General features: G+C 35.9%; 3 protein-coding genes across 5 annotated transcripts; 2 read left to right on the forward strand and 1 right to left on the reverse strand.

The window, feature by feature from the left end:
* Positions 1 to 32350: 32350 nt before the first annotated feature.
* LOC125242647 lies at positions 32351 to 107310 on the forward strand. Its single transcript, XM_048151485.1, has 6 exons — positions 32351 to 32496; positions 79159 to 79422; positions 82924 to 83117; positions 93015 to 93139; positions 105288 to 105463; positions 106599 to 107310. The coding sequence occupies exons 2-6, from the start codon at positions 79261 to 79263 to the stop codon at positions 107019 to 107021; spliced, it is 1080 nt and encodes a 359-aa protein (XP_048007442.1). The 5' UTR covers positions 32351 to 32496; positions 79159 to 79260; the 3' UTR covers positions 107022 to 107310.
* On the reverse strand, positions 40985 to 71805 carry LOC125242645 (serine protease nudel). Its single transcript, XM_048151481.1, has 25 exons — positions 71721 to 71805; positions 71428 to 71553; positions 70785 to 71348; positions 70653 to 70713; positions 70461 to 70568; positions 69908 to 70146; positions 69494 to 69651; positions 69024 to 69151; positions 68733 to 68913; positions 64846 to 65192; positions 64247 to 64545; positions 56852 to 56967; positions 54041 to 54200; positions 52595 to 53612; positions 52341 to 52510; positions 52114 to 52227; positions 51694 to 51871; positions 51051 to 51482; positions 50492 to 50680; positions 50261 to 50417; positions 49961 to 50129; positions 49367 to 49555; positions 47552 to 47783; positions 42366 to 42497; positions 40985 to 41499 (listed from the first exon to the last, which is right to left on the reverse strand). The coding sequence occupies exons 1-25, from the start codon at positions 71803 to 71805 to the stop codon at positions 41178 to 41180; spliced, it is 5874 nt and encodes a 1957-aa protein (XP_048007438.1). The 3' UTR covers positions 40985 to 41177.
* LOC125242646 lies at positions 99146 to 103521 on the forward strand. 3 transcript variants are annotated; one of them, XR_007178897.1, is made up of 4 exons: positions 99146 to 99561; positions 99949 to 100137; positions 100776 to 100914; positions 103324 to 103521. XR_007178897.1 is itself a non-coding variant. In XM_048151483.1 (3 exons), exons 1-3 carry the CDS (start codon positions 99147 to 99149, stop codon positions 100820 to 100822), a joined length of 651 nt encoding a protein of 216 aa, XP_048007440.1. In that variant the 5' UTR covers position 99146; the 3' UTR covers positions 100823 to 101174. The 3 variants fall into 3 exon arrangements, 2 of the variants coding, with proteins under 2 accessions (XP_048007440.1, XP_048007439.1); XM_048151483.1 differs by lacking the exon at positions 103324 to 103521 and having other exon boundaries at positions 100776 to 101174; XM_048151482.1 differs by lacking the exons at positions 99146 to 99561; positions 99949 to 100137; positions 100776 to 100914 and adding an exon at positions 101344 to 102710 and having other exon boundaries at positions 103324 to 103342.
* Positions 107311 to 121896: the final 14586 nt, after the last annotated feature.

A 121896-nucleotide genomic window follows, 5' to 3' on the forward strand; every position in this document is an offset into this window, starting at 1 on the left:
ATCAATGCGTGTTCTAAGGTCGAGTTCGTAAATATACCTCTAGAAAGTCTAGCGAAGGGGTTACATATGTGACATTATCTGGGTAAAGGGACCTCATTGTCGATGGCGCTACGGTGTTATGAGCGATGTTCGTGTACAAATACGACGCCGCGGGACGTAAGCGCCATCGACAATAAGGACCCTTTACCCAGATAATGTCACGTATAAAGAAAAGGATAACGCGTGCGTATGAGTGGAAACACTTTAGTGTTTCCATTGCTTTATTACACAATTTGATTGACATCTAGAATTTGAGGACTTTAGGTATACGATGATATATAACAGTTTTATTTCAGTGTCGCCTAAGGTAAGATGACTCTCTCGCCTTGATTTTTTCGGTTGGAAAGGGATAAATCTATATAATTATGTATTACTGTGTTCTGAGAAATGTTTCAAGGTAAATGTAAATTGAGTCATTAAGTTTTATATAAAATACCTATCTTTATTTTATTGCAGCAATTCGTAAAAACATTAACACTATTATTTAGTGATAGTATTGTGTCTGGATAGGGTTCCAGGTAAATGGAAATAAGTAGCAATATTGACATTGATGTATCTTAACAGTATAATTTGTATGTCTTTCCCATTACGGAACAATGGTGTTCCGGACCTTTGGGAGGCGTGCGCGGGGCCGAAGCCAACGCGTAGAGGCCCTTTTGACACTTTAATGAAAAGTAAGGGGTACACCGAGCGGATGTTGCCCTTGCCCGTATCATGGGACACACGCAGAGGCAGCACCCGCCAGGGTGTAAGGACTACTTGAGAGTTAATGGAATCTAAAATATTTTGATGAAAGTGATGGACTAAATACATACTAATAATTATTATAATTTAATCATTCATTCATACGTCAACAGAGACGATGTGCTAATTAATGTTATAAACACAAATCAAACAAAGACAGACAACCATTGATTTTATCATGGAACTTTACCAGTTGGTCGCATTACATGCACTAATACGGTATGAGAATTCTAGCTCATGTTCTATAAGCTAGCGTCAATGAACAGTTAACAATACGCATTGGATAGTAAGTTCATTCATACATTTTGTGTGGTCTGCATAATTAAAAATAATCTAATATGGAGAATAATATTTTGATATAATATTATTACCATGTTCGTATTAATACTACACCGTGTTTCACTTAACACTAAAAACCTGAAAACAGTTTGTTCAGAATCGAGAGTAGAATCGATTGAGCTATATCTTGATGGGGGTAATATTTTTATTTAAATTTGTATTATTAGTTATTTTTTAAGTGCCTATTCTATTGTACTCGTAAGACAACATTGTGTATATCGAATTGCTAGAGGTTGTTTACCTTTTTCAGTATTTAGGGGTATTAATACTGGCTGGTTACTTGGACGATTATTTTTTCCGCTACGAGTTTGACGTTGTTTGTCAGTTTAATCTTAATGTTTATCATAAGTCATAACAAATTGAACCCGTACCCTAATTACAACCTTGTCATTTTGAATATTGGGTTTAAATTTGCTTACTGCGATTACCTGTCCAATTTGAAGTTTACTGTGACAAAGCTTTAAAGTGTTTTACAATGACATCTTAGCTGTCTATTGGTAAACCTTATGTCGTTGCAGTAACGTACACAAATAAATAGTTTTATGGTTTATGGTGGAAGTTAGCAATTATTTTATTGAGTGAAGAGCTAAAAGTCAAGTAGAGCTGTACAGAAAATTAAAAATTCAATTAAAAAAAAAGTAACCATCAGATTAAAAGATGAATACTCTAGATGAGTTTAAAAAAATAAAAATCAGTTGGGGTGTCTGAGGTTTTGAGTGTTACCGGAAACACGGTGTATATGTCAATACAGGTATCTAGACGCTAGTTTTAATTTTTTTATTGAAACATAGAAACCACAAAATTTGAGATCTTTAGGTAATTGGATTATACACCGTGTTTTTTTTTGTTTTCCGTTAAATTCAACAAACAGTTAAGTTCATCATCAGGAACCACCCTGTAGGTATATCGCTTTTTGTTAAATTCGATAAAAAAATTTTTTTTTTTGGTTCTCGTCCATACTAATATTATAAATGCGAAAGTAACTCTGTCTGTCTGTCTGTCTGTCTGTCTGTCTGTTACGCTTTCCCGCTTAAACCACGCAACCGATTTTGATGAAATTTGGAACAGACAATCTTTAGACCCTGAGACAGAACATAGGATACTTTTTATTTCGAAAAAAAGGGATGAAGGGGTTGAAAAAGAGGTTGAAAGTTTGTATGGGATTTCTTAATTTTAAAAGATAAAACCATGAAACTTTATATTTTAGCACTTGATAAGAAATCATTAAACATATATTTAAAGTCACATACAGGTCGAACGCGATTAATTAACATTATTTTTACCTTTAAAATAAACATGGTGAGAAATAAACATTAACTAAAAGCGGGTAGATTATATTTATTTGTCTACCCCGAACATTTATATAAATTAATATCGGGTAGTTTTGTGTTGTTTACATCTCCTGTGACATTTTGCTGGGACGTCAGTCTTCCGCGACCACGGCCAGTGCAACCTGGCCGGAACGTTGGGAAAAAAGGTAAAAATAATGTTAATTAATCGCGTTCGACCTGTATGTGACTTTAAATATGTGTACAAAGCGAGAGAACTTAAAGTGTTATATCATTAAACATCTTGATAAGGGATAGGGATAGGGATAGGGATAGGGATAGGGATAGGGATAGGGATAGGGATAGCGATAGGGATAGCGATAGGGATAGCGATAGCGATAGGGATAGCGATAGCGATAGCGATAGGGATAGCGATAGGGATAGCGATAGCGATACGGATACGGATACGGATACGGATAATATGGGTATCGTTAGAGGGATACGGATAATCGGTCGGCGGTCTCTTACAATCAATGTGCTCTAAGACGATCGTTGTTTGCTTGCTTGAAGATTACGTTTGCGATAAGTATACCTAAGCAAAATGTAAAAAATTGTAAGGGATAGTAGAAAAAAGTACTTTTTACCCACCGATCATAGTGTCCAAATACGGGCTATGTGGGATGTTTATAAAGGTTTCCCCAGCGTATATAGAATTACCTACGCTGTGGTCGATGTGTAATATTTCTACAATCATTGCAAGCAAAAGTATTATGTGCAATCGAAATAATCGCAGATAAATATACCTACAGAGAAACCTACGGTCCCTACGGATCCAAATGAAAATCTTAATGAATACTTTTATTACGCGGGCGAAGCCGCGGGTAAAAGCTAGTACATATGATAAATTAATTTATTAGTGTGAGAGGACCTTAATCATAACATTAAAGTCATTGTCAAGTGTTTGACGGCACATGTCAAAACAAATAACATTAGGAAGTGGTAAGGGATGCCACACACATGTTCAGTAATTAAATTTATTTCTTTAATAATTTGATAACCGTAAGAGCTAAGACGCTAGTTTCTTAGAGAAATTGTTTGTATTTGCATTAAATAAGCTTCCCTTAAAGTTAACGGAATTCATGGTGTATAAAAAAATTAGATAAATGGCCATCCAGAACATTTAGGTACACAAAAAAATTGTGATATTACTATGAGAAGTTGCTAGTACATCGGTCATGCACATTAGAAAAGGGGTGGTGAAATTCCTAGCACATTACGTCACGGAGTAACATTATATCTATTGTACATATACCTATAAGTGCAGCACAGCAACAGCAGCGGGGGCAGCGCTGGCAGCCCCCATGCTGGGAGCACAATACTGAGCTTCAGCCTTTTTGCTGACACACATAGTCTGTTTATTTTTTTTATTGTTTTATCTTACTGTTTATGATGATGTTTGTGTGCAAATACAATATTTTTCTTCCTTTTTACTGTTTATTCATATGTCATATTCCGTTGATATCTCATAACCGTTAGCATATTTATACATTAATCACGCCAACAAAGTGCAAAAATATGGAAAAAAATGTTTTATTAGGGCACATTCATGTGTGATATGCTGTTGGATGGGTATTTAAATGAATATTTGGGTTTACTAAGATAATTTTTTGATAATAAATATTTTCGGAAATAATCGCTCCTAAAGGAAAAAAAAGTGCGTCCCCCCCCTCTAACTTTTGAACCATATGTTTAAAAAATATGAAAAAAATCACAAAAGTAGAACTTTATAAAGACTTTCTAGGAAAATTTCTTCCTTTTTTCTTAAATAACGAGTTTTTTGTCATATAAGAAAATACTATTTCAATAGGGCACTTGAGAGTCTCGGGAAGCATGGTCGCGCGATAGACGATAAAATATTAGGCCGTCCCTATCGCACTATTAGTAAGTTCGATAGGGACGGCCAGATGTTTTATCATTTATCGCGCGACCATACTTGCCTGCTTGGGGTCATTGTAACAAACTCTTAAGTTTTGGACACAATATAGTATTTTATACAATCGTGATATAATTCAAAGCTTCTCAGTCGAGTACCATGTTTAGGCCACGAAGCTTGCTGAGTGGCCTAATAGTACGGTACGAGAGTGAAAATCTTAATTCAACATCAAATTACCTGGCAACCAATTGTTTCTAATAACCGTCTCTGATTGGTCGATAACGCGATAGATAAAAAAAAATGTGTTTCAGATACAGAAAAATTTGCCAAGTATCAGGGGCGGCTCACTCCGCGATCCTTTCGCCGCGCTACAAGTACATGCCGGCGGCCGCGAGTTCGCGGCCCATTCAGTGGCGACGACCTTCGCGCGGCGCAATAGAATTCAATGTCGTCTGCACGCGTGCGGTCCGTTTGTTAATGTAGGTAAGAATTTAGAATGGCGGCGTTTTGTGAACATCAAAGGAGTGAGCCTTCTGTACTTGTACTATTATATCGCACTATTATATTATATCGCAAATTAGTATTGAACTTGTATGAAGTTCTATTTTTTTTAATTTTTTTCAGTTAACTAAAGTGAAGTATAATGAAATATTGTAGTTGACTAAGTGTCAAAGACTATCCAACACTGAAAAGTCAGCACTTATAGTTTAGTCAGTGGTGTCCTAATTGACAGATTAAAGTCGACGAGTAGAAAAAATAATTAATGACCAAGTGGATCACGAATTTATTTAGTTAATCTTAATTTCTGACGTTTTGGCGCAGGTTACACTGGTCGTGAATCATGAGAAACCCGCTTGTAAATGATTTAGTATGTGTCATATTTTGGTCAGAACTTCTTGGTTGGATGTTACACGTGTCTTCTTCTAACTTGGCTTGGTTGACTTAAGACACAGCAGGGAGTGTTCATTTTTGCATACAAACTCCCCTGACTTTTTCATTATAGTTACAAGTTATTTTCGCTGTTTATTATCTAGTGTATAAAGCTTGAGAAATGATTGTTTCAACACAATAATCTGAATAATATCTGAGTCGGTCAATTTTTTTTTTACTTCGCCAGTAGTATTCATATATGATTCCCAAACCTAATTAGCGTAGCGATAGCGAAAAAAAAGGGCCATAGCGAAAAAAATATTTAACTGTATGTTAAGAAATAATCGGAATAATATAATTAATTTACAATGAACTTTTTTTTCCAACCTTATCCTTTCTTGCCAAACATTGAAACCGTCTAGATATGGCTATTTCCTCACATTTATCCAAAAATACTTTTCTTTCTTACCTAGCGTATGAAGCCAGAGCAATTTTTTTTTTTTTATTTCGTCAGTAGTATTCATATAAGATTTCCAAATCTAAGTAGCGAACCTCGTATTAGTTTTGGATGTCGCTCCTGTTGAGTCCTAATTATGTAGGTTGTCAACATAAAACTACCCACGCTAGAAAATTTAATCACGGAAGCGTCGAATAGTAATAATGTGACTTATTATAATTATTGTAATAATAATCGGCCATTCATCCGCAATATGAAAAGCGCCGCCGTAATTAATTGCCCCCACGGACTTTTATACCGGACACTCGGACCTTTTAAACCGATTCTGACCTTTTCTTACTTCTTTGCTGTCGCCGATAGCGCGTGTATATTAAGTTTTATAAATTACAAATGCCTTGGTGACCTGGCAGGCAAGCATGGCCGCGAGATAAATGATATAACGTCAGGCCGTCCTTTTCGCACTATGTGTAAGTGCGATAGGGACGCGCCGATGCGATAAAGTTTATGTAAGTAGTGTGCTACGCCCGCTGGAGTTGTTTGAATTATGTGCGATATGTGTGAGTGAGGTCGAATAAGTGTTGAGTGGTCAAATTTATGTGTGTAATCTGTTCATGTAAATGTTCTCATTGCATTTTTAATAATTTTAATACGTGCTTTAAATGGTATAAGCAGACTGAGAATGATCGCTACTTGAAAATGTGTGTGACCAAGTTTCGCATTAGTTCTGCCATATTGCATTAGGCTAGTTTCCTTCTAGTCAAATCAGCTTCTTTTTATGAACTGTCAAAACGATATGGAATTAGGGAATTACTATGAATTCATTTACTTTATATCTTTCTCTTTGACTTTTTAAATATAAATTACGTTTAAAAATAACTGTCCATATTTTTCTTGGTGCTTTATTCCGTGCACTGCATACAATATTTTAAGTATAGGAAACTAGCCTATTATCTACAGAGGCTGATATTCTTTATTCACTAGTTAATAATTGTTACCAATCTTTTTCCTAACATAAAAACAGAATATTATAAGTCTCACATATTATGCCTGCTCTAAAATTAAAAAGAGGGCGTATCGGCGTATTTGACTCTATGGTAAGGTAGAAGATACAACATGTCTTCTCTCTTGTCAAAGATTGAAACCGTCCGTCCGTCTATCTATGACTATTTCCTGACATTTATCCAATGATCATCGGATCAACCTCCTAAAATAATATTTATTACAAATTTATTATTTACACGTAATGTATCCACCCACTCAGGGCCGTGTAAATCCATTAGAGTCATAAGGAACAAATTGATCAGACTGCTAACAAATTTACGAGCGATGTTAATTTAGCACCAGTCAGTACAATATTAGAGGCGTCACAGCAAAAACAAATGTTTATTTATATATAAGAGAGTACTTCCTACAGACTCCTCACGAAGAGACAACAAATATTTTCAGTCACATTTCTTTGTGCAAGCTGCACTGCGATTCATTTTAAATATTTTTTTTACCTTTCAGACTATTTTTAGTTTTAATATGAGTTATGAAACCTACAAACGTAACTGTGGAATCAAGAAAAGTACATACAGGGATCATTTTAAGCTCTCATACTAAACTACTTAGTACTTATTTATGCAAAAAAAAACGAATCTGAATAAATAAATAAGTTATAATGATTTAATTTGGTCTCAAAATTTCACGGCAATCGAGAGAGAAATGGTACATGTAAAGGAGGACAAATACACAAGTGGTTAAGAGGCAACTGCTGCAGGAACAGATTCTTTTTTTTATTTATTGTATCATGACATGTATTACAAAATGTCTCATACAAAGAGGGTTTTTAAGGATGGATAGTGATCAAATAAACCCATAATAGGAGAATCAATGCCAACTTTTGTGCACAGCAAATATCTTGTCTATCAGACAAAGTGATCTATGAATCAAATAGAAGAATATTTAATTATTGTTGACATTTTCGAGATGTGATGAACTTTTATGATGATTTATTATTTATTTTAAAACGGAAAATGTATTATTGTTTTCCTTTCTTATGAATTAATGAGTGTTTGTTCGCTATTGTTATGGAAAATTATCTGCATATTAATTCTTATTCTTATATATCAAATATCGAATTGCACGAATCGATTGCCCATTTTCTTTGCACTGAACCTTATTTGTGTATTTTGACAACAATGTAAGTAGTTTATTTATTTCAATTTTTTTCTGGTCTACAGTTAAAACATTTTCCCAGGGATTCTATCATAACTCAATTGTCCGAATTGATGTCAAATTCGTAAGACAGTCCTATAATAGTATATGTTTTAGTATTCACAATTTTGACCTTTTACATCAATTTTGTTTAAATGCTAGGGAACTTATGTTTTAAAGACAAATTCATTGATTGATTTTATTGAGTACGTTATCAAAATCTTTTTAGTCTTTTTCTTAACTTTTAACTATTGATTCTCTATCTCAGTTTTAAGTAGTGTAAAGCTAGAAGCCTGAAAAAGTTAACGGACTTTAAAGAAGTCGAGTCGTTAATTATGTAAATTATTATGGATATGTTAAAACTATTTGGTTTCATAGTAATTACGAGGGTCTTATTATTAACATAATGGCTGTCCGATATTCTCATTGAATACTAAATGACAGATCCGATCAAGTTTTGGTAGGCCGTGGTATCATTCTAACATATCGTGAGTCGATGGTCTCGCAAAGACCAGTGTAACGCCGTGGCTTGCGTGGGCGACGGTCGCGCGATGGTCGCGCGACGGCGATGCGACGCATATGAAATCAAACCTTATCGATATGGAAGTATGAGACGCGACGGCGACGGTCGCGCGACGGTCGCGCGACCGTCGCCCACGCAAGACACGGCGTAAGTAACTGAAAACCGATTTTTACTTTGTTTACATTTTTGTCGCTAAAACTGTAATGAGATTTGTTTTGAACCCCCGACGCAAAAACGATGGGGTGTTATAAGTTTGACGTGTCTGTCTGTCTGTTTGTTTATCTGTGTGTGTGTCTGTCTGTGGCATCGTAGCTCCCGAACGGATGAACCGATTTAAATTTAGTTTTTTTTCTGAAAGCTGAGTTAGTCGGGAGTGTTCTTAGCCATGTTTCATGAAAATCGGTCTACTATGTCGCGGTCGGGGTTTTTTTTAAAATTTTAATTTTGTGGTTAGGTTATTATAATTTTTTTTTGCTCTGAAATTGTGAAGCTTTCTAAAAATAAAATAATAAAATAAAATAAAATATCTTTATTTCAGACCAAAGTCCATACAGTGAGCTAATACATTTTTAAATAACTTATTCTAATTAAATTAATTAATTAATAGTTAACATTTATGTACTGGACAAAAAGCTGAGTGCCTTGGTAACAGCCACATACACACTCAGTTATATGTGTAGGTGGCCACCACCGAGTGCATTCTAGTCCAGTGTATGAGGAGCTGACTATCCCAGCGATCAGCTAAGACGGCCAGAAGGCTGTTCCGGCTGCCACGCAGGCGGCACAAAGATGCCGCGCACCGCGCGCGCAGCATGGCCTGGAAACCATCTACGCGCGCATGCGCGAACATTCCCGATGCACTACACCAGCGCGGCAGCCGCAACAGCGCCCTGAACGCATTGTTATACTGGACGCGGAGGTCACCCAGCGCCCTCTGCGTACAGCTGGCCCATAGTGCACAAGTGTATAGTGATGTGCAAAAAGCTTTAAACAAAGTTATCTTGACAGGCACTGAACAATTTAGGGGAAGTCAAGCCCCCCTGTCTAACCCCACATTCAAGGCCATACTCATCAGACATTGCATCACCCCATTTAACAACATTAGTTTGACTAGTATACCAATGCCTAAAAACATAAATTATTTCTCTAGGTACATTTGCCTCAAAAAGCTTTTTCCACAGAAGTTCTTAACTAAATCAAAAGCTTTTGATAAATCAAGATAGCATGCAAAAACAGGTGTATTTTTATTAGTATAATACTTAAACCAATGTGTATTAATTTAAGTGTCTTTCTCAAATGAAAGTAAAACGGGAAGCCGTGATTTTCATTTTTTGTTTTCAGTTTATTTATGTTTTCTGGAAATGATTGCCCCTTTGCTTAGGTCCTTTATGGGGCTCGCTATCAGTTCGCCAAACAACAATGGCCTGAAAGGCGTCTGTTAGAAGTAAAAGGGATAACGCTGAATAACTGACGGTGAGGACGGATTGCCGCTGTCTGGAGGATTGATATTCAGTTTGTGCCTTAGTGCTGTCAAATACTATATAAACTCTAGAGTTAATACGTGCAGCTTCTGACGTTTCCCATACAATGGAGCGGCAACAATTTTACTAGCGCCACCTAGCGGTACGAGTTGTTCAAAGTAGTTTGTCAGACTTTTATTTTAGTAAATTAAAATAGAAAATGCGATTACTTGATCTACTTTAACATAGACGGAATAAAACACAAAATAAAAATGTGTGACATTTTTTAATTTTATACTGTATGAACTAAACTATTTTGATCAACTCATGCCGCTAGGGGCGCTAGTATCGCATGTTGCCAACTTTGGCACCAAGCTGCACGTATTAACTCGTAGATTTTACATAGTATTTGGTGTTGTTAACATATTATTGAACTCGGAAGGAATTTTGAGGTCTTATCATACTGGTAGTACGAGTAGATCTAAAAATCTCTTTCGACTCACTGGTGATTACCCTGTTGTGAGACAATATGGCAAGGTTCTAAACCGATCAAACTGGTCCAGTGTACCCAATGTCAGAATCGCTTCCACTTCGTAGCGAGCTATCTCTACCGCTCTTCCTTATGATGAGGGCGACAGAGCCGTTTGCATTTCGATAGCGTAGCGTCAACGATTTGTCACTTTGGCTAGGCCGGCAGATCACCCGATACCAGAGAATTATTGATACTGGCGCTTATGTTGCTATATTTTTATACATAATCTGTTACTTGATATTGATATTGAATAATTTATCAAGGTTAACCTTTAGAACTAAAAAAAAATCGCCTATTCATGCTAATATTCACGTTCATTCATTTTTTTCCTATTAGGTACATTGAGGCGTAAGATAAAATGGGGTAAAACTAACACTCAGGCCATAAGAATACTTTTAAGAAAACAATTAATGGTAATATAGCCTCTCCCCCTTCCCCACTACTAATACACGAAATTTTAACACTACGGGAATAAGTAAATCCTACTATCCTCCTTACGTTATCCCGGCATTTGCCACGGCTCATAGGAGCCTGGGCTCCGTTGACAATTAATCCCAAGATTTGGCGTAGGCACTAATTTTACGAAAGCGACTGCCATGTGACCTTCCAACCCGAAGGGTAACTAGGCCTTATTGGAATTAGTCCGGTTTCCTCACGATGTTTTCCTTCACTGAAAAGCGACTGGCAAATATCAAATAACATTTCGCACATATGTTCCGAAAAGTTCATTGGTACAAGCCGGGGTTCGAACCCGCGACCTCCGGATCGAAAGTCGCACGCTCTTACCACTAGGCTGCCAGTGAATAAGTAAATCTTACCATTAATACAAAATGCATACCTACCTATTACCTACTTCAATGGTTATAATATTCTTTCTAGAACATCTATTTACTATGAAATAGTGAATTTATTTGAATCTGTCAGATACACGGGGTGGATAAACCAAATGGGTTTTATTTGTGCAAACCAGTAGGTACGTTAAACCTATAAGATTTATTACAAGTCCAATTTCTATTGAAATGTGCCAATGGTCCTTTGTATTCTTGTCACATGACTAAAAGTTGCACTTAGGAATAATAGGTATTCAAATAGATATACCGAATAATAGTAGTACCTGAGATAATAAATGGGGTTTGAAGTATAACTACCTACCATAGACTTGTCAAAAAGAAAGTCAAATAATTTATCACTTTGATAGCCTTTGACAGTTATGACACATTAGTAAAATTCCTAAATAGCATTATTTCCGAACCAAAGTACAATAAGTATAAAACTATGAGCCACGTTAATATCCAGGCCTGCTTGGTAAGAGACTTTGCTCAGCAGTAGAATATTCCGATACAAACCAAATAATTAATTACCAGCTTCTGCCTGCGAGCTCGTCTGAAAGTAATGATGATGCGAGATAAACGCCTTCTAGAGTTTCAAAAGAGACTATCTAAACACAAGTTAAAATAGAAAATAGCTAGGCAGAAAACCGAAACAAACATTAGTAGTCACCATATAAAATCCTGTAGGTACCTCAAATCCAATTTAGAAAAAGAAAACGCCGGTACCAAATAAGGGACATTTTTATGGTAAAAATTATAAAGATAAGGAACAAATAAGACCAATAAAGCGCTTAGCAACGATGAATAATTAATTAAGTATGCTAATACTTCTATTTGGATCTCCGCTTAAGTTAAGCACAGTTAAGTAGTTCAAGCGGCGATCTTCGTGGAGGTGAAGGTTAATGTCGTAGAAATAAATTATCGGAAATGTAGCAGGTTCTTTTTATTTATTTCAGCACGCTCGTTTTTATTCATACTCTTAATTCAAATAATTTAATGATAACTAGTTAGTTTATTTTATACTTTATTTAATATAGGCCAATGAATAAGAAGAAAGGTATAGAAAGAAATGCTTGAGATTTTTTTTTGACTTTGTAACTTTTTATAAAACTACAGCTGGTAACTAGAGCTACCAAAAGCAATTGAGTGGTTATATAGGTAGAATTATTTTTCACGATATATTATGTGATATACTTATAGTCGCGCAGTTAGTATACTTGACGCATAGACTTTGCGCGCGACAGAACTGAACTCACAGTATACATTTATAATAAACTTATTATACAAAAGATAATTCATATTAACGTGCTATACAATTTCCATTACATTATATCTATACAGTAAAAAAAGAAAGAGTGATCAGGAAACAATCAACTATTATAAAATGCAGCTCACAGTTTTCCTTAAACTTTTGCGTCAACATAATAAGTTATTTTCTTCGATTTTCAATTCGCAATACGTTACTTAACACAAAACATAGGAATAAGAAAACACTATCTAACTGATAATGTACATAAACTGCAAAACAACACAGTTAAATCAATACGTCAATTTATAGGGAAAAAATATGACCTGGAAGGCGCGGGAGGATATTGTAGTTGAGCTTTCAATGTCTGCCATGATTGCGTTTCTTTCTCACTTATCTTTCACATATAATGTTAGAGCAAGACGACAGTAGTGGTAATGTTTAACTTTAAACTGTGTCTATAATATCACACTGACGATTATTTGCTTAGTTTTACGTTACACACGTTATTCGCAGTGCCGGTTACAACGAAATAAAGGTGTGTTATACGTAGGTGGACGGTAAATATTCCTCTTGATGTTTATTGTCCTCGTTGTGATGTTGTATTTACATTTCATGAACGTTTCGAATTTGTTTTGTTTGTTTACTTACGTCTTGGTACCTGATTGTTTAAGTAAACGTCACCAGCTTACCAGGATTTGATATTAATATGAATGTGAGTGTGAAGAAAATGTGTAGCACTTTAGTAAATGTTATGTTAGTATCAGATACGTGATAAGTCTACAGGGTTTAAAAATAATTAGGTACCTACTAGATTGTTTTTGTTTATGTTGAAACAATAGTGGATAAACCTATCCATTGTCGGATAATTATAGAATTTCATAAATAACGCCCATAAAATGTTAATAACAATATAAGGTAAATAGGTGCTAATGTATGACAATGACAAATATTATGCTTATAGTGACAGTAGTTGTCATCTTCGTAATAAACTAAATCAAGAAGGTTTTATTGTAATAGTTATAGCGTGTGAAGGATAACCATAAACGTACACACCCGTTATATGTATATAAATATGGCTATAAATAAAGTTGGCCGAGAAACAAAACTGCAAAATTAAATTAAGAATAAAATTAAATTAAGGGGCTTGCCTCTTTTTTCAAACAGGTACAAGATCACTATGATTTATTTGTACTTTAGCGATTTTTATAAATAAATAAATAAATAAATAAATATTATAGGACATTCTTACACAGATTGACTGAGGCCCACGGTAAGCTCAAGACGGCTTGTGTTGTGGGTACTCAGACAACGATATATATAATATATAAATACTTATATGCATAGAAAACATCCATGACTCAGGAACAAATATCTATGCTCATCACACAAATAAATGCCCTTACCGGGATTCGAACCCGGGACCGCGACGTAGCAGGCAGGTTCACTACCGACTGCGCCAGACCGGTCGTCAAAAAACACACACACACACACGTCGGTATACAAAGAAATCAAACCAATACACCGTTAGTGACTGTCGTAAAGTATAATAAATTTAGGGATTAAGGAAATTTATGTGAATCTAAGATTATTATAAACCTATAATCCTAATTGTGGTCGCAAATGTGAACATTTAGTGTCACAGCGCTCATTTATAAAATGATTCTAATAAGACATCAATACGGCTTACAGATATTGAAATTATTAGTATTTACATCTCTCTGTTTGGCCCGAAGATTGACTACAAGTATACCTCTAGAGAAAATTATTATTAATTAGGCATAAAGTCTGTCATTTCATTTTTTTTATTTGTGCAATAAAGTTAAAAAAAAAACATTTAACAAAAACATCAGGGCTAGCACATGATAGGCGCGTCAGTATCTCGTCTCGACATAAATCATACGAATTTTTCTAATTGTATTAATGGCATAAACATTAAACATTCAGTCTATCTCACGGCGACATTATCTAGAGGCAATCATATGCTACCCTAGCAGTAGTACTAATGACAAACTTATTTGTCTTAAAACTTTGTGAGTTCAATGACACAAGAAGGCATGATGTAACTCGACACGGCAAGCCGTTTCTAGATTAGAACATCAATAATGGGAACTCGGCAATTTGGCGACTCGATAAACGGCGGTGTGGAACGAGGTGATGCCTCCTGTTGCGAAAGCTTTCTCGTGATCTGCGGCTATAAAATAACCGAAAACATAAAACCTGTTTTTCTTGTTTTCTAGCTAGAAAAATGAGATGTGTTGCTAGCTGGTATATTTAATAAGAATTTTAATTAGTAGTCATTCAAAGAAGCTTAATGTTATATTTAATAGTTTTATATAACTTCAGAAATCATATTCTCATTTAGCAATTTGTTGATATGTTTTATTCTTATGATACGCACGGATCACTACTCATGATCGCAAATAAGACAAACTTCTTCAATGCATTTCATTTACATTTAGAAATTATGAATAAATTCATTGATAAATTCGCCATGCACTTTTGCAGCTCACTGTACCTACAAAAAAAACATAAGCGATCGTGTAATTAGATCAAAGCTTTAACAAGTTATAAATTTATAATGAACTTCAAGTATTTATGTAGGTATTTATTTAATAAATTTAAATAGATATCATACACGAAAGAACTGGAACGTGCGAACACTGAGCGAAGATAGCCGACTAGCCCAAGCAGAAGCAGAAATGCTCCGATACAAACTGCAAATACTCGGTCTCAGTGAAGTGCGCAGAAATGGATTCGGAGAACTGAGAACGTCCAGGGGCCTCACTTTTCTTTACTCCGGGAAGGAAGACGAAGAGGGTGTACGTGAGAAAGGCGTAGGATTCCTCCTTTCTGATGTTGCGAAGCAGAGCCTACTGGACTGGAAACCCATCTCAGATAGAATCGTCACAGCCCGATTTAACAGTAAGGCCCGCAAGATAACCGTCGTTCAATGTTACGCGCCGACAAACCTGGCATCAAGAGAAGACAAGGACGATTTCTATAGTGCACTCAACCTAACTTTGAAAAACACCCGCAAGCAGGACATAGTCATCGTCATGGGGGATCTCAATGCCAAGGTTGGCACAGACAACGACGGATGTCAGAGACACATGGGCACAAATGGGCTGGGAGTCCGGAATGAGAACGGGGAGAGATTTTTGGAATTCTGCCAAAACAACGACCTTACCATCGGAGGCACATTATTCATTCATGGAGACCACCATAAGTACACATGGAACTCACCCGATGGAGTCACCAAGAACCAGATTGACCATCTTGCCATCAGCTCCAAATGGCGTTCATCACTGCTCGACGTTCGTAACCGCCGTGGCGCGGATATCGACAGTGACCACCACCTAGTCGTCGCTGAGGTACGGCTCAAAGTAGCTGTAGCCCGAGCTGCCAGCGCGACTACCAAGATGGGCAAACGCTTCGAGGTCAACAAGCTGCAGGACCCAGATGTAGGAGACGCCTTTAGACTCGAGCTGCGAAACCGTTTCTCCGTTCTCAAAGCGGACCCTACCACTTCTGTCGACGCGGAGTGGAACCACATCAAAATGGCCTATACAGAGACCAGCTCCGTCGTCCTTGGACACAAAACGCACACACGCGAAGACTGGATGTCACAAAATACCTGGCAACTCATCGAAGAAAGGCGCGGGTTACATCTTCAGCTCCTGGCAACTAGTGACGAGGCAGTGCGCGAAGACCTGAGGCGCCGATACGGACAAGTTCGCAGAAAAATCTACCGCAGTACCCGTCATGACCGTCGAGTATGGGCTGAGGAGGTTGCGGACTGTGCCCAACGCGCTGCCAACTCCGGAAATCTCAGGGAGATGTACAAGGCGACGAAGACCTTGGCCGGAAATAGAAACCAGAGGAAGAAGAAGCCTTTGAAAGACAAGACAGGCCAGTTTATTGTGACATCGGAGGGACAGCTTCAACGCTGGCGGGAGCACTTTGAAGAGATCTTCCAAGTCCCAAACGACCCCGCTACGCTTGCAAGTGCGGCCAGCTTGCCCACACAAGGCCTGGACATCGATGTGTCTCCCCTACAACGGACGAAGTAGTGAAGGCTATCCGATCGCTGAAGAATGGGAAAGCCCCAGGAGAGGACCTCATCACAGCGGAAATGCTGAAAGCCGACATCCCTACCGCTGCAAACGCGCTGACGCCTCTCCTGAGGAACATCTGGTCAGCCGAAGAGTTACCTTGTGACTGGAGCAAGGGCCTTCTGATCACCGTACCCAAGAAGGGAGACCTCAGTGACTGTGGCAATTGGAGAGGCATCACTTTGCTCTCGATTCCTTCCAAGGTGCTCTGCAGGATCATCTTGGACAGACTCTCGAGGGCCGTAGAACCTCTTCTGCGCAAAGAGCAAGCTGGCTTCCGGCCCAACCGATCGTGTACGGACCAGATCAACACCTTACGCATAATTCTCGAACAGGCATCAGAATTTCAGAGGGAAATGTACCTGACCTTTGTGGACTTCGAAAAAGCCTTCGACACCTTGAGATGGAACTGTATCTGGGACCGGCTACAAGAAATTGGAGTCCCCGAGAAAATAACAAACTTGATTAAGGCCATCTACAGGAACTATTCCTGTAGAGTAACTCACGACGGTCTCATCTCGGAGGACATACCGGTTCAGGCCGGTGTACGACAGGGGTGTCTTCTTTCTCCTCTCCTCTTCCTTGTCGTCCTCGATGGCATCATGGTCAAGACCAATAGAAAGCGCCGCGGCATAGAGTGGGGGCTGTCCAACGTGCTGGAAGATTTAGACTATGCCGATGATCTATGCCTATTGAGCCACACACGCGCCGACATGCAAGCCAAATTGGACGACCTACGGCGAGAGGCTTTGGAGACGGGACTCAAAATCAACACCAGGAAGACCCAAGACATGAGGTGCAGAGCAACCAGTTCGGTACCGTTGCTCATCGGCACAGAGGGTGTGGAGACAGTCCACAAATTTACGTACCTTGGTAGTGTAGTGTCGGAAACTGGAGGGACCGAAGAGGACATCGCTTCGAGGATCGCCAAGGCGAGAGCAACCTTCGCACGACTCCGTCCTATATGGCAATCGCGGAAACTGACTCGGAGAGTTAAGCTCAAGATATTCCGGTCCAACGTGAAACCCGTGTTGCTGTACGGATGTGAGACGTGGAAGGTCACTAAGGACATCTCGCAACGGATCCAGGTCTTTGTCAACCGCTGTCTTCGCCGCATTCTCGAAATATACTGGCCCGAGAAAATCTCCAACACAGCTCTGTGGGAACGCTGCGGTGAGACGCCGATCAACCAGCAGATCAAACGCCGCAAATGGAACTGGATTGGCCATACGCTCCGAAGGGACCCCGACCACATACCGAGGCAAGCCCTAGACTGGAATCCCCAAGGAAAGCGAAGACGTGCCCGCCCTAAGCAGTCCTGGCGGAGGACGATCACTGCAGAAGCGAAGGCGATAGGGATGACCTGGAGCGAAGTAAAGCGCGAAGCTCAAAACCGCTCGGGATGGCGACGCACTGTGGATGCCCTCTGCCCCATCTAGGGGACACAGGACATTAAGTCAAGTAAGTCATACACGAAAGAAAAAACGACAAGGCCCACTGGTGGCCGAGCCGGGAATCGAACCCGGGTCTTCAGCTTACGCGGCTAACGTCTTCACCACTAGACCACCCGCCCGCCGCGGTACTAATAATAAAAAAAAATTCAATAAAATAATTTGATTTGTTTCCTAGTTTGCACAATAAAAAAAGTACAAATGGCGGACTTAATGCCTTTAGGCTTTTGCGTTACAGGGAAAAATTTAGCCGGCATCCTTGGTACAAATGCCTCAAGGGCTTATTTTAGATTTAAGCTAGCTGCAAAATTTTATGCCTAATCCTACTTTCCATAATGTAAATTTGTTCATGAAAATACTTAAAGTTCTGTTTTGCTACCTAATTTACACTTCAGATGCTAATAAAAAGGTGTTAGCAGAAAAGTTTTCGTAGATGTATAATAATAGTTTTTTTTTAAGCTAGAAATCCTTATTGGGTATGTATGCTTAATACCGACGCATGTAGACTACGTCTTTAATATGGCAGATGTGTACTATTTAGGTGTCATATACGTCAATTATCTTGAAAATGCAGACTAGCGTTACAATGAAAGGTAAATATTTTGATCTTTGGGGGAGATTCTAATTTTAAAATTTGAATAAACACGATATTTTCCTCCTAAGTAGTTTATAAATAGAATGTTTATGTCTACAGAATAATTCAATAAATGTAGCTATAAGAAAGATCTTAGACTACCGTGATATTATGATTACGTCAAATGCCTCGGATTTCAGATGTAGTTATATGATTTCAGATGTAGTTTTTGGCATAACTTGGCAGGACAAAGTGACAAACCGAAAGGTTCTTGAAAAAGCGCAGCTGCCCAGTCTTACCGCTCTTCTCAAACAGAGACGCTTGCGGTGGCTGGGGCATGTGCACCGAATGGAGCCCTCCAGAATACCTCGACGTGTCTTGCTAGGTGCAGTCGCGTATGCTAAAAGGAACGTTGGAAGACCGATGCTACGTTTCAAAGACTGTGTTAAGCGAGACATGTCTGCATTTCATATCGATCATCAAGCCTGGGAAACCTTAGCTGAAGACCGAGGTCAATGGCGAAAGCGTGTTGTGGAGGGGAGAAGGCTATGCGACGAGGCCTGGTTTAATATTTTAGATAGTAAAAGGTGTCGCAGAAAGCAAACCGAGACTAGAACCTCAGGTGGTATGAGTTTCCTCTGCCAAAAATGTGGCAGGTCGTGCCGCTCGCGAATCGGCCTCCACAGTCACCAAACCCGTTGTCGAAGCGGCAATGTGTAAATCGCCTGCAATAGACGCAAAGGCCTGTGATGATATATGATAGACAAATCTATCAAACTTACCTGAATATTATGATGTTTCAGTTTGAATATTAAGTACAATACATCTTTCTGATTGATAAAATGTTTCTCCTTTGCTTATGCTGACCATGTAGGTATAATATCATCATTGGCCTTAAAGTCTATTACAGACTATTCAAACAGTGTCATGTTAAGTAGCAGGGTGGCAGATATATATGTACAATTGTACATATCGACTATCGATTAAACACTAAAAACCTGAAAACAGTTTAGAATCGAGAGTAGAATCGATTGAGCTATATCTTGATGGGGGTAATATTTTTATTTAAATTAGTATTATTAGTTATTTTTTCGTGCCCATTCTATTGTACTCGTAATACAAGGATACTTCTTTATCGCATTGTTAGAGTTGTTTACTTTTTTCAGTTTTAGGGGTATTAACCATTTTTTTGGAACGATTATTTTTTGCTAAAGGACGTAGTTTGTCAGAAATGGTAATTTTATCATGTCATTCAATTTGAACTTTTAATCTAATTAAAGATGTCAAAATCAATATTGAGTTTATTTGCTAATCAATTACCTGTCCAATTTAATGTTAACGTCAGAAATTTAAAGTGTTTTACTGACATCTTATCGATAACTGAAACCTATGTCGATGCAGTAACATTCACAAATAAATAGTCTTTGATTTATGATGGTAATTCCGCCCTTGATTTTCATCATTGAGCTTAAAGTCAAGTAGAGCTGTACAGAAAATTCAAAATTCAATTAAAAAAAAAGTAACGATCAGATTAAAAGATGAATACTCTAGATGAGTTAAAAAAAATAAAAATCAGTTGGGGTGTCTGAGGTTTTGAGTGATACCGGAAACACCGTGTATAAATATTATAATAACCATTATAGATAAGGTACGGGGCAAATCTCGACTGGGAGGCAATTGTAACTAGTCCATTTTCTCCATTATTGCACTATGATGTTAAATTATACATGTATCCACTGAACACGCCTACCATATATAACCAGTGGTCACTCTGTTTAATATTGCAAACATTGTAAAACATGGAAAAAATGGACCACTTAAATTTGCCCACCAGTCGAGATTTGCCGCACTGTACCTTACTCGTTAATGTGATGAATATTTATTTTTAACTCGTACCATATAAACTTAATGGTTAACGCTGTTATATTAAAGTGGATCGTCAATCTTTCTCGATAAAAAACTGGAGTATATGGTCTAACGATTTATATAAGGTCATCGGCCCCGGTCATCCTAATTAATATTTCCCTATTAATCGCAGTCCATGTGTGATAAATCTCATGGTGATATTTTATTTCACGAAGTCAGGTCATTCGTGGTCAGGCAGGTGTCCGGAGACTTGTCTCCTTTTTATTTGCCGTTGAAAATTTACGAATGTTGAATATATAATGTACCTACTAGCTTTTGCCGTAGCTTTACTCGCGTTAAATACGAAAATTGGGGAATGCTCAATACAAATGCGGGGTTAGAAATAGACAAAAAGTTTCGGTAAATTTTTGGGTCGACACGTTCGTTTTTCGTAACGTTCCTAAATTTGTCCGTTTCTGCTTTTGTCAGCCATTCTTTATTCATCACGTTACGACGAAAAACGATTGAGTCGAAATAAGAAAAATGGCAACAACTCATTATGGTCAAAGACAATAATGGCTGACGAAAGCAGAATCGGACAAATTTAGGAACGTGACGAAATACGTACAAACGCGTCGACCCAAGAGTATACCATAAGCCTATGTCACTCTCCATCCCTTCAACTATCACTTCTTAAAAACTACGTCAATCCGTCGCTCCATTTTGCCATGAAAAACGGACAAACAGACACACTTTCCCATTTATAATATTAAGTATGGATTGGATGGTCACGTATCGCGCTCATGGCTTATGTAAATTTTGACACGGAGGCTGCAGACAGAGTGGCAACGCGACAATGCCAAACTTACGAGCGACACTTGTTTCGATACAGCTACCTACACGTCATTTTTTTATTCCAATAATTTATGCGGACTTATGCCAGAAAATTGAAAGCTTTTGCTGTTAAAAGACAGCATGTTGTTTATGGTTACTGTGGTGGCTTTGAGGCTACTTTTTATTTATATTTAAATTGTTTTACCATTTAAGTAGTTATGCTCTACAGGATTTTTCTTACCTGAAAAAATATTTTTGGAGTTGTTGTTGAAAACAACATTCATGAATCATGATTTAAATTATGACTACAAAAGTGGGCTACTCAAGAGAAAGAGAATAGTTATTAGTAGTATTGTTCTGAGAGGATATACCTCCTTATGGTGAAATTTTCTTCACTAGGCTTCTGCAAGTACAATTATAGCGAATAATTTCTCAATAACCCTTTCCGGAAAATAAAGGTAAAATTCGTAAAAAAATACTACCAAAAAAAACAGCCATAATGAGTGTTCACTAAAACTGTAGTTAGGTATAATTTAGAAAAACTAAGCTTTTAAACCAGTCTCTATTGCCACTTCAGATGCCGTAGCCGAATGGCATTTCTGCGACGCAAAACGAAAACGAAACGCCGCGAAAGGTAGCCTGGTTCTGTCGCGCCAATACGCAAGAGCGATAGAGATAAATATCTACGAGCGTTTCGCTTCGTGAGCGTTTCGTGAGCGTTTGTGCTATTCGGCTATGTACCCAGTTCTCATAGTTTTATCACGTGCAAAGAAAATGATTTTATAAATGTATAATAGGTATTTAAGCGCCGTAGATGACAGGTTTTGTCCAGTATAAAGTCGTCATTTGACAAAGTCATGCATGGCACGCGTGTTCCAAAATGTTCATAGGATTAGGAATTGCCTTAATTTATGAATCAGATGTATATTTTTGTGCAATATGCGAATATAATCTAACACTGATTTAAACTTTAGTGATTTTTACACGTAATAATTGAAAACGGGACTTAATCGCTTATTTTAACTATGTTTTTAAAACTAATCTCCTATATTTCAAGGACGGCATTGTCCCTGTCTGCTCTGAGACCATGGGTCCAAAATGGAATTAAATTTTAAAAACTTGACACCGGTGTCTTTGAGAAAGTCACTCATTTCAAATTCAGCTAGTCTAAGTAGTCTACCTAGCGAAAGTAACAGTGGCTTGCGTTACAATAATAAATCTAACTGTATTACTACGGAGAGCGAACGATTGGTGCGTTGGCTACGCACCCAGGCCCCGTAGCCGAATGGCATTTCTCCGACGCCAAACGAAAGCGATACGCCGCTGGCTCTGTCGCGCCAATACGCAAGCGCGATAGAGATAGATATCTACTAGCGCTTCGTTTCGTGAGCGTTTCGTGAGCGATTGTGCCATTCGGCTAGCCACCCTGGGCACCTTAGCCAACGTCACAATCGCTTGCGTTTCGTAACCGTAAGTAATAATATAATATCGTAGCTATCTCTCCCGTAGATAGTCAACTATTTGTCATTTCGTTTAGGCTGACAGTAGCCTGTTTCACCCAACAAGTTCGCCGTTCATTGCCTGTCTAAGAAATATTGACGCTGAGTAACAATATTATTTAGCGACCCAGAAATAGGTACAGAATTGTCAATGTCAAGTGTCAATGTCACTGCAGTGGAATAGGCCACTGAAATGATCCCTTGAAATAACTGGACAAAAAAAACACTTCGTTATAAACGAATCATGGATTTGTATAAAGACAATTTCCAATATATACGTACAGGGTGTAACAAAAATGGTGGTGATCCGTTTAAGGGCGTATTCAGTATCGTATTCTCATCAGGAAAAAGTAGGATAAAAATTTTTTTTCGCAAAAAATTTTTTTATCTTTGTATGGAGATTCGACCGATTCGCGCGGCCCGGCTCATACAAAAGTGAAAATTTTTTTAGCGAAAAAAAATTTTCTTCTACTTTTTCCTGATAAGAATACGATACTGAGTACGCCCTTAAACGGATCACCACCATTTTTGTTACACTCTGTATATCTACCTTATAATCAATAGGTGGATATATTGACAAGATAATTATGTAAATAAGATTGCAGTCAATTTGAGTTATGTGAATATTACAAGTCTCCCTTTAGCATTTTGTAGGTGTGAATTTATGTTACTATCAATCTCTTAAACTTAACGTTTTATCCAAATGGAGAGGTAGGTACGCGCAACTTATTTTCCATCTTGCACTACTAGCTACCTATAGCTAGTATGATCGAGAAGCATAAAAAGTAAGTTATCCTTACGCTATGCTATGTTATGCATACAGTACTGGACAAAATTCTTCATACACCGACATAAAAAAATAAACTTTCTATCATAATTTCTCTACCCTTAAACTTAACATCACAGTTGTGTTGAAAACTTTTGGCTAATTTCATGGCGTACAACATACAGACAACAATATATCAATGATTGTACAATTATTGTTTTACATGGGTATAAATATAAATATTAGTACTTTTGGCTCTGGACAAATTTGATCATACACTAATTAAAATACGAATGAAATGCAATGTATTAGTGTGTATGGCTTTCATCTGCTTTAGATATGGCTGCTTGTCTCGGAGGAACATTTTCAGGTACAAACTGAATGTATTTATCTAACCCAAGCTTTTTCCTGTGTGCCTACTAAAGTAGGCACAGTGGGTATAATTCAGAATAAAATTTGATATTTTCTTTGTTTTTCCAAAAACTTCCTTAAATTTTGGCTAGCATTGATAACATGAGACTATGTCAGCCATTGAAGCTACTTAATCCTATGAATCACAACGAACGCATGAAATAGACATACTAGTATTTTCTTTCAGTCATCTTTTCATATATATTCAGACGGGCGATGGCTGAAAGATAATACCAGTATGTATATCTCATGCGTTTGTTATGTTTAATAGGAATGAATAGCTTGAATGGCTAACATAGTCTCATGTAATCAATCCAAGCCAAAATTTAAGGAAGTTTTTTGGAAAAATAAAGAAAATATCAAATGTCATTCTGAATTATACCCACTTTGCCTACTTCAGTAGACACACAGTAAAAAGCTTGGGTTAGATAAATACTTTCAGTTTCTAACATAAAATGTTCCTCCGAGACAATCAGCGATATCTAAAGCAGATGACAGCCATACACACTACTACATTGCATTTCATTCGTATTTTAATTACTGTATGATCAAATTCGTCCAGAGCCAAAAGTACTGATATTTATATTTATACTCATGTAAAAAAATAATTGTACGATCATTGATATGTTATTGTCTGTATGTTGTACGCCATGAAATTAGTTAAAAGTTTTCCAATACAACTGTGATACAGTTTAAGGGTAAAGAAATTATGATAGAAAGTTTATTTTATATGTCGGTGTATGAAGAATTTTGTCCAGTACTGTATATGCGAACATGTAAAATAAGCAATGTATTTGTGTATTTACTATAGGTGTATTTATTTTTACATATATTATAATTGTCGGTGTTCTAACATACAAAAATACAAAAAAAAAAATATTTTTCGCACCAAATAAAAGAGGCTACGACATATAAATTAAGAACATAATTTTAACTACTGTAGACAATTTTTTTTCTATATTATTGGAATTTAGATTCATGTAATCGCATAGAAGGTATATTTGCCTATATGGTTCCCTAGTACAGTCACCCAATTGGAACCCTAGGCCACTCTACAACCATGTCAAAATGACTCAAGCAGTAAGAGATTTCTTACAATCTGATTTATAACGTCACTATGACATAGTTCTACAGTGGCCTAGGGTTCCAATTGGTTGACTGTACCTACCCGTAATACAAGCTTTGCATAATTTGGGGCTAGGTTGATCTCCGTTGGTCAATTATTTTTATATACAAATGTTCATTTTCCTAAATATTTGATTCTATTTAGATCTGTTCAAGGTATACAAACTAACTACATACATACATATACATACATATAATCACGCCTGTATCCCATAAAGGGGTAGGCAGATCACATGAATTACTGTTTTAGTGCCACTCTTGGCAAAAAGGGGTGACAAACTAACTAACTATACGATATTTAAGGTTTCTTTACACAAACCAGTAGCATGTGTATGTTGATACATGTGTTTCCTACTTATACCTAAACTTAAGCAAATATAATCGCAAAAAATGCTTATAAAGGTTCAATGTCATTTCTGGGTTTGATTTTCGCACATTAAACGATCTGCTAATTTCATATTCCAACATGACAAGCCTTGAAAAGCCTTTGAACTTATAAATGTATTATCTAACATTCGTGTTTTACATAAACTGATCATTAGTCCAGCTAATAATTTTGATTTCAAATGAGGTAGGTAAATAACATATTTCATTCGTCATATATGTATTACTACTTAATATAAATTATGTGGTATAAACTGTAAGTGTAGGCTATACACGGTAAGCAGCATTCAATAGTGTTTAATGAAAAATATTCAGAGTCACTAAAATTACCTGCCTAAGACTTATATTGACCAGGATATAAACCGTGATTACCTTTTTGATTTTTATTGCGGTCCCAATATTTCGACGCAGTTTCGATGCATCATGTTCACGGGAAATATCGGGACCTCAATAAAAATCAAAAAGGTAATCACGGTTTACATCCCGGTTAATTATAAGTCTTATGAAATTGGTTGAGCTGGTTCAAGTCGTATCTAGCGAATAGACCGCAAAGTGTTGTTGTACACGGCTACCAATCACTAACTTATTATGCTGAATCGGGAGTCCCCCAAGGGTCACATTTGGGACCTCTTCTCTTTTTAATATTTATCAATGATATCACAGACCACATAAAACATTCCAAATACTCCCTGTACGCTGATGACTTAAAAATTTACAAAACAATCTCTTGCGAGTCGGATGCCAGAATGCTCCAAATTGACCTAAATAATGTAACCTCTTGGTGTAGCGGTAACAGAATGACTCTTAACGTAAAGAAGTGTTTTTTTATTAAATATTGCAGAAAGAAAAAACCGCTTGTGACTAAGTATGAGATAGGAGAGATCGAATTACTGGAAGTTGATCAAATTAGAGACCTTGGTGTTATATTAGACAGTGAATTGAAATTCCATGCACACATTGACGCAGTAATCAAAAAGGCCGCTCAAATGCTTGGTTTTATAAGGAGAAATTCTAATAGCTTCAGGAATCAAGAAACTAAAATTACCCTTGTTCGCAGCCATCTAGAATCTGCCTCAACTATATGGAGCCCCTACTATCATGTCCACTCACAGCGTATTGAAAGTATACAGAGAGCATTTACTAGACACCTTGCTTTTCATACACCTGGATTTTCACACAGAAATACCTATGACCAGCGGCTTGTTAGATATAAATTACACAGCCTGCGGGACCGGCGTCAAATGTTAGACTTGTGCTTCCTACACAAAGTAGTAAACGGAAAGGTAAACTGCAGCAATTTACTTGAAAAAATCTCTTTCACCACTCCCCACAACTACCCGCGACGGCCTATAGCTAAACCCTTTTCTATACCAGTTACCAGAACAAACCTTGGTCTGCAAGCCCCTGTGGTACGAATATGCTCGAGCTACAACAGTGTTGTCACTCACAAAAATTTCATTGACATCTTTCATGACAGTCTGCCAGCATTTAAATCAAAAATATTACCGAAACCTAAATAATATTTACTTTAGTCTTTAGTTATACTACTTATATTCTAGTTTTAGGTCTGTATTAAATTAAATTTGTATTTACTTTTAGGATATAAGCAATATTGTAAATCATGTACATACTAGTTGTATTATTAGTTAATTATTAGCTTTAGATTCTAATATACCTATTTTTTTATGATCTCGTTCCCAGATTCATACTTGGAGAGTGGATTCATAGTTGGAGTGGTGTTTTAGGATATAAGCAATATTGTAAATCATGTACATACTAGTTGTATTATTAGTTAATTATTAGCTTTAGATTCTAATATACCTTAGATTCTAATATACCTATTTTTATGATCGTTCCCAGATTTACTTGAGGATATAAGCAATATTGTTGTACATACTAGTTGTATTGTCATTTTCCCAGTATCATACTTGGAAGTGGATTCATAGTTGGAGTGGTGTTTTAGGATATAAGCAATATTGTAAATCATGTACATACTAGTTGTATTATTAGTTAATTATTAGCTTTAGATTCTAATATACCTATTTTTTTATGATCTCGTTCCCAGATTCATACTTGGAGAGTGCTATGTACTCCTTAATTGTCATTTTGTATCAGACTGAGAACTATATATTGATTTAAGCCAAAGTCCTTTCAACTGAACGTCTTTACTATAGCAGGAAAGTACGTGAAGCGATTGAAATCAGGAAACATCGTAATTTCAATCAAAATGAAGGGCAAGGGATTTCATCTTCGTGGAATCCAGTGATTAGCAAGTGTAAACGTGAGAAAACTTCCCGTCTCATACCATCGGATGTCGTGAGTGTTGTATATAGGCAGAGTGGCAACCCTAGCGTAAAAGTGACTGATGACAATCAAGTGCGGGTAGTTCGAAAAACTCGTACAGCTAGAAGATGTTGATACAACTCCCAGCCAGTCTACCCGTGACCACGGACGTAATGTCATGTCCGAAACGTCGGGTTAAATATAAAACGTAAGTTTTACGCGATTAAGTCCCGTTTTAATTTAATAATAAGACTGAGAACTATAAGCAATTAAATCAATTGTGTAAGATGTAATACATATGATGTGGATGTACTGTAATAAATAAACAAACAAATAAAACCGTGAATCATTTAAAACTCTTAATTACCTGTCTGTCAAATTGGCCCCCATAAAATTAAAGTATTATTTATGAAAATTATTGAAAATGTGTAATTTTACGTTATAAGAAAAACTGAATAAAGAAAGAGTAAAAAAATGGAAATAAGTTCTTTTAAAAAGACACTCCTTACTATGATACACGTTAACCTTCAAGCATTGTGTTTGATGTCGGTCCGCAATGTGCATGTCACGCCTACTGCCTTCAGAACTTTTGTGACGAGTAAATATTTGGAGGTAGAGGAAAAATATGTTTCAGTTACACGATTGAGGATACTGGAAGGATAGTACATAATATTAAAATAACCTAACTGAAAATTTAAAAAAAACCCCGACATAGTGGACCGTTTTTGCATAAAACATGGCTAAGAACACTCCCGACTAACTCAGCTTTCAAAACAAAAAAAACTAAATGTAAATCGGTTCATCCTTTCGGGAGCTACATCAAACTATAAACAGACAGATACGTCAAACTTAACACCCCGTCGTTTTTGCGTCAGGGGTTAAAAAGATGTGAAATTTATAAATTTTGTGTGTTCATGGAGATGATTAAAATACAATATTAATAATGTTCTCCTATTTGGCAACTTTGTAATATGAAAATGCGAGATTATAATACTTGCAAGCTACCTAAAGGGTTTCTGAAGCTCTTAAGATCAAACATTTTTAAATAAAATAATTTTATAAATGACTCATATCGTAGGTTCGTCTATCCAAACGGCTCGTCTATCCAGTTTCAGGTCAAAAGTTCAAAAAAGGCTCATAATTTTCAACTTAACATTTAGCATTCTTAAGTAAAACAGTAAATGATGTCACGGCCAGTGTGAGTCACGTATTCAAATAACGAATTAAAATGAGAGCTTTTATACATATATTTAAATATAATCATTGTTTAATAAATAATGCGCCGTCTGTTGGCTGTTTCCATTGTTACGTCAAAACAGATAAACAAAACTAGATATATTGAATTGTCTTAATATTGTAAAAAATGAGTCAGACTGCAAATTTGTCATATGCAAAAAAGGATTATATGTTTTATCAATTACATCTAAATGGCGTTGTATGAAGTTGCACAAAGTTTTGTTGCAAAAAAATGGCAAAAAAAAACTTGTATTGTCTAAATCATTCCACTTATAATCATTACTTGCTAGTATTATACACTATATTATATACAGTAACCCGTAAATGTCCAGGTGATACTGAGAAACTTTTACTATGGGACCAACACCCAAAACGCGAAATAAAAATTTACTCTCCCATAGGAAATACTTACTATAAAATAAAACTACCTATGAAACTGTCAGAAGATATTTTCGTGATTTCGGGGTTGATCCCATAGTAAAAGTTTCTCAGTATCACCTGGACATTTACGGGTTACAGTAAATGGTTTTCGTTAGTTTACATACTGTATACATCCCTTCTGGAAAAACAGACAATTACTCAGTTTGTCATTATTTGTTTAAATTTATCGTAATTTGGTTCTGTTAAGTTCAATGTCGTAGCATAAAAAGAATTGTTAAGTATACTGTTTTATTATATTTCGCTTTTCTAGGAAAAGCGAAAATTTTAAAAAACATTTTTTCTACTCCCGTTTTCTATTCCCGTATTCGTGAGTTACAAGGTCGTGCATAGAACTTAAAAACCCTACATAAAAGATCTCAGGACAAGTCTATCTAGTCTATACCCTGAAAACATTTTGTAGCAGTAGCACGATATAGCTGTTAAAGTTCTGTAACACATTGCTACCAACATAACAAACCAAACACTTCATCGTAGAAAATTAAAATATTGTATGAAATACATTGTTGCCAACCTTAGAATGTCAGATAAAGCCTGGCATTCGCAGAGTTGAGTCTCGTTCATTTTCTGCTGCGTTCATTGGCGACGCGTCGAATCGCATTCAAATGTATGAGAACTCGTTTCAACACGGCTCGATTCGTCTTAGTGGCCAGGCTTCAGAGAACCATACCATAGACAGTTTTATTTTCATGTTTGCACTCAAACTGCATATTCAAAATGGTAGGCGGCCCACTAGATAACTACCTATAAGATGGCTGAAAGTAGGTATTTGTTAAATTTATAATTTTCTTTCAAAGTAAGTGCTTGGTCGTAGAAAAAGTATTGTATGCAACGGTGTTTAACTGAGTCAAACAATGCTCGTGGCATCTTTATTAACAATTTTCGGCTTCGCCTCAAATTGTTACCCACGCCACTCACCTTTTTTGACCTCTTTTAACTACCAGTTGCATAAAATACTATTTAAGCGGTTTGAATTTCGAACGATGTATCCATCATTCGACATTTAAACCGCTGGAAAATTTCTTTGCAATCAAATTAATTTAGTAATTTGTTGATGAAATATTCCAATATCATAATTATGATTATACATATAGGGTAGTGCGCATTTGGGCCCTGTTTACAAACAGCGAGTCTCGCCGCAAAGCAAACAAGCGGAATAAACCCCAAGCCATTTGTTTGCAGATAGCCCATAACTGTTCATTAGTGCAACAATCATACGTTGATATAAGATATAAACACGTTCATATAAATACCTAAGCTTAGTTAGTGCTTAACATTAATTATTTATTCATTCATAATTTAAATCTAACATCTTGGAACTTGAGATGTTTCATGTGCTCGACCTACCCCTTTCGGGAATATAGGTGCCAGTTTATGTGTGTATGAAAAATACAACACTGTATTATTATTGACTAATAAAATTATATGAGATATACGATCTCAATTTGGCCTATAAGGCACGTTATAGGGTGGGTGTGGCCAATTTATATTAAAACATCCATGTAATTATTTAAATCATGGCATTAACTGTGTATCAGCAATTTATGTTTGTATTAATATTCAATTGACGACCGGTCTGGCCTAGTATAAAGTGACCCTGCCTGGTTAGTCGATGGTCCTGGGTTCGAATCCCGGTATTTGTGATATGTTGTGTTGAGCACAGATATTTTGTCGTTGAGTCGTGGAAGTTTTCTTTATATTTAAATATTTTTATATGTTACAACATAAAGTTGTCTGAGTAACAACAACATAAGCCTTGTTGAGCCTACTTATAGTTCTTAGTCGATATGTGTAAGCATGCCTTACAATCTTTATTTATTTATTTATTCGAACACTTAACTGTATTATGTCTGTATGATGACTTGATAAAGATTCAGATCAAGTTGTTACTCGTCTTTTAGCAGTTTTTCTGTCGTTTAATCCCATATAAAATAAATAATGAAAATTCTGAGCTTATCGTAGAAAGCCAACTGTTGTGAGGTTTTTCTTGTGATTTTTTAATTAAGTACCTATTTTAATTTCAACATCATAGCAAATAAATGTTTAATACTGTGTCGTGTGACATCATAATTATATCACAAGGCGCAGGTGCCAAAATCCAGCGCGGAAAACTTAAATTTTTGTTGTTTATGACTATAGACCAGTCAAATTAGATTTAATAAAAGTTTTTTGAAAAATAAACAACCAGCAAGCCTAAAATTATCTTAATACCTTTACAAGGGTCTCAAGTCGTGTAATCCGAGTTTGCTGAATCACAGGAGGAATGCATTCATTTTCTTAAACTAAAAATATACATAGGTACCTAATTATATTTTCCATTGGATTGCTAAACTGCTTAATATATATGGAACCCATCACAAATCTGAATGCAACAAGTAGGTACTAGCAAGGTTTTGTGAACCAGATGCTTGTAAAAAGACTTTTAGATTTGTCATAATTATCAAGCGAAACAATATTAATTAAAAATTGCGGCCATTTTTTTTACAAAATTTCACTTCGAATTCACGGTATAGGTGTAGGTAGTCACGTATTTTTGGACCTGTGAATTTTAATTATTATTTTAGCAAATTTTCTATTATATGTACCTACCGTCGAGTTATAAATGAGAACATAAAAGTGAGTGTAAATAAAATTGTACGCCTCCTGAGATGGAGAAAACTCGGATTGTACACATTGAGAACCATATGAAGGTATTAAGAGGATTTGCAGCTTGTTGTGAATTAATTATTCGATAAAATCTCATTTGACTGGCCTACAATCTTGTATACGTAAAACCGCAAATAATAAATCACACACGCGCCACACTCTCGAGATACAGGAAGCGAACGCGAATAGATAACGAGACATTTACAAAAACTTGTAAATAGCAATCGTTTGATTGATTCTAAAATACAAACACGGGCATGCACTTTTTTCGCACGCGCAAAAACCTTTTGGCGCGTATTTGACGGGTCAAGAAATACATAAATACTCATGTCGGAAGCGATGTTGGGGTTTTTATCGAGTTTTTAACAATCATTAATTAGATGATTCTTATTGGCTCGTTATCCGCGGATCTTCTGATACGTGCCGAGTGACAGATTTATTACTTGCGCGAGGTAATGTTTTTGTTTTGTCTTCCTGGTTTTAATTTACTCTAAGTGTTGAGTTGATTTTGTGATTTAACGGGTAAGTATAGTGATTTGCATAATTTGTGATAATGTGATATAAGGTTACATGTCAAACAACTTATGGCAACATAGGCCAAGCGCCGTTAACAGTGGAAATAAGTATTGTTCACGTTCACGACTCATGTCACGTCAGTATAAGATGGTGCTTTAGATTTATTAACCATTTGAACTTGTAAAATGCTCATTCATTTTTAACCCCCGACGCAAAAACCACGGGGTGTTATAAGTTTGACGTGTCTGTCTGTCTGTTTGTCTGTTGGTCTGTGTGTGTGTGTGTGTGTGTGTGTGTGTGTGTGTGTGTGTGTCTGTCTGTGGCATCGTAGCTCCCGAACAGAAGAACCGATTTTGATTTCTTTTTTTTGTTTGAAAGCTGATGAGTTAGGGCCCATTTAGACGGTACGAGAACTCGCATACGAGTTTTATTACATTACGGTATTTGATGGTTGTGCAAAATTGTATGTAACCTCAACAGCCCGCAATGTAACTAAAATCGCATGCGAGTTCGCACGCCGTCAAATCAGGCCTAATCGGGAGTATTCTTAGCTTAGCCATGTTTCATGAAAATTGGTCCACTATGTCGGGTTTTTTTCAAAATTTTATTTTTTTAAGCTGACAATCATGATGGGTTCGATTTGAACCCGGTTAGGAAATTTCTCTCCGCCATTTATTTCCGCCGTTATAATCGCTTACTAGGTCCTTGCTTATATGGATACCTACTTTAGGGCGATCTGTGTAACGTGTCCCCAAATGTTTAGTTAATAAAAAATACCATAATAATACGCTCTGAAAATCCACGAACACTACTATATATCTAAAAGGCAAAAACCGATATTACATAAAATAGTCTGTCGTGTCGTTCCACTAACAAAATGAATCAACATTGACCAGCCTCATAATGGACATATTTACCTACTTAGTAAAGTAAATAAAAACTTGTTTTTAATGGAAACTACAGCATACAGTGGCTACGACGATTAAGCTAAGGACACCTCAGTTCTTGAAACACTGAATCACTAGAACTGATCCTTAGATTTATTATGGTAGATCCGTTTGAAGCAATATTTTGACGTCGAATTTGCATCGGACTAAAACAAATGAAATTATAGCATTGTGAGATCTATTAAGTATTAGGGTGGAGCGAAAAAACACTTTTCTGGAATTAGCAAACCTAATAGTTATCAATCAATGCCCCTTAGTCTATGAAGCCTTTGTGCAAATTTTCAGCTTTTTAAATCAACAGCTTCTGCCTCCGCATTAGGTTTGAAATTTTGAAAATCTCATATAAACCTGAAAATTCAACTTTTTTCGGCAGTATTATGTTCAGTATACATTATTGATACATATTATTACAAGAAACTACCAAAAACTGCGAAAATAGCGTTAAAAATCGCCAATTTTCAGTATTTTAGCGGCTATTTTGGAGAATGTACTGAAACTAGACAAACTTTGGCGATTCTTGACGCTATTTTCGCAACTTTTTGTAGTTTCTCATAATGATATGTATCAATAACATATACTAAATATAATACTGCCGAAATTTTTTTTATCTGAAAGTTGAAGATTTCCATACATTTTTCAGACCTTCCAGTCCATTACAGTCATACAAAATGTATGAAAAAATGGTAACGGAATGGGAAAAAACCTTGGGACACTTTTTTTCTCCTATTAGGGTTGAAAAAGCTCGCCATTTTGAGTGGAAACCACATAAAAATGTCCAAATCCGAAAAAAAGTTAAAAAATTGTAGGTAGGTACCTACCATTTCTCTCATTTAGAGCAAAAGCGACTCCCTGTTAGCCAATTACATATTTTTTAAAATATATTTTATATCTGATTCGTGTAAAAAGAAGAAGAAACTCTCAGAGTTTAATTGTTCTTTATCATATGTGAGTGTGCACGGGAAAACGTCCCACTTTGTCGATTGCTATGAAGCCGCAAGTACATCTCGCCTTAATGGTAAACGACAAAGTGGGACGTTTTACTAAACACACTCACATATTTTGCTTGCCCTTATCCCAATTACTTGGGGGCGGCGCAGCATGCATTGTCTTTCTCTTCCATATCTCTCGAACGGACTTCATCTTTATCATTATTCACATTTCACATGCATTCGATTCATTTCATCTCTCACGCAGTCCATCCTTTCTTCGGATTTCCTCTCCCAGTTCCTATCCTCCCTACACATTCATTCATAATTCTCATTGTTCTACATATCGACACAAATCTTTATTTGAAAAGTTATAAGAATATGGAAAACATTTTTAACCTAGGTACATAATTACATTATACTTCAACCAGGTCCTATACATATTATATATACTTATATATTATGTTTAAATACTGAACTGAATGTAAGTTACTTTAAAACATACAAAATTAACTATAACGTTGGTAACCTTGTAATATTTATTTAGTATCTACACTGTGTCAATAAAATCGTGTATTTTAGAAGGATTTCCAATAAATACCACATCATGATGTACCTAATTAATAATTTTCATTTTAGGCGGCTTTTGGTCAAAGATTATCAGCGAATGTTCGTTTTACGATTATTATATCAATAAAATGTTAGATTATGATGTAGATACTACAGAATTATTATTTTATTTTGGGATTGATGGGTTACCAAAAACACGTGTATCTAAAAGTAGGTGTATCCAAATCAGTTTGCCTTGAATCTTTATTTGAGGCCGAGAAAATGGGCATAGCACTCTGTAACTAAATATGTACCTATACGAGGTCAGGATAAACAAATGTAATTTTTAATTGGTCAAAAACAGGTCTCATCTCTTTGTCCAGCCGGCTGCTGTGTCACGGTCATATTGTATGTAATGTAGCGAGTTTTGTCCAAATCTGTCCGATATTTTCACAAAATGTCACCCGATCAGCCTATGCCCGAGTGTACATGAAAGGTCAGGGCTCATACTATACAGTAATTAAAGGTTATTTTTGGCGATAACCATCAGAAAAACAGTTACCTACGTGCGTGAAATAAAAACCCGATGCCTCCTCGAGGGACCTTGGAGGAGCCTTCGCAAAAGTCGACGCTTTCTTGGCTCGTTTATAAACACTCGATAAATTGAAGAAGGTCCAGTATTTTTATTGTAGTTCAACAAAGATGATCTTCAATATTGGCATTATTTACGTAGTCGTATTATAAGTCAAACTTGAACTTATTCTGAATGCATGTCCCTTGTGGATAATTAAATAGACTGATGTGGTACCAGATTCATAATTTTGTTTTATTTTTTATAGTTACCGTTTGAACGATAAACAGTTATTTAAATAAAGTACAATATCGAACCACTCTCCCGATTCTCCTTTATTGTTGTGAAACAACTTCAGGCATGGAATTGCTTAGTAAGAAAATTCTAAATAAAACAAGTAAGTAGTACTTAGGGAAAAATAAATTATTAGGTACGTGAATATTACCACGGCATTAAAATATCTAGAAAAGACCCTTCTGTTTTAGAGCGTCAAGCAGGTCCTCTCCATAAGTGATGTTGAACGTTTTCAAATAGCCATGTAAAACAAAAAGATCCTCTTGTAACTACATCCCAATTCTGTTAAGTGAGGATAATGTTAAATGTCACAGATAAAATATCGTCTCGGGGAACGTAAATATTGCACACTCTGTTTCACAGTAATTGCTTGAATGAAATTTCCGCTCGGAAGAGGTGTGATGCGTTGGACGATAAATTGCGTATACAAGAGTCCACCGCCCGAGTCAAGGCGATTGTGTGCGAAGACTTTTACATGGCGCGAGTGAGGAGATATACGCGGAAGGTGATTAATTAATAGTAAAGTCGTGATAAAGCTGACGTTAAAATTACTAACCGATGTGTAAAAACGAAAATACGTATACGTTTTTAGCGAGTTTTTTAATCTTTGTAATTTAAAGTAAAACAACTCAAGATACAAAGAAAACTAAATAAAAATATTTTCGCTAAAATTATTTGAAAAAAAAAAAAACTATGTCATAATCCTTTAGTGTGAAATGAATACGAAGAAATTTTATAAACATAATGACAAGCATTATCGTCGAGGCAACGAATACCTAAATTGAAAGAATGGCAAAGGCAATTAAATAAAAAAAAGGTTTTTTTTTTTATAAATACTATTCAGAGCGTTCACTTTGCGTAATAAAAATTTACAGAGATATCTTAGCTACTCATGATGAGGTGGGACATGGCTAGAATATTATATCGATTTATTTTAAATTATTAAATCGCTTCTATATTTACACTTGCACCATAATGTATGAAAGTAATGAGAACAACTGATCGGTACTCAAATATTTCAACCTGTTGCAAAAAAACATCACAACAAAATGGTAAATCATATCTATTCATGTATATTTTCCAAATTGTACTCCCTAAATAAATAAAACTTTTGAAATTTATTACACCGTGTATAATTATTGTTTATAACACATCTCGACTTTTTGCAATCCTATACAGCGTCCGTGGTAATTTCATTATATGCGATTTAATCCGTTTATACGATATAGTGTAACTAATATAAAAAATATAATAACTATTTTTTTATAGTATTATTCAAAAGCTAAAACGAATTGTCACATTATAAACAAAACAGATTTTTATTTTACAAGAAATTCAAATGCAATAAAAAAATAACAAGAACATAATTTTATTTATTGACTTTTAAATGTGCCTAGTGCGGTTACCAACATTTATAATTCTTTTATCATTGACAGTAGAAAGGAAGGTAGTATTATAGGAAAGTTAGAGGTAGGTATATACCTACATTTACACTACACAAAAAAATCTTTTTCACCACACCAATTGGTAAAGACTTAATTTGCTATTTATTAGAAAACAGATAGCAAGATTGCATTTTATCCACAAGAGTGCTAAGTAATTTCATACAAATTTTAACTTAATGTCTTAAGCTGGCTGGTAGAATTTACCTATAAATTATGATTTTGTATCATAAATATTGAATAAATCGATGGATTTGATTTAGTTTGATGTTTTATAGTCAGTATTTTGTTCGTGTTGGTAAGGTGAAAAATTTTGTGTTATACTCGGTGGAAAAGTTTGTTTAACCTTCGTGCCTTGAAACTCTCGCAACGCTCAAGATTACATTTTTGACCCCTTGTTACGCTCGCTGTTTAATATTGGAATAAATTTCGCTTGCTTGGGTACAATATTGGCACGTGCGGTTAAACAACTTTTACCGCCTTGTAAAACAAATAACTATTGAATTATAAACATAATAATGGTGTTAGATAAACAATGGTATTCTCTTTTTATGACTTTTCGTAAACCGCAAGCAAAATTCCAGGCCCTATTTATTAGCTCGTGACTTTTAACCCTGCCTGTTTTTGATTAATCAATTAAAATTGACTTTTATTAAAAAGTCAAAAGGTGAGTATATTTGTATTGTGCACTGACACAATAAATATCTCAATTCTCCCTTTCACAGTGTCGTGTGAAAAATAAAGCTTTACAAGTGTCAAGGTAGTAAATACGGCACTGCCGCGCGCGCGCATTAAATGATTTAAATAAATCGGGCGGCAGAAATTAAAGGAACATATTAAAAAATCTGATTTACAGCCGAAATTACAATACAATGGACATTGTTGAATTTATACTTTTGCATTCAATGAACTTGCTTTACGTACATAATTTTGTTGGAAAGTTTATGGTCATTTGTCAACTGTGGTTTTCCGTAGTTAATAAAAAAAGACGACATATAGTACAATCTATTTTCGAATTTTGTATTTTTTTGATGATAAGCTACAATATTGGTTTACTGGAACCAAATAGGATCAACAACACAACCCTATACCTTACTCTTGACACAACCATAAACCTATAGACCACATCAATACGCCACGCCACGCCGCGACACAAAAATCATTGCCTACACGCAAGTGTATTTCGGTGAAATAACATCATTGTAAAGTTTTTACCTATTCAATGAAATACTTATCATCTCCGTCATCATTCAAAAACTGTTGCCTACCTTTTTTTCTAATTATTAAATAATCCTATTTAATATGTAGACTTAAGATTAAAACCGGTTCAATCGATGACTCTTCACTTATTTTTTATTTGGTAGAAGACCATTATTTAATATTCTAATTTAAATGGTCAATTATTTTACACCGACCAGACTCTCAGGCGACGTTTTCTTGCTTTTATATTAATCTATAAATGTAACTACTTTAACCTTAGATTCATTAAATGAATTTATTTTTAAATAACATTAACTTGACATTATTTTCATTCGATATTTTGTGTTTGACCACGTCTCAACTCAATTTTATAGCTTTTTGAACTAGGTATAATATTTAGAACACACGTCGTCCACATGTATTCATGAAATCAACCATTAAATTAAGATTATGAACACTTTGTGTTTAAATAAACAACAAACTTTTGATGATCATTTTCATTCTGATAAAAAATAGCTAATGTACATACACATACATAATATTGTAAGCACATATTTAATAATCTTCTCCAAGTTTGGCATTGGAAGGCAGAACGCTAGTTTTTAATTTTCTAATGATTTAATTATTTTTCCAAGAGTATGCCCATTTAAAAAAAAATCTTATTTTAAAAACCATTTACTTTATAGTACTATGTCTAAAGCCTTAATTTAATTAAGAATAAAATTATAACAATAATTAAATATTGGGGACACCTTACAAAGATCAACTAACAGCCCCAAACTAAGCAAAGCTTGTACTATAGCTAGGCGACGATATACATACTTAAATACATAGAAAACATCCGTCTTCAATTAAGAATGAATTAAATAAGTTAAAATGTAAAAGCCGGAAAGAAGACATCGACTTATTATAAATTTAATCTAAAAGGAAATATTAAAGAAAACAAGTATCTGTAACGTACGCCATCTATCTATAAACGAACGAACTACGATCACATAGCATCTTTCGCGTTGATGTACTACCTGCGACCTCTCATAAATACAACGCCCATTACGTTTCTGCTCGTAACAGGTCAAACCTGTAGATGTCTCTACTATGTATTAATTACTTGACCAGTTATATTAGTTTTAACTGCGACAATTGGGCATTAAAAAGTAGATAAAAATTCTAAATTACATGTTAAAAACTAAAATTTAGTTTGGGTTATTAAAACTAGTATTTTTTAAACATTATACAAAAATGCCAAGAGTGGCACTGCAGCTTTAGTAGTTTCATGTGTTCTGCCTACCCCTTTATGGGATACAAGCGTGATTGTATGTTATGTTATGTTTTTATACAAAAAGTAAGTATCAACGGCATGACGACTTAAAAGGAGGTATTCGTTATCATAAGCTATGAACTGCAATATAACTGGAAAACAGTGATAATATGTGAATACAAAAAATAAACAATAATTAATACAATATTTAGAGTAAGAAGCTAAAAAATTGCAGCCAAAATAAATAAGGGTTTTTGAATAAGACAGTTGCATTCTGTGCTATATCATTTATTTATTGGAGTAGGTGGGTGAATTTCAACATACTCGAAATTTGCCTAATTTTGGTGGATTTTTTTAGTTTTGTAATTTTTGCTGAAATTATGTACTGATGTTACATAACTAATTATTAACAATGTTATGTATCAATGACCTTTCATTATAATAAGTAGTTTTATAGAAATTACGATTTCAATGACATGGTCGCCACCAAAATTGGTCTACCCACAAAAATAAAAAATAAAAACAAAAATAAAGCCTTTTATTCATTTTTCTATTATTTTCTACTTGAAATAATAAACTTTTAACATGTAATAAATACTTTTCAAATAGAAACAAAAACGTTATTGCCCTCAATTTGTTCACCACCAAAATTTATGCAATTTTGGTGGAAAAAGTATTACGACCCACCAAAATTAGATATTTTTGTGTGGGGCGGACCAATCCAGCAAAGTATGACACTTGTGTCATGTCTAAATGCAGGAACGAACCTGAATGGTCATGTTACGACACGTTTGTTCGTCTTGCTGCGTCTCGTTTAACCATAAAAATGATTTCAATACTTACCACCAAAATTGGTTCTTTCCCCCGGACAACTTTTGGTGCTCAGTTATAAGTGTCAAATTGTATAATAATATTGACTTATGTCATCTTAAAATATACTTAATGTAATAAAGAATGAAGTTATGGCAAGTTATCTTTATAGCTGCGGATTTACTGGATTTACCATAGCAATAATCCGCTAAAAACAGGCTCTGGACGCTACACCAAAATTAGAATTTCGATGGAAAATTATTTTTAAATAAATATACATAACACTTGTAACAATTTGCAATGTTGCCGAAGGTAGTATTTTAGGATTGGTTTTCATAAAAAAAATAAAAACCCGGAAACAATTAGCCCACACAATTAATTTCAGCTCCGCCACAAAAAAATCACGCTGAGAAATTCACCCAGCTACATTAAACTAAAAACTGGATATCTCATAATTCTATCATAACTATTTATAATTACGCGTAAAAATATAATAAATAAAATAAATAAGCGAATAATTATGGGCAATTAAAAGCTATTCAAGACATAAAGATTCAGCGAAAGCTACCAAGAGGTATCATTTTGTGTTGCTAACCTATCATCCTAAAGTTTTCGCTACTTTAACGACATTCTATATTGAGTAAATAACATTTCTTGTTGCCCAGATTTTCCATTATAGCTCTAGCAATAGGTGTGTCAGTACTCCTCATCTTGATTTTAGTCATATTATTAAGTACAAGTTCGTTGAAAGGTTCTAAAACGATGTTCGTATGTAAGTTGTATTCGTGGTTCTCTGGCGTTTTCAGTTGTTTCGCGTGACCACTGAAGTAGTTCAGTTCTCTGCAGATGTTTTCGAGTTCTAGTCGAGAGTGAGTGGGTTTGTCGTAGCATTTCGCGTGCCAGACGCCGTGTGACAGGACTGTCACTATCCCTGTTCCCTTCCTGTAACAAATTAGGATTTTACAGATATATTGATGACTTAAACATGTTTTTTCTAGCCCCGTACTTTAAAAAATAATACGGGACTTTTGTAGGATTACTTCATCATTTTGACCATATAATGTCCAGTAAAACTAACATAGTGTATTTTACTTAGGGCAAGTCTAATGGAATGTGGATTCACCGGGAGTGTTATACTCATCCCAATGTTTGTCTTAACTTTGTAACTCAGTGATCAACTTTAAAGCTAGCAAGTTAGCTTAACAATACAGAAAAAACTTTTTGTAGTTTTCTTTGTAAACCTAAGTCGGTTTCTGTCTGAGTGGAATGTTTAATTCTCACCGCAGATAAAACACTCCGTGTCTCTTTCATTTACACGGAGTGATTATCTTTTGTTCGTTTTTATAGCCGATAGCTCATAGCTTACTAGCTCGCGGTGGAACCAGTGCCTTACGGAGCAAAATCCTGAGCAGTTAGACCGAGGTATGACATTTCGTCTTGTCGGTTGGGGCAAATCCCCATCGTGTCATGAACACAATACCCTACTTTCAAATTATATGTGGGATATTATGTAAACGTGTGTTAACTATGGTTCATGGATGGTATTTTTTGTGTTATTGAGCTTATTTCCAAACTATACATTACCTTGAAGTTTTTTCTGTACACGGATACAGCGTATTTTCACCGTCATAAGATAAATATTTATTTATGTATTTTATTTTTATTTAATAGGTACAATAACATAACGCAGGCAAACAACAGTGAACATTATTCCTTACATTAGCAACTTATATATTACTTATATTACGATTACAATTGTACACAGCATTATAAAAAAAAAAAAATTTTTGCCACATGATAGCACTTACGGAGCAAAAGCCTGGGCAGTTAGACCGAGACAGGACATCTCATCTTCTCCGTTGGGACAGTCTCTGACTCCGTCACACACCATATCATGCGCCACGCAATACTCTACTTTGCCGTTTGAACTTGCTCCGCATCTGTAATTATTTAAAAAAAAATACCTTAAAAATTTTTATCGTCTTAGTAAAGCCCAACGTTCTATTTTTAGGACCGGTTGTTACTAAGTTTTAAAATATACGTAAGTATAAAAAACGCTTTTAAAAGAAAATTTTATAGGTGGTAACCGGAAAGTTCAAAATAAATGTCGTATTTTAACACTGGGTCCTTATTTCTTTTGTTCTAATATAGAATGGGCCTTAAGAGATTGACAGGTACTTTCAAAAGCGACATCGACAACAATACAATATTGTGGCCTCAAAAGTATAAAGGCTACTTAAAGGTGTTTTTTATGAACAATTTTCTCAATTTTTAACAGAAAAAGAAGAGTTTACTTCGAAATATTGTCTATAAATCGCGTGTTTTTAATGAAACATGTTTGTAGTAAGTATTCACTATAAAAGTTTTCTGGAATTGACATCCGAATATCACAGGGATATAATTTATATCCCTGTAGTTGATTATTTCACTGATAACAGTACAGTTAGCATTTAATTATTTTAGTCAAAATTTTAATATACTTTCTGGACTTTTAACATTCTGATTTGCAAAAAAGTAAATTGCAATGCAAGTCATGTGATTTATTTTATTAGATGTCTGTTTGTGATCTTTTTTGTACTTATATTATTCTTACAAAATAAATGCTGGGACAGATTTTTTATTCATTGTGACTATATAGAGATAATTTTCAAATTAAGACCTTGCGCTATATCAGCGTAACCAATATGCCGACCGTCGTCAATTAGTAATAATCGATGCAAAGCCCTAATATATACACGTTCACGTACAGTACAGTCAGCAACTAAAGTAGCGGATCAAACAACGCTTCAGAAGTGTCTACCATTCATACATACAAACATTATAAATAAATAACAAATAAATATATAATTGCAGTGCTACCCGTGGCAATAATGGTTATATTATAATTATTAATTACTAGATTTTGCCCGCGGCTTCGCTCGTGTTGGAAAGAGACAAAACGTAGCCTATGTCACTCTCCATCCCTTCAACTATCTCCACTTAAAAAATCATTCAATTCGTCGCTCCGAATTGCCGTGAAAGACGGACAAACAAACAGACACACACACTTTCCCATTTATAATATTAGTATGGATTATGGTTATATTATTGACGACCGGTCTTACCTAGCGCGTAGTGACCTAGTGACCCTGCTACCCGCTGTGTGACGATGAGTACAGATATTTGTTCCTGAGTCATGGATGTATTCTATGTATATATGTATTTGTATATTCTATATATCGTTGTCTGAGTACCCACAACACAAGCCTTCTTGAGCTCACCGTGGGGCTCAGTCAATCTGTGTAAGAATGTCCTATAAATATTTATTTATTTTATTGGGTTGGTAAGAAAGTAATGAGCGATCGATTGAATTCCACATAAAATTTTTGAGAGAGTTCTAGAATCTTCTGTGGTCGAAAGTATATAAAGGGCGAGTCGCACAGTTTCTCGTCAGTCAGTCTGTCGCCGAGCTAATATAAGGAAGAAAATGGACGAATTAAAAGTGCATGTAAGGCATTGCTTACTATATGAATTTCAGTCTGGCCATTCAGCCGCCGAAGCAGTGCGTAATATATGTCAGCGTGTTGCTCCTGAAGTTGTGTCTGAGGCCACGGCGAAACGATGGTTCCAGCGGTTTCGTAGTGGCGACTTTTCATTATCAGATCAACCTAAGTCTGGTCGACCGGTGAATATTGATGTAGCCAAATTAAAAACCTTAATTGAAGGAGATCCGAGGCTAACGAGTCGTACTCTTGCTACCGAGTTAGGCTGCTCTCATGTCATCATAGAAACACATTTACACGAGTTGGGAAAAAACTACAAATACAGTGTTTGGATACCGCACGAACTTGATAGAGACCAACTAAACCGCCGTGCCGATATCTGCATACAACTTCTGTCTTTTCGCCGCACATTCAACTGGTTGGACCATCTTATCACTGGAGATGAAAAATGGGTCTTATATATAAATCACACACGCAAACGTCAGTGGCTAGCTCCAAACGAAAAAGGAATAGAGGCACCAAAAACAGAGCCTCACGCGAAAAAAGTTATGCTGTCCGTTTGGTGGGATATTCATGGTATTATTCACTGGGAACTCCTACCAGGTGGAATGACTGTTACCGAATCAGTATACTGTAATCAGCTTGAAAATTTAAACCAAAAAATCTGTCAGAATCGTCCACAGCATGCTAAAGTTTTTTCTTACACGACAATGCTCGCCCACACATTGTAAAAGTGACTCGGCTAAAGCTATTGGAGCTAGGTTGGAAAGTGATACCTCATCCACCGTACTCTCCAGACTTGGCACCTACGGATTACGCATTGTTCAGATCGCTAAGCAATGCCTTGAATGAAAAAAAGTTCGATGATCAAGCCCATCTACGACAGTACATAGCTGAGTTTTTTGAATCTAAACCTAAGAACTTCTTCGCCGATGCTATTCATTCTTTACCAGAACGATGGAGATAAGTAGTAGATAACGAAGGCCGTTATATTTTTGATAAATGATTAAAATAATAAATTAAATAAAAATTACAATATTGGTTATGATTCGCTCATTACTTTCTTACCAACCCAATATTTTAATTAATATAGATGTCTGTCTAGTCTATAGTGATGAAATAAAGTTAGATCAAAATTTGCTTCTGCAAAAGTGATTTATACAGGTTTTATTTAAATTTTGGCGAGTTGTTTCATCCGCTACAATTGGTGCTGACTGTACCTTCCTGCTATACTGTTACTAACCTGGTTACTAACCTTATATACGCAGATATTGTCTCGATGTTTCCCATTATTCTGTTGGAAATTTCTAGGTATAGGGATTTCTAGGGATCGCATGAACTAGCTTATTGAATAAGTTTTAAGGGCTTTGACCGTTGATGGAGTGAATTAGTATTAATATAGCCGTAGCAACTACGCTCGCATTCTATTATGCATTTATCTTGTTTTGTTGTCGATTTACCCAACATAGAAAAAGTGAATTTAGATTTTTCTTGTGTAATATTCCTTTAAATAGTAATATTATGTGTACCAAAAGTGTTAAGTTATTGTTAATATTGTTAGTTATTTGTACTTAGTTGAGTGTGCGCTCACCGCTTAAAAGATAAGTATTGCATGAAAAATAAGAAATTCTCATGTAAGTGAATATTATGTATTCTTATGGGAAATAAAGATCTTTAAACCTAATATCACGTTCACGTATATATGTGTATGTTTATTCCTCTGTATTCTTTGTTAATGTATGTATTGTGTCCTTAAAAGTACCTAATTATAGTTATTTTGTGTTTGTAATTTTGCACCGCCTACAACTTCTCTGCTTTGCCTAAAGGTTGACTGGTAGAGAATGCCTTATGGCATTAAGTTCGCCTTTTGTACATTGTGTTTCTTTGTTCAATAAAGATTAAATAAATAAATAAAGCCTTAGGAAAGATATATATTATATTTATATGGATATATGTCCCTTGAAATGTTAACTATTATTATGTATAATAATGTATTTTAAATCTCTTAGGGCCACTTGCACCAACGAAAATGGAGGGTTAACCCGAGGGTTTAACCCACCATTTTATACGGAATTTGACACTTGACAGCCCACTATCCTGAGTTAAGTTGTTGGTGCAAGTGGGTCTTAGGATTTTAACTGCTGTTATATAAGAACGCCAGCTACATAAAATTAATTTTTGGACATTGTTTCCATATTGTAGGATTTATTTATATAATAAAATATTATACTATAATGTCTATGATGTCAAAGTGATCCATATCTTTTCTTCTGCAATATTTAAGGAATCTTAATTTTTATATTAATTTCGAATGGCGCCGTATGCTTATTATTTCAGCTGTCAACAGTGATACTTTTACAACCAGGTCAAGCATCTCATTCATTAAAATGTACCTAAGTATCAATCACTTTACTTATTACCAAGGATTAATAATTCAGCAGATAACTTAAGGTTATTGTTTTAAAGTATGTAAAGCTGTTGAATACAGAGTGGAATGTGGGTGGTCTATTGTATTTTTAGATTCATGCAAATTGTAAAAATAGCTTTGACCTCGTCAGTTTAATCGTTGCTTTCAGAGTATAATATTTTTTTAATAAAATTGTTCCATTTTATAAGTCTAGTTAATGTTGATGAAAGGGATGAACCCGCAAAAGTAATATTTTGGAAACTGAAATATTTAATTGAAGGTTTGATAATTATTAGTTTTCTAGTTAATAGTTACGGAATTTTCAGAGGGTTAATAATATAACGTCCAACGGTATCTATCTAAAATGTATAAACGTACAGAACTTGATGGATTTTACAAATATTTAAAGGTTGGAATAATTGATAAATTTGTAGGTGCTTTTATTCACCAATTTGTGAAATTTAAGAGTGCCGTAACGAGTGAACAAAGCTGGTTTGAAACAATACAATGTACTCGCGTGATACTATTAGTTATTTTAAATTCAAATTTGAATATCGCACTTCTCGTATGGATAGAAAAAAATAAGTCTAAAAAAATGTGTAGTAGCACCTGCTGCTCAACCTAAGCATGTGAGTGATTCAGATAGGCTCTGATGTCGCAGGCCAAAAATAATTTTGGCAAAGTTTGTTTAACCTTCGTGCCTTGAAACCCTCGCAACGCTCAAGATTCCACATTTTGAACCACTCGCTACGCTACTAAAACAAATAACTATTGCGCGGTCGTAGTAGGTACGTAATGAAAATCACGTGTCATTCGAATGACGTTTACAAAACTTAGGGTCCTCATCTCTTCTGTTGTGACAGTGTAGTATGCCGTCGCAGAGCCGCGATGGCATCACCATCGAGAGATAGTCGGAGCAGATAGTCTGGCGCGGCTCATCCGTACCATCTCCGCAATCTCAGAACAACTCTTTAGATACGCAGTTACTGCCATTGATGCATTTTAAGTCGCTGTTTTTACAAAACGTCAAAGACTCACAGTAGATACTGTTGTCGAAGGCCAAGAGGTTGGGTCGATGCATCACCATATTCCCTTAAACACTCACCTGTGATTCTCCTTTGAATGACATTTACAGAACTTAGGGTCCTCATCGCTCCTGTCGTGACAGTGTAGGATGCCGTCGCAGAGCCGCGATGGCATCACCATCGAGAGATAGTCGGAGCAGATGGTCTGGCCCGGCTCGTCGGTACCATCTCCGCAGTTGTCCTCGCCATCTTTAAACAACTCTTTGGATACGCAGCGGCCGTTGTTGCATTTTAGTTCGCCGGTTTTGCACTCTGAAACAATTTTTATACATAAGGAACTAAAATCTCAAAAAACATTTTTCTATCAAGTCCTTCGGGAAAACCTTGAAAGCTTTCAGTTAACTTTCCGTGTTTATTGATTTTCGTGTTTCCGTTACTATTTTTTGTGTCAAATCATGAAACTTTAATAAATATGTTACTTAATTAGTATTTTTTATGTTCCAGTGGGTATTAATTGCAATATGCTGAGATAAGACCAATTCGTAGCATCACCTTCTTATTTACGTCTTCTTATTTGTAACATGTTTCTTTTTTGTAATTATGCATGTGTTAACGAATAAATGCATTCTATTCTAAGTATTCTATTCTCAGACAAACAAAAATAGTGCTAAGTAATCCTACCCCTAATGGCTCGTTTCATCTCTTTTACGAAATCAATTAACAGATAACAAGCTAACGTGTGATCCTGTAGTCCCGTACTTACTCGATAAGTACATAAGGAGTGCTTAAGCCAATCAATGAGTAAGTAGAGTAAGTAGCTCGAGCGAAGACCCTTACAAGTATGTGATCCAAAATAAGTGGAGTGACATTCATTAATTTTATTTTGTAAATGTCAAACGATGATCTATAAATAAATAAATCGGACTATAATATTTTACTATTGACTAAGTCAGATGAAATACCAGCCAACATAATAGAGTAAACGATTTATGTTCTTTTATTTCATGATTAATAATTATTTTATTAGGTACAAAATGTATGACGAACGCTGTAATTAAATAATTATATAGTGAATTATAATAGTAGACACAGTAAGTACTATACAATTTTGATAAAAAAAAATATTATGCAATTTTGTATTAAACAAAAACCTAAATTTATGAAAAAACTCTTTCTTGAGGCGATTTTGCAGCTGCATTCGATTGTTGCGTTAAATTTAGGAGAGAATTCTACACGACTATGTAAATCTTACAACCATAGAGTAGTAATAGAAATAGAGAGAGCCTCACTGAAGACCCAACAATGACGGACTTTTTTTTTTTTTTTATTTTATGGCTTGGTGGTGAACCTTCAAGCCAGCAATGGCAGACGGTTTGCGAGGAGCAAACACAATTGAAAATCACAATAATTACAATTCAGGTCAAAAGAAAATCAATTCTTCATTTAATTTGTCAAAAATTAATTATTTTACTTGAAACTTAGAAATATCTTGTTTTTAACAAATAATGATGACTCAGTGCACCGTGTGCAAACACTATTAAAAAAATACTGGTCACACTCTTCTTTTACAGTTTGTTGGTTTATGATGATTATGAATATAATTATTATTGTGATTTTACGCATAATAACGTGATAACGTATTAATTTACGCATGAAACGTTGCTCCGTATTTTTTTCTTTCGATTGGTGTCATTTTTACACAGTTTGGCAACGCATGGTAGGCATATTTTCTTATTTTTCTTCAGATGTTTTCGCCACGGGCGCCTCGATCCGACTGACAGGAGATTAGTGGATGAGGTCACAGACAGAGCTGTCAATGTGGATGATAGAAACACAGTTTTTTTTAGTATTGAGCGTTACGTCCATATAATATTAGGTCCATGCTTACAACTTACCGCAACCCCCAAGATACGGGTCATTTCTGCAAACCCGCTGTTTCCTCTCGCACGCCGACACAGACTCGTCCGCCGCGTCCGCACAGTCTTTCACCCCGTCGCACACTTGCTTCAAGTCTATGCACTGTCCGCGGCTACAGCGGTGTCCGTGACAGTCTTCGGTCATTGCCCCAGTTGCGTTGAATTTTGCTGATTAAATAAAAAAAAAACATTAGTCTAGTAAAATTATAATGACATATTGTTGTTGAATACTGTGTCAACTACATAAAGAGGCCCATAGACTACCAGTTCGACGTACAATTTTAGCTAATCAGTTAATCGTAAAAGATTACCTTTTGTTTATTCGTTGTAGAGTTTGCTAAGCGACATATTAGATTCGTGTTAGTACAAATAACATGCAGTAGTTAAATATGCAGTATTCTATTAATGAAAGTTTTAAAAAATATTTTAACTAGTAGATAGGTATTTAATCAATATCATATGAAATCTTTTTTTTGACATTTAATTTTACCTGTTTTCAATATTTGTACGGTTGTAGGTACATAAATATGTACATAAATAAAATAAATTGAAAAAGCTTACATAAATACCCACCAAAGTTAACTTTTAGTTCGTGTCTCAGGTTTTGTAAATCGCTAGCTAAAATTCTGTCTCCCAGTCCGCATTCGCCTCGGTCGTCTACAAATGTTGCTGCAGGTTGCCATCCGTGTTCCGAATGACAACTTATGAGGCCCGCCCATTGGCGGCGAACTGCCATACCTTCCTGTAATATACATTTAGAGAATAGTGTACATTATGTAATTAATTCAAACCTTTGTATTTGTACTTATGTTACTTGAAATTTAGTTTTTGTTTCATCAATTCGTGACTGTAAATTAAAGGGAAGTAACTTACCGGACAAATTTCCATTTTAATATCACGAACAAAACACCTATACTGAGCTGAGCAGTTTTTATTCGTCTCTTTTAGAAATACACTAACAGTATTGTTACTATTATCCTGCCCTACGGCGACGCATACTGAGTGTTTTCCGTCTTCTTCAAATTCATTTCTGGAAAACATAAGTTCAATGTAAAAATGTCTGTACGGTTCTATTTTAATTATATTTGTATTTTTTACACTTACACTGATGGAAGTGTCATAGGTTTCACCAAGCTTGAGTATTTGGCTGGTTCGGCCAAATGAAGGAGTGTTGATCGAATGTGATATAATTCCACTTTTCCGTCGATTTTGTGAACTTGTTCATAGGGACCAAGACTTGACCTTAAAGTTCTGGGTGACCCCAATACAGCTGTGACGTAGTGATGTCCTAACCTGAAATTTAACTGTAATTATTAATTACAAATATTCATTGTAACATACTGTAATATATTCATTGTAATAGTAATTACAATTATTCATTGTATTTGCTGCATTGTAAATGCCGTTTTTTAAAGAATCTTTACTAGTTTAATATTCCCAACGAACGGCAATGGGAAAATAACGTGCGACAGTACAGTTTCATTTGAAATTAAAACATACGTTTAAAATAAATCATTTACGTGCTATGTTTTATCGATGACATGTAAGTCTTGTTATAATTTTAAAAAATCCTGACGATCTTCCATGGCACTTCACTTTCCTGTGCTCGCAAGCCTTCGCATCGCAAAGTTATAATCCTGTCATAAATATTAATTCAACTTACATTGAATCCCACAAACACGAGTGGCTTACTAATACCCACGATAGATCCAGTAAAATTCCCGTACACTTGTAGTTCCCTTCTGCATAAACTTTTGCTATCCAGGGCCACATTTGTTTAGCGACTGGATTGGCTGATCGGACCAATTGAAGTTCTTGAGAGTTGTCAACAAGGTTATCGACCAACGAAGATTCACAAAAAACGTACAGTGACATACACAGTTTTGTTATGTTGGGTACACATTGCTCTTTTATAACTTGAGGTTCTTTGATAACTAGATGCCTAGCTGTTTCATTATCAACGTCACTTTGTCGGTACATAAATTGGATAGGCGCTTTTTCAATAGAATTACGTTTTGTCCTTTCGTTTATCGTTGATCGCAGTTTCTCATGTTCTTTTATGTTAATATATTTCGGCTGGTATCTATTAGCGGAGCTGCAATGAAAACAATATATTGACAAAATGTATAAAAAATTGGATGTCAATTGAAAACTTTTTTTTATTATGAATGGGCTTTTTCTTGACCACAGACTAGCCAAAGGCAAAGACTTGGCCTACGATGGAGTGAGCTCGCCCAGAAGATGCCTGTTCACCCTTAATTTCAATACACATTTTTTGCAAGTTGCAACTGTCGATAAAATCTTACCTGAAGCCTAAATATCGGCAAGCGTGGTTTGCTTCGAGTTCCTGTTGTTCTATTGATAAATGGTCTTCGCACAAAATATGCCAATCGTTTCTTTGTTTTCTTGTTAGATATCCTTCGAGATTGATCACAGGGCTTCCGTCAAAATCGAATACTACGTTCTGACCATTCGATAGCGTATCTGAAATTATAAAATTTACATGGAATGTGGGTTAAATAGAGATTGTTGTCTGAGTGCTGTGTTAAATTTGGGATTATTTCTGTTTATTTGACATGATTGGTATTGCGGTGAGTATGTTTATCTCAAATATTTATTTTATGGACGCTTTTAAACATTTTGATATTGGTAGATTTTTTGATCATCAGATGTTAATTTATTTTTGGAACAAGAAACACGGTATGTCTAAAATGAATATAACTTACAGCAATTTTGTTCGTCTTCTCCAAATGGGCACTGTGGTTTCCCATCGCAGACGTATTTTGAAGGAAGACAAATTGTACTATGGTGACACAGAAAATGATCCTTATTGCACCCGTCTGAAATAATAATGTGAAGACTGTTATATGCCTTATAACTTTTGACAATGTAGTCTAGTTCAATAAATTTAATAAATTTAATTTAGGTAATGATGAAAGCATTTCCAACTTACAGCAATCTATTTCGTCTGCTCCGTCTAAACAGTCATAAACTCCATCACATATTAATTTATCGTCTAATGCGCGTAGATAATCAACACAGGAACATTCTAGTTCATCAGTTCCATCTTCGCAGTCAGCTTTATGATCACAACGTTGACGGTATGGAATATGCTGTGAAATACTACCAATATATTTTAGATTTTAAACTATTATAAATAACAAACCAATGTATTCAAAAATACGGTATCTCGACCTGATAACTTACCTACGACATTTATATTCCTTTGGAGTTACCAGCTTTTTCTTTATTTTCATTGCATGAAATTCAGACGCAATAATGTCTCCTATTTTGTCTACTATAGCATCAGGAAGTTCTCTTCCAGGCGATTCAGTATTACTGGTTGGACGTGATGTAGAATCATTGGTATCTTGTTCGTCTTTTGGTATATTTAGATCTGATTTAATAAGAGTATTATTTTCTACAGAATTTGTAGCCGGATTAAGGATTACGACGTCTAGTGATTTAGATTCAACCCCTATCTGGTCATCATTTTTTATAACAGTAGTTGACTCAGTAGAAGTACTTATGTCTACCGTTTTGTCCGTAGTAGGTACGTCAGGTAACTCTTTGTTTTCGATAAGTGATGCAAGTGTTGTTTCTTTATTTGTATTAAATTCATCTTCTATTGCAAAAGTTGAAATACTAGTAGAAGATTCTATTTCAGTAGGTGTATTTGTAAAAGGTAAATCTTCTGGTATATCAGAATCTCTAAATTGGCTTTTTATTTCAATCACATCGTCATTATCAACTGATCTTATTACATGTTCTTGAGATGCTGACGTAGTATCACCACGACTTACTTCACCGTTGGTATTGCGAGGTGTGCTAATAGGATCTTCTGTCGTGTTCTCATGAGAATCATCCTCGTTGCTATCAGATTCTGAACTTTTAGGTACTTCAATAGTCGACGCAAAAGGCAGATCTTTGGTAAAATCATGATCCTTTTGTGGCATGGTATTCAAATCTGTTTGAGTTTCGATTCGTAAATTTTCGCTTTTTTTGGTTTCATTATTTTTCACATCGCTGTGTACAGTAAAATCATTTATTTCCTTTATATTATCTGCAGATCTCATAGAGGCACAATTGGCTTCATCTTCTCCTCCTAGGCAGTCAACAATTTTATCACACACTCGTTTATTTGGCAGACATTTAAATATTCCAGTTACACATTTGAAGCCCGGACATTCTGCTTTAGGTTGAATTTTAGGAAGTGTTTTGGAAACTGAAAAATAATTTTGAATAATGAATGTATGCCAATTATTTGTTTTATGATAAAATTAAGGCACATAAAATATAATATAAAAGTGATATGATGTACATCTCAAACTTTAAAAGACTTGGACTTCTATATTGAAGTAGGGGCGTTGTATGCGCCGTCTAAGTTGCATTACCTTTTCTATTCAAGTTTAATGAGCATTTATAGAAAAATGCCTACGATTTGTAATTTTCCTTAGACTTTTTAACAAATAGACGATTGTGAAATATCCCCCAGGATTGTTGATAATATTTTCAAATAATAATTATTAAACACTTCATAATTTATCATTAAATTAACCATCTTCATTTTTGTTACCACTAAGTAACCTGTTTCACCTACTTTTATAATATGTTTGTTTAATTAAATTAAAATATTTTGTGTGTCATACTCACAAATATGAAATCGAATCCATTCCACAAACAGACTGACCCGAGTATAAACCCCGGGCTCGTCTTTACGAGCACAGCCATCTCCGTGACTTACGATCCCGGCGATGTACCATTGTTGCGAATTCTGAGGGTTTCTGCACAGAAGTGGTCCCCCGCTATCGCCCTGGATTACACGACAATCAGTTTAAGCTTTGTATAGGAGGTTGGTCGTAATGTAAAGTGAAGTAGTTGGGTGCGGTATGATTTGGACGTTGAATTGTAACAGTTTGAAAATCAAACCACACGTATTTTTTCAGTAAATTTACAATGATCTGTATGTAAAAGTCAGTTTAAGATTTGTATAATATGTGGCTGAACTAGTTGGGTGTGGTATGATTTCGACACTTAATTATAAAAGATTTAAGAAAGAATTTGGTTTTATAGGTAAAATCTAATTAGTGTAAGTTGTGTTACGTAAAAATGCAAGTAGCACCGTTCATAAAATAAGCAAAGATTTCTTAGTAAAAAAATATTCACGCCGATTTACAATAAAATCATGCTGTCGGAGCCATTGACGCAAAGGAAAAATAAAATGTTAAAAATGTTGAAAATTTGTTGACCTAGTGCTAGGTTTTAAAAATGAAATAGTGACTAATATGTAGGTACAACTAGGGAACAAATCAAATTATTTTATTGAATATTTTTGATTTGTTCTTTTTTTTTTTTTAAGTAGTCACACTACTATATATAAATCATAAATTGAAATAGATATCATACACGAAAGAAAAAACGGCGGCTATTTAATCTATTTCAATTTATAATAGGTAGTTTGTTCGTTGGGTATGTAGTACTTATATCAAATTAAATTTACAGTAGTTTTCAACGGCATAGACGCCAACTCTTGCATTGCATGGATTAACTACCTTAGAACAACATATTCACATACAAAAACAAATTGCTCTAGTCCAACCGTAAACCTTCGCAAACACTAGGGTCAATGGCCCTTAGTTCATTAACGTTTCGGTCAGTAACGCTTTGGTCAGTTGGCCTGTCACTTATTTTGTTAAGGCTCCAGTACACAATGGCCCATGCTGGCCCACTACAGGCCATCGCCATTGTGTACAGGGGGTAATGGTGTATGATGGCGGACAATTGTCAATCGTGGTGCGCAATCGGGGAGTTGTCGGTTTTTTGGGCACACTTCAAAGGAATCGTGGCGTAGCGTGGCCTGTGGTGTTCACACAATCGGCCATTGTTTAGTTTGTCACCGACCGCCTGACCGGGATAGTGCACTTTTTTGTTGCTAGAACTAGAATTTTTGATCGCCCAAAATATCAGTACCGTGGAGCAATGAAGAAACTTTTAAAGTTTATTGATTTATATCAATCTGAGCCTGTAATACTTGTAAACAGTTTATAAATAAATAGCCGCAGCCGTAATTACTTCTATGTCCATCGCAAGTGGTTTGCCAGCCAGCAATGAGACATGCGCCATTGCGCCACTTTGTGAACACCAAGCACAGATCAATACAACAAGATGGCCCTTACAGGGCGACTCGCGGTCACCAAGCATACGACAAATCAGGTTTATAAAAGTTTGAACGCGTGCGACACCGATCAGTAGCGCCCAAGTATACGACCCGCTAACAGTGTCCGTGTCCGCTCGGGAAAAAATCTTAAATAATCAATTTTGGTTGCAAACAATGGTCTCTTACAGCATAAAGTGGTGTGGCAAGTCTTCTAACACTTCTACATGTAAAAAGATGGAACAACATTCCACAGTTAAGTCAAATTAATTATTTTGTTGAATATTGTTTATTGTCCGCGGAGTTCATTTATACTGGTCAATATGGTTGTGCTGAGCGGCGCCGAGGCGCGTCCATCCTCTTTACCGAGTTAACAATGTGATATGCTATCCCTTTCACGTAAACGACTAGGCATGGGGCCATGTTAGTTTATGTCTGTTGCGGGAACTTCGTACTGCCGTTCGTACCATGTGCTACCATTTTATGAAATATAAAAGAAAGCAGATTTGTAATAGTGAATAATTATCTAGAATCTGTAGAGTCTGTAGTGGTATTTAGTTCATTGATTAGTTTAGAATATTTAGTTGGTTATTTAACTTAGTAAACGTAAGTAAAAATGCACAGTTTAGTTATTAGTTACTAGAATGATTTTTATTGAGATGCTATCACAATTATCATCCTCCTTGCGTTATCCCGGCATCGGCATTCGCCACGGCTCATGGGAGCCTGGGGTCCGCTTTGGAAACTACTACCAAAATTTGGCGTAGGCACTAGTTTTATGAAAGCGACTGCCATCTGACCTTCCAACCCGAAGGGTAACTAGGCCTTATTATAATTTAATTATAATATTATAATTTGTTGCAAAACAAATTCACCACAGTACTGGTACCGGTACCATTGTCTATAATAGACATGTCCCATTCCCATCCCTACTGCTAATCATAAAGGCGCGCCATTATTTGAAACGACCAATGGCAGCACCGTGCGCGCCCGCCTCACCCCGCAAGGATTGGTGATTTGCGTCTCGAACAATATCGCTTGCATTTGGCTTCTAGTGGGGTGTTCTGTGACACCAAGTGACCGTGGCCTACAATTGTGCATTGCAAAGCGTGGCCCATCACAGGCCATTGTGTACAGGCCCCGTAGCCGAATGGCATTTCTCCGACGCCAAACGAAAGCGATACGCCGCTGGCTCTGTCGCGCCAATACGCAAGCGCGATAGAGATAGATATCTACTAGCGCTTCGTTTCGTGAGCGTTTCGTGAGCGATTGTGCCATTCGGCTAGCCACCCTGGAGCCTTTAGACTAACCTGACAAGCATCTTTGCCTCCTTCACTAAGTCCCGCACATATTTCTTTGCCAGCTCTATCCTCGCGATGTTTGCATTTCTCCCATATAGGCACTTCTACTTCTCGCATATGATCAGCTGAAACATTAGACATTAGTATACATACACATGATTATGTTGAGTATATTATGAATCTGTGCATAATTTTCGGCAAACAATAGGGGACGAGTAAGTATGTGGTAAGATGCAAATTCATCCACGAATTTTAGGCAAATTTAGTTGTTTATAATGGAAACATTAACAGTGTGTGATTGCGTTGTTATTTTAAACATAAAAAATGTGTTAGCGCAACAGCTAAAAAACTTGTGTTGTGGGTACTCAGACAATACTATACGTAAATAGGTAGTAAATACTTAATATATTTATATAGAAAATACTTAGGACTCAGTGTAAGCATCACAATGAATAACATTCTGTATATATAGCCTTATACTGATCGTAGCTCATCTGTGCATGGGCTTAACGAATGTCAACGGTAAACGTCAGATTTGGCGGCACTTCACTTTTTAGGTTATAAGAGTTTTTGTACGGATTGTAACTACTGATAGTAGATGAGTAATGATTTGATTAATGTTATATTCCTGATTATTATTTGACACTGTAATTGAAGCAATCAATGTAATAAAGCAAATGTAGCTGATGGAAGCAGTGGTTTAAATGATAAACCCCCATACCGGAGCTCGAGGGCCACGGACATGCCCTCACATGAAACTGGAAGCAATAGATTAAATGATGGAACCCCGTGACTGAGCTCTTGAGCCTTGGCTTGGCTCACATCTCAGAAGTTGGATAAAGGATCTAATGTCCACAAGGTGCGTAAACGTCACTTGGCCTTCTAAAAGTTGGTTTGATAATAGAAACTACAGAAAATATGTGTATAAATGATACAAGATTTCATTAACTTGTTCGATAAGAGGAGCAAAAGACAGATCGTTTTGTTTAGGTACTTAAAACCAAAAGGTTTTTGTTTGGTGCATCTAGCATAACTTTGTTTTCAGTTGATCAAATTATTAACCATTTCTTTTGTATTGTTTGTTTTTGGGCTGTGAGATGAGAAGCTGCCATACACAAAGGAACAACTCAAGGAATCAAACAGCTGATGTATGATGAGAGGTAACTTAAGGGTTGAAGCATTAGCTCTTTGGTGAAACTAACTATGTCATCAGCACAAGCCTTGAACATCTTGATAAGGATATGAAATGCTAGATGGTAAGAATGGCATTGGACAGAATACACAGTATTCTGGTGCAGTGCAGGTACTCAGAGAAAACTGATTAACACATGTAAGTTGAATGTATACTTATTCTTTTGGATGGTTTACTGAAAAGTACTGGAAAGTTTTTTTTTTGTTCAGACACATTGGTTATATAGTACCTATATATATATATGTATGATGAAATATAACAAAGATAATGATATAGATTAACAATCCAAAGTTTTAGCTATTATGTAAAATGAGAAAAGAGCTTCAAGCAGTAGCATGCTAAATTAAATTGTTAGCAGGCTATGTCGGGTTTCAATATAAAGAGATTTTTACCAAGCGGCACACAGGTCACAGGTCATAGAATATATAAACTGTGGTTCATAAATCAGAATACATAGCTCAATAGATAGTTCATGTACATAATTATATATAAAATATATGTATCAGTTATTTGAGGTATAAGGTACAAAGAAATTAGTTTTGATTCCGTAGTGCAATATTTATTTATAAATATTTTGAGATCTAGGCAAATGAATACTACAATGTACATAGTTGATGTTGAATGCTTTATTTAATAATTTAAGGAGAGTAGGCAAGTAAAAAGTGAATAAATAAAATCACAGATTATAAGAATTCCAAATGTGTAGCGGTACTGGTAGTGACATATTAAAACTGGTAGAGTGAATCAGATCTCTATTCCAGACTATTACCTATTGTGTAGTAAGCTAATCAAAGGTCCGCTTATACTATCAAGCCTGAATTTTGTGAAAGTATGAGTAATATTTATGCAATATAAAGATATAATGGGTTTTCCTGAATTGATTACTCCTCAATTATGGATATTATTAATTACTTCAAATTCTTCATTGATTCTCTAATGATTTTTGTGACCGACTGATATGGATAACTGGCATGATTAATCACGGGGTTACATACAAAGGTAGTTAAGTAATGTTACTAATGATATAAACAGTACATGAGTGTAAAAGAGACACACAACCATTTCATGGTGTCACTATCTTTTAACACTAAATTTCTAAAAGGTTACTCCGAAAACAAAGGTTACAATTTCAAAGCATCATCATTTTCATCCAGGACAATTGGCCTCTGATTCCATTTCGAATTTTGGTACTGTACAATTTACATCACGAAAGTATGCCTTTGAATATTACCATGTGATATTTATCTATGTTGATGATCAAATATGTATGTAAGTATAAAAGGTTTAGTGATAACCCGGTTCTTTTTTTTTAGTTTTTGTTTTAAGGGATTGAGTGTGCACATTACTTTTCCCCACTACCAACATGTTAGAGAGTCAGTAATTCTATGGAATTATTCTAGAAAAGAACACAAATAATTTATAGTATGGTAGATTCAGGTTAATAGACAGAGTAATTATTGATGTATTTTAAGTAAACACAACTACCAGTTCGTAACTTTTAGGTCACTATATTTAAAATTGCAAGTGCCTAGTAAAGGTAAAAATTACAAGCCAGTTCAAGGTATACAGTGCCTAGTAAAGGTAAAAGCAGGTGACCTGTAGGTACCTACTTATTAAAATTTAAAAAAAATATCAAGTTATATAAGTAATTTAAATTAAATATCAAAAAAACCATGCTTGTTTGAAATACCAGCAGAACTTTTTTTTATTCAATTATCATTGAAAATGGACTTAAAAAAAAGTAACAATGGTAAATAGAAGTATCTACTTCAAATTGTTTAGGTACTACCAAGTTTTGGTATTAATACATTTATTTGTTCGGATTCCTGTTGTATTGATACATCATTGGCCACAGCATCTTAGCAGATGATTGTTGCAGTGATTTTATTGTGTGGTGTCGATATGCCGTACATTGTCTTTGGTGGCTTAGTACCTAGTCCAATGATACAAAAAAAAGGTAAAATCTAGAGTTTCCAGAGTGACTTAAATGTACTTATGTGGTTAACGGTAAATGACATTTTAATATAAAGAAACCTTGCGAAATAAGCCAGAAAGGGAGGAATTTGGAGTTGGTTTAATTTTTCATAAAGCATCATGAAATCAACTTTTGATCATAATATTTGGTGTAATTAATTATTGTATGATGGAGACTCAGTGATGACCAGAAATAAGTAGGTAAATTTAATCGTATTAAGGTAACCAACGAATACAAAATTGAAGGTTACATTTTATTTAGAAGAGTGCTGTTTACATCCAAATAGAGCTCGACGGCTGTACCAATGTAACAAAAAGAAGAAATGAATAAGATATAAGTAACTGAACCTATTCTAAATAATATGGCTGGTATGCAAATAGCGTTTTCGGCTCCGGCCAAAGACTTCGGAGGTTCATTTTGATTTTGTCTGAATAATGTTGTTTGTTGCGCCCTCGTGAGTCGCTGCAGAGCCAGAGGTTGAAGAGATGTTTCTGAAATTTCCGATTCCAATAAGTAGTTGATTATTGCCATTATGAATCTGCGGGTTAATAAACAATTTACGTTATAAAACTGCAAGAGAAAGAGAATGTAATACGTAGGAAAGTTCATTGAATATTTGTATAGGTACCTAAGAAGTTTTGTTTCATTAAAGGTTACTAATAGCTACAAGATTTCAATAGCTACCCAAAATATTCCCAGGGATGTTGCATTTAATTAATATTTACTGATAAACTTACATAACGCCATGTTTGTATTTCAAAATGGGGTAGGCAGAGCACGTGAAACTGCAATTACGAAGCCAATTTGGCAATTAAGGCGTTAAAAGAAACGGAAATTGTGAATACTTAATTTTCTAAATATATTCAAGGTTGATAAATGAAATTAGTATGAATGTCATTGTATTAAATTAATGATATGAATCTTTGATTAAAATACTGAGAGTATCTACTGAGACTGATGTCCATGACGTCTGATTACTGATTCAATTTCAATACTGATAATTTTAGGTTTTAAGGTACTATACTCAATAAGTAGCAGGTCTCTTGAGGGTGATTTTTCTATGCTTTTCTATGTTGACTGAAAGTTTGTTTCGATGTATATAACAGGGTTAATAACCAGATAAAATCGATGATGGATTATAATGATGGTAATAATCTTATACCTAGACGAATTATGATGATGATGATCGACTGTGTCTGATCGAATTTTTAACGTCTGTGGCTAGAACGAGAATTAGGTACTGACAATAGTATAATGTGTTTCTATTTGTTTTATGTTCCAACGCTGGTAATATGGCTGATCGGATGAAATTGATGATTTGGAAGAGCCTCGCTGCAAGAGCACACTGATGTAAAGAAGGTTAAATCTGATAGATGGTGGAGCCACTGCCAGCGGACCGAGTGCCAAGCTGCTGGTGATCAGGGTCGCAGAGTCGCCGTACTGCAGTGCCGTGTACTTACACGATAAGGAAGCGAATCTCTCTATATGTGCATTGATTGAGAGTGTCGAGATTCAATGTTATAAGATTAATAGCTGGCACGACTATACTAGTCTTTATATACATATTGTAAAATCTTAATTGAGTGCCGAGTTATGGCAGTGTGTAGTCTAGACCAGGCCATGATAGTAGGTAAAACAAACAAAGCTATGTATAGATTGTGACTTATGTCGATTCGAAGATTCTTGTAATGTAAGCTTGTTGCGTGAATCAAATTTTAAACAAAATATTGATAGGTAAATTTATGTTGGAAAACTGCTCAGAACAGGCCTTAAAGGCAGACTGTCTGGGGCAGGCCCTGATTGTTGATGATGATATTATTTGCCATAACAAACATATAAGATTGAAAAGGTTAATACCTTTTGATTGATTGATTATGATGAATGAAGGAGCAGACTGTCTGGAACAGGTCCTGACTGGGTTGGGCCTAACATTCTAGAGCAGGCCGTGAAGGCAGACTGTCTAGAACAGGCTATGATACCAGTTTGGCATTCTAGAGCAGGCCGTTATGGCAGACTGTCTAGACCACACCAGTCTAGAGCAGGCCATACCAAATTATAAAATTATATTGATTGATTAGGTTGAATGAAGGAGCAGACTGTCTGGAACAGGTTTGGGTAGTAGCCTGACATTCTAGAGCAGGCCGTGAAGGCAGACTGTCTAGAACAGGCTATAATACCATCTTGACATTCTAGAGCAGGCCGATATGGCAGACTGTCTAGGCCACACCAGTCTAGAGCAGGCCATAATTTAATTGATTGATTGGCAGACCGCCTTGATTAGTCAAGAACGGGCCATAACAAATTATATTTTGTTGATGAAAAGAGCAGGCCTTAAAGGCAGACTGCGGATGTTTATGGCATAATATCTCTTATTAATATGTTCAGAACAGGCCTTTAGGTTGACTGTTAATGATATATACTTTGTTAATATAATTAGAACAGGCTTGTAAGCAGACTGATTATTAGTGATATAATATACTTTATTAATATGATAAGAGCAGGCCTAGTCTAGTAGGCAGACTGTGATGTTAATTAGAAAATATACTTTTGCTAATATGTTATACTTTGGAACCGGCCTTGAAGGCAGACTGAGATAGTTAATGATATAATATAAAAACCTCGATAATATGATTAGAATTGACTTTGTAAGCTGAATGTGACTATTAATGATATATTATACTTAGTCAATACTTAAATAACAAGCCTAGTAGGCAGAGATTGATAATGATGTTTTATATACTTTGATAAAATGGATAATCATACTGGTTATAAAACAGGTATTGTAAACAGACTGAGATAGTTAATGATAATACTTTGTTCATATGATTAGAACATTTGTGGACAAACTGAGAGTGTTAATCACTTTACATTATGTACAAAATTCAAACTGCCTATGGCATTGTTAATGATACATAATTCGTTAATATGTTTAGAACTGACCTTTGAAAGCGGACTGAGATTATTATTTATATATATACTTTGTTAATGTGATAAGAACAGTTCCTGAAAGCTGTGAAAGACCGAGGGTTGCGATTGATCAAGACACGCATTGAATATAATGATCTAATTTGCCATAATGTTGAGTAGGCCTTGAAGACAGGCTGCGGTTGTTAATGGTCGTTTATACCTACTTGTATTAATTGCTTGGAGCAGTCTATGATTGTAAATTAGTTGCTAGATTGGAAAACTTCAACGAAATGCAAGCTGTTACAGCTACTTGATGTTGGTAATGCGTGTTTATAAATATGTTGAATATTACAAAAAAAAAGTTATGCATAGGTTTAGAGCAGGCATTAGGACAGGCTGTATTGATGTTGATTTTTACTTACTCATAAACTGTCTAGAAGAGCATGATTTAAGTTCCTTAATATATTAATGAAAGATAGGTAACTGCAGATTAAAAGTGATCTTGATTTGTGATTTTATGAGATTAAAAGGCTGATGATTTTATATGTGTTAAACTGATAGCTCTTGTATATTTAATAACTGTAATAAGGTTACGAAAGAATTTAAGATTTTGTATATGTGTTATACTGATTATTTAATAAGGTTTAGGAGAAGGATACTGTAGTAATGAATGTCTGTGGATTGATACTGTAGTAATGAATGTTGACATTAAGCGTAGATAGGTACCCGTACGTTTGTTACCACTGTTATTGAGGTGAATATGTTTAGTGAGAGGGCTCACTTTATAATAAGGACGGCCGAAGCTGTAAGCATCACAATGAATAACATTCTGTATATATAGCCTTATACTGATCGTAGCTCATCTGTGCATGGGCTTAACGAATGTCAACGGTAAACGTCAGATTTGGCGGCACTTCACTTTTTAGGTTATAAGAGTTTTTGTACGGATTGTAACTACTGATAGTAGATGAGTAATGATTTGATTAATGTTATATTCCTGATTATTATTTGACACTGTAATTGAAGCAATCAATGTAATAAAGCAAATGTAGCTGATGGAAGCAGTGGTTTAAATGATAAACCCCCATACCGGAGCTCGAGGGCCACGGACATGCCCTCACATGAAACTGGAAGCAATAGATTAAATGATGGAACCCCGTGACTGAGCTCTTGAGCCTTGGCTTGGCTCACATCAGGAAGAAAAATGCATGTTCTGTAAAAAAAAACCGTTACCGGGATTTCAACCTCACGATTTTCTACGCCAGACCGTTTAATTTTTCTAATGAGTTTAATTTATACATCAATAACATCATACAGCTTGTATACTCACGATCGGGCCCATGTTCAACCGTTGCTCCCCATCCCACCGCCGTACAAAGTGTCTTCGGCGGCGGTCCCCACAGCCACTCTGGCCCCGCCGTCTCCGGCCCCGGCAAACAAATCGGACGAACCCACCGGCTGAACAACATAGCCGGCTCCACCTTCAGCAATGACAAGTCGTTCTTCATGTCAACTCGGTCGTATTTGTGATTCACGATTATGTGACTGACGCGATGGTTCTGCTCCTGGGGAGAAAATGAGAAGCGGCGAAGCATTCCGACTTCTATTTCGTAGTAGTGCTCCCAAAATCTAAAATATTGTAATTATTTTTAGTAATTTTATAGTTTTAATGAAACTATGATATCGTGAAATACGCATAGTTTATTTAAACTTTATTTTTTACGATACTACGTTTATACCTACTGTATTAAATTTTATTCTTTCAAAGTAATAAACGACAATCATATGTTATATTAATTTTTATTAAAACATAAATTACATACTTTCAAAACGCCTACTGGCAATCGTTATAATTAGCTATTTTCCTTAACTATCAATAATAAAATAAGTGCGAGGCAATAAAAGTTGCGCAAACTAGTTGGGACTTACTTGTGGACACAATGGGCTGCTGACATGACCCAACTTTGCGTTATAACTACTCCTCCGCAATGGAACATGCCGTCTCTGTACATAGCCACCATCCACGGCCAAGCAGTAGGTTGGCTAGCTCTCCCACCAACTACTCTACTTTGTGTCCGTTTGTACCTAATACCCTCCTTGCTCATATTGCTCACTTGAGCGAACTCATACAAAGAATTGAAATGCTTTAAACTTGATTTTAGACTTTCATCATGCCTTTTCACACGATTACCGTAGAAAACGGAATGGTATGGGCAATTTTTTACTGATGACAATCTTTTGTTACGACCGAATAGTCTGTTTTCTGTAGACAAGTCCTGGAAATAAGACATAAGGGGATTACTTCAAAGTGTTATTGAATGGAACACGGAAAAAGCATCACGTGCACTCTCAGTCACATTTTCAAATTAGGAATCTCGTTATGTTGGAAAGGTGTAATTTACTTATTCATATATTTATTTCTAGCTAATTACCTATGGGCATTTTCAGAATTTGGGACCCCCAATTTTATTAGCGTAAGTTGTTAATAAAAATAAACTCGCTGTCAGTTTTGTGACGACAAAATTTGTCTAAAAATTTACTTTTTTTATTATCTGAATGTAAATTATCGCTTAAAGTTTATGTAATTAACACAAAAACAATATTTTTATTGAAATTTCATGCTTCTCTTAACAACTTACGCTAATGGGGGTCCCAAATTCTGAAAATGACCCTATTGTTAATGTTTAATACATATTGTAAATAAATAGGTATGTTGTACCTATATAAGTGAACATTAATAATAGGTGGAAATAGAAATATAAATTATTTTATTTGCATTAAGCATTACCAGGTACCTACAAGGTTTTAATAATTAATAATACAAAATATATGGTAGGTTTACATGCTTAACTTCATTTGGAGTGCAAAATGGTAACTTAAAATTTACAAGTAGTTCGTCCCATTAATGCAAATACCGACTAAGTGACTTTTTGACGAAATCGAGTTTTTAGCACCTATAGAATAAGGTTTTCAAGGGCTACAATATGTTAAAACCCATGTATTGATACGACGCTGCATTCAAAAGATAGCTTCCGCATAAAGTTACTTAATGGTCAATTTGTTGCATTATAAACTGCCAGAATGTAATATGAATATTTAATATAAACTTTTATGCTTTATCCGCCAAGTAGAACCTTTTAATGGTGTATAGTGTTTTTTTGCATTTAAACATTTTGTTAAAGTAGCCATCTTATGTTCTACAAAAAAGTTTAATGTGTACATATTTGATTTTTGCAAATAAAACTATCAACAAAATTCTTTATTTTAAGCCAGGCTAAATACACCAAATGTCTTTAAGATGTTTTTCCAGAAGATGTTTGTTTACAAACATCAGCAATTTCATTCTACCAAAAAGTTGTATAGGGACTATAATTGGTTTTGCATGTGATGTGACGAAGGAAAGGATAACGGTCTATTACTGCAAATACCGACTATGTGTAAATAGGCGATTTTGAGATAATGCGGTTTGAAAGTTTGAAGGCACGTTTTATATGAAAACATGAAGAAATTTACGTTATGTGTATGGCATTTTAAACCCTATATTTTTTTGTTTACTACTTTGTCGTATATATATTCAGAATGTATTTAGTTGACGATCAAATACGATTTAATGAAACAGTCGAATACCTACTTAGTTGGTTTTTCCTGTAGAAATAAATGTTTGCATATTTCTCTTCTTTATACATAATTATAACCCATTGTTTGTCTTAAATAAAGCTTCGTTTTTCATACGATGTTCTACAACCTAAATGAGTTTTTTCTGAAATATACCGGGTAATAATTATAAGTTAGCCAGTAAGCTAATATAGTCAGTAGTTTTTAAGAATATTGTACGCTCGAAATGGGCACTGTTGATACTGTATTTCCTGTATATCATACCATCTTATGTACACAGTTAACAATGAATAAACTTTACTTTACTTTACTTACTAGCATACCTACGGTACGAGTAGACTTCAGATGTCACAACTGTGTACCACTTCACCAACTGCAGTATTAAGTGGTTGAAACCACTCATGGTACCCTTTAGGTATTAAATCTCTGTCACAAAGGCTGAATAAAGTCTTGAGGACACTTAGGTGGAGTCGAGGCACGTCGAATCGAGCCCTGCATACATTTACAATGAACGATGAATCCGATTCGACGCGTCGCTAATGGACGTAGTTTCATAAGAAATGCAGAAGGCGAATTAATGAGATTCGACTCGGCGAGCTTAGTGGGCACTAGGCTTAAGTTCATGTCGAGATCTGGACGTAGCACAAGGCAAGAAAATCAACGCCACAAATTAAACTCCAGTTCAGTAGAACCACCTCAAACCTCTTAATGTATCATATCATATTTCTATCTCGGTCTAAAGCTCGATAAACAACTAGCTATCTCTGCGTTCAAGAAAATGGACTTACGCAGACTTTTTGACAAAGGTATCGTAACTAAATAGTACCATGAGTGCTTCCAATCACTTAATACCTAGTTAGTCTAGCATTGTCAGCCGTATTACGGACGTGTTTGTATCGAATTCCACCAGCGATGAAGATGTTGTTTAATAACTTTTTATCACTCTTGCGCAGTAAGTGTGCAATCGCACGAAGGCGTATCAGGAGTAAAAGAAAAAACTTTTTCCCAAAAGAGTGTTTAAATTTGTATTTTGGACTACCATAAATACTTTTTTATCTTTTTATTGCAAGTGTGATGAAAAACACTGCGTGTAATTGGGGGCGTAAGAATATTGCAAACATGATTGCTTTAAATCGCCCCAGAAACCTATGTAATTACCGTTACACATTTCTTTTTCTTACTTATTACCTCATCTACGCCTACATTTTAGTGACATTGGCGTAAATACTACAAAACTTTAAATAAACTATTACTTCAGGTTATTGAGCGTACAAAAACTATTTACCTATACTAAATGTAACAGTGTAGATAGTGAAATTTCGAACATAAATTATGGCGGACTTCGGATTGCTGAGACAGTGAACTAGTATGTAGTAAGTACCTATGCATATTATGCTATTACCCAAAAACGCATTAACCGATTTGTAAAATTCTTTTTGTGATTTCAAGGGAATGCTATTGCGTTACTTCTTGTTAAATTTTACTGAAATCGGTTAAATTATTTTGTGAAAAATCTCCTAAAACCGGTTGAAGAGGATTTTTTCAAAATTTTTTTTTTGAGAATAACTCTTCAAAACCATAAATAAAGTATTATTAATGGTTAGTAATGTTAAAAAACTTTTTATTACAAATGTACCAGTTAAATTAACAATGATAAGTGAAGTTTTGTAACATAAAATTAGAGCAGCTATATTTCCTGCAACTAAAACCGCCTATGTCATTGAGAATATTTAATATATTTTGAAATAAGTTCAAAACTTTTGTATATTTTTTCTTTTTTTGCAAATCATAAGTAAAGTGTATTAAAAGCAAAGCTTAATCAAAGGGAAACACTGCTTTATATGTATTAATAAGAGAAATATACAAATTTTTATTTCTACAGGAAAAACCAACTAAGTTTGCTACTATTTTTTTTAAATCGTAGTTTTATCGGCAATCAAATCAAGCCTGGATATTGTTTACGATTAAGTATTAAACAACACAATACGGGCTGTAGAATGCTGTATACAAATAGTAATTTTTTTCATGTTTTCATATGAAATCGTACCTTCAAACATTAAAATCGCATTATCTCAAAATCACTTTTTTGCACATAGTCGGTATTTGCAGTAAGGGGACGAGTTATTAGACTATTACATACAGTACGTTTCATTGAATAAATGTACTGTATTAACTTTTTTTTATAAAAGTATAATATTTACCTCTCTTAGTAATTGGGACGAAGTCAACACCCTCGTGCCACATAAAAGATCTGGGCAAGTCACATATACCGCCGAGGAATTCATGCATGTACCACTTATATGCATTAACCCACCTTGGCCTATGTTCAAATAGTTAACCCTTGATAATGGATCTACTTGGAGTACTTGTATAAATGGAGGCCTAAAACAACAACAATAATTAACTCTATACTCATGAGAAAAGCAAGTTCGGTCAATTGATTTAAGCAAATATTTGGAAGGGATACCAAAATAGGTCTTGTGTTTGTTTACCTTATTATTAGACCAGTTTCCCGACGGCAGGCGTCATGAGCTAAACCGTACGGGTTTCTGCACACCGCGTACCAATCTCCTTTATAGTTCCTCATTAGAAATCCTTCAGTGTTTGATACTGCAAATAACTAACAAAAAAATTTCCATAAATAAATAAATGTCATTTTTTTCTGATGTTTGCTATTAATAGCTTTCGGATTCGAGTAAATTTATTCCAAGTATTTCAATGAAATTCTACCCACGCCTGAAGCATTGGTTTGGGTGCTTTTTTATTTAAATGAGCATATGCATTATAATAAAATTCAGAAAGTTGTAAAAGGAAATTTGCCTCCGTGATCCGAAGTAACATGACTTCGCTTTTTAACTTTCCTATCAAATACGTCCATGGAGTTGTTCCTTAAGTCGTTATTTGGGGCAAAGTTGACCGAATTTCTAAGTATTTTGGTTTCTAACAAAGGAATAATACTTACAGGTTTGTCATGTAGACTTGGGGATAATAAATTACATTCAATTTCATCTTTGTGATTGGGACAGTTCCTTACGTTGTTGCATCTTTGCTCTTTGGTAAAACAAGTGGCAACACTTTCAAAATTGTTGTCGCCACAGCTAAATGAATCTTCGCTGCACCCTACAAAAACAAATACAACTAAGCCACTAAAATTATTGTGCCGAGTAACGAGTATGCTAATAAATTATATGTATTGCAAGTTGAGAAAAATACAATTTTATGTTTGTTGTAGGTTTTGTAAAAATACAAAGTATATCTTTCTGTGTAATTAATATACATAATTCATCATGCATTTAAGTTTTATTTCCTCTTAATGCATTAATAATATAATATACTGTATAGGTTTCAATGTTTTTTGGTTTAAAATAATTATTACCGTCACATCCCATTTCATCTTCTCCAAACGGGCAGTCAAAATATCCATCACACAGTCTAGAAGCGTCGACTCTAGACTTGCAACTGCATTGCATCTCATCGCTGGCGTCCTCGCAATGTACTTTCCCGTCGCACCAATGTTTTTCAGGCACACAGGTTTCACCACTAGCGCATCCCATGGACCCAGCAGGACAATTATTTTCTCGAGATGAAGTAATTGACGGATTTGGTACATTGGGACTAAAAGAACAACAAATAGAATAGGTACTTTGGTAGTAGTAAAATTGCTTCTGTGAACATCAACTTAATAAAGCAATAAAATTACATTGTTTTTCTAATCATCAGGTTTGGTAGCAGTGATAGCTTTTTATTCAGATTATTTATCATTCTACATACTTTCTTCAATTTTCTTGTAAAATCGCATACCAATTGTCACTAAAAGATATCCAAATTGTTTCGTACAAGCCGCTTATATTACGCTTATGTTATATTATTATGCATTATATACGAGTATTCCTTTTTATGTCTTCAATAGCATAAGAATAATACCTTACCGAGGTTCCATGAAATTTCTCCATATATCTAGATCTTGTGGGTGCCAATTATCTCGTTCCGCGCCTGATTTCGAATCCAGGGCTTCTGAATATGGTGGTTGAATAACACTGAAAGATGACGGTAAATTTTTAAGTAATTGTAAAAAATATTTTTTATTATTAATAGGTACCGTGGGTAAATATTTTTAATACCTGGATTTATGATGATGCGCGTTGTCAAGTGGAGAATGTTGCGGTGTGATCTGGTAGCCTTCTGTCAAACAATATACAAACTTGATACTTGCTAATTCAATTCAATTCCATTCAATTAGGAAACAGACTTACCAATGTGTGGAGGATGATTTTTCAGCAGATTTGAAAACAACGGTATTGGCGCCGGCGCAAGATTTTGGTGAGATTGTGAATAAGGAAGAGAAGTTGGAGCAGGAAGAACAAGCCCGTGTGGTACATCTCCAAACGCTCTCATTTCCGCACCAATACTGGCTGTTGATCTTGGCTTATAATGATTTGATGTGGTAGGACGAGTTTCACGCTTCGTGATTTCCTTAATATCATCATTGGCTTGTAATTTATCTAAGTCTTCGTTCTCTTTACGTATAGTTTGTAATTTCAAAACTAGGTCCTTGCAGATCTCGTTTTGATTGTCTTTGTTACATAGAGTGTCTTGGTTTAAAATTATGTCTTTAGCTTTCTTAAAAGAAGTTTCGTCAAATTCATTTATGTTACTGAATTCTTTGTAATTTGTAGGACTTCTTCTTTTTCGCTTTACACTGGGGTATTTCGTTTTATTTTTTAAACTAATATAAATTTCAACATCATTTTGTTCGACAGTGATATTCGTAGTTTTTTGGTTAGATACGATGACAATCTCTGTGTTGCGGTGGTTTTCTACAATCAAATTTTTAAATTACTACACGAATATTGTGTGTAACTATAGGAATGATTATTTTTACTTTTTTATAATTACCTGTACTTTGAAACACCCGGACTATGATTATGTAAGCGCCTACCGCAAATAAAACTAGTAACATCAAACAAAATAGTTTTATTATGAATGAGCAAACATATTTCTGCACTGAGTTTGCATCTCGACCTATAAAAAAAATTAACAGGTTGCACATTATATAAGAAGTTACTAGTTAGAGGACAGTCTGGGAGTAAAAATTACATTTAAAATCTTACTTGTTTATTTAGATTGCTCTCTTAGAAGGCATTTTACTGGCGGTTAAAAAACCAATAAGTTGTGCAATATTTACTCACGGATTGCTATTGACTCCGCTAATTCCATCGGCGGCAGTCCTAACTGCTCGAAAGCTCTTTCCGACTTTAAAACGTCGTTTGACATCTGTAAATAAGAAAATAATACTTTTAGATAATTGTCCTTTTGTTTCATGATATGATGGTGTATTTTCCTTTTTGTATGCCAGATACCGGTTTCGGTTTTTATGTACTTTGTGGCCATTCAATCCGCCAGTTCCTACTTTTTGCTTGACAAAGTTGGTAATAGTACGAGAGCCCACGACCAAAATTTTTGTCTCATAGCAATACAGCCAAAACCGCATCAAATCGAAAGATACGATTATCCTGAACTCGAAAATACCAATATCAGACATTTTATGCGTAGCGTTTGATCTGACCGAATTTTCAAAATTGTCAAAGAATTTTACCGAACTGCATCATAGCAATATGTCTGATTTGCAGACTGTAGTTGAATGATAGTTCTGAGATACCGGAAACATATTTTTCAGACGTTAGTGGTGTAGCGCAAACCCGTAAAATCACTTAAAAAAATTAAAAATGAGACAAAAAAAATGTCTCATAGCAATACGTCTGAAAATCTTTTTTATTAGTAAATTTTGGTTATTTGATGCGAACAAAACAATTTTCAGACGGAAATGTGAACGCATTAAATTTTGAGACCGTTTTGAAAATGTTAACAAATTTTACCGATCGGTATCATAGCAATATGTCTGAAAATTGTTGGACATGATAAACATGAACAACATGATGATAAACATGATTGTCCACATGTGCAAAAAATTTATATCAGACAAATTAAGTGTAGCACCTTCTCTATCAGACAACTTTTCGATACTCAGATATCATTTAAAAATCGTATTGAGGCATCTTGAATTCTCTGTTACAAACCAATGAATACGTTGCGACCCTGAATTTATTAGATGATAATTAACAAAGAATTTACCCGAAACCGTAACATTGAAGTTGAAGGACTGAAATAAATCGCACAAAAGGAAACAGGGTTGAAGTTGAGTTGTTACACTTAAAGTGTCTGAAAACAGGTTTTTGGTAATCATGGCAGCAATACGAAAAGTTAAAAAAAAAAATTATCCGTATTGCTATGATACAGGTCGGCTAAATTTGTTGACATTTTCAAAAATGCGCTCAGGCTATGTGCTACGCGCAAAATGTCTGAAAACAAACTTTTTCGTAATACAATTATAAAATCTATGTACATTTTCACTATCAGACGTATTGCTATAATACCGACTGCCTTTTTTTGTTGCACTTTCCAGTTGCTACACTTTCGACCGTTACTACACACGTAGTCGGGTTCAGAATCATACAATTTAACGATTTTATAGGGTTTTTGCCGTATTGCTATGAGACATGGTTTTGGACGTGGGCTCTAGTACTATAAACTCTATTAGGGTTTTTTAGATGCCATTGTTTTGTAACAACTTGTATTTAAAAATTATGCTTATGATTAAATCAATGCGTCACCTAATCTGACAAAATCTTTTATTTCACATATGTATTATAATGGGTGCAGTTCAGTTTGTCCATACAATGAATTTCTATTTTCGTGAAGTTTAAGGTACCCAGTAACGTAGATATTTTAAAAAGGCCTCGAACAAGTCGAACATTTCATGCGGATGACGTAAAAATGACGTCGTTTGAAGTACTTGATGGTAATAAGGCCTATATTATAAATAAAGCCTACCTTAATAGGTAATAATTTACAAACAACAAAGTGGATAACCATGTTAAAAAGTAGTATTGTTTATAATATTATTTTATTTGTCACTTTAAATATAAGACGATTACATTAATGTAAAACTTGCAATTACCGACAATTTTTTTTTAGGTAAGCCTTATTAAGTAATTAAACTGCCTAATCATCCTGGGTGCAAAATATCTTCTCCGTATAAAATTCTCGAGCCCTCTCATGGTAATCTCCCAGAGATCTAACAAGCAAAAATACAGAAATTCTTAGTAGAATTTTTGATAATGTGCACTGAAACAATTTCAACTGGGGGACAAATATAGAACTAACTGAATTATTTTCCATGTCTTGTATTATTAAACTGGAGTGCTATACATATGTAGTTGCTCACTGAACATGTGGACAAGTATGGCACTCTAGTTTATATCTTAAAATGTGGAAAATATTACGGGTAGGTATTTGATATTGTCCCTTTCACTAAAGTACAAAATAATTATCTTTCGATACTACTAGGTGAAAAAGAAAGCGTCCCAAATTTAATTTTTCCACTTCGTGACTATTACTATTTCAAACATTTTTTACAGCAGTTACAAAGTGGAAAGTATGCAATATAATAGAAAAAATTGGGACCAATTTTTTGGCACTTGTTTTTTGTCCTAGTTCAAAAGGACTTGTGATTCTGAGTAGGAAAAACATATAATTTACGTATGTACCTTAGAACAAATATTTTTGGTGATTCTTCTCGTGAAAATTCCCATTTACGTATTTCCTCTAGATTTCAATAAAAAGGAAACCGTCGCATTGAATTAGCTTTACGGTATCGGAACAATATTACGACTTGAGTGTATAATAAATTTGTACTTTAACGACGAAGGTAAGGGCACATTACAGTTAATATACCTTAAGTGTATTGAGAAATGCATTTTTAACTAGTATAAAGTAGATGTCTTCATTCCATTTAAACTACGCATTCAACAGAATATTACATACATACAATCACGCCTGTATCCCATAAAGGGGTAGGCAGAGCACATGAAACTACTAAAGTCTCAGTCCCACCCTTGGCTATTAAGGGGTTGAAAGAAAACGAAAATTGTGACATTGCAGTGACAGGTTGCCAGCCTCTCGCCTACGCCACAATTTAACCCAAATCCCACAGTCGACTTCTACGACACCCACAGAAAGACAGGGGGTGTTGAAATTCTTATCTCGTCACCATTCGGGCAGCAACAGAATATTATGCCTACATTAAACATATACATACTATAATTTATATATTATATACCTCGTACTTATAAACATGTATGTATGTACTTAGTTTATGTATGTCATAAATCATAATGTGGTTTGTTACTATTTTAACTCAGCATTTTTTCTTAACTTGTGGGATATTGACTTGGAATTGCTCTTAAATAACATAACTATATGTATAGGTAATTACTATGACATGACCTATGTATGTTTAAATCATGAAATTTGGTAGGGATTGGTGTAGTTTTTACAAACACAAAATTTTGATTATAAACTAATTGTCATGTACTGTGTGTACTTCTGTTGTACAGATGTACTTCTGTTGTACAGATGTACTTCTGTTGTCTACAATGTCTGTTGTTGAATGAAAATATTTCGACCGCGCGATTCGGTGTGTTTCGGTCAAAAATATTTCTACTACTAAATAGGCAGTTAAATAAATACTAAGTGCCCTTCATTACTAGCAGATACCCGATTACCTACTCTTACTTCATACATAACATTTTACTGTTGTCTTATTTCGAGTGGCCAACAAGCAATTCAAAAATCGGTCCCCTGATAGCGCGCCATCGCCATTCCATTTTTTTTAAATAACTGAGAGAACCAACCGACAAAAATTATTGGAAAGCACTTACCGTTGTATTTAGTCACTTGTAAAACAATAAAATAATAATCACACTTCACAAATTATGTATAATTTTCATTTTTATGACACTTCTTATTACTAAACCAACCATCAAATCTACGAAGTCATCCTTTTGAGACACCTATATTGTGACTGAGGCAATCGGCCATTTCTGCTGATGGTTGAATTTTCGAGTTGCATGTAAAATGCTTGGTCGACATTGAACCAAGTCGACTAAACATTTTACTGAGCCATTGTTATAAGAAACAATTATTACATCTCGTCATTTAAATGAAAATTTATATGCATTTTTAATCAGGTTAAAGTTTACAATGATGAAGTGATCAGAATAAAAATGGCTAATGTAAAACAGTTCCGAAATCATTATTATTGATGAACGCTATAATTATGAACAGTTTTGAACTAGCCTTATAAATGTAACAACAATGTAAAAGGAAGGTTTTAATATAAATTTTAAATTGTCATAATTATTAAACTTCTTTGTGCAATAGAAAAATTGCTTATTCTTCGTTAACTACACTTGAGATTTAATGGTTCCAACTTTTCTTAACTTTCATGGTTTCAACTCCATCTTGATCTCGATCAAGTGTCTAATACCTACCTAACTTTAATTTATTATTCGATATATCTTCATTAGGTATATAAGGAAATGGTCGCTTCTGCTTCCCTTGTTATCTATCAATTAGCATTTCCTCCTCTGTTGTTGGAGGGCGCAATATACTTGCATCGACTATTACGTCCCCTGCCTGCTAAATGGCCAGATCTCAAACTTTTAGATTTTTGCATATTCGTCAATGACACTGTGAGTGTAGTGTGTTTTGACAGACCATCGAGTGTGAACGCGACCAGTGGTAAAGTTGAGAGTGAACGCAGCCAACGCGCGCGATTGAGGGTAGATCGCGCGCTGTCTACGCAACTTTGACGTCCACCCGCCGTCTTCAGTTTCCCGTGATCATGATGCATGTAATTGCGTCGAAATATCGGTACCTCCCGATCAATATAAGTCTAATGAAACTAACTGTGAATAATTTAAAATTCTTATTAGGTATAACATATTAAGCCAATCCGAGCTATTTTACTAAAGCACAAACATGTGTCAAGTCTTTGACACGCGATTTCTCGAAAAACGGTTTTTTGTTTTTGAGATGTGGCCTTTTATCAGGCATGGGACGATTAGTTGAATATACCTACTGCATTTGGTAGCGCGTGCATGGATGCGTCACGTCCATTAGTTAATGGGTTATTATTTCCAGCTTCATTGACACGTTGACATATTCGAATCTATTCCTGCAAGTGACACTAGGTTCGGCATCGAGCGGCAGCCTGTACACACATTACTGATAAATTACCTACTTATGTATACTTTTAACCTTTTCCGAGCACATACAACCCGGCAACCTTCAAATCAAGGGGAAACAGGCATCTTCTGGGCGAGCTCACTCCATCGTATTAGGCCACGTCTTTGCCTTTGGCTAGTCTGTGGACAAGAGTAAGCCCGTTTATAATATAAAAAAAAACATACCTAGTTTGTAATTATGTAACTATGCATCAGTAACTTAATAATAAAAAAATATACATATTGTCTTTGTCTAAGACTAGAATTCCTGGTGCTTGTATGTGTTTGTGAATCACTTTTCTCTAATATCTAATATAAAAAAATCTTATAGTGTTTAAGAGAATACTAGTAACAATTGTATCATATTTTTTGCAAAAAATGTATTTATTACTAATTTGCCACTTTACTTGGTTCAGTTAGTTTCTATCAGAGACAGGCAAGACCAGGAAGTTGAGCGCCGCGTTCAACAAAATGCCTAGAAGAGCTACTGGTCCATGAAGGAGCTAATGAAGGGCGACCTTCCAATGTCACTAAAGCGTAAACTCGTTGACATGTGTATACTGCCTGTCCTAACCTACGGTGCCCAAACTTGGTCACCCACCGAGAGTCAGAAGTCCCAACTGAAGGTTTGCCAGCGAGAAATGGAGCGCAGCATCCTGGGTGTCACAAGGATAAACCGCATCAGAAACACTACGCTGCGCTCAAAAACTCGCATAAATGGCTTAGGGGAAAAGACCGCCAGGCTGAAGTGGGACTGGGCAGGCCACGTCTGCCGCATCCATCAAGATAGGTGGGCTAATATAACCACCAAGTGGATGCCGACAAAGAAGCGGGGACGTGGCAGGCCTAGGCGAAGATGGCGGGACGACTTGGACACTTTATGAGTGATTGGCCGGAAAAAGCACACCAGAGGGAGTTGTCGAAATCAAGGGGAGAGGCCTTTGCCCAGCAGTGGGACACTATAACGGGCTAAAAAAACTAATTTCAGTACATTGTCTGTCATATTAAACACTTATTTTGTAATAATTGCCAAGTAGAGCCCAGAATAGAAATTTTGAATCGATTATTGAAAACGTCTGAGAATGTTATTTATTTGATTGAAAAGCAAAGGAAAAGGACAAAGGCCTTCAATACCCGCTGATATTTCACATCAATATTATGACCCAAGATATTTTTAACTACAAAAGTCAAAGGTTTAATATATTCTAGGTGCGAAAGTGATTTGCATCACAAAGGCAGGTTTCGGTCCGTTGGTCAGTGAAAGCTAAATTGTTTTACGGGAAATGAATAATAGGGCTTCACATCAGTTGATCACGAGAGACAAAATAAAATCTGACAGTCAGTGGCCAGCAAGAGTGATATAGGTATTATAATTAATTAATTAATCAATTATCATACAAAAATTAAAATTTAGATAAAGCCCGACATACTTAGTGAACCGATTTTCATGAAACATGGCTAAGAACACTCCCAACTAATTCAGTTTTCAAAAAAATCTAAATACGTGAGCTGAAGTATATGAGTATGTAACCTCGGCTCACACTGATTTTAGTTTGTCCTTATTTATTAGGAGGTTCAACCGTCTGCAGGAAGGATCAAAAATACTCGAGATCTCCTATGCTCGCAAAGATGGCGCAGACAGGTTGTCACATCTTTATGTTGAGTGATTATTCTATTAAAATACACCGCCGGTGACCTATTTATTATATTGATTATATTGATTAGTACTGACGTATAATACATATTTGGTAATCGTAACGATAACGTCCTAAATATGTTTTATTTACAACTCCATATTAAGTAGTTATTTTAAAATGTTTAGGCAAATAGTTTTTTGGGCCTTTTGAAAACTAACATATTGACTTTTAGTTATAGGAATTCCATTTCACCTACAATACAAAAACCAACACACGTTAACCTACTTGACATAATGAAAGCAGTCATTTGCGAATAACAGGGGTAAGCACCAATATGTGAAAAAATACTACAATTAACTATGTATCGGACGCTCGTCACGGATATGCGTCGACTAACATACAAGTACATGGTCATCCATTAACTTGATTTGGTCGTTGGTCGCGTAGAAAATCGCTTTCCATCGTTCATATAACTTAAAAGGGGCCAAGTGACATTTTCCATTCCAAGTGTGACCTTGAGAGCATACAGTCGGAGTTGGTTTATTTTAGTTGGTTATTCTATCTGTTCTTTGTATCCGTTAAAACACAACATTAGTTCAGGGAGTTTCTGTTGATTTTGGTAAGTTCTGTTCGAGCCGAATGTAAATTAGCTAGAGCCAATAGTAGCTCAATGACGTAAAGTTGTAGTTTAGTTATTTATCTGCGAATTTTAATCGAAATACAATATACACCCGAACTATTGTTAGCTTTATTTTGTGATATTGTGAAGGTTTCTATATGTATAAATTGTGTGCAATTTTGTTTAACAGTTGTTAGCCAATTGTTTGTTGAATGTTAACAATTTATGCAACATATAATTGCAGATTCACCATAAGTAACCATAATTTTATGCAGCGTGAAATCTAGTCATGGAAATATGGATGTATAAAATATTTTATAACATCTAATATAATAAAGAAAACAGTATGAGTGCAGCAGTGACGTTGGTTCTGGCTGTGGCGTTGATGTCCGGAGTAAAAGCGGAGAAGACAGAAGACCCTGACGCACATATGAGCCATTTCATCGCCGATATATGGCTGGAAGGAGCTGATGTCGTTCGAATCCTGTGGCGAGACTGCTCAAAAAAAGTAGGCCATTTTACTTTTCCTAACTGTTTAAATTAAGTATGAATGACCTTCGACAATTTTACGTGAGTTACCCGATTTTACATGTTTAATAAATTAAGTATGTATTGCTAGTACACGTGGTAAATAACTCGAAGCTGTACTAAGATCGTTAGCTTGTTTTGTAATTTCATATCTCTGATGGGCCATTTTTTTTTTCAAAGTTGTCCACCCTACTTTTTTTGTAACATAGGTATTTTTTACGCGATTCATACTCAGAATCGCGAGGTTTTTTGATCCTAATAGGAGAAAAAAAAATGTCCCAAGATTTCCATGTATTCTTCAAACCTATGGAAGGTTTACCGCCGTTTACTCCGTTACCGCCATACAAAATGTATGAAAAAATGGTAACGGAATGAGAAAAAAACCTTGGGATACTTTTTTTCTCCTATTAGGATTGAAAAAGCTGGCGATTCTGTGGGAACCAAAAGTAGGGTAGAGACAATTACTACAATTAGTAAGCTTCTAAATACCAGGATCAGTTGAATATATTTCTGTAGCCCGACATTTATTGTTATTGTAGTATCTTGGTTATTAAAATAATGCCTCAAGCCTTTTGTAAAATAATCGTATATTATTAAAATACGCTTAAGTTTTTTTTAAATTACTGAAGTATCTGAAAAAAGTCTAAATCGAATTTTTAGAGACACACACTTTAGTTAAAAAATCTCAGGTTTAGTTAAAAAAAAAACCAGGGAAATGTACTCAGCCTCAAAAGGAACAAATCAAACAATACTACAGAAGTAATTACTCTGTATTTGGTAAACAAAAAAGGTATGTACCAATTATTATTATGTGAAAACGTTGGCATTTCTGACTGAAAATTAGACAGATGTATGATTAGAAAAGTTATTTCAGGATGTCAGTTATTTTCGGTGCGTTGTTTCATCCGCTGCTATTAATGCTGATTGTATAGTATCAAATGAGAATGCGCGAATTAGGATAACTATCTATTAATAACCCTTAAATCCTTTTCACGCTCATAATTTGAAGTTAATACTTTGTATGTCCATCCCATTCATAGTTTTGATTAGTACGCTAATAATCGGCTTACGCCTACCTTTATAATCGGCTTACTGAAACAGATGCTGATATCGATGGCAATTAGAAACTTACTTGTATGGATTTTAATCATTAAAACCTAGCAAGAACAAGTTTAAATATAGTAATTAAATATGGCAAATTAAAATACTATAAATTTAAAATTGCCATGCAATTAATTTCTTACATACTTAGTTATACTTATATTTGCTGACTAGGCATTTAGAGTTACATATTAATGTATAAAAATATTTTTCATTCAATTCTGAATTCTAATTTTACCTAGTATTTTTTATTCAATTCTGAAGACGCCGTCTTCATGTCGTTTTTAGGGTTCCGTAGTCAACTAGGAACCCTTATAATTTCGCCATGTCTGTCTGTCCGTCCGTCCGTCCGTCCGTCCGTCCGTCCGTCCGTCCGCGGATAATCTCCGCAACCGTTAGCACTAGAAAGCTGAAATTTGGTACCAATATGTATATCAATTACGCCGACAAAGTGCAAAAATAAAAAATGGAAAAAAATGTTTTATTAGGGTACCCCCCTACATTAAAGTGGGGGCTGATATTTTTTTTCATTCCAACCCCAACGTGTGATATATTGTTGGATAGGTATTTAAAAATGAATAAGGGTTTACAAAGATCGTTTTTTGATAATATTAATATTTTCGGAAATAATCGCTCCTAAAGGAAAAAAAGTGTGTCCCCCCCCCCTCTAACTTTTGAACCATATATTATGTTTAAAAAATATGAAAAAAATCACAAAAGTAGAACTTTATAAAGACTTTCTAGGAAAATTATTTTGAACTTGATAGGTTTAGTAGTTTTTGAGAAAAATACGGAAAACTACGGAACCCTACACTGAGCGTGGCCCGACACGCTCTTGGCCGGTTTTTCATACGTCGATTTTGTTGGATACAGTAAAACCCCCTAACTAAAGTTCAAATCTCCCATGGTCCAAAATTAACTGTAAATTTTTTGTTCCGGTCTGCGTTTTAGTCATATAATAGTAATAGTAGTAGTAGTAGTCCACTTTATTATACAAAAATAAGAACACATATAACAGAAAAAAAAATAACACACACATGATTTGTACAAAGGCGAACTTATCTCATTAAGGGATCTCTTAATAATATCCATACTAATATTATAAATGGGAAAGTGTGTATGTCTGTTTGTTTGTCCGTCTTTCACGGCCAAACGGAGCGACGAACTGACGTGATTTTTAAGTGGAGATAGTTGAAGGGATGGAGAGTGACATAGCGACGGCGAAGTAACAAGAACTCCTAAGTACAGTCGACTACAGAGATATGTATCCACTTTTTCACCTTATTGCATTGTAATAAGGTGAAAAAGTTATACATATCTTTGTAATCGACCTGTACTTAGGAGTTCTTGTTACTTCGCCGTCGATACGCTACTTTTTGTCTCTTTCTAACGCGTACGAAGCCGCGGGCAAAAGCTATAGTATGTTTTATAATTAAATAAATGGAAGAAAATACTGTGACCCAACGAAAAGGACCATTGAAAATGATAATTAAATTATTTTTGAAATTGTGGACCTAAGTTGCAGTATTTGGCTATTAGATGTAGTTGGGGGGTTTTACGGTACAAATTTTAATGCAACATATTTATTTACTAAGACATTCTAGTTGATGTTTACATTATGTCTTATTTATTTTAACGTCTAACCATTATCCCTGAAATAGAGACGTAAACATTATTCTATTAGGCTTTTAGGCGATGAATACTAATTTGTGCGTTAATGACTGAATACACGAATTGTTTGGGAATGACATACATTTGTGTTAATTTCCATTAATATACAATACCAATTTTGAATGTCATGAATTCATTTCTAATCATTTATATGTTATTGGAACAAACATGGAACCATTTTCATCACTTTGTGCAAAAGTAATTATACATATGTTATGTCATTCTGAAAGAAAAGGTAATACATGTATAAACAAGCATAAGGCATAAGCGCCCTTATGCTTAAACAAGCAGAACCTGTGGTACCTTTTACTTAAGGACGACACCATATGCGGATGAAAGAAATTAAGTCCATTATATGAAGTATGGTAGGCAGTCTTATCATCAAATAGCGATCTCTTCTAGACAACCTTTGAGAAAACTTAATGATGAATTAGCTTTTGTCCGTGGCTTTGCTCGCATTAAATTAGAAAATTGCGGAATGCATACAAATGTATGGATGTATGGATACAAATTTCCACATCCATTTTAGGGAAGTGAAGGGGGTTAGAAAGACACAAAAACTAAGCTATGTCACTCTCCATCCCTTCAACTATCTCCTTAAAAAATCGCGTCAATTCGTCGCTCCGTTATTTCAGTCACATACCTTTCCCATTTATAATATTAGTATGGATAAATATGATGATTAATTTAAATGAATTCTCGTTTCTAGCTAATCGACGTGAAAGATGTAATTGACCACAAGGAGTACTTCCCAAAGTTCGTGCGCTGTATGAAGAGGAAGACGTTGAGAGCTCTGGACCGGTCGCTCAGCACTGACATAGTACCTATAGCTGAAGGGGTCAACTTAGTGCGGTTCGAGATGGTTGACAGAACCGGGAATGTGATGCCCGACAACTATACCAGGTAGGTTTTGAGGCATACCAATGTTGACAGCGAGTTTGTTAGGGCTGGTGAGAAAGGCGACGGTCTTGGCTGCAGACCCCCCCTGGGGCCTTCAAGCACAAATTCTCGCGAATGTTCACCGCTACAGAGCTGAAAGAAGGGCAGCGGCTAAAATCCCGGACGAAGATGAAGTACGAAACATCCGGGCATTAGCCCAGACGGTAACGCTTCGCCGAAGTTGATTATTTTAAACGTAAAATTTCTAATATTTAATTAATAAACGGTTATACTCACGTTATTATATCACGACTATTGCGACATCGAAGGTCGAAGGCCGACGCTCCAGGGGTGGAATACCGATAGGGTGGGCTGACACCGTTAAGAAAGCTTATCCAGTCCATATGGCCCTAGACCGCGTCAAGTGGAAACTGTTGGTCACGATCCTCAGCCATGAGGGAACGACTGAGAAGAGGATTGCAACATGTTTCGGGTCCTTTAGGAGACCCGTTTTCAGGCATATAAGAGTGTTGTATTGCACGGAGTGCAGCCCCCGCAAGCACTTTTATATGCCTGAAGACGGGTCTCTTAAATGGTCCGAAATATATAGCAACGTGAGTATAACCGTTTATTTATTAAATATTTGAATATGTCTAATAGGGTTCATTACCTAAAAAGTGCTACTTTTTAAAAGAAATTCTTTGAACTGTAGTAACTATATTTATTTATTAAGTAGTGATTCAATGCACTTTCTTCATTAAAACGGCGTGAACCAAGACGATTCAAATAACAATGGTTAAATATTAACAAGGGTCTAACGAAGCACGATTAAATTTCTACGTTTCCAAAGGTAAATTATAATGGCATCTATTGATAGAAACGTCGTCCGTTTCTAAAAATAAATCCTTTAGATATTGTAATTAAAATTAGTTTAATTTATAAACTTCCTAACTTGTTATTAATAGTTATTTGAGTTCTTCTTTGGAACGTAAGGTAAAAACTTTTAATAACACGTTTTCGTTCTCATGTGAACATTTTTTATTTCTTTATACCTAGGACAGTTTTACACATACCTATCTAATGAGTTCCACGGTAAGCTTCAGAAGACTTATATTGTTTTATGTGTAGGTACATATGATAAAATAATATATTTAAATACTTAAAATAGAAAACACCCACGACCGCCACGGCTGAGAAACAAATATATGTGCTTATCACGCAAATAAATGTTCTTGCTGGAATTCGAACCCAGGACCATCGGCTTAGCTTGCAGGGACACTGTCCACTAGGCCAGAGCAGTCATCAGCTACTGCCGTAGATGTTTGCCGTGCCAAAGTTTAAAATTATCATTGAAGGATTCAGACACAGATGATTCAAAACACATGTCATGTACTCTTATTTCAACTTATTTATAAAAAAAAAACATTTAATTTTTTTAACACGGGACCTTCAGTTCGCAATTTCGCCCCAACACTGCCATTTGGCAACTCGGAGGAAATATAGACTGGAGTAGCCTTCATGTTGCGTCTACGTACAAATAATTCTGCCAAGATTCGCGGGAGGTGAGGAAATAACACATGTAAAGGAGTACTCACAAATGCAAAAAATATTATTGTCAATACACACGCACATTATGATAAAAAAATAACACATGCTCATTATGATGCACACAGACATATCACACATGGAAATACTTCGTAGAAACACAGTGTATACGGACACTAAATGCGCACGTGTGTGTCTCAAACTATAGGGATGAGGCAGGCATCGATAACTGAAGTCGATAATAATTAATGAAGCAAATTATAATTTTAATGATGTCGTTGTTTTTTCTAGATCTGTTTAATGTTTGGCACTATTATAATCATATTAAGATTCACTAATGACAATCCTGGGTAGTAGGTATCACGCGGGTGGACTAGCGATGGATAATAGGATTAGTAGGTAAAGAAATATTTGACATTTTGACAAAACATTAATTTATTTTTCCAGACTAACTATTAACTAATCAACAACGTTTACTGCGGTTGGTGGTACTAAATCATTATAGACAAACTTGGTTAAATAAATAAACTAGAAATGGTTTAGTCTTCATTAACTGTTTTCAATACTGGTTCAAAGTGTAAAGTTTATTAAGTACATGTAATAAAACTCAAATCATTCTCTTTCGGAAAATTGCAAATATATTTCAAATGAATTGTGTGATCAAGGTTTGCAAATCATACTTTTTTATCGATAGTTGGTATTTCATCGACCATGCCCACATCTCTACGACAAAGTCTCGGTCAAATGATTTTTCTAATTTTCAATTTTATTATCCTTGTCAATATTATTATAATATATGCTCTATTCTAATTGAAATTAGGTTAATTCTTACAAAATATATAAATGAAGTCTCGTGGGGAGTGCGTCTTTTTATGAATATATTGATATATAAATATCGACCCTATTGTAAACCACATTAGGTAACTTCTTAAACAGCAAAAAATCGAAGTCTCGTGGGGAGTGTTCGTGACGTAATTTCTACCCACCAACAAATTTCAAATCGATTGCATTCGATCACATAAATCGATATTCGATGACGTATGACAAAAATATTATCATTTAGATAATAAAAACAGTAATATAACAATATTAAAATTACTTACAAATGGAATATTATGCCATCTTTTTGCAAACTTGAGGTATTTGAGCGCTTATTACAAGTGTTCACAGCACAAGCGGGCATTTTTAATTACCAGTGATATGTGTCGTGGCGATTCTGTGAATGAGCATGAATCGATTGTGAAATTGTATTTACGTGACTTTATGAACATTTGTTCAAGTTTTTTGGCAGAGGGGTAAGTAACTGAAAGGCTACTCCAGTCTATATTTCCTCCGAGTTTGGCAAGGAAATAAGTAATAAAATCATAGGGGAAAAAAAGGCCATACTCATACTGGATTCCTAGTAACTTTAGAATAAGCTTTGATTGTTAACACACCTGGTACTTTATCGCACTTGATTTCCAAAATTTGTGGAACCAGAGTTCCAAATATAGATCGAAAGCTGGCACATAATTGGTTCCTATACGTCGTCCTTTAGACACCAATACGTTTCAATAACAGGGAATTGGGTAGTACGTCCCCTCTGGCCCCGTAGCCGAATGGCATTTCTCCGACGCCAAACGAAAACGAAAGTTAGTCGGGCTCTGTCGCGCCAATATGCAAGAGTGATAGAGATAGATATCTACAAGCGTTTCGTTTCGTGAGCGTTTCGTGAGCATTTGTGCCATTCGGCTACGCACCCTGATCTTGATAGATAACATTATTGAAGTGAATGACGTTGGTAGGGATACATATTATGTGGCTCTAACTTGGGTCGTTCTCTGTGATATGTTTGCGGTCATGACCGCAACAATATAGCGCATCATCGTGGCAATTAGATTATACATAATTGGCACGACTATTTAATTTAACGTAATATGGATCGCTTTATATATTAGTATCTGGTGTATTTTAACACTGTTGACTTGTGTGTAAATGTATGGGGGTTAAGTTTAAAATAGTACTATCTACTCTCCATGGTAATATCATAATTTATGCCATCAAAAGAAACAAGTAAAATTTTAGTTTTAGATACTGCCGTGTTTGATCACTGTTCTTTGTACGATATCTTTTGCAGATCAATATTTTAATCAAAAAATTTAAGGACCAATGGTAAAGTCGAGTTTTAACTTTATCAACGTTTTTGCAATTTAAATTTTTTTGACCATTATCTAATATAACACTACCTATTACTTAACTATAGAATTCCTTAATAACTCGTATTCGTATCGTATAACTATAACGGAATGCGGATTCGAGTACGAGGAACTCATTGTGAAGAATATAATCGCAGCACACAAGAGGTAAAACAAAATTGTGTAAAACATGGTGTAAAGGTGAATGGCCGAAATGTAATTTGTCAACGCCATGCAAAATATCAAATAAAATTGCGCAACTGACCGCTCCAGTTTCACATTGCGAAATAATCAGCGAATCATCAATGACCGATTCCCAACCTGTTGTTTTGTCATTAGGCAAGCGAGCATTCGCGTCATAATGGAAAAGGATTTTAACATTGTTATTCATATACTTAGCAAGCGTTTATTATGAATAGCACCATGAAAAATGTATAAACCTAGTTACTTAATGATGACGGTATAGCAACATTTTCAGATTTGTAAGAAATGTTAGGAGCGGCGTTCCCAACAAATCTTATTAATTTTTCCAAATTGTTATTAGTTTTACAATCACATATCAATTAATAGCACTACCTTCCAGTCCCCGTGTAGTGACGGGTTAAGAATTTCACCACCCCCTTTATTCCTCCTTCCTGTGGGTGTTATAGAAGTGGACTGTAGGATATGACTCATGCGCTTGCTTTGTCTTATATAATATGCAATATGAATTATTTTATAAACCCTTCTTACGGTAGCACAATAACGCAGAATGCAACAATACACGACTTATTTTGTTATTGTTTGTGTTTTGATTCAGTAATCTAATTTTATTATACATTCCTGACAATAAATTAATATTGTTATATTCCATGAATAATATGATAAGCGATATGTAAACACGTTTCTCGAAATGTTCATTTAATAACCTTATAATTAACTAAAAGTCTCAGGTAGGTATCATGTTGAATTATTTTATTTTTAGATTTAGGAAATATATGAATTTATTGTATATTTTAAGAACAATATTAACAATTTAATTGAATGAGTATTACCTATTTCATCATAATTATTTATCTCTCTATAGTCAAGTAAATTGGTATTTTATCTTATCAATTCCTACTGTAAGGGTCCGCTCACACCGGAATGGCAGCAGCCGGCAGCGGCGAGCAGTGGGTGGCAGCGGCCGGCAGCGGCCGGACGGCACCGGTTTGAGTTAGTCAAGTGATACTTGTCTTTTTAAATCTACATATTATTAGTTTTAAATTATTTTACACTAAAAGTTCCGCTGCCATTCCGGTGTGGTGTGAGCCGACCCTAAGACCGTTGAACGTTTAACTTATACTTACGAAACATTGATAATTGCGTAGAGATGTGGCCTCGCTCTGCATTTTCTATCGCATGTATAACGGGGAGTGCTCCGAGGAATTGTTCGGATTAATCGCTACCGCTTCTTTCCGCCATCGCCCTACGCGACAACATTTCCATCGTCATCATTTAGATGGCTGGCAGTCCTCAACTGTGCGTTTCTCCAGAAACTTCCTGCCCCGCACAGCTAAACTGTGGAATGAATTGTCGCCTGTGGTATTTCCGGACCGATACGACCTTCAAATCTTCAAGAAAAGAGCGTACACCCATCTTAAAGGCCGGCAACGCACCTCCAACACCTCTGGTGTTGCGGGTGTCCATGGGCGGCGGTGATCGCTTACCATCAGGCGACCTGTCTGCTCGTTTGTCTCCTATCCCATAAAAAAAAATATTCCAAGAGCTTGTTTTCAGTCTTTCGCTGCTGGAAAGGAAGGAACCAAGAGTTTAAGGTTTTAATTTCAACTTCATCTATTTACCCATTATCAAAATAAAGGGTCTTGACAGAGAGGCGGACGGACAACAAAGTGATCAGAGTACCTTTTCGAATGCGATTGTGCGCTTACGCTTCGTAAGAGTATTGTAGCTATCTCTCCCTATCGCTCTTCTGTAGAAGCGCGACAGAGCCAGCAAGGTTACCGCGACCACATGATTGCCGCGAGAGTATATAATATCGCCGCGAGATAGACTACCCGTCCTTATGGGTCTATATTAATTCGCATAACTGAATACTCCTAATATGAATTGGCATACCGTTTAATACGCATATCATTATTTCGCATAACAGATTTCGTATAATGCTAATGCGCATAATGTAAATTGTTATAACGATGAATTGGTATAAGTATAATAAGCATAACTTTGTTTCGTAGAATGTTTAAATGGCATACAAGAAAATTATATTACTAACGGGTAACGGCTTACTTTTCTGTTCGAAAACAGATAGCAAAATTGCATTTTATCCACAAGAGTGCAAAGTAATTTCATACATATTTTAACTTGATGTCTTAAGCTAGCTGATAAAATTTTACCTATAAATGATGATTTTGAATCATAAATATTGAAGAAATCGATGGATTTGATTTAGTTTGATGTTTTATAGTCAGTATTTTGTTCGTGTTGGGGTGGTGAAAATTTTGGTTTTCAAACTCGGTGGCAATGTTTAACGTGCCGTACGAAGGTTAATGTGCCTTGAAACCCTCGCAACGCTCAATATTCCACTTTTTGAACCACTCGCTACGCTCGCGGTTCTATTGGAATCTTCCGCTTGCTCGGGTATCAGTATCGGCACGTGCGATCAGTGAAAATCTGAACGATGAAATAATAATATTTAAATACTATCCATTTTCAATTTCTTTAGTAAGGTACAGCGGGGCAAATCTAGACTAAAAGGCAATTGTAACTAAACCATTTTTTCCATTATTACACTATTTCCATTATTCCATTATTACATGTACCCACTGAACACACTACATAACTGGTAGACACTCTATTTTCTGAAAAACACTTATGAAAAACGAAAAAACTTAATAAGTAATGTATAAATAAAATAAAGACTCCTTAACTCAAATAATCTTTTTAATTTAAGATTAGCAGATAAGTTCATAAATGCATGTATGTTTCTTAAAAATAAACAGTTTTTTTTTAATAATGCAAACATTGTATGCACAAACGCTCACGAAACGCTCACGATAATATATCTTTCTTAGCTATCTATCTCTATCGCTCTGGCGTATTGGCACGACAGAGCCAGACTACATTTCTGCGGCGTTTCGGTGGCGTTTCGTGTCGCAGAAATGCCATTCGGCTACGGGGCCAACTTGGCCGCAATATAACGATTTCATCTTTTGAGATTTGAATCCCTAAGGTAACGGCGGCTATCAACGCGGGTATCGAAATCGACGTCCATTACCGCCGCATTTGCAAATACACATTTTATAGGCAAACCGACCAATTTCTTAAAAAATGTTACTCACACAAAGGAAGCCTGTTTAGTTGACTAACGCACATATAGGTGATAGAGAGTGTGAATGAAAGAAGACGCTCGCTATTTGACAGTTTTTGCCACGGGGCCGCGAGAAGAGGTTGTGTCATACTGACGTGTGACGCTAAACCTAAGTGAACTCCAATATCATTTAGTAGTTTACGTAATAATTATGGCAAACAGGTGAAAGTTATGCATTTCAAATTATTGTTTATAGTTTTCTACATGACTTCTGAGTACTTTTTACGTATTGTTTAGCCTGGAAATGTGTTTAAAGTGGAAATTAAAAGACAGCGGTGAAAGGCGCCATTTCGTGAGTAGATTCTATTACTGTGGTATACCACAGTAATAGTTAAAGTAGTGATATTAGTTCTTTTTGCTTTATTGTAAGTATATGTGATCAGTTATATAATGTCTTACAGTTGTTTCAATCTTGATCTATTCACGCTATCAAAGAACTATTTACGCGGTATGAAAATTATTCAACAAAACCTTAATTTTTAGCAAAAACTTCATGACTGATTTCGTAGTTTCTATGAAAACCGTTAATTTGTCAATTTTTTTAAACATTGACATAAAGTCTGATACTTACTTACCAGTTATGTAAACTTGGTTTTAATATAAGGTTGCAATATTTTATTTTGATTTGTAATGAAAATACATCTGTATGACTTTGTTTTTATGGGTCGGAATTAGATTTTATAATACTCCAATTTATGCCTATTACCGATGGTACGATCAGATAACCCTCGGTAATAGAATATATAAGAATCTATTACCGATCCATGCAATATTTGTTTGGGTCGGTAATGGGTTCCTATAGAAGTATCTATTACCGAGCGACATATTAGTCTTGTATCAAAATATGACATTTAGTGTACCGTAAGTACAGATTTCTTAGGTGAAACTGAGTCTTCTGTGGGTATTCATAAAGGAGGATAGTATAGGTATATGTATTTGTCATAATTTGTATATTCAACCGTCGGTATTAAGCTCCGAATTTTGAGATGGGTTTCTATTTACCGATGGCAGAAAAACACTGTCATTCATACCCTCGGTAATGAAATCTCAATTCGCGTTAATAGAACTGCAGCCTGTTCATTACCACGGTAATAGAAAATTTAGGTATGTTGGCTTCAATAATCATTTTATGACATATAATAAACTAAAATGATCCTAAAACTCTTCAAAACTAATAGTTCAATAAATACTCTTCCATAAAAAAAATATTTGTGGTCGTTAATGAGCTTTGATACCCTTAATTTTTTGGTATCTTTTGAAATCTTCCTTAAGTACCACGTTAATAGGCGCCATTACATAAGTTATAAATTCATAGGATAAATCATTTTAGGCTATAAATGATATAATAAAACATTATGACACTGTTATAGAATTCTGAAACCCCTTTTAAAATAGTTTTACGACAGTTTTATATTCAGGACGACCCTTCGATCGAATTTACTGAAAAGAAGATATAATGTTAATTATTTCTTAGTATTCCATAGAGATTGTTCGAAAGGAAAGGAGACATGAAATAAATATATGGCAACAAAATACAGTAGTCACTTCTCATTCCAAGCGAACTCGTGTAAATAATTGTCTTCTTCTTCCTCCTACCCTTATCCCACGTTATGTGGGGTCGGTACAACATGTCTTTCTCTTCCATTCTCCCCTATCTTTCGTCATCTCAACACTCACATCTTTCTTTCTCATGTCCTCTTTCACACAATCCATCCATCGTTGTTTGGGTTTACCCCTCCCTCTCCATCCATCAACTCGTGTAAATAATTGTATTTTGTGGTAAATAGCTATTGTCGAAAATGGAAAATGTTCTGTCTATAACGCCCACCGTAGCATGTTATCCGAAGAAGCAAGCTTATAAATAATTAATGCAGATAATAACTTTAACACGCTGGCATCACAAAGTTTACGATACATGAACAACGTTGTTGAGCGAAAAGTTAATTTCGATAAGTAAAACATAATATTCATGAAGATGTTCTAAACCGTTACTTGGATACTATGAAAAAATATACAATGCCCTAAGCAATATTATGAGGTCTTGTTTTCCGCTAAACTTTTCAATGTTTCGATGTGTTAGGTACCTACATGAAATATTACGATACATTTATTCTAAAATTATTGTGCACGTAATCCTTGAACCCACGTCTAAATTCGATTCTAGTCAGCTAAAAATGTACGCAGATCAAATTTTGTGTGGGCAATAGGCTAACCTGTTACGGCAATATCAGTAATATCACGATTTCGTTATTGTAACCTCTTAATGGCTAAGAGTCACTTAAACTTGAGTAGTCTCATATGCTCTGCCTACTCTTTTTGGGCTTTTGTTATGAGTACAAACACAACAATATTTATACTGTGAACTTTTATTTCACAGTATAAATATGTATTGTTATCTTTGTACTCATAACAAAAGCCTTGTTAAGCTTACCGTGTGACTCGGTCAATCTGCAGGGCTAGGACATGATTAGCAGGACAGTATCACGCCGCGACCTAGGTCACATCTTTTTCTAATTGTACCTCGCGGCGAGATAATCTCACGCTGATCACGCGCTAGCCGTGCTGTGTAAGAATATTCTATCTATCTATCTCTCTACATATCTATAGTAGCCTTTAAAGCGCCCGTCTTCGGACATAGGCCTCCTCTCCATTCCTCCACGCTTGTCGGTCCATTGCCATCCGCATCCAGTTCTCGCCAGCTTGTTGGCAGATGTCATCCTCTCGATCTAAGAGGCAGCTTACCACGACCGCGGGTGTTAGCGGGCTTCCACACCATAGTTCGTCTCGCCCAGCGACTAAGTTAAGAATATTCTATGATTTTATTATCATTATTTATATGTGCATGTTTACCAGTTCGTGGTCGGAGAAAGAGCTCGAGGAAGGCGAGTGGCGCACGCTTGCCATGCAGCGGATGGCGAAGGTACTTCGGACTCATGTCATCAAGTTCGACTTCGAGGATGCGAAAACGCCGGAAAAAGGTAAAAGATAATTCATTTACTTATGAACTTGATAATATTCAGGCTCTTTTTGAGTTGATACAAAATACTTGTGTCATGAGTCATGAGACACCGCATTATCAAACGGTACATAGGTACCTACAATACCTAGGTACATAAACTTCTTCTTCCTACCTTTGTAGATGCGATATCGCCGGATAAAAAAAAAACATAATTTTGACATGTAGCAAATTTATAGTGTAATTTTTATCATGAAATAAAGAAATCTAATCTTATCTAATCTAAAGGTAAAAATAAAGAACTTGACAGTATTCAAGTTGGTGGCTCTTTTTTAAAGTATACAGGATATAATCTGACTTATCTGACCAAAAGGAGTAGAAATTAAAAAGTGGCAATATTGGTATTGTCATCCCTTTCAAATCAATATTATGTGTGAAAACGGGATGACACTACCATGTTGCCACTTTTTAATTTCTACTCTTTTTTGTCAGACTGTACTCATGACAAGAGTCGGTTGAACTATACAACGTGTTTCCGGTAACACTCAAAACCTCAGACACCCCAACTGATTTTTATTTTTTTAAACTCATCTAGAGTATTCATCTTTTAATCTGATGGTTACTTTTTTTTTAATTCAATTTTTAATATTCTGTACAGCTCTACTTGACTTTTAGCTCTACACTCAATAAAATAATTGCTAACTTCCACCATAAACAATAAAACTATTTATTTGTGTACGTTACTGCAACGACATAAGGTTTACCAATAGATAGCTAAGATGTCACTGTAAAATACTTTAAAGCTTTGTCACAGTAAACTTCAAATTGGACGGGTAATCGCAGTAAGCAAATTTAAACCCAATATTCAAAATGACAAGGTTGTAATTAGGTACGAGTTCAATTTGTTATGACTTATGATAAACATTAAGATTAAACTGACAAACAACGTCAAACTCGTAGCGGAAAAAATAATCGTCCAAGTAACCAGCCAGTATTAATTCCTCCAAATACTGAAAAAGGTAAACAACCTCTAGCAATGCGATATACACAATGTTGTCTTACGAGTACAATAGAATAGGCACGTTAAAAATAACTAATAATACAAATTTAAATAAAAATATTACCCCCATCAAGATATAGCTCAATCGATTCTACTCACGATTCTGAACAAACTGTTTTCAGGTTTTTAGTGTTAAGTGAAACACGGTGTATACACCGTGTTTTTTTGTTTTCCGTTAGATTCGTCACGTAGGTTCATTACCAGGAACCAACCTGTATATCATTTTTAGTTAAATTCGCAAAAAAAAATTTTTCAGCATTTTCATACATAATAAATGAATTTATTAATGTGAGAGACCCAAGTTAGTGTCAACTGATTGACGGCACATGTCAAAACAAATAACATTAGGAATTGCTAAAGGTTGTCACACACGTGTTCAGTAATTATCTTTATTTTTTTAATAACTCGATAACCGTAAGAGTTAAGACGCTAGAGTAGAGAAAGTAATTGTATTTGATCTAAAGAACCTTCCCTTAAAGTTAACGGAATTCAATAAAAACAGGTTGTATATATTATTTTTCTTCCATTCTCCTGTTATTTTTCTTCCTTATCGCAAAAATCACTTCTTTCTTTCTCATATCCAGTATTATTAAAGGCAGAAATTATATAAAGAAGGAGTAAAATATTCTTAGATATATTAATTTGTGCTTTTCAAATAAATATCAATACAAACAATGTAAGTACAAGGTGTAACAAATAATAGGCATGATTCGCTTCAGGACATTTGGTGTCATGTTCGGATTAGGAATAAATATTAAAAGAAAACAAATAAACGCAATTAATATGTTTTGCCTTTGTATCCGAGGATTGTTCGACTTGGACGGTTACGCCAGAAAAACGTTTTTTTTTTTTAGATACTTATTGGTGTTCAAAAAATAATAATTGAAACATTCAAGTCTAAAACAATTGTTTGAGACACCTTTATTGAATCATTATTTATTTATTTTGATCGCTGCTAATAAAACAAAACTCTTATGTACCTACGCTATTATCTACCTATTTAAATGTCAAGCACGGTTATGACAGTTTTATAATACAAAAGTTAAAAATATCTTTGAACATTATTTGAACGTAGTTAATTTCATAAATGTGACAAAGCAATAAGTTGCCTAAGTAGGTACTTTAGAATAACGCTGTTATGAAATACCTACTTAAAAATATTCTGTCCTTTGTTTTAAATATTTCATACACATATACCTACATAATACATATACGGGTACTCTTATACCTTCAACGGCTACTTCGTTGACAAAAAACATGTTTATATTAGTAGCTTTTTTTTAATAACTAAGGTATTTTTATTATGAAAGCAATGAAGAATTCGTAATACAACATACTATCTAGATGATTCATTTACGTTTATCGTTATTAAATATTTTTTGTTCACATATTAAATTGATCGATATAGATATTTACTCCGTAAAACATAAATAAAGCTTGAGGAAAATATGTAAATCGGATACGCCTCAAAAGAGATTTATTAATACGCGGTATTTGACAATTTCAATATTGTGTCAAGGGACGGCAATGAATGCACTGTGACTTCATTTTTTTATACCTAACAATTTGTTACATGGATACGTCCATTGTCTTTGTTTCAAAGCAAATAAATATAATAGTATGATGTTTTCATTTCTAAGACATTTTTGTAAGATTTGCTAAAATTACTGATCTCTTTAATTGGCAATTAGTACTGTAACCAGGATGTAGTGGGTCGTGTTCATTTGATTGGCATTTGTGTGCTTTGTTAATTAAATAAAACGAAAAAAATATCTGAGATGTTTTTATACAGTCACTACTCTGTTAAAATAAATATCTTGTTTTTACAATGTAATACCTACTTGAAAAATAAATATTTCATTTTCATTTTTATTTATTTTCATTTAATAGTATACATTTATATATAAATGAAAATGAAAATGAAATATTTAAATATTCCTAATAGTATACATTGGTATACTATTAGGAATACGGGAATATAAATGAAAATGAAAATGAAATATTTATTTTTCAAGTAGGCATATTACAATGCGCATATGAACGTCAAATAAAGCTACGCCGGCTCTAACCCTACGCCTCAGCCTCGAGAAGATTTCAGTCCCCCCTCAGTTGGGAGGGGGGTATCCACTATGGGACCGGCAAGAAACTCGGCGGGCAACTTCTTTTCAAAACATTACATCTTATAATTAACATGCATTAAATAACAATATGCAAGTGATAGGGTCGAGTGGAGGAAGAGAGGGGAGGCCTTTGCCCAGCAGTGGGACACTAACGCAGGCTAGAAAAAAAAAAATAACAACATACAATTCTATAATAGGAGTATGAGAAGGGGAATACATGGAAATTTCGTATATTTACACCTTGAACCTTGTACTAGATTGTGAGATGCATGATTAAGGTGACTTAGCGAAATAATTCAGAGTGTTTGATGAGTGAAAATATAGATAGTTGAGTTTTCATCTTAACCCTCATAAAAAACAGTTCAATATTACCCCAATTCATTTTATATCAAATTTTACCTAGGTTTCCATTTCAAAGATTAATTGAAAGAGATAAAAACAATAAATATTTTTAGCGTACGAATTTCGGACAAAATATCATCATAAGTCGGGTTTGACTAAGTGGTAATAACAACTATTGTTTCTTGGAGCTATAACAAATCGAATAAGAATCATTACATATTTATTTATTTATTTAATCTTTATTGCACAAAATAAAACAGCGTACAAAAGGCGAACTTAATATTCAAGTAGGTAAGACTGTATTTAAATAAGTAACGTATGGACAAACTCCTACGAACATGAAAGTACGGAATGTAGGCGTGAGGACTCACCTACACTTTTATTAGTACTGATCCTATTTTCTTACCCTATTACCTTTTTAGGAATCATGAAGATGTCTAAAAATATGTTTTTGTTTATTACATAAAATAATGCAATATAAAATATTTTATACACCAAAATGAGTTGAAGCTCTAAAGTATCACAAATTAGTAGGTACTTAACTATATTAAAAAAAATATATTTTTGTAAGTGTATCTTCTTGAGTGGGAACTATTTCGTTTTCACCCGCTTATATTTTTCTTGTATTAATATAATATAATATAACGTTATAGAACATTCTAACACAGATTGACTGAGTCCCACGGTAAGCTCATGAAGGCTTGTGTTGTGGGTACTCAGACAACGATATATATCATCATCCTCCTTGCGTTATCCCGGCATTTGCCACGGCTCATGAGAGCCTGGGGTCCTCTTTTGACAACTAATCCCAAGATTTGGCGTAGGCACTAGTTTTTACGAAAGCGACTGCCATCTGACCTTACAACCCGAAAGGTAACTAGGCCTTATTGGAATTAGTCCGGTTTCTTCACGATGTATATTATAATACTATATGTATATATCAGACAACGGTAGATATATAATATACAAATACTTATATACATAGAAAACATCCATGACTCTGGAACAAATATCTGTGTTCATCGCACAAATAGATGCCCTTACCAGGATTCGAACCCGGAACCGCGGTTTAGCAAGCAGGGTCACTACGCGCTAGGCCAGACCGGTCGTCGGTCGGTTTGTAAATACTAATTTGTAATTTTAATAATTTATCCTATCCATCCCAAATACAACAAATTTCAATGTAAAATGTATCCAGAAATCTGTCGACACAAACCCGAAAGGGTTTAACGGCACACGTTTGTAGGAACATTTTTTAAAATTAGCCTCTTGTGTGTCCCACTGCAGGGCAAAGGCCTCCCCTCGCTTTCTCCACTCGACCCTGTTGTCCGCATTTTCCCACCATTTTGGGTAGAATGTGTTGGAGGATCCAACAGAAATTAAACCTTATTTTTGTCTATGTAGCGGTTGCTATGGAAACGTTTGGTTACAATGGAAAAAATGTCTTCTTGAATACCTTCTTGATTTATACGTTGATGTGAGTACATAAAATAAATGGTTGTTCACCCGGCCACACATGGAATTGTTATTTCTCGCCCACTAGAACCAGCTGCACAGCTCTACAACATTGGTCCTTCGAGAGAGAAAAAGGACGAAGACTTAAAATTCCGTGTAGCTTTTGAAATGGTCGGCGATCGACGTGTTCAACATTTAAGCGACGCGAATAAATAGGAAATAACATACCTATTCGTCGCATCACATTCATCGTGCATCAGAAGTTCGCGTGCGACGCGAAATTAATATTCGTCGCATCGCGCTACATCGCCCTGCGCTTAAATCCTCGCGGGCAGCGAATACCTATTGTTTTATACAAGAAGATCGCGTGCAACGCGAAATATATTCGTTGCATCGCGCTATTTCGTCAGCCCTGCGCTTGAATCCTCGCGGGCGGCGTACTTCTTTACCATAAAAGGAAAATACTTCGCGTGCGACGCGATTCCCATTCGTCGCATCGCGCTTCATCGTCGGTCCTACGCTTTCGACTCATCGTGGACCTACATCTCAAGACACTTCACGGGCGGCGCTAACTCATTCGTCGTATCGTGCAATTTCATAGTGAATTTTTACAGTTTTTATGCGTTTTATATGCTTACTTTATATTATTTACTTACTCTTGCTAAAAATGTCATTCGCCGCGGTTTGTGAGTTTTGTATTCGCCGCCATTGCCGCCATCACCGTGAACTTTGGCGCTGTGATTAGTGGCGCAACTTCAGGGCGCAGCCGCGACGCAAAGCAAGAAGTCGACCAATCAGAGCACCGGTCATCGCAACGTGATTGGAGGACAGCTGATACCGTTCATTCTTTCCATTCTCCACTTCGTTCATTATGCGCAATACTTCATTCTTTTATTCTCTTTGGCTTCGTTATTTTACAAGTTCATTTTAGAAAACGCTTTACGCCATTTTGACATAAAATTTTATATTTCGTTTAATTAACGCTTGGAAAAGTTTTTGCGCAGATGAAAGTTGTGTTTTTGTATAATTATTAATGTGTGAATCGTTGTTGTATGTGGCTGTTCAAACCAGTAGTCTCATCTAAGTCTGCTACAATGGCTACTCAAGACCTTAAGAGGTTACGTACAGCGCGAGGCTATACAAAAGCTTCCATTACTCGCCTGTATACATTTTGTAATAATGACAGTGATGTAGCTAGCAGTGCTTTATCGGCGCTCGATGCCAAAAGAGCGAGGGTGACGGAGCTCTTCAAAGAATATGACAAATGTAACAAAGAAATTCTGTCTTTGGACGAAGAGGATGCGGAGGATGTCGAAGACTTTGAGGATAAATATTATCATATACTGACAGTCCTCAACGAGGCAATTAGTCGTAAATCCTCGCCCTCGTCTGAATCTCCTGCCGCCGCATCATGTCAAAATAACTTTAAGGCTAAGTTGCCTACTATAAAGATAGATGTGTTTACGGGTAAGTACAGTGAATACACTGCTTTCATAAGCTTATTTAGAGCCATAATACACAACGATAAGTCACTTGATAAGGTTCAAAAGTTGTATTATTTGCGCTCATTTTTGACAAACGAACCTTTTGATTTGATTAAGAACCTTCCTCTGGTTGAGGCTAGTTATGACGAAGCTCTTAAGCTTTTAGAGGAAAGGTACAATCATTCTTTCAAAATTATCAATGAGCACATCAATTCCTTGCTTGACATAAATGCCTTGGTCAAATCAAATCCTGTAAATTTGAGACAATTTGTTTCCCAGATAAAACAGTCTTTGTCTGCTTTAAAAAACTTGAATGTTAATACTGAAAACTGGGACCCCATTATATTAGCGATTTTGTACCGTAAACTAGATTCGTACACGTCGCGGGCGTACCAGTTGGAGCGAGATGACACCAAGGACCCAACTATCACCGAGTTCCTCTTGTACCTGGAGAAGCGAGCCTTGGCACTGGAGAATGCTGAGCCGTCCACGTCGGGGAAGTCTCAACACAAGGCTGTGGTAAATGTGACAGCGACCGCCTCGACTGCCTGCAACTATTGTAAGTCCAATCACAGATTATTTGATTGTAGCAAATTTAAAATGCTGACTAGCACTGAAAGAATAGCTTTCAGCAAGAACAACAGTCTGTGCTCTGTTTGTCTTAACAAACACAAAGGTAAATGCCGCTTTCATTTCCGGTGTAGTACTTGTAAAGAAGCTCATAATAGCTTACTGCATCCGGATTCCTCGGCTAACCAACCCCAAGTATCTTTGATTTCAAACTTGGGGCAAAATGGAGTGTTGTTACCTACAGTCAAAGTTAAGCTATATTCGCGGACAGGTAGTGAGGTTCATGTGAAAGCTCTCTTAGATTGTTGTTCACAAGGTTCTTTGGTGACCACTAAATTAATAAAGATTTTAGGATTGACCCCAAGCAAGGAAAACACCAATATAATTGGTGTCAAAGAGTTGACTACTGACACACAGTATTCTATACCTTTAGATGTGTACTCATTGACCAGACCTTACCGAGTCACAGCGAACTGTAATGTCATGGATAAAATTACATGTAAGCTTCCACAAGACAAGCTTAATCTAGATGCTATCAATATACCTGATGGGATCACTATGTCTGATATTGATTTCCATCAGCCGTCTGAGATCAATTTACTATTAGGCGGGGACATATTTTTCCAGGTCCTGCTTCTGGAGCCGGTCCCTGGGCAGCAGCAGGAGTCAGATGAAGACCCAGCGAGTCCTCATCCTACAATTGTAAATACTAAGCTTGGCTACATCATCGGTGGTGCTTTATCACGACAGCAAACCAGTGACAAAAGTAAGGTAACACTTTTATGTACTCAATGTGACTCAAGTCTTAACGAGAGTCTACAAAACTTTTGGAAAGCAGAAAGTGTTCCTGAACCCTTCTGTGAAGGCATGTCTGAGCATGAGCAGTGTGAACGCTTATTTCAAGACACAACTGTTTTGAAGGACAACAAGTTTCAGGTTGATTTGCCATTAAAAATCCCTTTGAGTGAAGTCAATGATGTGCTTGGAAGCTCATTTGATATGGCTTATTACAGGTTCATTAGCCTCGAAAAAGATTGCACAAAAATATAAATTTGCTATCCGATTATGAAAAGTTCATCGATGAATATGTTGACTTGAAGCATGGGCACTATATTGATTTCAATCAATTGGATTTTGAGAATGATCCTCTATATTTTGCATCCCACCATTGTGTAATTAATCACTCAAGCAAAACTACGCGTACTCGTGTGGTTTTTGACTGCTCTTTGCAATCCAACAAAAAGGTATCTCTAAATGATATTTTGCTAAATGGAGGTCCGGTACAAAAGGAGTTGTTTGACATAATGCTTTTGTTCCGGCTAGGCGACTATACTTTCTCCACAGACATACGGCGCATGTTTAGATGTGTTGATATTAATCCGATGCATGCCAAATTGCAAAATATATTGTGGAGGAGCAATCCTACCGAGCCTCTCAAATGTATACAATTAGATACTGTTACTTACGGGCAAAAAAGTAGTACATATTTAAGCACTCGATGCTTACTTGAGCTTGCAGATAGGTATGGAAGTGAGTACCCACTTGGAGCTTACATACTAAGAAATTGCACCTATGTAGATGATATGTGCTTTTCAAACTCTGATTTGAATGTTATAATTCAAGCAAAATTGCAATTATGTGAGTTGCTAAGTAAGGGTAGCTTCTATACACACAAGTGGGCATCCAATGATCAGAGAGTATTAGAGGGCATTCCTAATGATAAAAGGCAGTTTGATGACTTAGACTTCCAAAAGGATAATTTATATTTAAAAACTTTAGGTTTAAAGTTGAATATGCAAAAGGATTGCTTTGTTTTTTCCTGCCCTGAGGCCTTTAATAAGGAAAAGCCTACCAAAAGAGACATATTAAGTTATATTTCAAAGTTTTATGATCCGCTAGGTTTTATAGCGCCAATTATCATGAAGGCTAAGGCTTTCATGCAAAAAATATATGCTGAGAATATAGGTTGGAACCAGGTTCCTTCAGCTTTGCTGCTTCAGGAGTGGCGTTCATTTGCTTTTAAGTTATCTCAAATGGAGCCCTTCATTATTAAAAGGAACCTGAACATCCCCTCCAAGGCTCAATTGCAATTAATTGGGTTTGCTGACGCATGTAGCACTACGGGTTATGGTTGCTGTGTGTATCTTCGGGTGGTCGACGAACAAGGTAATGCTACGCTATCATTACTTTGTGCTAAGTCTCGCATCAACCCCCGCAATAAGGGTACTCTAAGCATAGCCCGCTTAGAATTGTGTGCTATGTTGCTGTTATCGAAATTAATCACTCGAGTTTATGATACGCTAAAGGCGCAATTAAATATACAAGATGTATATCTGTTTTCTGACTCGCAAATCGCGTTAGCATGGGCAAAAACAGAGCCTTTAAGGCTCCAAGCTTTTGTTGCAAATCGGGTGAGGTTGATTCGAGATCTTACAGATAGATGGCGCTGGCTGTACGTCTCCAGTGAAGAAAATCCTAGCGACTGCCTGAGCAGAGGTACAGATCCAGATGAGCTGCGTCGCATACCTATGTGGCTGCATGGACCAAGCTTTCTACAGGACGGTAAATATAATTTTGATGATAAAACTAGCCCTCCTACGATCGATGACCTACCTGAATTGAAAAAGCAGCCCTCCAGTGCTAAGGTGACGCTAGTTACTCAAAAGTGTTCAGATCCTTATGATTTTTTAGAGAAGTTCTCTGATCTGAACAAAATGGTAAGGGTAATGGCTTATATAATGAGGTTTTGCTCTAACTTAAAAATGAAAGATAAGAAAAATCTGAAATATCTCTCCGGTAAGGAGCTTCAAATGGCATTATTTCAGATTATAAAATATGAGCAAGGCATTTATTTTAAACACGAAATTGACAGTCTCAAGACTAACTTAGAAAATGTTAAAGGTTCACTCAACTCGTTACATCCATTTCTTGACAATCAAGGCTTGCTGAGGGTAGGTGGTAGAATAAAAAACGCGAGTGTGTCATACTCTCAAAAACATCCTGTCATACTTCCGAGGGAATCTCGCATAACAAAGCTTATTGTAAAGCACGAGCATCTCAGGATGTTACATGCTCCTCCCCAGTTATTGATGTCAAGCTTAAATGAAAAATATTGGATTGTAAATGGTCTTAGCTATGTGAAACATATTGTTAACAAATGTTTACCTTGTTACAGAATGAAGGCTCAGTGTGCGAAACAGCTGATGGGTTCTTTGCCACCTGAAAGGGTCACAGCCTGCCGAGCATTCCAGAAAGTCGGCATCGACTTTGCAGGTCCCATAACAGTGAAGAATTCTCGCGTAAGAAGAGCTCTACAGACAAAAGGCTACATATGCGTTTTTGTTTGTTTTGTGACTAAAGCCATACATCTGGAGCTCTCTTCAGACTTGACCACTGACGCTTTCCTTGCATGTTTCAAGCGATTTATAGCACGCCGAGGCCTACCGACCGACGTTTTTTGCGATAATGGTGGATGCTTTAAGGGGGCAAAGAACCAGTTAGTTGAGCTGTACAATTTAAGTTCTTCGCAAAATCATCAGACTCTGGTGCAATCATACGCGGCACAGCAACGTATTAACTTTCATTTCGTGCCAAGCTACTCACCTGTGTTTGCTGGTCTTGCTGAAGCTGCTGTTAAGAGTACAAAGTACCATTTAAAGCGCATATTGCAATCTTATGTACTGACGTATGAACGGATCAATACAATTTTATGTCAGATTGAGTCTACTCTTAATTCTAGGCCACTTTTGCCTGTAAATGCAACTGATATTAATGATTACAGTTATTTGACCCCTGGCCATTTTTTAATTGGCACGTCTATGACATGTCTCCCAGAAGCAGACTTGACCGAGTTACCTAGTAATAGATTAAAGTTCTGGGAAATCTGTAATAAGGTCAAAGGTCACTTTTGGAAGATATGGCATAAGTACTATTTAAATGCATTACAATGTCGTCCTAAGTGGCGTGATAGCCAACCAAACGTCAGGGTTGGTTCCTTAGTAATCATGAGGGAGCCTAACGCTCCTCCCATGACGTGGCCTATGGCCAGAATTGTTAAAGTTTATCCTGGTGATGATGATAAGGTGCGCGTGGTAGACCTTTTGGCACCGAATAAAAAGGTGTACAAACGATCATTAAGTGGTTTCGCTGTGTTACCTATAGATTAATTTTGTTGTGGGTATTCTTATGTATTCCTAATATGCATTATGTTGTAATTGTGCAGGTTAAGTTTAAACCTTGAAAAGGTTATTATTTATTTCATTACAAACCCTCGAGTTGTAGGTACCTTATATTGTTACAAAACTACTCAGAAGTTATGAGTGTTAATTCATTGTTTTTTCTTGTTTCTCAGCTTATAAGGATTTTGCTGTTATTCTTTTATGGATGATCTTTATTGATATGATCTCTAGTTTGTAATTAACAAAAATATTTAAAGAGGTAACTGTTTATTATTTAATTTTGATTGTAAACTTACATTCTGAAATGGATTATGCCATGATGCTGGGTTTACAGTCTATGCATTTTTAAGTAGCATGTTTTGGAACAACTTATAGTTATTTAAAGCGAAGGTTTTCGGCCCCGCCCCAGCATGTTGGAGGATCCAACAGAAATTAAACCTTATTTTTGTCTATGTAGCGGTTGCTATGGAAACGTTTGGTTACAATGGAAAAAATGTCTTCTTGAATACCTTCTTGATTTATACGTTGATGTGAGTACATAAAATAAATGGTTGTTCACCCGGCCACACATGGAATTGTTATTTCTCGCCCACTAGAACCAGCTGCACAGCTCTACAACAGAATGCGTCCAGGGGGCCGATTTTTGAGTCTCACGGCGTTCGAATTCAGAAAATTGTCACTGAAAATAATAGGCAATTCACCGTTTTCAACCGGTATTTTAGTGACAGTGAGACTCAAAAATCGGCTCCCAGGTCGTTCCGCCATCTCCATTTTGGTCTGCCTGAACCCCGGCCTGCCCCGTCTATGGTGTTTCGCGGATCCCAGTCTGTAATTATAGTGACCCACCTTTCCGGGGTTTTTTAGGAACATACATTTAAGAAAATATGTAAATTAATTACTTTAAATATATTTAAGAAAATATGTAGTTTAATTAATTAAATATATATCTTTTTTTTTTCAGTTGAGTTCCGCGGTCGCCGGCGCCACCAGATGATGGTGATGATGATGTTTGGCATCGTGTCCATCGGCATGGTGCTGGTACCCATGGGTTTCCAGTTCCTCGCCGTCCTTGGCGGAAAAGCTCTTCTCCTTGCCAAAATGGCCTTAATCTTAGCTTCCATACAAGGACTGAAGAAGGTAAACATTAATTGATAATGCTTCTTTGTATTTCAATTTATTAAACATATAAACCGGGTCACTCACTTGTCAGATAGTAGTCGAAAATCGTCATGTTTCGCTCCGTAACGAGGAGTATTTTCATTGAAAATGTCGAGCGATTTTCGACGTGGTATAAGTGTATGTGAGTGACCCGGTTTATATGTTTAATATGTTAATTTATCACGGTAGTTTTGATATTTTAAATTACTTGCTATTCAAATATTTATATTTTTTGTTGACTCAAAACACACAATGCAATCTGATAAATATAATTGTCCATGTAATTTTATTCCGCTGACATTGCTAATTTAAGTAATACGCTAACGAAAGTAATATACGAGTAACATTACTAACAATAATAAATACTTAAAATACTAATACTTACTAACACTACATGATAACAAAATTCCTTTTTAGGTAGACTATAATGATGGGTTTCATGACAGGGGAAAGGTATGATACCTGTTCCGTAATAAATTTCACCTCTTAAGGCTTCGTTTATGTCAAGCAGGAATCAAGAACGGTCGTAAAGGAATTAGAGCAGTCAAAAAACTACTCAAGAGTAGTCAAAAGACTACTCAAGAGTAGTCAAAAGACTACCCAAGAGTAGTCAAAAGACTACCCAAGAGTAGTCAAAAGACTACTCAAGAGTAGTCAAGAGTGCGCAAACATTTTTTGAGCGAGTTCACTTCATCGTAGGCCACGACTTTGCCTTTGGCTAGTCTGTGGCCAAGAGTAAGCCTATTTATATAAAAAAAGACTAATATTGAGGTTAATTAACATTATAACGTCCCTTAAAATATCCGTGACTAATTTGTTAGCACCTTATATACTACCTTAAATGAACTCATATTTGTCCTCCATTTCATGCATTTTAGGTTTTACTAAAGCACTAGTTTTAATACACAGTAACATTTCATATTTTGACGTACGAGTAAGTAGTCAGTAATTTGGCCATATAAGGTGCCACCTGCTTATAAACGAAGCCTGCCTCTCTCTCAAAATTTAACTTAATAAAAAACAAAAATAACAAAGTTTAACAAAAACACGGTTAGGCTTTCATGCACTTTTACCAGCCATGTTTGATAACGTGTTAATAGATGTTCTGTTCCAGATCGGTACAAGTCCGCTGAACTACGGATTCTACCATTCTTACCCCCCTTACGATCATTACGAGAAAAGGAGCGGAGACAACTGGCCGCCCCCCTCCGTGATGGCCGGCACGCCCCCGCCGCTCTCTCGCTCGTGGTCCCATCTCGACGGAAACATCAAGACTGACAGAATACATTTAGCTTATACTGAAGCTAATGATCTAAAAGGGGATACGCCGAAGTTTATTCAAAGAGAATCGGAGTCGAGAGTGTACCCAGTGTACCCCGGACCAGACACTACGCCTTCCTTCACTGTTATAGATTCGCCTACGCCTTTAATAGCTGATTTAACCACCACCCCAGGGGAGGTCCAGGCAGATTACGCCTTGGAACTCCCCTATAATGGATTTCGCTTTCAAAGTCCCACTCCTGTCGTTTCATCTTAACGTGTTAACTGGATACATGCGTGCGCTTTACGAGATAGTTTACAGTATGTTTTCGTATGTGATGCAAATTTTGTTTCCGAGTAGACAGATTTTATTTAATTTCCTTTCGCCTTTCAGAGGGCCGTTACTGGGATTTCCTTTGCGTAGATTATTTGAGAAATTTAAACCAACATTTTAAATTATCTAGTAATAAAACTACATAATACAAAATCTATGCCATTTTATAGCTTCAATGACCACAAATAGTTTACTGTTCTGTACCACAAATAATTTACTGTTATGTAATTTACTGTTATGATATAAACCATGTATTATATAGTTTAAGTGATAGGTATGTAAGTTTAACAGTACCTATTTATATTATTATGTAGCAATAAAATGTAGTCATTACACAAAAAAATGTGTATTACGCATTTATTTAATTTATTTAAAAAAACCCCGACCGCGACATAGTGGACCGATTTTCATGAAACATGGCTAAGAACACTCCCGACTAACTCAGCTTTCGGACAAAAAAACTAAATCTAAATCGGTTCATCCGTTCGGGAGCTACGATGCCACAGACAGACTCACACACAGACGGACAGACAAACAGACAGATAGACAGACACACACACAGACAGACACGTCAAACTTATAACACCCCGTCGTTTTTGCGTCGGGGGTTAAAAACAGAGTTACATCTACTGTGTTGAAGATAGGTATTATAATGTTTAATAATATGTATCTTGACATTAAATAATAAATAAATAAATAAATATTGGGGGACACCTTATTACACAGATCAACTTAGCCCCAAACTAAGCAAAGCTTGTACTATGGGTGCTAAGCGACGATATACATACTTAAATAGATAAATACATACTTATATACATAGAAAACATCCATGACTCGGGAACAAAGATCTGTGCTCATCACACAAATAAATGCCCTTACCGGGATTCGAACCGAGGACCGCGGCTCAGCAGGCAGGGTCACTACCGACTGAGCCAGACCGGTCGTCGTCGTCAAATTTAACGACACTTCCTTTTCTAGTCATACAACTGAAGCCATCCATAACATTAGCCGCACTTCAAAGAGTAGGTATAATTACACTGATTTAAACTTTCCAAGTACTGTACCAACCTTATCCGTCACACCTTTAACATACGGCAGAAATGCCGGTTGTCAGGTCAGTTTAATATGTAGTTATACGCGATTAAGTTCCGATTTTAAAAATAATGATAGGTATAATTAGTCTACATTTTGCCACAGCCTACCCAATTTTAGAAATTTCGGCACGGTAATGAATCGGATTTGGTCGATTTTACTTCCCACGCCACTTACAGTACCGGCCAATAATATATCACATTCGTGTTTTGTTCGTAGATTTTTTATATATTTATAACAGATAGTCTAGTAGTAGAAGTAGCCTAGCGGTAGAAGCGCTGGTAGCCTAGCGGTAAGTACGTGTGACTTTCATTCCGGAGGTCGCGGGTTCGAACCCCGGCTCTCACCAATGAGTTTTTCGGAATTTATGTGCGACATGTCATTTGATATTCGCCAGTCGCTTTTCGGTGAAGGAAAACGTCGCGAGGAAACCGGACTAATTCCAATAAGGTCTAGTTTACCCTTCGGGTTGGAAGGTCAGATGGCAGTCACATTCGTAAAAACTAGTGCCTACGCCAAATCTTGGGATTCGTTGTCAAAGCGGACCCGAGGCTGCCATAAGCCGTGGCAAATGCCGGGATAACGCAAGGAGGATATTAGTCTAGTAGTAGAAATCCGTTGTGTGAGCGATGAAAAAAATGTCCTCATGTACTTAATGGTAAACATTTTATTTTATTAAGCTTTAATATATCGTGTCACATTGAACTAAGTGTTTAATTGCAGTATTCATTGTGAATTTACATATACTAAAGTAGTACCTAGTAAAATATGCAACCTACAGACGAACATACGTCGCTTACTGTATAACCTCCTGCCTGCGACCCGTATTTTTATTTTGAACTAATTATATTATATCCCATGGGTATGACAAATGTACCCACGAGTATAATATAATTATACTCACTTGCTCATACAGAAACTCACAAATTTGATACATTATTGGTCGGTACTGTACATTACACACAGAGACAATCCACCACACCTATCATTTTAATGAAACAGGTCAACCCAACGTTACTCAGGCCGATTCGAACATTGAAACATCAGAATGATATTTGAATCAAGCTATTTATTTATCATGTCATGGCATGCCCGTGTGGTGACGGGTTAAGAATTTCACCACCCCCTTTCTTCCCGTGGGTGTCGTAGAAGGCGACTGTGGGATATGGGTTAAAGTGTGGCGTAGGCGAGAGGCTGGCAACCTGTCACTGCAATGTCACACTTTCGTTTTCTATCGACCCCTTATTTGCCAAGAGTGGCACTGAAACTTGAGTAGTTTCATGTGCTCTGCCTACCCCTTCATGGGATACAGGCGTGATTGTATGTTATGTTGTTGTTGTCATGTGTATTATTGTGTGTCGACCGAACTGCAACAATATAGCGATATTGTATGGAAAAGTACGCGCGAAATTTACTATACGAATGACATCTGGTTACGTAGATGAGGTGCCAATCATTACCAAACGGAATTAGCACTAGTGTGGAAGATCGGCAGAGAGAGGAGATAACTACTAAACGTTACGGAGCATGATCGATTGATACCTTGTCTACGTGCTCTGTTAAGTAGATTACTAGTAATTCTTTATAAGAAATATCGGACTCTAAAAGAAACTAAAAAGTGGAAAAATTACTGTCTCAATCATGGTTCTAACTCGAGCCTCTGCATCGTCCACCTCGCTCAAAAAGAGTATAGGTACCTTATCCTTGCACTATAGGATCATCTACAGTACGTCACTTAAGAGCGCTTTCAAAAAATCTGCTTGCTCGCATTTCGACGCCGGCGGCGCTGGCGTGCGCCTGTGTGCAGACGCACACTATAACCAGAAGCATAACGATTGTAGCCTGCGGTACAGATATAGCGTGCGATCCTCTTCGAACCAACCTTATGTGCGGCTAGAGCGAAAGGGATAGCATTCATGGTCGGTACCGCCACGCCGTCAGTAGCGTTGCGGACTAACCATTATTGATACTTGCGTAAAACACCACCATATATATTACATATTTGCATACATGATTTCGTGCATAAATACTTGACCTTTTAGTTTAATTATTAAACTTATCACAGTTTTTTCTATTAAAACGTGTGTAGCCTTGGAAGAAATAAATTAAAAAACTTTTATAATATAATAAATTGTGTATATAATATTGTCTTCTGTCACCGCGATAGTTACTCATGAAATAAATTTATGGAATCAGATTATATCGCGTATAATGAATATAATCCGTTTTCTTAGTTTTATTTCATTTTGTATATGATATGTTTTCTAGGTTCTTTTCGGTGAAGGAAAACATCGTGAGGAAACCGGACTTATTCCAATAAGGTCTAGTTTACCCTTTGGGTTGAAAGGTCAGATGGCAGTCGCTTTCGTAAAAACTAGTGCCTACGCCAAATCTTGGGATTAGTTGTCAAAGTGGACCGCAGGCTCCCATGAGCCGTGGAAAATGCCGGGATAACGCAAGGAAGATGATGATGTTTTCTAGGTACATATATATAATGGAACTAAGATCGGTTTTCTTTAATTTTAAGTAGTTTTTTTTTATATTTAAAATGTGTTTTTAGGGTTTCGTAGTCAACTAGGAACACTTATAGTTTCGCCATGTCTGTCTGTCTGTCCCTCCGTCCGTCCGTCCGTCCGCGGATAATCTCAGTGACCGTTAGAACTAGAGAGCTGAAATTTGGTACCAATATGTATACCAGTCACGCCGACAAAGTGCAAAAATAAAAAGTGGAAAAAATGTTTTATTAGGGTACCCCCCCTACACGTAAAATAGGGAGTGATTTTTTTTTTCTTTCAACCCTAACGTATGATTTATTGTTAGATAGGTATTTAAAAATGAATTACTGAAATCGTTTTTTAATAATATTAATATTTTCGGGAATAATCGCTCCTAAAGGAAAAAAAAGTGTGTCCCCCCCCTCTAACTTTTTAACCATATATTTAAAAAATATTTAAAAATCACAAAAGTAGAACTTTATTAACTTTATATTATTTATAAACTTTCTAGGAAAACTGTTTTGAACTTGATAGGTTCTGTAGTTTTTGAAAAATATGGAAAACTACGGAAGAGCCGAGCGGCTATTTACCAACGCGGCTTTAAAAACCGGCCGAGAGCGTGTCGGGCCACGCTCAGTGTAGGCACTGAGCGTGACCCGACACGCTCTCGGCCGGTTTTTAAATATTATGTTGTTTTAATTGCATGGAGCACAGGAAGGTCCACATCTATGTATTAGTTTTTTGTAAGGAAATACAACTCTACGCTACGCCTACCTACTTTAGTTGACTGTTGACACACTGAGACAGTGGATGCGCCAGAGTATAAAAGAGTGATTACCATCTCTTGTCAAAGATCTTGTTGAGACAAATCAAACGAACCCAAACACGAAGTGGTTTCAAGACCTGGTCGTGGAATACTCTTGACTACCTTCCAGCTTCATCATCAGATCCTGGGTACCATCTCTTGTCAAAGATCTTGTTGAGACGAATCAAACGAGCCCAAACACAGAAGAGTTTCAAGACCTGGTTGTTGAATACTCTTGACTACCTTCCGGCTTCACCATCAGATCCTGGGTACCATCTCTTGTCAAAGATCTTGTTGAGAGGAACCAAACGAGCCCAAACACGGAGTGGTTTCAAGACCTGGTTGATGAATTCTCTTGACTACCTTCCAGCTTCATCATCAGATCCTGGGTACCATCTCTTGTCAAAGATCTTGTTGAGACGAACCAAACGAGCCCAAACACGAAATGGTTTCAAGACCTGGTTGATGAGAACTCATGACTACCTTCCGGCTTCATCATCAGATCCTGGGTACCATCACCTCTTGTCAAAGATCTTGTTGAGGCAAATCAAACGAGCCCAAACACGAAATGGTTTCAAGACCTGGTTGATGAGAACTCATGACTACCTTCCGGCTTCATCATCAGATCCTGGGTACCATCACCTCTTGTCAAAGATCTTGTTGAGGCGAATCAAACGAGCCCAAACACGAAATGGTTTCAAGACCTGGTTGATGAGAACTCATGACTACCATCTGACTTCATCATCAGATCCTGAGTACCATCTATTGTCAAAGATTTTGTTGAGACGAGTCAGTAACCTAAAATGATATTCAATAATAAATAATACTTACTGAAAATATTAGTCAAGTTAATTAGTTAGTTACCAAAGTCGTCAACCCAAGGATCAAAGTTTTCGGTCGCAGTATACATGCAACAGTACAGCCAAACACGCACACAAGTGCGGTTTTGGACACGGCGGGTGCCGCACACAATGACAAAATAACTTCGCGATCGTCGAGCCGCGTGCGGAGCGGACTAACATACGTCCTGCCTCTACAAGCTCTGCCGCGGTACTGACATCGCAAGCGCGCGTAACCGGTAATAAGGAGGCATTTTTAAAAAATCGTCAAAAATATTAAATTGCAATTAATAGAAAACTTTTGCATAAAATCTGTTTGAGTAAGCGTTGCAGATTATTTTTATATTAAAACTACTTCAAAAACACGTAAGTTTTCGAAGAAATTGACACTTATTCTGAGGTGATTTCTGAAAGAAATTGGATTCATCATATCCTCATTTACTCTATTCTAAAGCCTTATAACAAAGAAGTAGTCTCAGAAGATTGTAGTACAGGATATACATAATACAAATTTACCACTTGAAGCATTCAAAACTATCCAAATTTTACAAATTAGACGGACTAAGTCAGCACTTTTCGCGGGTTTTCCTAAACATGCACCAGAAAAAAAATCATATTTAATTAAGTGAGTTAGTTTTTAAAAATCCAGTCTCACAACATGTAAGTTAAGAAGATGTCCTAATCGAATCATGAACTTAATAAGTCTTTTAGATGACAGAAAGTGTAGCATTTTGCCGACTAAAACTATCAATTTTACATTATTACGACGTTTTCGTTGAATGCCCTCTTAATCTTTACTAAATAAATAAAATAAATAAATATTGGGGACACCTTACACAGATCAACTTAGCCCCAAACTAAGCAACGCTTGTGCTATGGGTGCTAAGCGACGATATACATACTTAAATAGATAAATACATACATATATACATAGAAAACATCCACGACTCAAGAACAAATATCCGTGCTCATCACACAAATAAATGCCCTTACCGGGATTCGAACCGATTCGATTTAATGTTTGGTTTATCAATTTAATATCATTCCGATATCAAAATATGTAAGTTCGAATTGGCCTCAATGATTCCTATTCTTAGTATTCAAATATCCGGAACCGCGTTCAGCTTATCGAGTTTGCGGGACAGTGAGCAGGTGACATGTGGCGCCGTTTATTACTAATGCGGATCAATGGGGTCTTTGACACTAATAAAACGACTTGTTTGTGTGAAAACAGGGTTAAAAAGCGTTTTTGATACTAAAGTTAGACCTAGTTGCATATTCTATAATAGTGTTTGTACGTGATCATTTAGGTTTTACTTTTTTTGCTTATTTATTTCTAAAACTATTAGAAACTTTAAAAAACACAATATATAACCTAACCACAAAATTATTATTATTAATTAAATTATTATTATTAATTATTATTGGTATTTCCGGACCGATACGACCTTCAAATCTTCAAGAAAAGAGCGTACACCCATCTTAAAGGCCGGCAACGCACCTCCAACACCTCTGGTGTTTCGGGTGTCCATGGGCGGCGGTGATCGCTTACCATCAGACGACCTGTCTGCTCGTTTGCCTCCTATACCATAAAAAAAAATTGAAAAAATCCCCGGCCGCGACATGGTAGACCGATTTTCATGAAACATGGCTAAGAACACTCCCGACTAACTCAGCTTTCAGACAAAAAAAAAACTAAATCTCAATCGGTTCATCCGTTCGGGAGCTACGATGCCACAGACAGACACACACACAGACAGACAGACAAACAGACAGACAGACAGACAAACACACATACAGACACGTCAAACTTATAACACCCCTTCGTTTTTGCGTCGGGGGTTAAAAACGACATAAAACGACATATAGCTAAAGCTAGATGGAGACAAACACAACATCAGCATCGGTTCAAAAAAAGGGCAGCGATTTGGCAGCCTCACCGGTGCGGTCAAACTTCATTTATGAAACTCAATTTCATAAATGATGTTCCCATAAGCTTACAGTTGTAGAATTTTCCACTGTCCAACATTCAATCATGGGATGTTTTAGACACACGGCCGTTTTCCATCCCTATTTGGTAGATATTTCACCTACTCGCACGAAGCGCTTTGTCTCTTCTTATGTGTCAAAGAGAAATTCCTTGCCGGCGTCTAAATATGAAAAATAATTAAAATTTTGAAAAAACCCCCGACCGCGACCTAGTGGACCGATTTTCATGAAACATGGCTAAGAACACTCCCGACTAACTCAGCTTTCAGACAAAAAAAAACTAAATCAAAATCGGTTCATCCGTTCGAGAGCTACGATGCCACAGATAGACACACACAGAGACAGACAGACAGATAAACAGATAGACAGATAGACAGACAGACAGACAGACAGACAGACAGACAGACAGACAGACAGACAGACAGACAGACAGACAGACAGACAGACAGACATACACACAGACAGACACGTCAAACTTATAACTCCCCTTCGTTTTTGCGTCGGGGGTTAAAACAGTATAAATACCATAAAAATTCTTCGGTAAATATCAGAAAATGATATGTAAAATAAACTCTTGAGGTAAAACTGAACCCTTATCAAGGTAAAAATATTGTCTCCATTAATTTTATAGCATTTTTATTACAAACACCCAACACTTTTATTGTAATACTGCTAAATGGATATTTATTCAGGCTTGCATTAGTCCTTAACACTAATTAGTTCATAAAAGCGACGTTTTATAGAAAAGGTAGAAAACAAAGGAATGTGTCCCCTTTCTTTGCGGTGGTGTCATTTCCACCCAAGTGCATTTTCACATGAGATCTTAAAGGTGAGCGTCACGATGGGCACACCATGAGATATATTTTTAGCTTTTGAACCATGTTAAAAATAAAATATATTATCTACTATAAGATTTGTGATGGTAATTAATACAATATTTACTATATAAGCGGAGGAAATATTAATAAATTGATGATGAATTATAAATACCCAAGAGCACCCGGTTATTACAGTAACGTCAACCAAACGCTTTGCGATTTCTGTGAAAAACTTGTACGCGTTGGGACTCCATGGATGGTTTCAATGCCAATAACCTAACCACAAAATTAAAATTTTGAAAAAACCCCCGACCGCGACATAGTAGACCGATTTTCATGAAACATGGCTAAGAACACTCCCGACTAACTCAGCTTTCAAACAAAAAAAACTAAATCGAAATCGGTTCACCCGTTCGGGAGCTTCGGTGCCACAGACAGACACACACACAGACAAACAGACAGACAGGCAGACAGACAGACAGACAGACAGACAGACAGACAGACAGACACGTCAAACTTATAACACCCCGTCGTTTTTGCGTCGGGGGTTAATAAATATAAAATGGTAGGTATACTCTTTGCCGAGACTCTTGTGTTTTTTACTTTTTAAAAAAAAATTGAATAATAGGCACTGGTTTCTTTTTGGAAACAAAATGTAATTAAGTCAGTCAATAAAAATAAACAAAAGGAATATAAAAAAATCGCAGACAAAAAACTATAAAAAGGTAAAATAATATAAAAAGTTTGTGTAGTCTTGCACAAATATAGTGAAACTTAAGTTTAATATGGTCTTGCCAACTTGATGGTCACGTCTAAGAGTATCGGTCACCTCATTTAGCGAACATTGCGCTAGGTTGTCTCATTTAGTTCCCTTATCATGTCGCACTCAACCCGACCTAGATAAAAAGCGTCCCTTTAATAAAAAGGATGGTGAAGGATTTGTGCTTGGCACAAATTTATAAAACCTAATGCTATATACTCGTAGTCTCGTAGTCTTAGCGTAGCATGTTGAAAACACGAATATATTCAACATTTAAACATTAAAATTTTGGAATTATACATACACAGTATAAATAAATTAATTTATGTAGTACGAAAACTGATCATGTTTTAGTGCCACTCTTACCAATTATTAATGGGTTGGGAGAAACCGAATTTGTGATATTTCAGTGACAGATGATAGCCCATCGTCATTCCACAGTTGAATTCTACGACACCCACGGGAGGAAAGCAGGTGGTGAAAACTCCGTCACCACGAGGAGGATTTATAATTATAATAAATAAAGAGAATATTAATAACCTAGCCTAAGAATTAAAATGAATAAAGAGGAATAATAATATATTTATTATAATTAATTCCTAATTTAAATAATAATTTACGACGAAGATAATCCGCATTCTTTTGTTTGTGAAACCTAATGGCCCTAATTCGAACTAAATATATTGTATTGACTATGTATGTTACGTCAATAATAAATTTGTAGATACCATGTGTAGGATCTATCAATATCAAAAATTACGTTTCTTCGAACAATAGGTACAATTTTTTCAAAACTCGTACATTTTTCAAATGACAACCTTAGTTCCAGTGTCCCATTTTAGTGAAGGAAAATAGCGTTAGCCAACAAAGTGTGCAATCGTTTGACTTAGCTATCATCATTAAGTTTGCCCTTATGCCAGTCAAATGGGGTCTGCTCAGCATGCCTTTATCTTTCATACCTCTCTATCACCAGTTATTTACATCATTTACTTACGCTGTGGCTTGCGTGGGCGACGGTCGCGCGATGGTCGCGCGACGGCGATGCGACGCATACGAAATCAAACCTTATCGATATGGAAGTATGAGACGCGACGGCGACGGTCGCGCGACGGTCGCGCGACCGTCGCCCACGCAAGACACGGCGTTAGAGTCAGTTGCACCAACCTGAATACCGAACACACAATACAACAACACCGAATTTAGCGTTCGTTATTTTTTTTTGTAAGGGAATTTCTTTCTATAGACTGCGTGACGTTGATGTGTCTGTTAATTGTGGTTTATGCAACTGGCTCTTATAATAACAATAATATAAAAAAGCCATGCAGTTTTGATGATATATCTGTTATAAAACAATTACGTATTAGAAGATAATAATGGACGTAACAATGTTTCTAGGGCAACGGAAAAATTGCCAAGGTACTTGATTACGTAGATGATATCTGATAGTTTCGTAGGAAAATTTTTATCTTATCAGAGAGTTTTCAGATGCAAATGATTGCTTAAATAACCACTAGCCTCTAGGGCAGAGAAGTAAAAGCGGATCATAAGTATCAGAAATAGATGATTGTTTTGTAAGGCCTTTGCCTTACAAAACAATCATTGTTGTTTAACCGCACGTGGCACGTGCAAATTATTGGTGCCCGAGCAAGCGAAAGATTGTAGTTTGTGCATTATGTGGAATCTTGAGCATTGCCCAAAGTTTAAGGCACGTTGGTCAAACAAATTTTGCCACCGAGTGAAATTTTTCACCACACCAACACGAACAAAATACTACCATTAAAACGTCAAACTAAATTAAATCCATCAATACTAGCCAGCTACTTAGTAGCTAGCTTTGGTCATCAAGTTAAAATGTAAATGAAATTAGTTTGCACGCTTGTCGATAACATTATATTATATTATAATATATTTGTAACTTTGTCATTCGTTTTTTAAGTTATCAGCCCAACACAACATGGTACCCGATGTGGTCCCCCATTTAGTCCCATATCAACTCTTGGCATTTTTTTAATTTTAGACCACTATTTACAGAATATTGTGAGTCATTTTACTCGCACACGTTAAAATTGAATGATTCAAAGTTAGTTTCATTATAGGTACTTGGCCTTACTTAATATTGACCGGGGGTTGCGTCGAAATATAGGAAGCTTGACAAAAATCACAAAGGTAATCACAGTCTATATCCCGGTCATTATAAGTTTATACTCCTTATAGAGAATACTCGTTTATTTATTTATTTATTATTTATTTAGGCTCACAAAACAGGTTACAGCCATTGCAATTACAAATTATTAAGATTCGGGATGTACAAACAGCGTTCTGAGCTGGACTCTAACCCTAAATATGTGTGCACAGTAAGAACTAAATTTACATGCAATAAATTTGTGCTTATATATGTGCGAAATATTATTACGGTATCAAAATTACATACAATTAGGTAATTTAGTTTAGTCAGGTCAGTGTTACATGTGTTAGTACAAGTGCGATGAAATATGAATGTCGAAAAAGATTAAATATACAATATATACTTAGCTTAACTTAGATTAAGGCTGCTTTCGAGAAAAACGTCAAAATAATGTAAAATTATTAGTTTTATATTTAATTCAAGTTTTAATTAGAGCATCTTATCATCTTGATGCTTATCAGACTGGATTTTAGAATACTAACTCAGTAAATTAATTATGAATTTTTCTCTGATGCACGTTTAGGAAAACCCGCGTATAGCGCTGGATTAGTCGATCTTATTTGTAAAATTTGGACAATTTGGAATACTGAAACTGGTAAATTTATAATACGTATATCCTGTTCTACAAACCTCTCAGACTACATTTTTATTATAAGGTTTTAAAAAAGAGTAAACAAGGCTAAGACGAATTCAATTTTTTTCAAAAATTACCTAAAATTAAGTAACAGTTTCTTATATTACATCACATCGGAGTTATTTTCGTACAAAATTAATCTGCAACGTTTACTAAAATTGCTCTTATGCCTTAGTGATTATAAATTTCTATTATATATTTTTGGCAATTTTTTGAAAACGACCCTTCCCCGTCACAATTATTGCCACTTCTGGACATTTTCTCATATTTTGTTAGACTAAGTAGAAAAAGTCCTATAATATGTTATATATATTTGTAAACTACTCGGAAAGATCTTTAATTTGATACCACAAACGGTATGCTTAAGCGCTCGGTTGCGATTTCACTCTTTTTCACATGAAAGCCCTCTTAACAAACAATTATAAACGGAATATTCTTGTAATTCTTATTTTAAGTTTATAGAAGTGTCACGTGCTAGGTCCCGACGGTCCTTGGTTTCAACACCAAATGCCGCAAGTACGTAACTACTGCCTAGGGCTATGTACTTGCGACGAGTGAGGCATACCCATAGATTTAGAATTATTAAACTAGATTGTTTAGTTAGGTCAAAAAGTGTGTCCACATGAGAGGTAATTGTTTGGGCTGGTGTCCCTCTCGCACTTGCTGACAATGTCAACATTATTCAGTGACGTCATCACTGTCATAAATTGGGGATATCAGTCAATTTTCAAAGTTACTACCAAATCTACTAATACCCAATTGAAGGTATTTTTTAATTATACAAATCTTTGATTTATTGGCATCAAAATAATTACATTATAATTGTTTTCCAATTTTTTGAAATATATCGAAAACCTAGAGTGAATATAACACTAAAATAATATAAGAAGTTATAAAATCAGGTAATATACAGATAAAAATACTACTACTATGGGAACCTCATTAACACTGGCAACACGTGCGAGAGAGACACCAGCCCAAACAATGCCCTCTCATGTGGACCGTTTTCGCTAGTTTGATACGATCGACTTTCTGTTTCAGTAATAAGGTTCAATTTCGTATGGCAAAAAATGTGATTGAGCTGTCCCCTGTAAAGGTCTTTGGGCATACCTAATGATTGATTAGCACAAACTAAGTTATTTAATGTTACATATTTACTCACGCCTGTATTCCCAAAGGGGTAGGCAGAGCACATGAAACTGCTCAAGTTTCAGTGCCAGTCTTGACAATTAAGAGGTTGAAAGAAAACTAAATTGTGACGTTGCAGTGACAGGTTGCCTTGCCCATAGCTCACACCACAATGAAACTTATATCCCACAGTAAAGTTGCGTAGATGCAGGTTTCCTCCAGCATTCATCCTGTTTGTTAACCTTTTATTCAGGCAATATATATCATCTAGAAGGTTTTTTGATTCGGAGACAAACAAGCATACAGCCAGCCTTATGGCAAGCAGTCACCGTAGTCTAGGAACGCCGATTTTTTAAGTAAATATTTTTTCCCTTGCCTTTCCGTGCGTACGTCAATAGCAGGGTCCCTTAACTAGGGTCGTACATATTTTATAGTATGGTTCATTGGTAATATAACAATTAGATTAGATATGTTTTCTATAAACTTGACAAAAGTTAAGGCACACCTCGGACACTGGCGATCAAATATACACTGAGAGAAATTTGCATTGTGAATTTAACAAGTTCGACTTGTTGCGGTTTATCAGTTTGAATCAGCCAAACGTATGTTTAAAACAATATGTGTCAGGTTGTTTTTAAAAAATCAACTTGTTGATTCAAATATACCTATTGCCGATTCAAATGACAAGTAGCTTGTTGTTTGAACCAAAGAGCACGTAGGCGCTATTTTAACCAAAAAACTTGTTGAACGAACATGAAAACTGGTTGTATTTTCTCTCAGTGTATGAAAGAGGCGCGTTCCTATTAACACCCATTCTAATAAGCTCGTGTAGGTGAACGCTTGCCATGCTAGTATGAGTGAGATATGACAAGTTGACTGTTCGCGTTTTTGACAGGCGGTAACTGTGAGGTAACTGTGAGGGGGCAGCGATTTCAGCGGGGACCGGGAGTGGCCATAATGTACACTCTTTATTATACTGTGGTTACCATGGTACATCTAAACCAAGTTTGACTCAAAATAAGATAAGATAAAATAAAAAAAAAAAACGCGCAGGCATGGTACCTAATAGAAGTGATGTTTTCTAAAGTATTTGTGACCCATTTGTGTTATTGCTAGACTATCCTTAATGCTGGGTTTACACGGGCTTAGTAGCTAATACTTAGTGCGTGTCACTAATACTTGTCACATGCGTGTAAACACATTGTACAAGTGCTAAGTATTAGATTAGTGCAACTGCGAGCGCAAATAATTAGAAGTCGGTCCTATTTACTAAGCGACAAGTATCTATAGCCGGCAAAAAAACTACTAATACTTGTTCCTTTTCAAGTGGTGACAAGTAAAGTTCAGCTACTCCAGTGATTAGTTTACTTCGTTACCATGGCAATATCTTGTAACTAATACTATTCTCTAACACCCATGTGTAGACGGCTACTTGTCACTTGTCGCTTTGCTGACAAGCCCAATCGCTAATACTAATGACAAATACTAAGCCCGTGTAAACCTAGCATAATATTAATACAAGCGCTTAGCCGCTTACATCAACATTTCACTTGCCCCAGACACGTTCCATATCCTAATGTTTACTTATATATGCGTTGAATCAAATATTCTGTGTGAGGAACTGCCTGCCCTGGTATGGTAGTGGTTTACTTTGCTCTAATATTCTGAGTTACATGTTCCTTGGGCCATAAACTCTTTTAGTACTTTTTGTGGATATTATAAAACATGTTGGCAGGAATTTTGTGGAAGCATAAACGAAACTACTTCCGCATCGGACATGTGGCATCGTATGAGGTGGATGAAAGGCCATAAACGGTCCAGAGTCGTTGCACCTGAAGAGAGAAAGATCGATCTATTGCGCTCTCTTACGCCAGACTTCGTTCGACCCGAGACACCGTCACTTACCTCTGTGAACCTACATCTAGAGGTGGAATTTTCGCTAGAAGAGTTAGAAAGATGTCTAAAAAATAGGAAGTCTGCACCAGGTTTAGATGGAATAACTTATGAGGTGTTACACAATCTGCCGTCTAATGCCGTACTATTCTTATTAAAAATATATAACTTAATTTTCAC

This window comes from Leguminivora glycinivorella, chromosome 3 (assembly GCF_023078275.1).
Source record: "Leguminivora glycinivorella isolate SPB_JAAS2020 chromosome 3, LegGlyc_1.1, whole genome shotgun sequence".
In the NCBI taxonomy this organism is placed as follows: domain Eukaryota; kingdom Metazoa; phylum Arthropoda; class Insecta; order Lepidoptera; family Tortricidae; genus Leguminivora; species Leguminivora glycinivorella.

What these genes read in the sequence shown, in the direction of transcription:
- LOC125242645 (XM_048151481.1), bottom strand. Translation starts at nt 71,805, where the DNA reads ATGTCAAACGACGTTTTAAAGTCGGAAAGAGCTTTCGAGCAGTTAGGA. An exon ending in AGATGAAATGGGATGTGACG is followed by an intron (nt 69,652 to 69,907) that starts GTAATAATTATT and finishes TTGTTTTTGTAG; the next exon opens with GGTGCAGCGAAGATTCATTT. An exon ending in CGTCCCAATTACTAAGAGAG is followed by an intron (nt 65,193 to 68,732) that starts GTAAATATTATA and finishes TCTTATTTCCAG; the next exon opens with GACTTGTCTACAGAAAACAG.
- LOC125242647 (XM_048151485.1), top strand. Translation starts at nt 79,261, where the DNA reads ATGAGTGCAGCAGTGACGTTGGTTCTGGCTGTGGCGTTGATGTCCGGA. An exon ending in ATGCCCGACAACTATACCAG is followed by an intron (nt 83,118 to 93,014) that starts GTAGGTTTTGAG and finishes CATGTTTACCAG; the next exon opens with TTCGTGGTCGGAGAAAGAGC. An exon ending in CCATACAAGGACTGAAGAAG is followed by an intron (nt 105,464 to 106,598) that starts GTAAACATTAAT and finishes GTTCTGTTCCAG; the next exon opens with ATCGGTACAAGTCCGCTGAA.
- LOC125242646 (XM_048151482.1), top strand. Translation starts at nt 101,453, where the DNA reads ATGCTTTTGTTCCGGCTAGGCGACTATACTTTCTCCACAGACATACGG.